At 52.6% G+C, this 142,104-nt stretch overlaps 4 protein-coding genes across 8 annotated transcripts; 1 reads left to right on the top strand and 3 right to left on the bottom strand.

The window, feature by feature from the left end:
- Positions 1-49,989: 49,989 nt before the first annotated feature.
- On the bottom strand, positions 49,990-91,641 carry LOC140899671 (claudin-4). Of its 5 annotated transcripts, none has more exons than XM_073315547.2 (4): positions 87,950-88,335; positions 82,737-82,820; positions 53,008-53,267; positions 49,990-51,076 (listed from the first exon to the last, which is right to left on the bottom strand). In XM_073315547.2, the coding sequence occupies exons 3-4, from the start codon at positions 53,239-53,241 to the stop codon at positions 50,786-50,788; spliced, it is 525 nt and encodes a 174-aa protein (XP_073171648.1). In that variant the 5' UTR covers positions 53,242-53,267; positions 82,737-82,820; positions 87,950-88,335; the 3' UTR covers positions 49,990-50,785. The 5 variants fall into 5 exon arrangements, with proteins under 5 accessions (XP_073171648.1, XP_073171645.1, XP_073171646.1 ...); XM_073315544.2 differs by adding an exon at positions 72,639-72,783 and having other exon boundaries at positions 50,984-53,267; positions 87,950-88,345; XM_073315545.1 differs by lacking the exon at positions 87,950-88,335 and adding an exon at positions 91,585-91,641 and having other exon boundaries at positions 50,984-53,267.
- Positions 65,068-66,345, bottom strand: LOC140899549 (claudin-4). The gene has a single exon (XM_073315242.1). It carries the CDS (start codon positions 66,222-66,224, stop codon positions 65,595-65,597), a length of 630 nt encoding a protein of 209 aa, XP_073171343.1. The 5' UTR covers positions 66,225-66,345; the 3' UTR covers positions 65,068-65,594.
- A 9,947-nt stretch (positions 91,642-101,588) lies between the features above and the next one.
- LOC140899515 (claudin-3) lies at positions 101,589-103,391 on the bottom strand. Its single transcript, XM_073315145.2, has one exon. The coding sequence runs from the start codon at positions 102,968-102,970 to the stop codon at positions 102,326-102,328; it is 645 nt and encodes a 214-aa protein (XP_073171246.1). The 5' UTR covers positions 102,971-103,391; the 3' UTR covers positions 101,589-102,325.
- A 25,483-nt stretch (positions 103,392-128,874) lies between these two features.
- On the top strand, positions 128,875-130,784 carry LOC140899699 (claudin-3). The gene has a single exon (XM_073315605.2). It carries the CDS (start codon positions 129,134-129,136, stop codon positions 129,776-129,778), a length of 645 nt encoding a protein of 214 aa, XP_073171706.1. The 5' UTR covers positions 128,875-129,133; the 3' UTR covers positions 129,779-130,784.
- The last annotated feature ends 11,320 nt before the right edge of the window (positions 130,785-142,104 follow it).

Genomic DNA, 142,104 nt, shown 5'->3' with positions numbered 1-142,104 from the left:
GTCTGCGGAAGAGAAGAATGAGGGGGGATTTGATAGCTGCTTTCAACTACCTGAAAGGGGGTTCCAAAGAGGATGGATCTAGACTGTTCTCAGTGGGAGCTGATGACAGAACAAAGGAGTAATGGTCTCAAGTTGCAGTGGGGGAGATTTAGGTTGGATATTAGGAAAAACTTTTTCACTAGGAGGGTGGTGAAACACTGGAATGCGTTATGTAGGGAGGTGGTGGAATCTCCTTCCTTAGAAGTTTTTAAGGTCAGGCTTGGCAAAGCCCTGGCTGGGATGATTTAGTGTGGGATTGGTCCTGCTTTGAGCAGGGGGTTGGACTAGATGACCTCCTGAGGTCCCTTCCAACCCTGATATTCTATGATTCTATAATTCTAACAGCTCCAGCCCAGCCCAGCCCAGCCCAGGCCAACTAACTTCTTCTCTGTTCCCAAAGGACAATTATCACCATCTTTGATACCATCTAAGACAGAGGTGGGAAAACTACGGCCTGCGGGCCACATCCGGCCCGCTGGACCGTCCTGCCCGGCCCTTGAGCTCCTGGCCTTGGAGGCTAGCTCCCAGCCCCTCCCCCACTGTGCCCCCTGCCCCGCAGCCATGCTGCTGCGTGGGCAGCTCAGTTAGCTCCGGACAGACAGCAGGACTGCGAGCTCCTGCTGCTGTGAGCTGCATGGTAAGGGGGTGGAGAAGTGGAGGTTGGATAAGAGAGCAGGAGGTCCCGGGGGGGCCTGTCAGGGGGCAGGGGAGTGGATAGGGGTTGGGGCAGTCAGGGGACAGGGAGCAGTGGGGGTTGGATAAGGGGTGGGGTCCCGGGGGGTGATTAGGGTGGGAGATCCTGGGCGGGGGGCGGTCAGGGGACAAGAAGCAGCGGGGGTTGGATGGGTCAGGGGTTCTGAGGTGGGCAGTCAGGGGGCGGGAAGTGGGAGGGGGTGGATAGGGGGTGGGGAAGTCAGGGGACGGGGAACAGAGGGGGTTGTATAGGGTGTGAGGTTCCAGGGAGGGCCTGTCAGGGGTTAGGGGTGTGGATAGGCATTGGGGCAGTCAGGGGACAAGGAGCCTAATGAGTGAAGGGTTGGATGAGTGGAGGGTTCTGAGCAGGGCAGTCAGGGGGCAGGAAGTGGGAGGGGGGATAGGAGGTGGGGCCAGGCTGTTTGGGGGGCACAGCCTTCCCTACCCGGCCCTCCATATAGTTTTGCACCCCAATGTGGCCCTTGGGCCAAAAACTTTGCGCACCCCTGATCTAAGAGACTGTCAAACGCAGATGTTTTTCCTTTCCTTCTAAGGACTCTCTCCAGCTAAAAGAGGAAGGGAACAAGGGATGAAGTTACAATGAAAGCCTTACCTAATGCTCGACATTTCAGATGTTTTAACTATTTTTGCTCCTTTTCAGTATCTTCAGTAAAGGCTGAGGAGAGCTTGTGATGGTGTTTGCCACGCTCTCTGAAAAGACAAAATGCTGTGCAGGTGAGCCAGAGCTCAAGAGAATGTACAGTAAAGACGTGGGATCCGAAGGTTGGGTCCAGTGGCAGCAAACTGGTGACTGTCCACTCAGGGAATCCAGCCAAGGCTGTACCACTAACCAGGACCCAGCCTGGACACAAACAAACCAGCACAGAGCAGACGTCTCCTCCAGCAGCTCTGTGGGACAGCTCCTGCCTCCACCTCACCTGCACAGAGCCTCCACCCTTTGGGCCTGTCTCCCAGGGTGCCAAGAGAGCAGAGACAGCAGCATCGAGTGCTAACGTGACCCAGCAGGTGTCCTAGCTTGCTGAGGGAACCAGAGCCCCAAGCACTTCCCCCACCCCAGCAAGCTAAGGAATTCAGCAAGGGATTCAGCAAGTTAAGGAAGTATGGGCTGGATGAATGCACTATAAGGTGGGTAGAAAGCTGGCTAGATTGTCGGGCTCAACGGGTAGTGATCAATGGCTCCATGTCTAGTTGGCAGCCGGTATCAAGTGGAGTGCCCCAAGGGTCGGTCCTGGGGCCGGTTTTATTCAATATCTTCATAAATGATCTGGAGGATGGTGTGGATTGCACTCTCAGCAAATTTGCGGATGATACTAAACTGGGAGGAGTGGTAGATACGCTGGAGGGGAGGGATAGGATACAGAAGGACCTAGACCAATTGGAAGATTGGGCCAAAAGGAATCTGATGAGGTTCAATAAGGATAAGTGCAGGGTCCTGCACTTAGGACGGAAGAACCCAATGCACAGCTACAGACTAGGGACCAAATGGCTAGGCAGCAGTTCTGCGGAAAAGGACCTAGGGGTGACAGTGGACGAGAAGCTGGATATGAGTCAGCAGTGTGCCCTTGTTGCCAAGAAGGCCAATGGCATTTTGGGATGTATAAGTAGGGGCATAGCGAGCAGATCGAGGGACATGATCATTCCCCTCTATTCGACATTGGTGAGGCCTCATCTGGAGTACTGTGTCCAGTTTTGGGCCCCACACTTCAAGAAGGATGTGGATAAATTGGAGAGAGTCCAGCGAAGGGCAACAAAAATGATTAGGGGACTGGAACACATGAGTTATGAGGAGAGGCTGAGGGAGCTGGGATTGTTTAGCCTGCAGAAGAGAAGAATGAGGGGGGATTTGATAGCTGCTTTCAACTACCTGAAAGGGGGTTCCAAAGAGGATGGCTCTAGACTGTTCTCAATGGTAGCAGATGACAGAACGAGGAGTAATGGTCTCAAGTTGCAGTGGGGAAGGTTTAGATTGGATATTAGGAAAAACTTTTTCACTAAGAGGGTGGTGAAACACTGGAATGCGTTACCTAGGGAGGTGGTAGAATCTCCTTCCTTAGAGGTTTTTAAGGTCAGGCTTGACAAAGCCCTGGCTGGGATGATTTAACTGGGAATTGGTCCTGCTTTGAGCAGGGGGTTGGACTAGATGACCTTCTGGGGTCCCTTCCAACCCTGATATTCTATGATTCTATGATTCTAAGCTCAGGCAGGGTGCTGTATTGGGAAGGGTTTCACGGGCTCTTTGGATGCCTCTGAAATAACAGGAGATCATCTCCCCACAGGATTTCAGTTCCTGCATGCTGGGAAACCAGATCATGTGGTAGTTCTGCCCCAGAAATGTCTCCTTGGGGCAATGGAATCCTTCTAGGCACACAGCAAGGTGGGCCAGTTTCTTTGGGTCCCTGGTGTGCAAGGCACTGACAGTTGGAAGGAGAGCCATTGTTAACAGTAATGAGATTCATGACAACAGGCTGTCAGCACGTGTTGTGCACAGAGACACACAGCAAGGAAACCACAAGGGTACACATGGACACGACTCCGCAGAGGTGCGGGAGCAGTAAGAGGCATGGGTTCATGGAACGGCCTGTTCCTATCTTGTGGGCCTGGGAACCTGCCTGTGTCATAGAATATCAGGGTTGGAAGGGATCTCAGGAGGTCATCTAGTCCAACCCCCTGCTCAAAGGAGGACCAATCCCCCCCTCAAGGATTGAACTCACAACCCTGGGTTTACCAGACCAATGCTCAAACCACTGAGCTATCCCTCCCCCCGGAGTGAACTAGGGCATCCAGAGAGACAGATGCTAATGCTGCATCTAGCAGTAGCTCGGCCCTCCCTCCGCAGCCCCATGATTAATTAGCTCCTGAGCTGCACCCTCAATGAAGTGACCCCTGGCACCAGCACTGCTGGGCAGAAGCTGCATTTCACCAGGGAAAGGAAAGCTGGGCACTTTCCTCACAGACTCAGTGCACTGAAAATGAGCCAGTCCCAGAGAGAGACAGGAAGATCATAACCTAGGTAGGGAGACCACCCTTCCCATGCCCCTCTCCCCCTGGACCCCACATGGAGCTGGGTAGCAGGAGAAGCAGGAGCCAGGCTCCCACCTTCTTCCTGAAAAGGCCCTTGTGTTTCAGGACCTCACTCAGGTCCCCACAGCTTCAGGGACCCTGGTTGTTCCACAAGGCTTGGCAATGGCTGTTAACTGTGAACGCTGGCCACTGAGGCCTCCCCATCCATCTCAGTGCCCCTCAAAGACAGGGCTTGGCTTGGATTCCCCCCGGAGCAGCCAGTGCCTGCTCAGTGAGCCAATACTCAAACCCAGAAGCACTCCTGCTCCTGCCCTTCTGCAAAGGAGGAGGTCCAGGGATTGCACTCTGAAGTCATCGAAGATCCATTATTTCTAGGGTTACCATATTTCAAGTTCCCAAATACAGGAGGAGGGGAGGGGGACCGTGAGGGGGAGCTGGAGGGCATATTTGGGGGGTGATGGAGGGGGGCATGTGTACTTGGAGGGGGTACCAGAGGGGGTATTTTGGTGGTGCTGGATGAGGTGTTTCAGGGAGTGCTGGGGGGCATTTCAGCGGGTATTGGGGGTTGCTGGCAGGGTCATCTGTGGTCTCACACTTTGGGGGGGCAGTGTTGCACTCCCTGTCATGGTGGTAGCAGGTCTAGGACGCAGCGCCAGCCTGTCAGTCAGAACCTCCCTGGGGGGTCTCTCCCCATCCCCTGGCTCTGTCACCCCTCCCAGCCAGGCTCTGAGGCTCCATGGTGGGGCAGGTGGCCCAGCTGAGAGGCACTTGGCAGCTCCATTTACTTGGGGGCCGGGCGGGGCAGGCAGGATCCGACAGCTGTGGCTGCAGGGGAGTGACCAGTGGGGTGCAGAGACGGCTCTTTCTGAGCTGAAACATCTGCTCCACAAGGAGAACTCTGGATATTTCCTCTTATTTGAAAAATCCTCCTGGAGGGAGGGTGGAGGTTCTAAAAAGAGGTCGCGTCCAGGAAAACCCCAACGTATGGTAATCCTACGTTTCTCAGGGGAGGTGGCGGGAGGATCAGTCCAATTTGGGGTGTGCCAGATGGGGCAGCTGTCAATTCTCCACAGGCTCTGGAGGCCTGATGCCATAATCCCTGGGGTGGGTCCTTGGAAGCAGGGACAGACCTGGGAGCTGGTATCCCCTGGAGATGGAGCCCCTGACACCCAGGCTGAAGGTGACAGCTTTGCGAATTGGGTGTAGTGGGCTCGTGCCTTCTACCTGCTGCCCAGCCCCCATAAGAGGGGAGTCTGAGAGGGCAGGTTCCACCTTTGCTCCTTTGTTTCATTCTATACCAGGCTGAAGGTGACAGCTTTGCGAATTGGGTGTAGTGGGCTCGTGCCTTCTACCTGCTGCCCAGCCCCCATAAGAGGGGAGTCTGAGAGGGCAGGTTCCACCCTTGCTCCTTTGTTTCATTCTATACCTTTAGCAGAGGCAGGAGTAACAGTAGAGCAGTTGTGTGGGATGCCCCCTATAGAGGAGATAAAGGCATCCGCACTCAGACAGTGTTGTTAATCTCTGCCCACTAGGTCACCTGCACATGGGGAATGCTAGTAAACAGACCAGATGGGCGGAATCTCTCCAGACACAAACAGTCCTTGTAAAATTTGCCTTTTTTACAAAAACATTTTTATTTTTTTCATAGAATCATAGAATATCAGAGTTGGAAGGGACCTCAGGAGGTCATCTAGTCCAACCCCCTGCTCAAAGCAGGACCAATCCCACACTAAATCATCCCAGCCAGGGCTTTGCCAAGCCTGACCTTAAAAATATCTAAGGAAGGAGATTCCACCACCTCCCTAGGTAACGCATTTCAGTGTTTCACCACCCTCCTAGTGAAAAAGTTTTTCCTAATATCCAACCTAAACCTCCTCCACTGCAACTTGAAACCATTACTCCTTGTTCTGTCATCTGCTACCGCTGAGAACAGTCTAGATCCATCCTCTTTGGAACCACCTTTCAGGTAGTTGAAAGCAGCTATCAAATTCCCCCTCATTCTTCTCTTCCGCAGACTAAACGATCCCAGTTCCCTCACCCTCTCCTCATAAGGCATGTGTTCCAGTCCCCTAATCATTTTTGTTGCCCTCCGCTGGACTCTTTCCAATTTTTCCACATCCTGCTTGTAGTGTGGGGCCCAAAACTGGACACAGTACTCCAGATGAGGCCTCACCAATGTCAAATAGAGGGGAACCATCACGTCCCTCGATCTGCTGGCAATGCCCCTACTTATACAGCCCAAAATGCCTGTAGTTCCCAGGATCCTCCTTCTTCCCTTTTTTTAAAGATGGGCACTACATTAGCCTTTTTCCAGTCATCCGGGACTTCCCCTGATCGCCATGAGTTTTCAAAGATAATGGCCAATGGCTCTGCAATCACATCTGCCAACTCCTTTAGCACTCTCGGATGCAACACATCCGGCCCCATGGACTTGTGCTCGTCCAGCTTTTCTAAATAGTCCCAAACCACTTCTTTCTCCACAGAGGGCTGGTCACCTCCTCCCCATGCTGTGCGGCCCAGTGCAGTAATCTGAGTGCTGACCTTGTTCGTGAAGGCAGAGGCAAAAAAAGCATTAAGTACATTAGCTTTTTCCACATCCTCTGTCACTAGGTTGCCTCCATCATTCAGTAAGGGGCCCACACTTTCCTTGACTTTCTTCTTGTTGCTAACATACCTGAAGTAACCCTTCTTGTTACTCTTAACATCTCTTGCTAGCTGCAACTCCAGGTGTGATTTGGCCTTCCTGATTTCACTCCTGCATGCCCAAGCAATATTTATATACTTTTCCCTGGTCATTTGTCCATTTGTCCAATCTTCCACTTCTTGTAAGCTTCTTTTTTGTGTTTAAGATCAGCAAGGATTTCACTGTGAAGCCAAGCTGGTCACCTGCCATATTTACTGTTCTTTCTACACATCAGGATGGTTTGTCCCTGTAGCCTCAATAAGGATTCTTTAAAATACAGCCAGCTCTCCTGGACTCCTTTCCCGCTCATGTTATTCTCCCAGGGGATCCTGTCCATCTGTTCCCTGAGGGAGTCAAAGTCTGCTTTTCTGATGTCCCGGGTCTGTATTCTGCTGCTCTCCTTTCTTCCCTGTGTCAGGATCCTGAACTTGACCAGCTCATGGTCACTGCCTCCCAGGTTCCCATCCACTTTTGCTTCCCCTACTAATTCTTCCCGGTTTGTGAGCAGCAGGTCAAGAAGAGCTCTGCCCCTAGTTGGTTCTTCCAGCACTTGCACCAGGAAATTGTCCCCTACACTTTCCAAAAACTTCCTGGATTGTCTGTGCACCGCTGTATTGCTCTCCCAGCAGATATCAGGGTGATTGAAGTCTCCCATGAGAACCAGGGCCTGCGATCTAGTAACTTCCATGAGTTGTTGGAAGAAAGCACAAAACTCTTTGTGTTTGTAACAATCTTTCCAGGACTCGAGGGGCTCCAAGCTCTCACCCTCAATGGGGTCCCAATGAACTCTCATAATCGTCTTGTAATGAAGGCGTATCTACTAGGGTGGCAGAAAAGAAAGGGTGTAAATGTCTCTGGTGCTAAATCATAATTAGTTAAATCATAATCAGTTCTAGACTTTGCAGAGTCATTCCCACATCCTCCCCTGGGGGCAGTGCAGCACTCAAGAGGAAACATTACTTCAAAGTCTTTCTTAACATAATCCCGTATCAGCTTTTTCATTATTTTGCCCAGATCAGTGTTTAGGCTAACCAGCCTAGAGCGACCTAGGGCACCCTGCCTGACCGTTTGAATACTGGCACATTAGCACTCTTCCAGTCTCCAAAGTTTGCAACAATATCAAGTTCTTCTAGCACAGCAACTCCATACCTAGACTTATGGAACCAGAGGGTTAGAAGGCACCACAAGGGTCATCTAGTTTAACCCCTACCAAGATGCAGGATTTGTTGTGTCTAAACCATCCCAGACAGATGGCTCCAACCTCCTTTTGAAACCTCCAGTGAAGGAGCTTCCACAACCTCGCTAGGCCTCTGTTCCATTGTCCCACTGCTCTCACAGCTAGGCAGTTTTTACTGAGATAGCATCTAAATCTGCTCTGCTGTAGTTTGAACCCATTAGCTCTTGTCCTGTCTCTGTGGCAAGAGATGACAACTTTTTTCCGTCTTTATTATGGCAGCCTTTCAAGTATTTGAAGATCGCTATCTTGGCCCCTCTCAATCTCCTCTTTTCCAAACTAAACATACCCAGTTCCTGCAGTCTTTGCTCCTGTGGCTTTCATTCCATCCCTTTGATCATCTTTGTCGCTTTCCTCTGGATTCTTTCCACTTTCTCTAAATCCTTCCTATTCATTGGTGACCAGAATTAGACACCATACTCCAGCTGCAGCATAACCAGCACCCAGTACTGTGGTTCTTGCATGCTATGGCTCTCTTAATGCAACCTACAATTGCATTTGCTTTTTTTGCAACAGCATTGCATTGCTGACTCATGTTGAGGATGTGATCCACCACAACCCCCAAAGCCTTCTCAGCAGTGCTGCTGCCAAGTCAGTTATCCCCCAGTCTGCATTTGTACATTTGGCTTTTCTTCCCTAAGTGTAGCACCTTACATTTGTCTTTGCTGAACTTCATTTTGTTGTATAGCCCAGTTCTCCAATTTCATAAAATCATAGAATATCAGGGTTGGAAGGGACCTCAGGAGGTCATCTAGTCCAACCCCCTGCTCAAAGCAGGACCAATCCCCAACTAAATCAAAATTTACCAAGATCTCTCTGAATTTTAGCTGTATTCTCCAAAGTGTTGGCAACCCTCCCTAGATTTGTGTTATCTGCAAATTTCATCAGTATGCTCTCCATTCCTATATCCAGGTCATTAATAGAGATGTTAAACAACACCAGACCCAGAACAGATCCCAGTGGAACCCCAGTTGAGACCTCTCTCCAATCCATCATTCAATTACTAGTGACTCTGTGTTCGCGGTTGTTTAACCAATTATGTATCCACTTAATAATGGTAGTTCTGCCGAGCCTGTATTTCTCCAGCTTACTTATCAGAATGTCATGTGGGGCTGTGTCAAAAACCTTGCTAAAGTCCAGGAACATAATGTTCACTGCATTCCACCAAACCAGTTACCCTGTTAAAGAAGGAAATCAAGATGGTCTGACATGATTTGTTCTTGGTAAATCCAGGCTGGCCGCCAGCGATCACCCTTCAGCCTCCAGGTTTTCACAAATTGAATGTTTTGTACATTGCTCTAGTAGCTTCCCAGGGATGGAGGTCAGGCTGACTGGTCGATAGTGCCCGGCTCCTCCTTTCCCCCCTTTTTAAAGATGGGCCCCACATTAGCCCATCTCCAGGCTTCCGGGACCTCTCCTGTCATCCATGAGTTTGTAAGTATTATTGCCAGTGGATCCGAGATTTCTTCAGCTAATTCCTTCAGTATCCTGGGGTGAATAACACTGACTTGAATTCGTTCAAATGAGTCAGAAGATCTCTGATGTGTTCTTTACTTATCCCGATCTGCATCCCTTCCCCTTTATTGTCTATGGTAACTTCGCTAGTCGTCCAGTCACATGTTATTTCGTGTGTGAAGACTGAAGCAAAGTAGACATTGAGCAGCTGTTCTTTCCTATCATCTTCCATTACCAGTTCACCTTCTCCATTGAACAGCTGGACCCTCAGCATCCCTGATCTTCCCTTTTTTGTCTGACATATTTGCAGATCCCCTTCTGGTCTCTAACATTCCTTGCCAGCTGTAACTTATTCTTTGCCTTGGCTCTCCTGATTCTGTCCCTACACACTCACGCTATCCCATGTATCCTTCCTTGGTGCCGTGCCCCTCCTTCCATTTCCTGGATGGATCCCTTTTGGTTTGTAGATAGCTACGAAGCTCCTCATGCAGCCACATTGGCCTCCTGTGGCTTTTCTTCTCTTTCCTGTGCATGGGAATAGCTTGATATGGAGCCTCTAGCATTCTCAGCCCCTTTGACTCCTGACCTGGTTCACATCCCACCTCTTCAGCAATTGTTGTGCTGTGACTGGACGGAGCATCGAGCTCCTGTCCCACACCTGCTCTAATGTTTCTTTGCACAGAGCTAGACAAAAACCTGGGAGGAGACACATGGGCCCGATCTCACTGGCCTTCCTCCACTGACCCCTGGTGCACAGGACTAAAAAGAACAGCCCATCGCTTTAAATGGGTGTTGCTCTTAGCCCCCCCCTTCCCAGAGTGCTGGCTGCTGTCTGCACCAACAGGTGTGACCAGCACTGAGCTGGGCGTTTCCCTGGGGCAGGGCTGATGCGTTTGGAGCAGGCGTGGAAGTGCTGGCCACCCCTTTACACAGTTTGCCCACCTGCTGAATGCTGGGAGGCCCTTCAGGCTGGCACTGCCTGGGAATCGCTGCTCCCCAGGACAGGAGGCATTAATGCCATGGTGTGGGGAGCAGGAATGCCAGGGGGCCCCAGGGATGGGGGCGAGGGAGCCTGGGAATACTCCCCACAGGCCTCATTATGAACCCATTGTTGGGGGGGGTCATAGTGGAGAAGCTACTCAGCAGGACCACCCGTGCAATGCTGTGGGAAAAGGGCTAATGTGACCCTGGGATGTACACACGGGGGAGTAGTGAGCAGGGAGGTGATTTTACCTCTGTGTACGGCACTAGTGAGACCAGCACTGGGATACAACGCCTACTTCTAGGGGCGACATTTTCAAAAGAATGTTGAAGAGTTGGAGGATGTAGAAAAAAGCCACAAAAATTATTCCACAGCTGGAGAAAATGGCTGAGGGTGAGAGCTGGACAGAGCTCCATCTGTTTAGCTGATCAGAAAGAAGAGTGAGAGGTGACCTGATGCCAAGTGTGTAAATATCTTCCTGGGGCAAATAGCAGGTACAAGGGGCTCTTTAATCCAGTGGAGAGAGAGAGGCCAAACAAGAACCAATGCTGGGAGCTGAAGCCAGACACACATTTCTGAGGGTGATGAACCACTGGAGCAAACTCCCAAGGGAAGAGGGGGATTCTCCATCTCTTTGGGGTGTTTGAACCCAGACTGGCACGTTTCTTGAAGCTGCTTTCATAGAATCACACAATATCAGGGTTGGAAGGGACCTCAGGAGGTCATCTAGTCCAACCCCCTGCTCAAAGCAGGACCAATCCCCAACTAGCCAAAAACAAGTTACTGGGCCCAGTACAGCGGTACCTGGGTAAATTCAATGGTCTGTGTGATACAGGAGGTCAGGTGGGATGATTTAACTGTCCCTTCCGGCCTTAATCTCTACAAACAGACTCATTTTTCGGGTGCTGTACCTCAGGAACCCCAGTTTCCCCACAATGTCCACCCCGCCTCCAACCTCACCTACTCAAGTTGACATTTTGGAGGTATCAGAGCAGGTGCAAAATTCAGCTTTAAACAAGAACTGCACCATGGCCTGAGGAGTGGCCATTCCACACCACTCAGCAGAGGGGGTTGCTGCAAGAGGCGGGGGTGATAGACTGTTGCGGGGGGTCACTGTGGGGAGGTGGGGTGATGGGAGGGGGCTAAGGAGTAGGGGGATGGGGGAAGAGGTGTCTGGAGGTCACATTGGGGAGGAGGAGTGATGGGGTGAGGCTAAAGAGTAGGGGGCAGTGTGATGAAGTCTTTGGGAGTCACGGTGGGTGGTGAGAAGGGTGCCCGTGTGTCTGGAGGTGGTTAGGATGTGGGAGTAGGAGGTGTGTTGGGGAGTGACCAGAGGGAGGCTGAGATGTTGCCGTATCAGCGCTTCTCCCCAACTGCCCCGTCCAGGCCAGGCCACACATGGGAGAGGGATAGTTGTTGAGGTGCACCCATGCAGGACAGGAGCTGGGCTCCACAGAAGCTGCTCGAAGCCCCCAGGAAAGTGTTGAGCTCGTTGGGGATTTTCCAAGGGAAACTGCAGCATCTGCAAACTTGACATTTTCCACAGGAAAATCAAATCAAAATATTGCATTTTGGCTTCGTCCAACATTTACCTGAATAGTCCTATTGTGTGCCAGGGTGGGATGAGTGTTCTGGTGACACAGGGCAGGGTGGGGCAAGATTTTTGGAGCTGGGTGGGGTGAGCATTTTGGAGACACAGGAAAGGTGGGACGAGCATTTTGATAATATGGGACTAGGTGGGGCAAGCATTTTGGTTAGATGGGGCAGGGTGGGAAGAATCTTTTGGTGACACAGAGCTGGGTGGGGTGAATGTTTTGGTGACACTGGGCAGGGTGGGGTGACCGTTTTGGTGACATGAGGCTAGGTGGAGCGAGCATTTTGGTGTCACAGGGAAGATGGAGCGAATTTTTTGGTGACACAGCACTGGGTGTGGTGAGTGTTTTGGTGACACGGGACATGTGGGACGACCATTTTGGTGGCACAGAGCTGGTGGGACGAGCGTTTTTGTGACACGGGGCTGGGTGGAGCAAGCATTTTGGTGAGACGGGGCAGGGTGTGGCGAGTGTTTTGGTGACAAGGAGAAGGTGTGGTGAGTGTTTTGGTGACACGGGACACGTGGGACGACCATTTTGGTGGCACAGAGTCAGGTGGGGCGAACATTTTGGTGACATGGGGGCTGGGTGGGGCAAGCGTTTTGCTGACACGGAGCAGGATGGGGCAAATATTTTGGTGACACTGGGCCAGGTGGGGTGAATGTGTTGATGACACAGGACTGGGCATGGCGAGCATATTCGTGACACGGGCCAAGTGGGGTGACCATTTTGGTTACACAGGACTGGGTGGGGCGAGCATTTTGGTGATAAGGGGCAGGTTGGGTGAGAGTTTTGATGACTCAGGGCACGGTGCGGTAAGTATTTTGCGGACATGGGGCAGGCTGGGATAACCATTTTGGTGAGATGGGGCAGGTGGGGTGAGTGTTTTGGTGACCCGGGGCAGGTGGGGCCAGTGTTTTGGTGACACAGGGCAAGTGGAGCGAACACATTGCTGACACGGGGCCGTGTCGGTGCTGCTGCTCTGGTGGGGACTTTTCACCTTTCCTGTTCATTATCCTGACATGCTGCTGCCCCATACCAGCTCCCCAGGAAAGTTTAGGCTGGGGCAGAGGAGCACATGGACCCTCTCTCTGTGTCCTCTGTCCTGGCCATGGCTGGGGTGGAGTGGGGGGGGCATAGACCCCAGTTCTGTGCCCTCCTGACGGGGTTCCTCAGTACAGACTGGCTGGGGTGGTGTGGTGGGGGCTAGACCTCACGCAGGGCTGGATCGGAGGTGCCGGCGGTAGTCGGGCCAGCCCGGAGTGGTGGTGATGCTAGGTGTGGAGTGGAGATGTTTGTACAGCTGTGTGCAGCTGGGCCGAGCGAGCCAGCCCCGGGAACACGATGTTTAGAAAAGCACCAACAGATCTGAGAATTGATCTGCAAATGTTGAGTCTCCCTGAGCAGGAGGCCCAGCTGCAGCTGACAGGGCCAAGTGCAGGAATGTCAGGCTGGAAGCAGAGCCAAGGCTGGCTGGCCATGGAGCTAGCCGACAGAGGGAGCTGGCCAACATGCTCCCCAGACTGTTTATCTTGTAAAAGGAGCATAGGCTTAAATTAACTGTGGACACAATGTTAAAAGTGTGAAACAGGCCATTAAAGTCACGGGTTAAGGCCCAGCTGCAAAGCTGCCTCCAACAGGGTGCAGTGCCAAGAAGGGGAAGGTTTCCCCAGCACAAGCAAAGCTGGACTCTGAAGAGTGACTCAGCACCACTGCCTGGGGATGGATCCTGAGTGTGAATCTAATGCCAGGAGGGGGAGGATGGATCCTGAGTGTGAATCCAGTGCCTCGGGGCTGGAGCCTGAGTGGGAATCCAGTGCTTCGGGGCCATCCTGAGTGTGAATCCAGTGCCTCGGGGCTGGAGCCTGAGTGGGAATCCAGTGCTTCGGGGCCATCCTGAGTGTGATTCCAGTGCTGGGGGGCGGGGGCTGGATTCTGAGTATGAATCTAATGCCGGGCGGGGGGAAATGGATCCTGAGTGTGAATCCAGTGCCTGGGGGCTGGATCCTGAGTGTGAATCACCACTAGTGCTGGGGGCAGGATTAGCACCAGCTGCTCTCAGCACTGGGTGTGTAAGCCTAGCACTAGTGCTTTGTGCGCACACAGGTGTGACCCAAGCTTGCAACTCTCGTACTCACTCACATTTTTGGTGGAGTTTGGACTCAAGGGGCTACCGGCAGCAGATGGACAAGACCCTGGGAATTCTATTTCCAGCTGAGTCAGCGTCTGGGTCCGACAGTCCAGTCCCCTCAGGCCCCTGGCCCTCTCCCTCCACCCCATGCCCACAAATGCTATTGTTGAAGCCCCAGACACAGCTTAGGGCTACTTTCTCCCTCCTCTGGTGTTTCTCAGAGGCTAGCCCTGAGTTCTTCTTCCTCTGTGGACACCATGACAATGCACTGTCTCTCTGGAGACTAGGCCCTGCTGCAGAATCTTTCCAGAGATAATTCCAGTGGATCAGCCCAGGCACAGAGATGGTGCTGGAGGAATTTGGTTTCCCAGGCCAAGGGAAGCCCGGAGCCAGCAACTGGGGCACAGAAGTGCTCATATATTCATAGATTTTAAGACCAGAAGGGACCATTGGAAACAGCTATACTGACCTGTATAGCACAGGCCAGAGAACTTCCCTGAGTTAATTCCTGTTTGAACTAGAGTAGATCTGAAAAACATCCCATCTTGATTTTAAAATTGCCAGTGATGGAGAATCCACCATGATCCTTGGTAAGTAGTTCCAATGGCTACTTACTCTCTCTATTACAAATGTAGGTGTTGGTCTCTGTCTGAGGGATTGGGGAGCAAATGCAGTTGTATCTTAGAGCTTGGCTGTAGACAATGGATCGTGTGGTGTGGTCTGGATGAAAGCTGGAGGCATGTAGGTAAGTATAGTGGTCAGTAGGTTTCCGGTTTATGTGGCCATTGCTTTTTAGCACTGTAGTGTCCAGGAAGTGGATGCCACTAGCCATCACCTTCAGCCCCCAACTAAAACCTCTCCAGCGCATCATCAAGGATCTACAACCTATCCTGAAGGATGATCCCTCACTCTTCCAGATCTTGGGAGACAGGCCAGTCCTCGCTTACAGACAGCCCCCCAACCTGAAGCAAATACGCACCAGCAACCACACACCACACAACAAAAACACTAACTCAGGAACCTATCCTTGCAACAAAGTCTGTTGCCAACTCTGTCCACATAGCTATTCAGGGGACACCATCATAGGACCTAATCACATCAGCCACACTATCAGAGGCTCGTTCACCTACACATCTACCAATGTGATATATGCCATCAGGTGCCAACAATGCCCCTCTGCCATGTACATTGGCCAAACCAGACAATCTCTGCGCAAAAGAATAAATGGACACAAGTCAGACGTCAAGAATTATAACATTCAAAAACCAGTCAGAGAACACTTCAACCTCCGTGGTCACTCAATTTTAGACCTAAAAGTCACAATTCTCCAACAACAAAAATTTCAAAAACAGACTCCAATGAGAAACTGCACAATTCGAATTAATTTGCAAACTGGACATCATTAAATTAGGCTTGAACAAAGACTGGGAGTGGATGGGTCATTACACAAAGTAAAAACTATTTCCCCATTCTAATGTTTTCCCCCTACTGTTACTCACACCTTCTTGTCAACTGTTTGAAATGGGCCATCCTGATTATCACTACAAAAGTTTTTTTTTCTCCTGTTGATAATAATCACCTTAACTGATTAGTCTCGTTACAGTCAGTATGGCAACACCCATTTTTTCATGTTCTCTGTGTATATATATCTTCCTACTGTATTTTCCACTGCAGAATCCGATGAAGTGGGTTTTAGCCCATGAAACCTCATGCCCAAATAAATTTGTTAGTCTCTAAGGTGCCACACGTACTCCTCGTTTTTTCCAAGTGATCAAGGTAACACTGAATCAGTGACCTGTCCTCTTCATTATTTACCACTCCCTCAATCTTTGTGTTTTCTGCAACATTATCAGTGATGAATTTATGTTTTTTTTCAGGTGATTGATAAAAATATTTAGTGTAGGGCCAAAAAATTATCCCTGTAGGACCACACTAAAAACACACCTGCTTGCTTACAATTCCCCTTTTACAATTACATTGTGAGACATTTCAGTTAGCCAACTTTTAATTAATGTATTGTGTGATATGATCAATTTGTATCTTTCTAGTTTTCTAATCAAAATGTCAGGTGGTACCAAGTCAAATGCCTTATGAAAGTCTAAGTATATTACATCAACACTATTACCCTTATCAACCAAACTTCTAATCTCATAAAAAAAAACAGATTAGTTCAAAAGGATCTATTTTCCATAAACCTGTGTTGATTGTCATTAATTACATTACCCTCCTTTAATTCTTTATTATTCAAGTCCCATATCAGCCATTCTACTATGTTGTCTGGAATCGCCATCAGACTGACAGGCCTATAATTACCTGGTCCATCCCTTAACCTGTTTTCAATACTGGCACAACATTAGCTTTCTTCCAGTCTTCTGGAACTTCCCCAGTGAATGAGCATTAACCGGACAGAGAGTTCCTCGACCAACTCTTTTAAAACTCTTGTATGCAAGTTATCTGGACTTGCTTATTTTAAAATGTCTAAATTTAGTAGCTGTTGTTTAACATCATCCTGAGTTACTGTTGGAGTGGAAAATGTTTTTTTATCACCATATGATATGAATACATCATCTGTTTTTCCTCAAATACAAAACAAAAATATTTACTGAAAAATTCCACCTTTTCTATATTATTGACAATTTTACCATGTCCATCTAGTAATGGACCCATGCCATTTTTAGGATACCTTTTATTCTTGATAGACTTAAACTCCTTTTTATTATCTTTGGGTATGTCTACACTGGACCTGGAAGTGTAATTTCTAGCTCAGGGAGACATACTTTGTTGTTTACTCTCCCCCACCCCATGAAAATGAGTCTTGCAAGTTAACTCCTCCCATCAGCTGAGTTTGCAGCTCAAAGCTGAAGAGCTGAAGCAAATAAAACCCCTTCCATGAAGGAATCTCATTGCTGCTTGCACTCTGGGGGCAAGATTTCTAGGCATAAGCAAGGGATAACCAGCTGCTTAGCCTGGGTTAGCCCTAAAGGGCAGATAGAGCTTGCTTATAATAGAAGCTTCTATTACCTTTTGAAATTTAGGATTGTAACTCATTTGTGCATGTGTGTCTGTGTATGTGTTAATCTGCTTTAACTGCATTCTACAGCTCACTTCTCAAACCATACACCGAGAACATATTTCCCCAAAAGGCCCCATCACCGCCCCTTGGTGCAAGCAGGTCAGGAGGAATACGTTGTTCACAAAGTCTTTGACTCTAAAACCAAGCAGGAAAAGTTGTGGTACCTGATTAACTGGGAAGGCTATGGCCCAGAAGAATGCAAATATTCATGCTCCCACCCTGGTTCAGGCCTTCCATAGAAGCCATCCCAAGAAACCTGGCCCTACATCACCCAGAAGGTGCCCATAGGGGAGAGGGTGATGCAATGACCCACAAGTCTCAAAGGTGGGTCTGCAGGGTTCATGGGAGCAGCCATACTCCAACCGGCAGCCTGCTGTCAAAGGCTTACCTGGGATAGCCCTGGCACAGTTTGAGGCTCCCCTCTGAGGTACGATGGGCAGAGTCCCAGAGTGCCTGATTGGCCCACTAGCCCTAATTAAGCCAGCAGTAGGAACAGGAAGCTGTACAATTAGGCTCCATCCTGCTCTGGCGTATGTGACTTGTGCTCCCTGCTCCTGGACCATTGGCTTGATTTCCTGGCATCCCGACCTGGTGTGACTCCTGGCATCTGACTCATGATTCTGATCTCCAGTTTGTCTCCTGCCTCTGACTTGGCCCTCTGGTTCCCAGCTAGTGGTTCTGACTTCCACGCTCCTGCCCCAGCCGATTCTTGACTCCTGTCTCGTGACTCTGGCTCCGACGACTAGGTCTGGCCACCCATTACCCAGCCAGGACAGCTGGTTCAGCCCCAGTAACCCTGAGGGTCCGAGCCCCGTACAAGAAGGATGGACCCAGCAGTACCAACACAGCCCGCAAAAGCCCTGGACTCGCCTAAAGGGGCCCTCGGCTGCCCGGTGGATAATCAGGGGCTGCAGGCCCAAGTTGTGCAGCTCACCTCAGACAGCCTGGGGCTGCCGGAGCAAGTGAGGCAGCTCAGCATCAAGAGCACCGTGCTGGGAACACAGCCTGTAGCACCTTGCCCAGAACAGGGCCTCTGATGCGCTTGCCTGAATGGTTCTACAGGAACTGCCAGCTGTCCTGGTGCTCCATGAACCAGTGCCGCCTTCTGTTTGTGATGTGTCCCCAAATCAATGCCCCTGACCCGGCCAAGGTGACCTTGGCAATCAGCCTGCTGGCAGGAGATGCATTAGGCTGCGCCTCCCCTCTGCTGGAAGGCCACAGCCTGGTGCTGTCAGACTGGGATGCCTTTCTCCAATTGGTCAACCAACTCTGATGACCCACAACGAGCTCTAACAGCCAAGGCTGCCCTGCGGGGACTCCAGCAGTGGCCTCCGATGCAGCAGCTTTCCCTCACCTCCCAGAGGAGAGTGGAACAAAGCAGCACAGCTGTACCAGTTCCAACAGGGCCTGCAGGAAGAAATCAAACCTGGGCAAACTGGTCCATGCAGAGACGGCTATGGGCCTACATGCCCTGTTGGACCTTACCATCTGCATAGATAAACGGCTGTGAGAATTAAAAGAGGAGAAAGAAGATTCCCTGCAGCCCCACTACACACCTGCCAGGACCTCAGCTTCTGTATCGCCCAATGAGCCTGTGCAAGCTGATCTTGCTCATCAGCAATTCACACCCAAAGAAAAGGAATGGTGCCATCAGCACAAACCATGTTTCTCCTTCAGGAAACTGATCACGCCACCTCGGCCCGCCCAGTAGGAATACCGAAGAGCTCAGGGAAACAAGCTGACCCAGGCTCACAGCGGGGAGAACCTTAAGAGAAAAGAACTTCTCCGTATCCTAGTTCTCACTGAGACAGACCCTGAGCCCCATCTACAGGCTTCTCATTTGCAGGTGCCTATGCAGCTGAACATCCCAGGGGACCCCTGACAGTTTCCCCTCCAACAGGCCCTCATTGATTCAGGAGCAGTGGACAATTTCATGGGTGCAGCAACAGCTCGGGTCCTACAGATTCCCTCCTACACAAGGCCATTGCCCTGTACAGTTGAAATCATTGATGGCTCCTCGCATTCTTCAGTCCAGTTGTGGAGGAGACTGCCCCCCCAAGGCCGTTTTTCAAGGACACAGAGAAACAAATTGGCATGAACTATTCCCCGCATTTTCCCCTGATCCTTGGCATCTCCCGGCTGACCCTTCATGACCCCCACATTTATTGCAAGGGCAGAAGGTCCCATTAGAATTCTGCTGACAGCATGTCCAGGGACCAGCAAACGTTGCATCCAGACCCAAGAAGGCCCAAGTAGGTGCAGTTACCAGCATTGAAACACCCACTGGGAAAACTATGGAACTTCCCCCTAAGTACCATGATTACACTGATGTCTTGGATAAGAAGAATGCAGAAAGCCTCCCTCCACATTGGGACTACAACTTCCCCATAGAACTTCAGCCAGGGGTAAAGATACCATTTGGGTGGATACACACAATGTCAGAGCCTGAACTGGGGGCGTTGTGAGTCTTGGCCCTGGGGTTCATCTGCAAGTTGACTTCACCAGCCCATGCTGCAGTCCTTTTCATAAAAAAGGATGGCAGCAGGGACGTCCTTACCCATACGCAAAGCACACAGCTGTGTAGGGCGCCAGAAAATTTGGCTCCAGCCCCTGCTCCGGCTCTTCCCCAGGGCCCCAACCCTGCTCCACCCTCCCGCCTTTTCCCCTGGGCCCCCGCCCCTTCCCTGCCTCAGCCCACCCCCACCAGCACTCACCGGCTCTGCAGCCGGACTGGGCCTACACTCACCGGCAGCAGGAATGCAGCAACCCAGCCTCAGCCATGCCGCCAGTGAGTGCTGAGGGGTGGTTCCCCACTTCCCCCCAAGCCAGCCCCCCCACTGAGACCTGCAGTATGCCCCCCCAGCTCACCCCCCTGCAGAGGCCTGGGGCCTGCTCCCTCCCTGTGGAGGCCTGCCCCCCCGGGGCTGCGTAGGGCCCCAGAATTGCTAGGGATGGCCCTGGATGGGAGCCTCCATTTATGTGCCAATTACTAACCCCTAACTCAGATAACAATCCAGAACCATTACCCACTACCCCGACCCCTATGTTGTTGGACCATGTGGGGGCAATCCACATTGTCAGAAAACTGGGTCTCTAGGGAGCTTACAGTCTCATCCATATCTGAGAGAGAGACGAATGGAAGATCACCTTTCGGACCTGGCCACATTGCATATTTAGTTATTCGGACTGACTAATGCTCCAGCAACATTCCAGCACTTCATTAATTATGTGCTTTGAGACCTACTGAACCAGCTCATGGTGGTATACTTAGATGATATATTGATCTGTTCAGACAATCTGGACCAACTCACAGTCCACACAGTCCTGGACAGACTACAAAAACACAGTCTCTACACTAAATTAGAGAAGCACATTCAATCAGACCTCAACCAAGCTCCTGGGTTTCATCTTGTCCCCAGAAGACATCACAACAGACCATGCAAGGTCCAGTCTGTCCACAACTGGGCAGCACCCTGCAATGCGCACGACCTACAACATCTTTTAGGCTTCACAAACAGCTACCAGAGGTTCACCTCAAATTTTTCAAAACAAGCTGAGTCCCTCACAGGCCTATGCTGGAAAAACACCTAATTCCATTGGTTGCCCGAGGTCCAGCACACATTTGAGCAATTGAAACTTACCTTCACTACCACTCCAGTATTGGCCCATCCTGACATGACACAAGTGTTCATTGTGGAAGCCAATGCCTCTGTTACAGTGGCTGGGGCAGTCCTTTCCCAAAGGCATAGACCCGACCAAATACTGCACCCATCCCCTACTACTCAAGGAAAATTACATGTGCTCAGTGAAAAAAATGAGATCTTGGATAAGGAGCTCCTGGCATTTGAAGACCAACTTCAAAGAATGACGACATTACTTGGAAGAGGCCTGTCACCCAGTCCAAGTATTTACTGATCATAAGAACCTGGAGTACCTGTGCAAGGCCAAGACCCTGAACCAACAACTCCAGTGGACCCTATTCTTCTCCCAGTTCAACTTTACTTTTTGACCTACTGACCTGGAACCAGAAACAGCAAGGCCTAGCCTTATCCAGAAGATATGGCTCTGACTCATGAGGCCCCAGTCCAGAACCAGCCTGCATACTCAAGTCCCATAATTACCTTAATGTAACTTGCTGCCAGGACCTGCTCATGGTCATCCACTCTGTCTCTGTCTCTGTAATTCCACCCAATGGATTGGCCATCATCAACCTGGAACCATATGACACTCGGGAGGTGATCACACTCATGAGGGACTTCATCTATGTTCCCCCAGACCTGCAAGAGTGGCAGTTGAAGAAACTGTGCCATGACTCCACCTTGGCAAGACACTTAGGATGATATAATACCCAACAATTAACATCCCATTTCTTCTGGTGGCCCTGAATGTGCCCCATGATAGAGACTTTTGTAACTTCCTGCAAGGTGTGTGCCTGAACTAAGATCCTGTGACGTGTCATTCCATATTCTTTATGAAAATATGATATAAACATGACATAACTGAGATATACTTTATGCAAGATGGCTCATGTGAGATATCATTGGAAAGGTTATGATTTACTGAATGTGATTATCCTATTTGTATGCCTGTATCTTTTCTGTATCTGAAATTAGGAATATTGACTATATAGCTGTATTTCAACTATCTGCTTTGGGTGACGCCCACTGCCAACACTTCAGGTTCAACAACAGAAAAGCCAGACAGTGCTGATGGCCTATCAACAAGGACAATGGACTGTAAAAGAGCTTAGTCTTCCTGTAACCGTGTGGTCAGCCTGTGAAGAATGGCTACAAGGGCCATACAGAGTCAGGTGGTCTTGTCACCTGATACTGAAACATTACCTGGGACTTCTTGTAACTTTCCACTGTAAGGGAAGGGGGGTCATACTAGGAAACAAAGGACTCCTGCCTTATGCAAATCCTATTTAAGGGTGGGGAGTGAGGTGATCCTGGTCGTCAGTTCTCCCCTGCTACCCCGCCCAAGATGACTGCTGGAAACAACTAAGACTGAACTGGGAGAAGGAACTGGGCCCATGCTGGCCTGTGAAGAAGATTATTAGAACCACATTTAGGGTGACAATTTACATGTAACCAGTTTCTTTAGTGTATTAAGCTTAGTTTGCGTGCTCTGTTTTATTTTCTTAGTAATCTGCCTTGTTCTGTCTGATACCTCCTGAACTATTTAAAATAAACCTGTTATAGTGAATAAATTTATTTTAATTTTATTTATTTATTTATTTATAATATAACCCAGTTTATGCAATTTCTAACTGGGCGGTGCGAAAAGTGTGCACATCCCTTTTCCACACTGAGGGAAGAGGCAAATTTCATAATATATTTTTGGGTCTGTACTCCAAGGGAGGTGGACAGCTGAGTGCTGGAGGAGGTTTTAAGAGCCTGACTCAGCAACCACTTTGTCTGTTCTCTAGCCACCACACTTAAAACTCACCTAAAATCACCACCAGTGTTTCAGGGCAATAAGCTGTGCACACGATCCTGCCAACTACACCACTGTGACAGGTTGGACCCCTTGGGAAGTCACCTGATGTGCTGAGATACCACTGAGTCTACCCGTTCTGCCAGCATGGCCCTCTTTTACCTTGCTGAGCCAGGTTCTTAAAACCTCCTCTAACACACACAGGCAGGGACACACCCAGCTGCAGATCAGCTCTGAGAAGAAGGGACTCAGTCTTAGTTGTTTCCAGCAGTCATCTTGGGTAGGGTAACAGGGGAGAACTGATGACCAGGATCACCTCACTCCCCACCCTTAAATAGGATTTGCACAAGGCGGAAGTTCTTTGTTTCCTAGTTTGACCCCCCTTCCCTTACAGTGGAAAGTTACAAGAAGTCCCAGGTAATGTTTAGTATCAGGTGACAAGACCACTTGACTCTGTAGGATCACAGCGTCCATGAGCCAGGGGCAGTATGGAGCATCCATAGGAAGGCCGAGCTTTTCACAGTCCATTGTCCTCTCTGATGGGCCATCCACGCTGTCTGGCTTTTCCATTGTTGTACCTGAAGAGTTGGCAGTGGGCGTCACCCAAAGCAGATAGTTGAAATACAGCTAGAAGTCCCAGGTAATGTTTCAGTATCAGGTGACAAGACCACCTGACTCTGTATGGCCCTTGTAGCCATTCTTCACAGGCTGACCACACGGTTACAGGAAGACTAAGCTCTTTTACAGTCCATTGTCCTTGTTGATAGGCCATCAGCACTGTCTGGCTTTTCTGTTGTTGAACCTGAAGTGTTGGCAGTGGGCGTCACCCAAAGCAGATAGTTGAAATACAGCTATATAGTCAATATTCCTAATTTCAGATACAGAAAAGATACAGGCATACAAATAGGATAATCACATTCAGTAAATCATAACCTTTCCAATGATATCTCACATGAGCCATCTTGCATAAAGTATACCTCAGTTATGCCATGTTTATATCATAAGCATATTTTCATAAAGAATAGGGACTGACACGTCACAGATCCCTCTTCAGAAACCCTGAAGTTTTCTCCAACCTCTGGACACCCCATCTCAGCCCTAGGAGGCCATTTCCTTGGACTTTGTGGTGCAACTGCCAGATTCCAGAGGTTTCACACCATTCTGACAGTGGTAAATCACTTTTCTAAGATGACTCACTTCATTCCCTGCATGGGTTTACCCTCCATGGAGGAAACTGCCCAGGGCTCTGGATAAACAATGTAGTCTGTCTTCACAGCCTCCCAGATCTGGTCATCTCCCACCAGGAGACACAGTTTCCTTGCCCACTTCTGGCACATAGCCCTGTGCTTATTAGGAGTCCATGTGCACCTGTCCTCTGCCTACCATCCTCAGTCGAAACGCCAAATGGAAAGAATCAACTGAATCCTCAGAGAATATTTACAATGCTACATCAACCATCACCAGGGTGACTGGTTTTCATGTTACCCTATGCCAAGTTCTTGTACAATAATGCAGACCATGCATCCGCAGGCCACAGCCCTCCCTTTATCAGCTCTGGACATCATCCCCAATTTCACCTACATCTACCCACATCTTCTGCCAATCCATTTGCCTATGACTTAGTACAACACATCCATCACATGCAAGAGGAGGTGAAGGGACACCTTCAAAAGGTGAATGAGAACTACAAAAAGCACGTGGAGAAGCACAGACAATAGGATCCTGCTTACTCTGCTGGACAAAAAGTATGGCTTTCTACAGAACACCTCCACATGGACAGACCATCTCAGAAGCTAACCTATTGGTTCCTTGGCCTGTACCAGATTCAGTGACAAATTAAGATTGTCACCTTCAGGCTCCAGCCCCCTCAATCCCTTAAAATCCACCATGTATTCCACGTCTCAATTCTCAAACTATACACTGAGAATACATTTCCTGGCAAAGCCCTATCACTGCCCCCATGGGTGTAGTACAGGGTCAGGAGGAATACATTGTTAATGAAATCTTTGACTGTAAGATCAAGCAGGGCAAATTATAGTACCTGATTGATTGGGAGCATTATGGCCCAGAGGAACACGCTTAGGAACCATCTGAAAATGTTCATGCTCCCTGTGATGTTGCATTCTATATGATTTTATAAAAATATGCTAATGCAAAAGGTCTCTTGTAAGGTATCATTACAAAGCTTATAATCTACTGAGTGCAGTCATCCTATTTGTATAAATGTAACACTCTTGTATCTGAAACTAGAAATACGAAATATAACTCTGAGGTCCTCTTGTAGTTATGCAAAGTGTGGGCCATTAATGGTGCTTTGGAATTTTAATGGCTCCCATTAACCAGGACAATTACCTGTAGATGGTTCTGTTTTACTTGTAAGTCTTCCTGTATACCTGTGGGCTGGCAAGTGGGTAATGAAGTCTTACAGTGACACGTGATCATGTCACCTGAACTGGAATCCATCTTTAATCTGCAAAAAGAAAAGGAGTACTTGTGGCACCTTAGAGACTAACCAATTTATTTGAGCATGAGCTTTCATGAGCTACAGCTCACTTCAATCCGATGAAGTGAGCTGTAGCTCACGAAAGCTTATGCTCAAATAAATTGGTTAGTCTCTAAGGTGCCACAAGTACTCCTTTTCTTTTTGCGAATACAGACTAACACGGCTGTTACTCTGAAACCTGTCATCTTTAATCTGGTGCTTTTCCATTGAGAAGAGGGGTGGGAATCCAGAGGGACAAATGATTCCCGACTTTTACTAAAGATATATAAGTGGGTGGAACAGAACAAAGGGGGCGGCCATCATGAGAAATCCCCTAGCTACCACCTGAGCTGAAACAAAGGCTGTACCAGGGGAAAGGATTGTGCCCAGACTAGGCAGACATCCAGTCTGTGAAAGAAATTTATTGAAACATCTCTGAGGGTGAGATTTTAACTGTATTCAGTTTTATTACTGTACTAGACTTAGACTTGCGTGTTCTATTTTATTTTGCTTGGTAATTCACTTTGTTCTGTCTGTTACTACTTGGAACCACTTGAATCCTACTTTCTGTATTTAATAAAATCACTTTTTATTTATTAATTAACCCAGAGAATATATTAATACCTGGAGGGGGAGGGAACAGCTGTGTATATCTCTCTATCAGTGTTATAGAGGGCGAACAATTTATGAGTTTACCCTGTACAAACTTTATACAAGGTAAAATGGATTTATTTGAGGTTTGGACCCCACTGGGAGTTGGCCATCTGAGTGTTAAAGACAGGAACATTTCTAAAGTTGCTTTCAGTTAAGTCTGGAGCATTGGGGCACGAGGTTCAGACCCTGGGTCTGTGTTGGAGCAGACGGGCGTGTCTGGCTCAGCAAGACAGGGTGCTGGAGTCCCCGGCTGGCAGGAAAGCAGGGGCAGAAGTAGTCTTGGCACATCAGTTGGCAGCCCCAAGGGGGTTTCTGTGATCCAACCCATCACACTGCCACCCTGGTTCAGGCCTTCCATAGGAGCAACCCTGAGAAACCTAGACCCACATCTCCTGAAGGTCACCCCAAGGGGAGGGGATGATGTCTTCATCCATGGGTCTCAAAGCTGAGTTCATGGGAACAGCCACACTCCTACCCTCCACCTGGCAGCCTTCTGACAATTGCTCACCTGGGACACACAAAGCCCAAGCCCAGTTTGAGGCCCTGCCCCTGAGGTCCAATTGGCAGAGTCTCAGAGTGGCTGACTGACCCACTGACCCTAATTCAGCCAGCGTGTTTTGAAAATGACTTTGAAAAAGTCACTGCAAACTTGCTGAGGTGCATTAGTCCCTGAAGAGTGTACAAGTCTCTGACCAGGAGTCTGAACCAGACTCTCTGGGCAGAGCTCATGGTGTGAAGCAGAGTGCTGGAGCCAAGAGGCTCAGTTTCGGAGGCAGTAAGGCTGCATGCCCTACCCTGAAGAAAGAGTGGGGATCTGGCACACTGAAGGCTCCCTCCAAGTAACTGTTTAAAAGCTGGGGCATAGTACTGAGCCTATGGACCTATGGCAGTTGGCCATCCCAGCAAAAGTCCAAAAGGACCTTCTGAATTCTTTCTAAAAGGAGTGGAGGGAGATCCAAAACAATCCCCTTATGTCACAGCATAGAGGAGATTAAATTGTTAATGACTAACATGTGCCCTCGGAAGGAGAGTCCAGGCAAACACCACTTCCACTTCATAGAATCATAGAATATTAGGGTTGGAAGAGACCTCAGGAGATCATCTAGTCCAACCTCCTGCTCAAAGCAGGATCAACCCCAACTAAATCATCACAGCCAAGGCTTTGTCAAGCCTGACCTTAAAAACCTCAAAGGAAGGAGATTCCACCACCTCCCTAGGTAACACATTCCAGTGCTTCACCACCCTCCTGGTGAAAAAGTTTTTCCTAATATCCAACCTAGACCTCCCACACTGCAACTTGAGACCATTACTCCTTGTTCTGTCATCTGCCACCACTGAGAACAGCCAAGCTCCATCCTCTTTGGAACCTCCCTTCAGGTAGTTGAAGGCTGCTATCAAATCCCCCCTCACTCTTCTCTTCTGCAGACTAAATAAGCCCAGTTCCCTCAGCCTCTCCTCACAAGTTAAGTGTCCCAGCCCCCTAATCATTTTCATTGCCCTCTGCTGGACTCTCTCCAATTTGTCCACATCCCTTCTGTAGTGGGGGGACCAAAACTGGACACAATACTCCAGTGCCGAATAGAGGGGGATAATCACTTCCCTCGATCTGGGGCAATGCTCCTACTAATACAGCCCAATATGCCATTGGCCTTCTTGGCAACAAGGGCACATTGTTGACTCATATCCACCTTCTCATCCACTGTAACCCCTAGGTCCTTTTCTGCAGAACTGCTGCGTAGCCAGTCGGTCCCCAGCCTGTAGCGGTGCATATTTGCCTCTGTTTGCCAGAAGCTGGGATTGGGTGACAGGGCATGGATCACTTGATGATAATCTGTCTGTTTATTCCCTTTGGGGCACCTGCCATTGGCCACTGTCAGAGGACAGGATACTGGGCTTGATGGACCTTTGGTCTGACCCAGTATGGCCGTTCTTATCAGATTCTTCCTTCCTAAGATTCTTTCTTCCAAATTCTTCCTGCACTATAAGGTGGGTAGAAAGCTGGCTAGATTGTCGGGCTCAACAGGTAGTGATCAATGGCTCCATGTCTAGTTGGCAGCCGGTATCAAGTGGAGTGCCCCAAGGGTCGGTCCTGGGGCCGGTTTTATTCAATATCTTCATAAATGATCTGGAGGATGGTGTGGATTGCACTCTCAGCAAATTTGCGGATGATACTAAACTGGGAGGAGTGGTAGATACGTTGGAGGGGAGGGATAGGATACAGAAGGACCTAGACCAATTGGAAGATTGGGCCAAAAGGAATCTGATGAGGTTCAATAAGGATAAGTGCAGGGTCCTGCACTTAGGACGGAAGAACCCAATGCACAGCTACAGACTAGGGACCGAATGGCTAGGCAGCAGTTCTGCGGAAAAGGACCTAGGGGTGACAGTGGACGAGAAGCTGGATATGAGTCAGCAGTGTGCCCTTGTTGCCAAGAAGGCCAATGGCATTTTGGGATGTATAAGTAGGGGCATAGCGAGCAGATCGAGGGACGTGATCGTTCCCCTCTATTCGACATTGGTGAGGCCTCATCTGGAGTACTGTGTCCAGTTTTGGGCCCCACACTTCAAGAAGGATGTGGATAAATTGGAGAGAGTCCAGCGAAGGGCAACAAAAATGATTAGTTTCAGAGTAACAGCCGTGTTAGTCTGTATTCGCAAAAAGAAAAGGAGTACTTGTGGCACCTTAGAGACTAACCAATTTATTAGAGCATAAGCTTTCATGAGCTACAGCTCACTTCCTCAGATGCATATCGTGGAAACTGCAGCAGGCTTTATATATACACAGAGAATATGAAACAATACCTATTCCCACCCCACTGTCCTGCTGGTAATAGCTTATCTAAAGTGATCATCAGGTGGGCCATTTCCAGCACAAATCCAGGTTTTCTCACCCTCCACCCCCCCACACAAATTCACTCTCCTGCTGGTGATAGCCCATCCAAAGTGACAACTCTTTACACAATGTGCATGACAATCAAGCTGGGCTATTTCCTGCACAAACCCAGGTTTTCTCACATCCCCCCCACCCCCATACACACACAAACTCACTCTCCTGCTGGTAATAGCTCATCCAAACTGACCACTCTTCAAGTTAAAATCCAAATCCAAGTTAAACCAGAACATCTGGGGGCGGGGTAGGAAAAAACAAGAGGAAACAGGCTACCTTGCATAATGACTTAGCCACTCCAAGTCTCTATTTAAGCCTAAATTAATAGTATCCAATTTGCAAATGAATTCCAATTCAGCAGTTTCTCGCTGGAGTCTGGATTTGAAGTTTTTTTGTTTTAAGATAGCGACCTTCATGTCTGTGATCGCGTGACCAGAGAGATTGAAGTGTTCTCCGACTGGTTTATAAATGTTATAATTCTTGACATCGGGGACTGGAACACATGAGTTATGAGGAGAGGCTGAGGGAGCTGGGATTGTTTAGCCTGCAGAAGAGAAGAATGAGGGGGGATTTGATAGCTGCTTTCAACTACCTGAAAGGGGGTTCCAAAGAGGATGGCTCTAGACTGTTCTCAATGGTAGCAGATGACAGAACGAGGAGTAATGGTCTCAAGTTGCAGTGGGGGAGGTTTAGATTGGATATTAGGAAAAACTTTTTCACTAAGAGGGTGGTGAAACACTGGAATGCGTTACCTAGGGAGGTGGTAGAATCTCCTTCCTTAGAGGTTTTTAAGGTCAGGCTTGACAAAGCCCTGGCTGGGATGATTTAACTGGGAATTGGTCCTGCTTTGAGCAGGGGGTTGGACTAGATGACCTTCTGGGGTCCCTTCCAACCCTGATATTCTATGATTCTATGATTCTAAGTGCAGGACTCTACACTTGTCCTTGTTGAACCTTATCAGATTTCTTTTGGCCCAATCCTCCAATTTGTGTAGGTCACACTGGACCCTAACCCTACCCTCCAGCGCATCTACCTCTCCTCTCAGCTTAGTGTCATCTGCAAACTTGCAGAGGATGCAATTAATCCCATCATCCAGATCATTGATAAAGATGTTGAACAAAACTCCTGGGTCACTCCACTTGATAACGGCTGCCAACTAGACATCGAGCCGTTGATCACTTCCCATTGAGCCCGACAATCTAGCCAGCTTTCTATCCACCTTATAGTGCATTCATCCAATCCATACTTTTTTAATTTGCTGGCAACTTCTGCAACCTCCCTTCCAACTTCTCCGTAACTCCCTCACTATTGCAGCCCAAAATATCATCTGGTTACAACATAATTTCCAATGCCTTAAAGCCAGTTCAGCTCCACAATAACCCATCCTCCAGCAAAGCTGGAGGAGCTGAAGTCACCTAGGCCCCTTACAGGAGTATGTCACTCTTCCCCCAATTAATGCAAGCTGAGGAAGCCTGCTTCAAAGAGTGATGGAGATGGTATGATGGGATAACATGATTTTGGCAATTAATTGATCTTTAAAGATTCATGGTAAATAGGCCCAATGGCCTGTGATGGGATGTTAGATGGGGTGGGATCTGAGTTACTACAGAGAATTCTTTCCTGGGTATCTGGCTGGTGAATCTTGCCCACATGCTCAGGGTTTAGCTGATTGTCATATTTGGGGTCGGGAAGGAATTTTCCTCCAGGGCAGATTGGAAGAGGCCCTGGAGGTTTTTCACCTCCCTTTGTAGCATGGGGCACGGGTCACTTGCTGGAGGATTCTCTGCTCCTTGAAGTCTTTAAACCACGATTTGAGGACTTCAATAGCTCAGACATAAGTGAGAGGTTTTTCGCAGGAGTGGGTGGGTGAGATTCTGTGTTGTGCAGGAGGTCAGACTAGATGATCATAATGGTCCCTTCTGACCTTAATATCTATACGTCTATGAGTCTATGACCTTCAGTCAAAACCTGGACAGTGCACACATGAGAATAAATACAGTCACATCATCAGCATGTGGGGAGACTGTCACCAAAGTACAAGCTGGAACAGGGAGAGAAAAGCCAGAAAGACGAGTTCTTAACAGAGGCTCCATCGAAGGAGCTTACAATAACCCAGACAGGGAACATTCCCCTACAGGCTGGAAAGGGGGTGCTCGAAACCCCAGTCACCTTAAGAAGACTATATATATCATTATACAGTAACTGAAATCAGGGGCCAAACCTGGGCCCAACACCAAAAGTTCAAAGGGTGTGAAACAAATGCCCATGATCTATGCAATCAAAAGCCTTCTCCTGGTCACAGAAAATCAACCCAACATTCAAATCAAACATTTCTGAGGCCCCAGTTAAATCACTCAACAGGAAATGGTTATCAAAAATGTACCTGTTGGGGATGCAACAAGGTGCATGGCTGACCCAATCACAGTTTTCTGTTAATTGCCAAGGTCATTGAAAAAAGTTTATAGTCAGAGCAAAGTAGGGACATAGGTCTCCAATTCTTCACCTCCCCAAGATCCCCCTTCTTAGCCAACAGAGTAAGAACTGCTCGATGACAACTGAGTGTCAATATCTTCTCCCTGATATTCTCCTGAAAACCTGGAGAAAATCAGATCCCAGAAGGGTGCAAAAGGCCTTGTAGAACTCAATAGGAAAACCATAAGTACGAGGTGCCTCACTGGAGCAAAGCTGTTTAGGACAGAAGTCAATTCTGAGAGCATCAGGTCCTGTTTTCCACATCCAACTCTGAGATCCTGGGAAGATCCTCAAGGAACTGCTGAGTCTCAGATGGATACATTTTATGCGGCAAACAGGTCTAAGAAAAAGTCCACAGCAGAATTCCTGATCTCCACAGGACCCCAAAACACTCAACCCAACAACCGCCTTGAAAGAGCCAACCATCTTCCACTCCGCAAGTTTCTTCTGCAGGCCAAAAAACACCTGAGTAAGCGCATGCATTTGAGAAAGGTCCTGAATCTGGACCCTAACCAGAGCACCCTGATCTTTGCTAGGAAAGTCCTGCAAGAGCAGGTTTTTACATTCAAGTTCTCACATAATCCAGCATCATTACTGCCAGGAAAGGCTTTTTCAAGTTCCACAATCCCCAACTCTAACTCCTTCATACTCCAGCGAAGGCCCAGGTTGTCGGCTCCAAGCACTGCTGACAAAAACATGTAATATTAACTTTACCCACCTCCCACCAATGCCTCAAGGAGGGAAAATCATCCTTCAAGGCAACCCTGGCTTCCCAAAAATGATTAGCATAGACATCTTGTAAAAGGTGAGTATTAAAATGCCAATAAGGTCTTGAGTAAGGGGAAGGGCTAACACAAATAAAACCAAACATGATCTGAAATCCCAGGAGTATGATACAGCTAGAAAGCAAACAGTGATGAGTAAAACCACATAAATGATCCAAATGGCCCAGAGAGGAAGACCTGCCACCGGCACTCAACCAGGCGTGCTGCTGTGCCCAAGGTGGAAAATGCCACCACACATCTGCCAGGTCAGAAGGCTGTAAAAGAATTAAAAGTTGCTGAGGAAGACAGTGGATGTGGTTCCAGATGACTCCTATCCAATCCTTCATTAACAGTACAATTAAAATCACCCCCCACTCCTCAAAAAGTAAAACATCACTTGTCAAACAATTTGACAAAAGAGCACCCAAAGTCTGGGAAAAGGATCCCGTCTTTCCTGACAGTAGGAGCAGAGAGTAATCAAAACAAAGAGAATATTGCTCAAAAGTAGCTCGAACTGTCATTAAGAGCCTGGAATAACACCGTGCACAATCTCTGAATCAGGCTTCACCTCGTCCGCAAAAAGACTGGCAGCCCCTGCACTTGCAGTGGGACCATGACTCAGAAAAACCTTCTCTCCAGTCAGCAGGCCAACCATGCTTGGTGCCTGAATGCGTGTGTGTCTCTGGCAGAAGTGCATTACCCACCCTTTTCTGGGGCAAGTACTCGAAAAGAGGCAGGTACTTTTAAATGTCCCTGCACCCATTCACATACAAAATCATGAATCAGACCAGTACTCATCAGACAAAAGAAGACGACAGAAACGGGAGTGGGGAATACCCAAAACCTCAACAAAACCACCAGAATTTTCAATATCCATTAATCGCAACAGTACAATTGGTCAAAGAGACATACTTTAGTCATCAGTTTTTTCAATCTATACTGCTTCTGTTTCATAGAATCATAGAATATCAGGGTTGGAAGGGACCTCCGGAGGACATCTAGTCCAACCCTCTGCTCAAAGCAGGACCAATCCCCAACTAAATCATCCCAGCCAGGGCATTGTCAAGCCTGACCTTAAAAATATCTAAGGAAGAAGATTCCACCACCTCCCTAGGTAACCCATTCCAGTGCTTCACCACCCTCCTAGTGAAAAAGTTGTTCCTAATATCCAACCTAAACCTCCCTGTAGCAGGGCAGTCACCCCGCTCCAGCCCTGAAAGGGTTAAAGCCCGCCCTGGGGGAGGGCTGGGGCTGCAAGAAAAGGCTAGATTGGGAGGGCAGCCACAGCTGGGGCCATGCCCCAATCAGGCCACAACAGGCCCTATAAAAGGGCTGTGAGCCAGGAGCTCATGCAGAAAGAGTCTCTCTCTAGCTGTAGAGAAAGAAGGACCTGGCTGCCTGGGAGCTGAGCAGGGTACCTGAGTGGAGCAGGGCTGGGGAGCACCAGCCTGGAGAACCCCCCAGGCTGCAGGCCTTGCTGAAGGCCCAAAGCAGATACTGGGGTTGCAGAGGGGCAGCCCAGGGTTAGGCAAAGGCAGTAGGTCCAAACCCTCCTTGCTGATAATGAGTGGTTTACAGACTGCAGTCTGCCCCAGTGAGTGGGGGCTAGATGGTGACTGGCAATAGCCACTGAGGCAAGGTGGGGATAGAGGGGTGGGGAGGAGACCCAGATTGTGGGTTACTGCTGGGGGCAGAGCCCTGCCGTAGAGGGGCACCAGGGTCCAGGAGGGACTTGGGGGCCAGCAGCAGATGAGATGCTGGCCTTCAGAGGGTGCTCGGGGCTGGAAGAGCTAATTCCCAAGATGACTGGCAAGAGGTGCCGCACCGGTGAGTCTTGCCCCGCTACAAGGTGGTGGAGAATGCGGCCAGAAGCGAGTCTTGCCCCGATATAAGGGGCAGGGACAGGACTGGGACTATTGCCTGGAAGAGGAGGGGACAATGAACCCAGCCTATAGAGAGGCTTTCTTTGCTGAAGGCTCTTGTGCTGTCCCTTGCTGGTCTCTGGTGCCAGGGCCCCAACAGAAGGGGACTGACGGAACACAGGAGAGCCATGAGACCTTACTCTGTGTGGTCCGGGAGAACTAGGAGAGACAGTGGGAGGTACAGTGGGCCTTTTAGGCACAACTGGGGCAGCTAGCAGAGGGGCAGCAGGCCCTGGTGAAACTCCTGCGAAGGGAGTTCCAAAAAGACTGCCGAGACTGGTGGGAGAAGCCCAGCACTGGGGCCAGGAGGCCTGGGGGAGAGTGTTGGGCTCATTACACCTGTGGGCGGCATGGACATGTGAGGGTGAATTGTTCTTACTGGGATGGGGGCAGGGAGCCTCGCCCAGGATGTGGGAAGGGACATACCTCTTGTTAGGGGGCTTATTCCTTCACCCACTTACTTCCCTGGTCCTTCTCGCATGAACAGAGAGCAACAATACCCGAAGTCCAAAGGTGCAAACAATTCGATGTTTATTGGGGTGAACTTCCAGCAAGCATGATTCCAGTTTCCTTCCTTAGTATCCTCCTTCCCAGCTCTGACACCACAGAGCCTTACACCTGTGTCCCTGTTCCCATTCCTACCCTTAGCCAAACATGATTCCAATTTTCTTACCCCCATTCCATTCCCATCTCACACACCCACATGCCCACCCCCACCCACACCCCGTCACTTCCTCATTGACTACAGATTATATAGTAAAACTTGAGTTCTGCTTAGCTATACCTTAACCAATCATTTTCCTGAAATTTAACTAACCAATCCTAACATATTGTAACATGATTATGTAACCAATTATATCCCACCACCTCAATTAGTTTACACCCAGCAAAATTAATTATACAGCAGACAGGAACAATCACAGAACCAGACAGAGATTATACAGACAAACAACAGCAAAGGGGGAACTATAATGACAAAACAATACAGAAGTGAGGATTTCACATCCCAGCTATTGATAAGTGAGTTCTTGCCAGACAGGATGCTATCAAACTAAGTTTCCTTTTACATTTTCTAGGCCCTTCCCTTTCTCTGGAGGTGATAGGAATACAATCCTGTCCCGATAGTGCCTAACAGCCCAATAGCACCTTATTTCAGTGTGACTAGTTTGGAATGTGAGGATGTGACCGTTCGCTTCCCAGCTTATGGCTGCCTCTGCTGCTTAGCCAAAGGCCTGAGCCTAAGAACAGGGCCTCAGACTGTCACAGTAAGAGAAGGCCCTTACACTGGCAGACAGTGATTTTGATTCTTTCTTTTATACCTCTATCACTAGCCAAGTGATAAGAATACACCTAAATTCTTAGAGTATAGGCCTTTACAGACAGGCCTGAATATCTATATCCTAACACCTCTATGAGAGGCCACCTGGCGACTGAAGCCAGAAGGCGAAGAAGGTGTTGAGCCGGTGGGCAGTGGGGGTACCTATGGAGGAAGTGCCCTGCCACAAGGAGCATGGCCCAGGGCAGCCCATGGAGGGCCATCCCTGAGAAGGACCAAAAGAAGAAGCCGGGGCCTAAGGCAGCAAAGGGGCAGCGAGCCTGCTTTGGCTGCCAGGAACGGGACACATAAAGAGGAACTGCCCCCTCAGAGGAGGACAAACTCAGGTGGAGGGGCCTGAGGACCCAAATGGGTCAAGGACCGGCCGGGAAGGTTATACAAAGATAGCAGTAGACATGACCGAGAGCCACCCATGGAGGATGGCAGACAAAGAGCCTGGGACAGAGCGGGCCCAGCAAGAGGCCGGGACCCAGGCTGTAGTGGAGCAGGTCGGAGTAGGCACTCAGACCCTGAAGGAAGAGGGCCCGGGGGAGTCTGGCCTGCGTGCGCGGCTGGAGGCTGCAGAGCAGACCCACCAGGAGGTCGAAACGAGAGCCCTGGACCTCGGTAACAAGTATGCGGCCGTCGTTGAAGAGGAGACCCATTTGCATAAGCAGCTGGAGGAGTCAGAGAAGAAACGAGCGGCTCTGGAGGCGCATGGGCAAGTGGTCCAGGCCAGGAGACCCACCTCCTACTCCCAGGGCTGGTGATCTTGAGGGGGGAGGGGTGTAGCAGGGCGGTCACCCCGCTCCGGCCGTGAAAGGGTTAAAGCCCGCCCTGGGGGAGGGCTGGGGCTGCAAGAAAAGGCTAGATTGGGAGGGCAGCCACAGCTGGGGCCATGCCCCAATCAGGCCACAACAGGCCCTATAAAAGGGCTGTGAGCCAGGAGCTCAGGCAGAAAGAGTCTCTCTCTAGCTGCAGAGAAAGAAGGACTTGGCTGCCTGGGAGCTAAGCAGGGAACCTGAGTGGAGCAGGGCTGGGAAAGGCCTGGGGAGCTCCAGCCTGGAGAACCCCCAGGCTGCAGGCCTTGCTGAAGGCCCAAAGCAGGTACTGGGGTTGCATAGGGACAGCCCAGGGTTAGGCAAAGGCAGCAGGTCCAAACCCCCCTTGCCGATGATGAGTGGTTTACAGACTGCAGTCTGCCCCAGTGAGCGGGGCTAGATGGTGACTGGCAGTAGCCACTGAGGCAAGGTGGGGTTAGGGGGTTCCCCTGAAAGGGGAGACCCAGATTGTGGGTTACTGCTGGGAGCAAAACCCTACTGTAGAGGGGCACCAGGGTCTGGGAGGGACACGGGGGCCAGCAGCAGGTGAGATGCTGGCCTGCGGAGGGTGCTCTGGGCTGGAAGAGTTAATCCCCAAGGCGACCAGCAGGAGGTGCCGCACCAGTGAGTCTTGCCCCGCTACACTCCCACACTGCAACTTGAAACCATTACTCCTCGTTCTGTCATCTGCTGTCACTGAGAACAGTCTAGATCCATCCTCTTTGGAACCCCCTTTCAGGTAGTTGAAAGGCTCAGCCACAGAGACTCATTTCAAAGTACAAAACAGATTAAGATGAGAAAACCAAGCTGCCTCCTCTACCACATCTTTCCCTTTAGGCTCACCCAGAAATCTGCCAATCGCATCCAGGATGAATCCCTCTTTAGGGAGTTCAGGACCCGAAGGATCTGTGAGTGCGTCATCCCCCACCCCTTTCAGAGTCACTGCCATCCTTGAGGGAGGAGACCCCAGAGGGAGAGGGCTGCAGGGACTGAGGGGGCAACACTGATGTCTGATGCCTCCAACTAAAGAACCACTTTCAGCAGCCTTGTGCTCCCCAACTGCACCAGCCAGCACCCTCAGAATAGGGCCCTCTCCACTTTCAACAGCCAATTTGTACTCTGGGCTTTGCCAGCAAGCCAGAATCCCCAGCCAAGGCCGCAGATTCCATAGCAACAGGCTCAGCCTCCATTCCACAGCCAAGCCCAGGCCGTGAGACCACTGAGTCAGGAGCCACAGACCCAGTAATGCCATCTGCCAGCATGCAAAGGGGGCGCTAGACCCCCAGAGCAGAGACATCTGGCGCCTGCTGGCCCATTCTCTGCCACCCCACGTGTGCTTCGCTCACAGAAATCTCCACATTCCCAGGGGCAGCCTGATTGACCAAAAGTGTCAAACGCCCACAAGGAAAGCAGGTCATGCCCTCACTAGCCAAAGTCTCTCTCTCGCACACACACACACAGGCCTCAGGGAAACTTTGAGCACCTTGGAAGCATTGTTTAATGTCATAAAACCTGCCCTATGAAAGGCCATGGCTAGTGCCCTTACCACAAGTCGCTAGGTCTCTGGCCAGCTGCTTGTCTGGACATCAGAGATCGTGACTTTAACAACAAGTGCTGAGAGGGACAGAACAGGGACAAAACCATACCACATAACCATCCCCTCCACCACCATAAGCTCAACAAGGCTAAGTGTGAAAAGCAACACAACATTTGCAAGGCACCTCACATTTATAACCCCAACTCCTTCCCCACAGCTAGAACACACTCCTCCCCAGACTCAGTCTGGAGGCAAAATCCCAACCTATGGCCACAGGTTAAACCCTGCAAATCCACAACAAAGTGTGGTGTTGGCCTCCAGGCAAGCCAGCCCAGCCCAAATGGGGCAGACAAAAACCCGCCAAGACAAAAGAACCCTTGAAACTAAACACCCAATGACCAAAACCCAAACCCCCATTACCCCAAAAGAGAGAAGAACAAAGCACAGCCATGTGTAGCCTCTGTCCCAAACACTCCCACACTCCTTAGGGAGAGAGAGATGTATCTGGGAACAGACAGACAGATAGGGACAGAGCTGGGACAGAACAGCTCCCAATGCCATGGGAGGTTGGAGTTCATTCCTGCTCCTCCCCACAGTCCCTGTGTGAACTTAACCTCTCTGGGGATGTCTGCACTGCAGCTGGGAGTGAGCCATCCCCTTGTGAATAGCTGTGCAGACATTGCTGCAACGCTTTGGCTTGGCCTGGAGCTTGAGCTCTCTCCAGACCTCAGATTTGAGAGCCCAGGTTCCAGCCTGAGCTGCACCATCTACCCAGCCCTTTTTAGGGCACCAAGAAGAGCCTGTGCCCCAGGCTGGGTGGCTCGCTTCCAGATGCAGCATAGATGTGCCCTCTGTGCCTTAGTTTCCTAGCTGTACAATGGTGATAACCGCACTGTCCAGGGACAGCATGGGGCTGTGGGGCACGGTGCTCACAGGACAGGGCGAGGACCCCACTCAGGGATAGCACAGGGCCGTGGGGCATAACAATATAAGAATGGCCATATTGGGTCAGACCAATGGTCCATCCAACCCAGTATCCTGTCTTCCAACAGCAACCAATGCCAGGAGCTTCAGAGGGAATGAACAGAACATGGCAATTATCAAGTGATCCATCCCATCATCCAGTCCCAGCTTCTGGCAGTCAGAGGTTTAGGGACACCCAGCACATGGTTATCATAGAATCATAGGGTTGGAAGGGACCTCAGGAGGTCATCTAGTCCAACCCCTTGCTCAAAGCAGGACCAATCCCCAGTTTTTGACGCAGATCCCTAAATGGCCCCCTCAAGGATTGAACTCACAACCCTGGGTTTAGCAGGCCAATGCTCAAACCACTGACCTATCCGTCCCCCGTCCCCCGTCCCCCCCCCGGGATCCTGGCTAATAGCCATTGATGGACCTATCCTCCAGGAACTTGTCTAATTCTTTTCTGAACCCAGTTATAGTTTGATCATACTGCTTACAAATGTATCCACGGCTCTGTGTGTTCCTTTTGGGGATGCTGGGCACAGGCTGGGGCCTGGCCCAACTGCTGGAGGCACTGGGGGCCTCGTGCATTCCTCCAGGGCAGTGCCAGGAGCAGTGTCACAAAGTCCATTCTCCCCATGTACAGAGCAGGCTCCAGCTTGCAGTGGATTTGCCAAGCAAGGGGCAGTGACCTGTGGGTAGATGGTGCCCTCTAGAGGCCCAAAGTGAGTACTGCTCTGTGGAAGAGGTGCATATTCTGGTGATGGCTCACCCTGGGAAGCCCATGGCTGAACCCTGTGTGCACAGCCCCACAGGAACCATGGGCACAAGCCAGCAAACCCAGCCAGCAGCACAAAGACAGGATGGGCAGCATCTTCTCCATTCCTGCCCTTGAATCCCATCCATGCTCTAGGCCCTGGGCTGCCCCAACCTCAGAGGGGAGGCCCCGGAGGAATCCCAGCTGTCTTTGGGCACACCCAGCTGGTTCCCTTTATCTCGTGTCTGACGAGCCAGCCATTGGGCACAGGAAGGTCATGTGACTCACCTGAGGTCACACAAGATGTCAATGGCAGAGACAAAAACTGAACTGAGCTCTCCTGAGGGCTGGGTCAGGGCCCCTCCCTCCTCCCTTGTTCTGTGCTCTCTGTGTGATGGGAAGCACCAGAGCCCCAGCTAGGATCAGCCCCACGGTGCTGGGTGCTGCACAAACCCAGAACTCATCCCTGCCCTTAAGAGCCTGCCTGCTCTGCTCCCCCTTCTGGAGCAGCAAGGCTGCACACGCTTCCCTGGCTGCCAGGCTGGAGTTGAGCAAGGCACAGCTTTCTAGGTGATGAGCAGGAGGGGGGAGTCTCTCTAGCTCAGCCAGAAGTTGCTGGGCTCCATGCAGGACTCACTGGGTGGGAATCTCTGGTCTATCCAGGCCAGACACAGGATGACCACATGGTCCCTTCTGGCTCGAAAATCGATGAAGCCCCCACTTGGGGGCACTGTGCAGTGACAAGTGCAGGCCATGCACCTCAGCCAGTGCATCCAAACATGTAGAGTCTGGGCCTGCCCAGCTAGCAAAGCTGCTGAATCATAGAATATCAGGGTTGGAAGAGACCTCAGGGGGTCATCTGTTCCAGTGCCCTGCTCAAAGCAGGACCAATCCCCAATTTTTGCCCCAGATCCCTAAATGGCCCCCTCACAATTCACAACCCTGGGTATAACAGGCCAATGCTCAAACCACGGAGCTATCCCTCCCCTCCAGCTGAGTTGCTAGAGAGGCTGCCCAAGTTAAGTGCCTGCTCCCAGCCACCTACCAGAGGCCCAGGCTGCTGTGCTGGAGGCATCCTGAGGGGGCAAGTGCAGACAGTTGCTTGTGCCCTTTGTGCCTCATAAACATTGCTCCGGGGCCACTGACGCAGCCATTGGGGGACGTACACTCAACCTGGAGACCCTCAGCTCTTCAGATAGGGTCTCTGCCCAGAGGGGCACTCTGGCCGCTGCTGGACAATGGGCTCTGCGTATTCCCACTCCCTCTCCCCAACCCCATGTGTGAGGGGTGAGCAGCTTTCCTAGCAGCCACACTATCAGAGGCTCGTTGACCTGCACATCTACCAATGTGATCTATGCCATCATGTGCCAGCAATGCCCCTCTGCCATGTACATTGGCCAAACTGGACAGTCTCTATGTAAAAGAATAAATGGACACAAATCAGACGTCAAGAATTATAACATTCAAAAACCAGTCGGAGAACACTTCAATCTCTTTGGTCACTGGATTACAGACCTAAAAGTTGCAATTCTTCAACAAAAAAACTTCAAAAACAGACTTCAGCGAGAGACTGCTGAATTGGAATTAGTTTGCAAATGGGATACAATTAACTTGGGTTTGAATAGAGACTGGGAGTGGATGAGTCATTACACAAAGTAAAACTATTTCCCCTTGTTTATCCCCACCCCCCCACCCCCGCCCACTGTTCCTCAACCCTGGTCTACACTAGGACTTCAGGTCAAATTTAGCAGCGTTAAATCAATGTAAACCTGCACCCGTCCACACGATGAAGCCCTTTATTTCGACTTAAAGGGCTCTTAAAATCGATTTCCTTACTCCACCCCTGATAAGTGGATTAGCGCTTAAATCGGCCTTGCTGGGTCGAATTTGGGGTACTGTGGACACAATTCGACGGTATTGGCCTCCGGGAGCTATCCCAGAGTGCTCCATTGTGACTGCTCTGGACAGCACTCTCAACTCAGATGCACGATTGTCTGCCGTTGCTCTGGTGCAGGGAGGGGCGACTGACAACATGGCTTATAGGGTTGGCTTACAGGGAGTTAAAATCAACAAAGGGGGTGGCTTTACATCAAGGAGTATTTCAGGCAGGACTTCACGGAGGGTTCCAATAAGAAATGGTGCACCTAAGTTATTGTTCTTATTGGAACAAGCAGGTTGGTCTGGCCTCTGATTGATACATGGCTAGATTTACCTCGCTGCACCTTCTCTGTGAGTGACTGCAGTGTGACCTAGAGGAATGAGTCCCCTAGATGGGGGGCGGGGGGGTTGCAAATGAGTACAAAACAAATCTGGTCTATTTCTTGTTTTGATACACTCCATCTATCTTTTACATCTTTGGCTGGCAGCATACGGTGCAGAAGGACTGCATGCCATCCACATCTTATGGCTGCTCGGCAGAAGATGGTACAAGACTGCTAGCAATCTGTATCGCCTGCCTGCTCACCATAAGATGGTTCAATAGGACTGACTGCAGGGACTAAAGAGAATGACCTGATCAAGTCACTCCAAATTTAGTCCCTGCGCCCATGTCTGCCCAGGCACTCTTGATCGACCTCACAGAGGCGACCAGGAGCACTTCGGACATGACAATGACGGCTACCAGTCCTATTGCACCGTCTGCTGCCACAAGGCAATGGGTTGCTGCTACTGTGTAGCAATGCAGTACCGCGTCTGCCAGCACCCAGGAGACATACGGTGACGGTGAGCTGAGCGGGCTCCATGCTTGCCGTGGTATGGCATCTGCACAGGTAACTCAGGAAAAAAGGCGCAAAACGATTGTCTGCCCTTGCTTTCACGGAGGGAGGGAGGGAACGGGGGCCTGACGATATGTACCCAGAACCACCCGCGACAATGTTTTAGCCCCATCAGGCATTGGGATCTCAACCCAGAATTCCAATGGGCAGCGGAGACTGCGGGAACTGTGGGATTGCTACCCACAGTGCAATGCTCCGGAAGTCGACGCTTGCCTCGGTACTGTGGAAGCACTCCACCGAGTTACTGCACTTAATGCACTTAGAGCATTTTCTGTGGGGACACACACACTCGACTATATAAAACCGATTTCTAAAAAACCGACTTCTATAAATTCGACCTAATTTCGTAGTGTAGACATACCCTCAGACGTTCTTGTCAACTGCTGGAAATGGCCCACCTTGATTATCACTACAAAAGGTTTCCCTCCTCCCCCTCCCTCCCCCCTGCTTCTCCTGCTTGTAATAGCTCACCTTAAGTGATCCCTCTCGTTACAGTGTGTATGGTAACACCCATCGTTTCATGTTCTCTGTGTATATAAATCTCCCCACTGTATTTTCCACTGAATGCATCCGATGAAGTGAGCTGTAGCTCACGAAAGCTTATGCTCAAATAAATTGGTTAGTCTCTAAGGTGCCACAAGTACTCCTTTTCTTTTTTCCAGCAGTGTTTATTAAAGGCCATGGGAAGAAACTTCGACTCTGGCCTCCTTCCCAAGGAAATGTGAATCCTTTGGTGCGAGGGAAGCGCAAGGCCTTCCTCCCCTCTCAGTCTTCATCCTCACCATCTCCACGCCCTCCTCTGCCTGGCTAGCGACGCTGGTGGTATGTTCAAAAGCAGCTTGTAGGAGCCAGGCCGTGAGGCCAGTGAGCCTGGTGATGCAGTAGGCAGGGCCCCAGGCTACCGGGGCCACCAGACGCTCCAGGCGCCAGGAGCAGGTCAGGAGCAGCAAGAGCACAGTGACAAACGGCCTCTCGAGTGCCCTCTGGCAGAGACAAAGGCAGGGCAGGGAGATGAGTGGCCAGCACAGGCGGCAGAGTCCATGCCAGCACACAGGTGCAGCACGGGGCTTGGAGACACCAGGGCAGGTTGCACAGCTCCAGTTGCCAGGCCTGCTCAGGTGGCCGGCATGGCAGAGAGGCCAGGGAGGCAGGGACCCAGTGAGGGGGAGTTCAGAAATGCAGCCCCAGCAGCTGGCCAGGCAGGTGTGGGGCTAGCCAGGGCCAATCCACACAGTGAGGGGGACTTTGCGGAGGCTGCCACAGAGGCAGGCTGGCTCTCGGAGGGGAGACGGCAGGCAGACCACGGGCGTGTGCAGGAATTTAACTTTGATCCCTTTTGGGGGGTCACATTCTCCCTCCCTCCCCCCCCACAACGCCCCCCACCGGCTCCAGCGGGAGCTCACTCTCCTCCCCACAGCCCCAGGGCCGGGAGGAGCTTGCACCATGTCCAGCACTGCCAGGGGTGTGGCAGAGACCCCAGATTGGGGATTCCCTTGTGAGTGGGGCGCCCTATGTCCCTACAGCCCTCCCCCACCACTTCTCACCCAGCTCTGCTGCAGCTGCGCCTGGACACGCTGCTGGACTCTCTGGGAAGCCTTCCATACGAGCAGCAGCAGCAGCATGCAGCCCAGCAGCAGGTTCTGGGCCCAGTAGAAGAACATGTCGGTGCAGAGCTCCAGCGAGAGACGGATGCAGCTGACCACATCCTCCTGCACCTTCCAGAGGCAGAAGTACCAGCCGAGCAGGCTCACACGGAGAGACAGCAGCGAAAGGCAGAAGGGGTTTAGAAAACCTCGCTCAACAACCTTGTGCCTCGTGGGCAAAGAGGCCTCTGGCCCCTTCTCAGAGGCCGGGTCTGGGGCATCCTGTAGCTCAGAACAGGCAACATGCATATCAGCCACCTTGGGCAGCTTGGCAGCCCAGCAACTGGAAGGGGCGAGCTTCCAGAGCAGCCATTTGTAGAAACAAACATGATTCACATAAGGCTGTGGGAAAAAGTGAGAGTGAGGAGCATAGCGCCAGCAGGGGGCACTCACTGCCCCAGAACCCAGGGGAGACCCTCCACCCCCAGGGCACCACTTCCCCTGGGAACGAGGGGAGACAGGGCCCAGGCCTCAGGGGGCACCACTGGCACCCCGGGACCAAGGAGAGACAGAGCCTCCCCAAGGGCACACCTACTGCCCCGGGACTGAGGGGAGACATGGCCCCACCGCCAGGGGGCACCCACTGCCCCGGGACCAAGGAGAGACAGCCCCACCCCCAGGGGGCTCTCACTGCCCCAGGACTGAGGGGAGACATGGCCCCACCTCCAGGGGGCTCTCACTGCCCCAGGACTGAGGGGAGACATGGCTCCACCTCCAGGGGGCACCCACTGTCCCGGGACCAAGGAGAGACAGCCCCACCCCCAGGGGGCTCTCACTGCCCCAGGACTGAGGGGAGACATGGCCCCACCTCCAGGGGGCACCCACTGTCCCGGTACAGAGGGGAGAGACGGCCCCACCCTCAGGGCTGCCCCCGGCCCGAGGGCAAGACAGCCCCACCCCCAGGGTGCATCCAGTGTCCTGGGGCCAGTGCAGTAGGTCTGGGGGTGGATGGGTGCACTGGGGAAATGTGTCCAGAGATCCCGGGGGAGGTTTTCCTTGGGGCTGAGTTGGTGTCTTCCCCAGGCTCTCTGTTCAGCCACCAGGGTGACCGTTCTCACCAGCTGCATCAAGACATCAGTGAGGCTAGCCATGGCCCTTCGTGTGCCCATAGTGAGGCCTCCTGCCCTCCAGCTTCTTCCAGCACTGGCAGCCCCCAGTGCTGAGCTCACACTAAGCATACACTGTGACATCAGGCCCACCCTGCAAGGCACAAGCCAGACCCCCAGCAGTTACCATGGCCACAAGGCAGCCCCATCTGGTTGTTATGGTGATGCCAGAGCCGGACAATAGTTGCCATAGGGATGAGGTAGCAGCATCTCTGAAGGGTGGATGCCAGGAGAGCTGGGAGGCCTAAATAGGGACTATTTAGAAAAGCTGGACGTGCACAATCCATGGGGCTGGACGAGTTGCATCCGAGAGTGCTAAAGGAATTGGTGGCTGTGATTGCAGAGCCATTGGCCATTATCTTTGAAAACTCGTGGCGAACCGGGGAAGTCCCGGATGACTGGAAAAAGGCTAATGTAGTGCCAATCTTTAAAAAAGGGAAGGAGGATCCTGGGAACTACAGGCCAGTCAGCCTCACCTCAGTCCCTGGAAAAATCATGGAGCAGGTCCTCAAAGAATCAATCCTGAAGCACTTGCATGAGAGGAAAGTGATCAGGAACAGCCAGCATGGATTCACCAAGGGAAGGTCATGCCTGACTAATCTAATCGCCTTTTATGATGAGATTACTGGTTCTGTGGATGAAGGGAAAGCAGTGGATGTATTGTTTCTTGACTTTAGCAAAGCTTTTGACACGGTCTCCCACAGTATTCTTGTCAGCAAGTTAAAGAAGTATGGGCTGGATGAATGCACTACAAGGTGGGTAGAAAGCTGGCTAGATTGTCGGGCTCAACGGGTAGTGATCAATGGCTCCATGTCTAGTTGGCAGCCGGTATCAAGTGGAGTGTCCCAAGGGTCGGTCCTGGGGCCGGTTTTGTTCAATATCTTCATAAATGATCTGGAGGATGGTGTGGATTGCACTCTCATCAAATTTGCGGATGATACTAAACTGGGAGGAGTGGTAGATACGCTGGAGGGGAGGGATAGGATACAGAAGGACCTAGACAAATTGGAGGATTGGGCCAAAAGAAATCTGATGAGGTTCAATAAGGATAAGTGCAGGGTCCTGCACTTAGGCCGGAAGAACCCAATGCACAGCTACAGACTAGGGACCAAATGGCTAGGCAGCAGTTCTGCGGAAAAGGACCTAGGGGTGACAGTGGACGAGAAGCTGGATATGAGTCAGCAGTGTGCCCTTGTTGCCAAGAAGGCCAATGGCATTTTGGGATGTATAAGTAGGGGCATAGCGAGCAGATCGAGGGACGTGATCGTTCCCCTCTATTCGACATTGGTGAGGCCTCATCTGGAGTACTGTGTCCAGTTTTGGGCCCCACACTTCAAGAAGGATGTGGATAAATTGGAGAGAGTCCAGCGAAGGGCAACAAAAATGATTAGGGGTCTGGAACACATGAGTTATGAGGAGAGGCTGAGGGAGCTGGGATTGTTTAGCCTGCAGAAGAGAAGAATGAGGGGGGATTTGATAGCTGCTTTCAACTACCTGAAAGGGGGTTCCAAAGAGGATGGCTCTAGACTGTTCTCAATGGTAGCAGATGACAGAACGAGGAGTAATGGTCTCAAGTTGCAGTGGGGGAGGTTTAGATTGGATATTAGGAAAAACTTTTTCACTAAGGGGGTGGTGAAACACTGGAATGCGTTACCTAGGGAGGTGGTAGAATCTCCTTCCTTAGAGGTTTTTAAGGTCAGGCTTGACAAAGCCCTGGCTGGGATGATTTAACTGGGAATTGGTCCTGCTTCGAGCAGGGGGTTGGACTAGATGACCTTCTGGGGACCTTCCAACCCTGATATTCTATGATTCTATGATTCCTAGCTGCCTGTTAAGCAGTGATAACAACTGGTTTCTCATGCATCCAACGAAGTGGGTATTCACCCACGAAAGCTTATGCTCCAATACGTCTGTTAGTCTATAAGGTACCACAGGACTCTTTGCCGCTTTTACAGATCCAGACTATTTAACTTGTTTTTTGCCAGTTTCGCATTGTTCCTGTGATCCAGATCATAGAATCATAGAATATCAGGGTTGGAAGGGACCTCAGGAGGTCATCTAGTCCAACCCCCTGCTCAAAGCAGGACCGACCCCAACTAAATTATCTCAGCCAGTGCTTTGTCAATGTCCATCCAGCTCCAGCTCCCCTGCTCTTTGAACCCCACCACACAGCCCCAGGCTCTCCATCAGCACGCCCTGTATTGTTTTAGCTTCATTAGTCAAAGGCTCAGAAGCCCAGGGGCAAACTCCCACTGATGTCAATGGAGCCAGGATTTCACCCCGGGCACTAAGGAGCCTTGGAGGCTCGTCTGCACAGATTGCGGCAGCAAGCCTCCCAGTCTGGGCCAACAGACATGGGCTAGCAGAGCTCATGCAAGCACCCTAAAAATAGCTGTACAGACAGCACTTTGAAGCTGGGGCTGGGGCTGGGGCTGGAGCTCCGGCTCTGAAGCCCACCCTCCTCCTTAGTCTTCAGAGCCCGTGTTTCAGCATGAGCTGCATTTTCAACGTGCTGTCTGCACGGCTGTTTTTAGCATGAGTCCTGAGCCTGAGTCAACCCGGGCTGGGAAACTCGCTGCTCCAAGCAATGTAGACAGACAACCTAGCACTGTAGCTGAACTCCGTAAAGCAGCTACGTCATAGTTACTGGGCTAGCCGCACCTCTGACCCTTCTCTGGTGCATCTCCTCAGGTGTCAGCATCTTGCCTTTATCTCTACTGGGGAGCAATTCAGCAACTCTCCCACTAGACCAGCCTGTGCTTGTCCTGCAAACCTGAGTTTGGACATCTGCAGTTCTTCCCTTTGGGAGTCTGTAACCACGGTGTAGAGACAAAACTGCCTTCTTAAACCAAAGTATTGATCCTGGCATTGTCTCTTAACTCTTCAACTGTTTGCTCAGAGATGGCTTTTTCTTCCTGCCTGCTTCCCAGACAGCCCCCTACTGAGATAACCCAATGTAGTCATATGTTAAACTCCACAATAACCAGCCCAACATACGGTATTACTATAAGGTGGGTGTACAGCTGGTTGAAAGATCATACTCAAAGAGTAGTTATCAATGGTTCCTTGTCAAACTTGGGGGACATATCTAGTGGCATCCCCCAGGGGTCTGTCCAGTACTATTCAACATTTTCTTTCATAACTTGGATAACAGAATGGAGAGCAGGTTACAAAATTTGTGGATGACACCAAGCTGGGAGGGGTTGCAAATGCTTTGGAGGAAAGGATCAGAATTCAAAATGATCTTGACATACTGGAGAACTGGTCTGAAATCAACAAGATTTAATTCAGAAAAGACAAGTGCAAATCCTTAGGAAGGATCAATCAAATGTGCAATTACAGAATGGGAAATAACTGGCTAGATGGTAATGCTGCTGAAAAGGATCTGGGGGTTCTAGTGGATCACAAATTGAATATGAGCGAACAATGTAATGCTATTGGAAAAAAGGCTAATATTCTGGGGTGTGTTAACAGGAGCGTCGTATGTAAGACACAGGAGATAATTATCCTGCTCTACTTGGCACTGGTGAGGCCTCAGCTGGAGTACTGTGTCCACTTAAGAAAGATGTGAACAAATTGGCGTCCAGAGGAGAGCAACAAAAATGATAAATGGTTTAGAAAACCTGAGTAATGCGGAAAGGTTAAAAAAACTGGACATTTCTTAGTCTTGAGAAAAGCAGACTGAGGTGAGAACCTGATAACAGTCTTCCAGTATGTGAAGGGCTGTTATAAAGAGGACAGGTTTCAGAGTAACAGCCGTGTTAGTCTGTATTCGCAAAAAGAAAAGGAGTACTTGTGGCACCTTAGAGACTAACCAATTTATTTGAGCATGAGCTTTCGTGAGCTACAGCAGCCGATGAAGTGAGCTGTAGCTCACGAAAGCTCATGCTCAAATAAATTGGTTAGTCTCTAAGGTGCCACAAGTACTCCTTTTCTTTTTATAAAGAGGACAGTGATCTATTGTCCTCTATGTCCACTGAAGGTAGGGCAAAAATTACTGGGTTTAATCTGGAGCAAGGGAGATTTAGGTTTGATATTAGGAAAACTTTCTAACTCTCAGGGTAGTTAAACTGTGGAACAGGCTTCCACGGGAGGCTGTGGAATCCCCGTCACTAGAAAATTTTAAGAACAGGCTGGACAAACACCTGTCAGGGCTGGTCTAGGCAGGGGTGAGATGTGGTTGGGTCAGGGGCTGTGGGGGGTCATGGATTGGCCAGTGTCTGGGGTGGGTCATGGCTGGGCAGGGGCTGCAAAGGGGTAATGGCTGGGTATGGGGCTGTGAGGGTGTCATGGCTGGGCAGGGGCTGTGTGGGGGTCATGGCTCGATTGGGCTGGGGGGGTCGTGGCTGGGTCAGGGGCTGTGGGGGGGATCTGGATTGGGTTGGGGTTGTGGGGGGTTGTGCCTGGGTCAGGGGCCTTGGGGGGATCTGGATTGGGATGGGGCTGGGGGGGGGTCGTGGCTGTGTCAGGGGCTATGGGGGTTGTGGATTGGGCAGCGGCTGTGGGGGATTGTGGCTGGGTCAGGGGCCTTGGGGGGATCTGGATTGGGATGGGGCTGTGGGGGGGGTCATGGCTGGGTCAGGGGCTGTGGGGGATTGTGGATTGGGCAGCAGCTCGGCAGGGATCATGGCTAGGGCAGGAGCTGTGGGGGGTTGTGGCTGAGTCAGGGGTCTTGGTGGGGTGTGTGGATTGGGCAGGGGCTATGCGGGGGTTGTGGATTGAGATGGGATTGTGCAAGGGTCATGGCTGGGTCAGGGACCGTGTGGGGTTGTGGATTGATTGCGGGGGGCATGGCTTGGTCAGGGCTGCCAGGGGGTCGTGAACTGGGCAGGGGCTGTGGAGGGAGGTTGTGGCTGGGCAGGGGCTGTGCGGGGGTCATGGCTGGGGGGTTGTGCATTGGGCAGGGGCTCCAACCTCCTAGGCCTGTCCCTCAGCACTGCCTGTTCCACAGCTGGTTATACCAGTAACCAAGGGCCTGGAGCCGCAGCCTGCGTGCCCAGGAGCCGCAGCCTGCGTGCCCAGGAGCTGCTTCCCCGGGCCCAGGCAAAGCCAGACTGTCTTGTTCGGGGCGCACAGCTGGGAGCCCTGGGGGGAGCCGAGGCCACGTTACCCACATGCTGGCCAGCCAGCTTGCAGGAGTGCCGGAATCTCCCTAGCCATGCGGGGGGCCACCGGTGCCGGGACCGTAGTCCCGCCCCACACGCCACCCCTCCCCTGAGGCCCTGCCCATCCTCTGCTCCTCCCTCTGTGGCCCCACCCCACTCTTCCACCTCTTCCACCGAGGCCCCGCCCTCGCTCCGCCTGTTCCCCTGAGGCCCCAGCCACCCCTTGCTCCTCTCCAAACCCTCCCCCTGTTGCTCACCCTTAAGGCAGGCAGAAGTGATGGGACCATGGCCCCCTGACCCCCCCCCCGATCCTGCACCCCTGCTCAGGAAATGTTAGCCCCCAAGAATCACCCCCCACCACCCGCAGGGCAGCAGATTCCCTCTCAGACGGTCTCGAGCTTCCCTTGAAATCAGCCCAGACTGAGCCTTCGAGCTACCAAAGCCTTTATTAAAACCAGCCTGGGTCAGCTGGCCCAACGAGGCCAACGGCAATAAACAGCATCTTCCCCCAGAGCTGCTGGAACTGCTCGGACCTCGTGCTGCAGGGTTCAGACGCCAAGACCTGCTCACACAGGCACAGTGATCTCCAGGGGGGATGACCACCACCCAAAGCACAAAGTGATTGGCTGCCCGCTCCTCTCCCCCAGCCCTGGCATGGCACAGCTAGCCAATTCCTCTGTCTCCTCAGCTGCTGGTGCTAGTGGCTCTGGGGGCTGTACGCGGCACACAGTAAGGCAACCGTTTACAGATGTGGCTGCTGATTTGCAGAGCCCAGCTGAGACCCCCTGGGCCCATCTTCTGAAGTGCCAGCTGAAGCCAAGAGGTTCTATGGGCGAATAAGGCCCACTGGGTCTCCTGTTGGACACCCAAAACTAAGCCCCAGTTCTGAAATATCAGGCTATATACGTAATATCTGTCTAGCCTGTGGTACTCCCTCATGGATATGGCAGCCCACTGCTGAGCCCCAGGAAGGAGGGGTATTTCATGGACAAGGGGCATCAAGCAAAACTCCCCCATCACCTCTTCCTGGTCCCACATTCCCCAACAGCTGGGAGGGACAGCGAGAACACGGCTGCCAGACTCTGCAACCGCAGGCAGAGGGCTGAGGGGCAAGGCACAGACATGGAGGCATCACATGTTGAACAGGTGGTGAGGGCACTTGGACAAGACACAGATGGGATGAAGTGGGGAGGGCGCATGCAGGGACGAGATGTGGCTGGTTTCTACCATCCCAGGCTGGCTTGGAGACAAAGACCTGGCCTCTGTTGCTCACGCCATCGTCCCTTTGCAGCTGGACTGTAGCAGAGCGACAGTGGGCATGACGCCTTCAGGTCTTGGGAAACTCCAGCTAGTTCAGAATGCTGCAGCACATCTCCACAGGCTGGCACATCCAGCCTGTCCACTGCTTTCTGCGCTGGCTTCCCACAGCACCTCGGATCAAGAGCAAGGCCTCGGGCCTTATCTTCAAGGGGTTCCGTGGCCTGGCCCCAGGATACCTGACAGCACCTAAAGCCCTGGGATGAGAACCAGGGTCAACAACTCTGCTCCCGCAGGCCAATGGAACTCTGCACATCAGGGCACAACTGGTCTATGCAGGAGCCAGAGATTGGTGCAGGCTAGTCCCAGCCTGCACTGACCTCCCCTGGAAGCAAGGACTGTAACTAGCCAGTCTGGCCCTTCTGGGTAGCATTGAGTGATTGGGCTGATGATTCCCAGCCAGGGGATATAAAGGAGAGCCCAGCTCCAGGAGAGGGTTGGGCGTGTGGTCTCTTGTGGCTGCAGCAGGAGGGTGTGAGAGGGCAGGAAATCCCGTTCCCCTGTTCCAGGGTGGGGAAGGTCCAGCCCCTTAAGCTATCAGAGGCTGGGGAGCCCCACAGTCACAGCTGAGAACAGGACTGTTGCTTTTTGTTATTGTTCCATGCTTCTTTTTTGTGTTAAAGAATAAACAGAGCCCTGAGGAAAGGGCTACAGACTGACCTGGACATGCCTGATTGGCCCAGGCTGATGATCAGGTTCACCAACCTACGTGGGCCGTCTCCAACCTCATCGCCTTCCTCTCTGAGTGCAAGCTGCACTGTTCTAACCAGCCTTTCCTGAGTGTGTGTGTGTATACAAACAAGCAAAGCACTACACTGCACACACATCTCCCTCTGACATGTGACAGACGTTAATCACGTTTCTTAATGCGTGACTAGAAGGCACTTAGATACTATGGGGGTCCAGAGCACATGTCAAGGGGGATGTGGGTGGGGAGAAGGCCTGTGGAGCAGGACATGGGCAGAGATGGGGGATGCATGGGGCAGGACACCAGCAAGTAGGGGATACATGTAAGGAGGTGACATGTGGGGTGGGACATGGGAAAGGAGGGAATATGTGTGGGATGCAGGGGGGGATACAAATGAGGAGGTGGGATGGGCGCAGTGGGATGCAGGCGGGGGATACATGTGGGGAGGTGGGAAGGGTGGGGTGGGATGCAGGCGTGGGGGATCCACGTGAGGAGATGTGACGGGTGGGGTGGGGTGGGATGCAGGCAGGGGGGATACACGAAAGGAGGTGGGACAGGTTGCGTGGGATGCAAGGGGGATACACATTAGGAGGTGGGACAGGTGGGGTGGGATGCAGGTGGGGGGGATATATGTGGGGAGGTGGGATGTGTGTGGTGGGATGCAGGCAGGAGGGATACATGTGGGAGGTGGGATGGGATGCAGCTGGGATGCACATGGTGGGGTGGAATTCAGGCAGGGAAACATGTGGGGTGGGATACACATTGGGAGGTGGGATGCAGGCGGGGGGATACATGTGGGGAGGTGGGATGGGTGGGGTGGGATTCAGGCAGGGAAATGCGTGGGGAGGTGAGACAGGTTGGGGTGGGATACGGGTGGAGGATACATGTGGGGCAGGATCTGGACTGGGAGGGGAACCCCTACAAATTTCACACACTTCGGCTTGAAGCCAACATCCATTTGGATGGCTGTAAAGGGGCCCCTGTGAGCACGTGGGATGGGCCGGGGCAGGAGTGGCAAGGCAGGGCCCCTCACACGTAGTTCTTAAGGGCATAGCTCCCCAGGCTGGAGTGCTTCACCATTTTATACTTCATGGGGTATGGCACCTCTTGGCTGTGGGGGCAGGAGCAGCACAGTATGCCCCCCCCAAACACCAAGAGGGCACTTGAGGCCCAGCCCACATAGAGGGAAGCCCCCAGCTCCTTCTTTAAAGCCTCTGGCACCATGGGGTTGTAGAAGTTGCTGATGATGGTGTTGGCCGACCAGGACACGGGGATGAGCAGCACAATCCCAGCCAGAATGAAGACAGCCCCGCCGGTAACGGAGATCTTGGCCTTGGCTTCCTTGTCATTGACGCACCTGGTGCACTCGGCCCCAAAGAAGGCAAAAAGGAGGGCAAAGAAGGATGCAAAAATGGAGACCACAACAAGGGCGCGGGCTACCTGGAGGTCCGAGGAGAGGTCCAGCAGCGAGTCGTAGATCTTGCACTGCATTTGGCCTGTGCTCTCGTACACACAGTTCATCCACAGCCCCTCCCAGAACACCTGGGCCACGACGATGTTGGAGCCGATGAAGGCTGTCACCTTCCACATGGGCAGCGCACAGGCCAGAAAGGTGCCCATCCAGCCCAACACCGACAGGGCCAGGCCCCCCATCTGCACGGCCATCACCGACATGGCTTACGGGCAAGTCACGCTCTCACCTTTGGAGACAGTGGGAAGAGCGGATTAGAGATGCTGCACAGCAGACACACACACACATCCCAAGCTGAATGCCAGTAATTTGTAGGAGATGAAACCAGGGACTGCAACAGCAGGGGGAGCTGGATCAAGGCCCCAGATTAGCTGGTCAGACTCAGAAGACTTGGTTCTGCCACAGTCTCTCTGGGTGACCTTGGGCAAGTCACTCTGACCTTGCTGTGCCTTGGCTGCATATCACTACGATCTGAGAAGAAGTGGCACTTGGGGTCTTATGTTGGGCGTCTGGGCCAGAGGCCAAGTTCTAGGAGACAGAGCTGGCTTCCTGTAGGCAGAGCAGCCGCGATACCCATGGTTACCTTCGCTCAACCCTGTCCATTATATCCCCCGATGCCAAACTTTACCTGTTCAGGCTGAGCTTTTTCGGTGCCTGCTCTTGCATGAATGTGGATTGTGTGCATGTGCATGGATTGCGTGCACATGTACCTGTATGTACATGTGTATATGTTGTGACAGGTTCGGGCCAGATGGCTACAGGAGAGTGATAGAAGACAGATATATTAGCCCCAGGTTAAGCAGGTCCCTTTTCCCTGGGTAAGGTAACAGGGGCAGTTCCAGAACAGTCAGGAACTTGCTGGAACCAATTAAGGTAGACAGGCTAATTAGGACACCTGGAGCCAATTAAGAAGCTGCTAGAATCAATTAAGGCAGGCTAATCAGGGCACCTGGTTTAAAAAGGATCTCACTTCACTCAGTGAGGGGTGCGCAAGGACTGAGAGGGCATGCTGCTGGAGGACTGAGGAGTACAAACGTGATCTGGCATCAGGAGGAGGGTCCTGTGGTGAGGATACAGAAGGTGTTGGGAGGAGGCCATGGGGAAGTAGCCCAGGGAGTTGTAGCTGTCACACAGGTGTTACACGAAACACTGTAGACAGCTGTGATCCACAGGGCCCTGGGCTGGAACCCGGAGTAGAGGGCGGGCCTGGGTTCCCCCCAACTCCCTATTGGATACACGAGGAGTTGACCTGGATTGTGGGTCCCACCAGAGGGGAAGGTCCCTGACCAGCAGAGACTGTGGGGATTGTTCTCCTTCCTTTTCCCCATGCTGGCCAGTGATGAGGTTAGCTGAGTGAACGGCAGGTTTGAGCCACTAGCGAAAGTGGCCAGACTGAGGGCTGCCGTGAATCTCTGAGGCGAGCAAATCCGCCAATAAGCGCAGGACCCACCAAGGCAGAGGCCAGCTCCCCAGGCCATACTCCCCAGTCTCAGTGAGTGGCCCACGCTAGCTAGCCTCTGCCCCCAATTCCAATACCTCTTAGCCTAGGGGGAAGTGCACTGGGCTGAGAGCCAGGAGTACAAGTCTCACCTCACTTGCTGACTGGGGGTGATAATTCTGTGCCCCGTGCTACCTTATTCCTGAGCAAAGGCTCCTGAGATAGAACACAAGTCCCTAGTAGGGCAGACTCAAGTCTCATCCCCTTAGCCACGTTATCGCTCAGAAGTAGGGTGCCAGGTCCATGTGCTTGGTTATTGCTCTCTGACCACTAGACAACATTCCCCTACCAGAGCCAAGAACAGAATCCATGAATCCTGGCTCACTGTGTTCCGCTGCTGGCAAGGAAATAGTTGTGTAACCCACTGGCAAGTGACTACTCTCTAGTCAGTGGCTGGTACGCATAGAGGATAACAAGCTAGTCCTTAAGCTCAAATGGCAGAGGGCTGTGCTGTGGATATGACTATCCTGGGTTCAACCCAGCTTGAGGGGTCAGTACAGTTCCACAAAATGGAATTTCTGTTTGGGTTGGTTGGTTGTTTTTTCCACACAACAAACTAAAATAAAGGAACTTTATTAAGGCTGCATAGTCAAGTAGACAAAAGTTATGAAATACCAGAATGAAAGGTTACTTGTGCAACTTTAATTTGGCCCCCTTGTACATTATGCTGCATTCTTTTATTACATGATCACATGCTAATTTTTCCACATTTCTGGCCTCATTCAGTGCTCAGGATGCCTTGTGCTCTGGAATGAGGCAGCTGTTCAATATCTTTTCATCTTCATCATTTAAGGTGTGGCCCAGCACTTTATTTACTGCCCACTATTCAAAACCTGCACCAAAGACAGAATTACTAATTTCCTGTGGTGCTCATCACTACGGTACCTGAGCTCTTCACAACACCTGTGGGAGGTAAGGGAGGTGGTGTTATTCTCATTTTACACTTGGAGAACTAAAGCACAGAGAGAGTAAAGGCAAAAATATTAATTTGGGTGTCCAACTTGAGATGCCTCACACCTGAATTTGACTTAACACTTTTTGTTTATAGCATAACAGGCAGTTACAATATCTTCAACACACAGCTCCTGTTGAATTCAGCTGCAGCTGTGCGTGCTCAGTACTTCTGCAACTCAAACCCAGGAGTCTCATGTTGGGCACCCAGAAAACAAGGAACAAACAATTAATGACCAACTGTGAACATTGCATCCTACAGGAACTCTGTGACTTAACCATGAGAACATCCTTTCTCTTCTTGCAGACTCCTTCCCCATGCACTACACACTTTCCAACTTCTGCAATAAATGAGGTTCTACAGACAAGAGACTCCTTCACTGCACCATCCTGATTCATCCCAGAGCAGTATCCATCCTGTGCAGAGAATAAGGCAAGAATCTTCTGGAAAACTAGTTTCAGAGTAACAGCTGTGTTAGTCTGTATTCGCAAAAAGAAAAGGAGGACTTGTGGCACCCTAGAGACTAACCAATTTATTTGAGCATAAGTTTTCGTGAGCTACAGCTCACTTCATCGGAAGCGTTCCGGAAAACTAGTGTGTAATCATATGCATTCTGATACAGTCTTTAATGGTATGTCCAAGGGGACCAAATTAAGGTTGCATGGACAACTTTAATTCTTGCAGTGTTGTTGTAGCTGTGTTGGTCCCAGGCCAAGGTGGCTGAAATAATATCTTTTATTGGACCAATTTCTAAATTAGACCAAATATTTGAAGTTTGACGAAGTTATAAGCAACTGAAAACATGGTTTTATAATGGAAAGAGTTAGGTGATCCTAGTGCTGGGCTTCACTTGTATGTGATCCCTGACTGTTCTGAAAGCAATTCCAGGATTCTAACATATTCTCCTAGTTACGTGCTTCCTGCAAGGTTTGCACCAATTTCAGCAAAGAGCTGGCCAGTCAAAGGGTTCTCACTGCTGGATACCAGCTCTGAGTGGCTTGTAGAAGGCTGATCTTTTGGTAGGGATGTCTGTTGAGCTGTAGCTTGTCCTGCTGTGGTTGGCTGGTCAGCTGTCAGCTGTCAGACTGGAAGGTGTCATTAACCACAGAAGTTATTGTGCAGGGACTGTGGAAGAATGCTCAGCAATTGCTGGTAACTCTGAAGTTACTCGCTGGCTGATTAAGTGTAGTTCTCATTACAGAATGAAATGAAGTAAGAACAGCAGCATATGAATCAGTGATAGTGTTTAATTACCAGACACAGCTGTGGATCACTAGGTAAGTGTCACAAAGCCCTGCAGAGTGGACACGCCCTGTTACTGCTCCAAAGAAAGGACACTGCTATTTGTGTAACTTGTTCCATTGTCTTTGGTTTTAGTCTCACTTCCCTGCTCCCCATTCCCCTCTCCTCCATTTTGCTCTAGCTTCTTCCTCTTCCCTCTTTCTCTGGGGTGGGCTCAGGGGTAACAGATTCCTCCTAAAAGTGGGGGGGCACGTAGCCATTCCTTCTCTGTCGCCCCACCCCTGCCCCTTCTCTTCCCCCAAAGCTGGAGCTGGGCTGGGGATCCTGGGCCCATCCACCTGCGTGGGGTGGTGGGGCCTGAGAGCAGTCCCTGGCCATGTCCCTGCCCTGCAGGCCCCCCTCCCAGGGCAGGTGTAGGATCTGTGGCTCCCCACAGCTGCCTGCACAGCTGTTACCCCAACCCGGCTCTGGTTTCTAGCCTGGCTGGGGGGCGGGGCCTTGGGGCCGAAGAGCCACACCCAGGCCATGGTAAGAGCTGTGGACCCTCCATCTGCCCTGGCCAGGGAGCCCAGGGGGTGGGGACACGGGCCAGGGGCTGCTCTTGGGCCCCCCAACCTGGGCAGGTGGAGGGTCTGCGGCTCCCCACAGCTGCCCAGGTTCCCTGGGCTGCTCTTACCTGGGCCGGGTTCCGGCTTCCGGCCTTGCGAAGGGAAGGAACCTTGGGGGGAAGATGAGGGGCAGGGGGCTGGGCCTGTGGTGAAAAATGGGAGGGCCATGGCCTGTTGGCCCCACTCTCCCCCACCCCGTTCCGGTGCCCCTGGGTGGGATCCCATCCTCCTGACCTATCAGAAGTTCCTGCTAACCTGGGAACACATCAGAGCCCCTCCTTTGTAACAGGAACCCATGGAGACACTGGAAACTGACATGTGACAAGTGTCATCTGTTCATCAACCTGACCCATGTCAGATGCTGGGGTCATCTCTTCCCAGAGCTGTTACGGAAGTGTCATGCCCTCCTCACTTGGGGTCAGGATGGAACAAACAATGTTAGCATTAAGGACAAAAGAAGGAGTCGGTCCTGGGGCGGTTTTTGCTCAAGAGCTTCATCAATAAAAAAACCGAGGAGTACTTGTGGCACCTTGCAGACTAACAAATTTATTTGGGCATAAGCTTTTGTGGGCTAAAGCCCACTTCAAGGATGCATGCAGTGGAAAATACAGTAGGAAGATATCTATACACAGAGAACATGAAACAATGGGTGTTGCCATACCAAATGTAACTAGACTAATCAATTATGGTGGGCTATTATCAGCAGGAGAAAAAAAACTTTTGTAGTGATAATCAGGATGCCCATTTCAAACAGTTGACAAGAAGGTGTGAGTAACAATGGGGGGAAAATTAGCATGAGGAAATAGTTTTTACTTTGTGTAATGACCCATCCACTCCCAGTCTTTATTCAAGTCTAATTTAATGGTGTCCAGTTTGCAAATTAATTCCAGTTCTGCAGTTTCTCATTGAAGTCTGTTTCTGAAGTTTTTGTTGTTGGAGAATTGTGACTTTTAGGTCTGTAATCGAGTGACCAAAGAGATTGAAGTGTTCTCTGACTGGTTTTTGAATGTTATAATTCTTGACGTCTGATTTGTGTCCATTTATTCTTTTCATAGAGACTGTCCAGTTTGACCAATGTACATGGCAGAGGGGCATTGCTGGCACATGATGGCATATATCACATTGGTAGATGTGTAGGTGAACGAGCCTCTGATAGAGTGGCTGATGTGATTAGGCCCTATGATGGTGTCCCCTGAATAGATATGTGGGCACAGTTGGCAACGGGCTTTGTTGCAAGGATAGGTTCCTGAGTTAGTGTTTTTGTTGTGTGGTGTGTGGTTGCTGGTGAGTATTTGCTTCAGGTTGAGGGGCTGTCTGTAAGCAAGGACTGGCCTGTCTCCCAAGATTTGTGAGAGCGATGGGTTGTCCTTCAGGATAAGTTGTAGATCCTTGATGATGCGCTGGAGAGGTTTTAGTTGGGGGCTGAAGGTGATGACTAGTGGCATTCTGTTATTTTCTTTGTTGGGCCTGTCCTGTAGTAGGTAACTTCTGGGTACTCTTCTGGCTCTGTCAATCTGTTTCTTCACTTCAGCAGGTGGGTATTCTAGTTGTAAGAATACTTGATAGAGATATTGTAGGTGTTTGTCTCTGTCTGAGGGGTTGGAGCAAATGCAGTTGTAACGTACAGCTTGGCTGTAGACGATGGATCGTGTGGTGTGGTCAGGGTGAAAGCTGGAGGCATGTAGGTAAGTATAGTGGTCAGTAGGTTTCCGGCGTAGGGTGGTGTTTATGTGACCATCGCTTATGACCACCGTAGTGTCCAGGAAGTGGATCTCTTGTGTGGACTGGTCCAGGCTGAGGTTGATGGTGGGATGGAAATTGTTGAAATCATGGTGGAATTCCTCAAGGGCTTCTTTTCCATGGGTCCAGATGATGAAGATGTTCATCAATGTAGCGCAAGTAGAGTAGGGGCGTTAGGGGACGAGAGTTGAGGAAGTGTTGTTCTAAGTCGGCCATAAAAATGTTGGCATACTGTGGGGCCATGCGGGTACCCATAGCAGTGCTGCTGACTTGAAGGTATATACGTTGTCCCCACATGTGAAATAGTTGTGGGTGAGGACAATCACAAAGTTAAGCCTCCTGGAGGGGGGGATGTGGGTGTGTGGGGAACACATGCTAGAGGTGAGGCTCTGGAGAGGGGGATGTGGTATATGTGGGGAGCACAGGCCGGGGGTGGGGCTTTGGAGAGCGGGACATGGGGTGTATGGGGAGCACAGGCTGGGGGCAGGGCTCTGGAGGGGGATGTGGGATGTGTGGGGAGCCAACCCTGGGGGTAGAGGCAGGCTTTGAAGGGGGGGGACTTGGGATGAGTCGGGAGCACAGGCCAGGGGCGGGGTGGGGTTCTGGAGGGGGGACGTGGGGTCTGTGGGGAGCACAGGCCTTTGGTGGGGCTCTGAACGTGGGGGACGTGGGGTATGTGGGGAGTGCAGGCCAGGAGTGGGGTGGGGCTCTGGAGCGGGGAAATGGGGTGTGTGGGGAGCACAGGCTGGGGTTCTGGAAGGGGAGAAGTGGGGTCTGTGGGGAGCACAGGCCTTTGGTGGGACTCTGGGGGGGACATGGGGTGTGGGGGGGCCACAGGTCAGGGTGGGGCTCTGGAGGGGGGGACATGGGTGTGTGGGGAGCACAGGCCGCGGGCAAGATGGGGCTCTGGAGGGGGGATGTGGGGTGTGTGGGGAGCACAAGCCAGGAGGCAGGGTGGGGCTCTGCAGGGAGGACGTGGATGTATCGGGTGCATAGGCTGGGGGCGGGGCTCTGCAGGGGGCAATGTGGGGTGTGTGGGGAGCACATGCTGGCAGTGAGACTCTGGATGGAGAGGGGCCTGTGGGATGTATGGGGAGCACAAGCTGTGGGCAGGGTGGGGCTCTGGGGGGAAGTGTGGGGAGCACAGGCTGGGGGGGCTTTGGGGGGGATGTGTGGGGACCACAGGCTGCGGGGGGCTCTGGGGGGATGTGTGGGGAGCACAGGCTGGGGGCGGGGCTCTGGGGGGATGTGTGGGGACCACAGGCTGGGGAGGCTCTGGAGTGGGGATGTGGGATGTGTGGGGAGCACAGGCTGGGGGCGGGGCTCTGGGGGGGGATGTGTAGGGAGCACAGGCTGGGGGCAGGGCTCTGGGGGGATGTGTGGGGAGCACAGGCTGGAGGCGGGGCTCTGGGGGGGATGTGTGGGGAGCACAGGCTGGGGGCGGGGCTCTGGGGGGAAGTGTGGGGAGCACAGGCTGGGGGGGGCTCTGGGGGGGATGTGTGGGGAGCACAGGCTGGAGGCAGGGCTCTGGGGGGGATGTGTGGGGACCACAGGCTGGGGGCGGGGCTCTGGGGGGATGTGTGGGGAGCACAGGCTGGAGGCGGGGCTCTGGGGGGGATGTGTGGGGACCACAGGCTGGGGAGGCTCTGGAGTGGGGATGTGGGATGTGTGGGGAGCACAGGCTGGGGGCGGGGCTCTGAGGGGGGATGTGTGGGGAGCACAGGCTGGGGGCAGGGCTCTGGGGGGGATGTGTGGGGAGCACAGGCTGGAGGCGGGGCTCTGGGGGGGATGTGTGGGGAGCACAGGCTGGGGGCGGGGCTCTGGGGGGATGTGTGGGGAGCACAGGCTGGGGGGGGCTCTGGGGGGATGTGTGGGGACCACAGGCTGGGGGCAGGGCTCTGGGGAGATGTGTGGGGACCACAGGCTGGGGAGGCTCTGGAGTGGGGATGTGGGATGTGTGGGGAGCACAGGCTGGGGGCAGGGCTCTGGGGGGATGTGTGGGGAGCACAGGCTGGAGGCGGGGCTCTGGGGGGGAAGTGTGGGGAGCACAGGCTGCGGGGGGCTCTGGGGGTGATGTGTGGGGAGCACAGGCTGGAGGCGGGGCTCTGGGGGGATGTGTGGGGAGCACAGGCTGGGGAGGCTCTGAAGTGGGGATGTGTGGGGAGCACAGGCTGGGGGCGGGGCTCTGGGGGGGGATGTGTGGGGAGCACAGGCTGGGGGCGGGGCTCTGGGGGGATGTGTGGGGAGCACAGGCTGGGGGCAGGGCTCTGGGGGGATGTGTGGGGACCACAGGCTGGGGAGGCTCTGGAGTGGGGATGTGGGATGTGTGGGGAGCACAGGCTGCGGGGGGCTCTGGGGGGGATGTGTGGGGAGCACAGGCTGGGGGCGGGGCTCTGGGGAGATGTGTGGGGACCACAGGCTGGGGAGGCTCTGGAGTGGGGATGTGGGATGTGTGGGGAGCACAGGCTGGGGGCGGGGCTCTGGGGGGGATGTGTGGGGAGCACAGGCTGGAGGCGGGGCTCCGGGGGATGTGTGGGGAGCACAGGCTGGAGGCGGGGCTCTGGGGGGGATGTGTGGGGACCACAGGCTGGGGAGGCTCTGAAGTGGGGATGTGGGATGTGTGGGGAGCACAGGCTGGGGGCGGTGCTCTGGGGGGATGGGTGGGGAGCACAGGCTGGAGGCGGGGCTCTGGGGGGATGGGTGGGGAGCACAGGCTGGAGGCGGGGCTCTGGGGGGGATGTGTGGGGAGCACAGGCTGGGGGCGGTGCTCTGGGGGGATGGGTGGGGAGCACAGGCTGGGGGCAGGGCTCTGGGGGGATGGGTGGGGAGCACAGGCTGGAGGCGGGGCTCTGGGGGGGATGTGTGGGGAGCACAGGCTGGGGGCGGGGCTCTGGGGGGATGTGTGGGGACCACAGGCTGGGGGTGGGGCGGGGCTCTGGGGGGATGTGTGGGGACCACAGGCTGGGGGTGGGGCGGGGCTCTGGGGGGGATGTGTGGGGAGCACAGGCTGGAGGCGGGGCTCTGGGGGGATGTGTGGGGACCACAGGCTGGGGAGGCTCTGGAGTGGGGATGTGGGATGTGTGGGGAGCACAGGCTGGGGGCGGGGCTCTGGGGGGGATGTGTGGGGAGCACAGGCTGGGGGCGGGGCTCTGGGGGGGATGTGTGGGGAGCACAGGCTGGGGGCGGGGCTCTGGGGGGATGTGTGGGGAGCACAGGCTGGGGGCAGGGCTCTGGGGGAATGTGTGGGGAGCACAGGCTGGGGAGGCTCTGGAGTGGGGATGTGGGATGTGTGGGGAGCACAGGCTGGGGGCGGGGCTCTGGAGTGGGGATGTGGGATGTGTGAGGAGCACAGGCTGGGGGCGGGGCTCTGGGGGAATGTGTGGGGAGCACAGGCTGGGGGCGGGGCTCTGGGGGAATGTGTGGGGAGCACAGGCTCTGGGCAGGGTGGGGCTCTGGAGTGGGGATGTGGGATGTGTGGGGAGAGCAGGCTGGGGGCGGGGCTCTGGGGGGGGATGTGTGGGTAGCACAGGCTGGGGGCAGGGCTCTGGGGGAATGTGTGGGGAGCACAGGCTGGGGAGGCTCTGGAGTGGGGATGTGGGATGTGTGAGGAGCACAGGCTGGGGGCGGGGCTCTGGTGGGGATGTGTGGGGAGCACAGGCTGGGGGCAGGGCTCTGGAGTGGGGATGTGTGGGGAGCACAGGCTGGGGGCGGGGCTCTGGTGGGGATGTGTGGGGAGCACAGGCTGGGGGCAGGGCTCTGGGGGGATGTGTGGGGAGCACAGGCTCTGGGCAGGGTGGGGCTCTGGAGTGGGGATGTGGGATGTGTGGGGAGCACAGGCTGGGGGCGGGGCTCTGGGGGGGATGTGTGGGTAGCACAGGCTGGGGGCAGGGCTCTGGGGGGATGCGTGGGGAGCACAGGCCCAGGGCAGGTAGTTCAAGACCAGTCCTGCAGTTCCCTGATGCTGGAACCCCCCAATCCATCCCTGCCCCGTCCCCCAAAGCTGCCTATGCGCCTGTGAACGAGCTGCCGGGAGGCGGGGGCCCAGGCTCAGCCCGCGGTTGTTCGACGGGAAACGAGAGACGGCACAGCCGGGTTTGGAGCAGCTGCGGTTTAATGTAGAAAATGGCACTAATTTATTAATATTTCACATTGGCAGGAAGATCACAGCCTGGCCCCCAGTCTGCAGAAGGGGGCTCCCAGGTCACTCTGGGGCACAGCCCCCTTCCAGCACTCTCCTGGCATCCCAGCGCCCATGCTCGCTCCACCCTTCCTGCGCCTGGCACTTCCAGCCTCCAGAGCCACTCTGCTTGTCATGAGCGGAGCTCTGCCCCATGCTCCAGCTCTCGGGGGAGGCCTATGGGTCACCACTGAGGAAGCAAATCAGCCATGCTGACGGGGGGCCCCCTTCCCAGAGGTGAACCCTGGAGCCGCCTGGTCTAGTCTGCATAGGTGGGAGCCAGCTTCAGGCCACAGGATGCGCCTGGTGCCTCATTGGGTGCCTGTTACAGTGGCTTTGCCCCTCCCCAGGTTTGGCAGCCCACAGGAGCTGTAGCCAGCTGATTAATCTGGGCAGCCTTCAGGCTGTTCCTGTTTGCAGTGGTCCGGGTGCAGCTCCCCTGTTCCAGACTCAGCCGGAGCTGGACATGTGTGGCAGCAGGCTCCCAGAGAGGGGGTGTGCCACCAGTGGAAGCACCCTTCCTTTCTGCTCTTGCTCAGCCTGCCTGGCTCTGCTCCCACCTCCCAAACCGGTTTGCCCAGCTGGGCCATTGACATCCAGTCCCCAGCACTGCCCCTCCCGCAGGTGCCACTCACACAGAAATCACAGGTGCAGCTAAACAAATACAAGCCTGAGAATGGGTCAAAGCAGAAACACAGGGTGTTACCCGGGGCTCTTTCAACCCAAGGCTTCAGGCACTTTACTGGTTTGCCAAAGTCGCCCCGTACAAGGGCAGGGGTGGGATGGCGGGAAACAGCTCCATGCTCAGCAGCCCAGCCCCTCAGGATGGACCATCTGAACCAAGCACTGTCTCTGGTGGATGCTAAAAGCAGGTCAGAGCCCTGTCTCCACTCGGAGCGTTGGCCAGTGTGTCTCTCTAGGTACAGCCACGGGGGCAAACCTCCCAGGGGAGATGCAGCTTGTCCCAGCAAGAGTGCTGTAGCCAATACAGCTTATCCTGGCTCCCTGAGAGAAATAAGCTATGCCAGCAAAGGACTTTTTTGCTGGCATTCCTGCACCTTCTCTGCAGCTTTTGCCAGCACAGAAATGTGGTACAAATCACATCCCCTACGTGACACTGCACTACCAGCAAAAGTTTCTCGTGTAGACCTGGCCAGAGTCACCAAGAGCAAGACAGACCCCTGGAGTGAGACAGAGACACCCACTGAACAACAACCCTGTGAGTCAACAGGCAAACACAGAAACTCAGACACACCCAGAGACACAGACAGAAACGCAGTCACCAAGACATCATGATGCACACCCAGCCTGAGACACTGACAGACACATGGAGACACAAAGGGGCCCTGTTGCAGTTTCACTCTAAGGCAGTCTCAGACTAAAAGCTCCTGCTTTGACCCCTGGGCAAGGGCCCGACCGAAATGCCAGCACCTGCTGGAGACCCAAGCTCTGGTACTGGAAGGAGGCCTAGAGGTCCCCACCCTTCCCTCAGGTGCTGCAGGGGAGGAATGGCAACGCCTGGGCCTCGCTGCAGCTTTCCTTCCTCTGCAAGGGCTGGGCTCACTGCTCCCAGGGAGGACCTGCCCTGCCCCAGCGTCATCTCTCTGTCCCCCTGAAGTATGGTGCTGCCAGAGCAGTCAGGGACTGTTTCTATCTATTCTCCATTTTAACTCAGATTAAAGAACCAGCTGAAATCTCAAGGGAAACAGAGAAGCACCTGCAAACTTTCTTACTACTCTCCACCCCCCACCCCGCACACATCGCCCAGTGCACCCCTCCTCCCCCTCCCACTCCCCCTCCAAGGTGGGCACAGGTGGTGCCAGAGCTGCAAGGGGGCTGGCTGACAGCGCCAGAGCTGGCCGTGCCTTGTGGAGATGCCCAGCAGAGCCCTGATGGGCTGCCAGGTCCAAGCCCAGGCTGGCTTCGCTCAGGTGACCTTGAGGAATTCCAAGAGCTCTGTGCTCTGGCACAAACAAGCTGCAGTGGCAGATTCTTAGCACTGGAGCTGTGCAGCCGCTCACCAGCTGTGCACGTCAGCCAGGGATGTGCTGAGGGTGTGTCTGAACAGCCAGCCAGCCCTGGCATCGTGGGGCTTCTGCTCTCAGGAGGCAGAGCTGCTCTCCCAAGGCCCCAGCCCATGGAAAGGCCACAGTCTTCTCCTTCGGGAAGCTCCTTGCCAGCTTCTGTCTGTGTTCAGCCATCAGGTCCAGGGCCACAGGTGGGAGAGCTGGGCTCAGGCAGAGGTACAAGCAGAGCAGCGGGCTGGATTTGAGCAGGATGGCAGCTCCTTGATTGTCTCAGGTGGGAGGGGTGGCCGAGGCTCAGAGCACGCATGGTCCCTATACGTAGTTGCTGGCCGGCACCGACCGAGCAGCAGTGTACTTGGCAGAGTAGGGTTTCTCATTCCGGGGGGGGCAGCTGCAGCAAAGCAGGGCCCCCCCGATGAGCAGGAGAGCGGATGCAGCCCAGCCAATGTACAGGGAGGCCCCCAGCTCTCTCTTCTGCGCCTCAGTGACCATGGGGTTGTAGAAATCCCGGATGATGTTGTTGGCTGACCAGGAGACGGGGATGAGGATCATGATGCCAGCGATGATGAAGATGATTCCAGAGACGATCATGACCTTGGCTTTCGCAGAAGCATCCTCCACACAGTTGGTGCATTTCCCTCCAATGATGGCCAGGAGGAGGCCCAGCACGGCCAGCACGATGGCGATCACCACCAGGGCACGAGCCGCCTGCAGGTCCTGGGGCAACGCCAGCATGGAGTCGTAGACCTTACACTGCATCTGGCCCGTGCTCTGCACCACGCAGTTCATCCACAGCCCCTCCCAGATGATCTGAGCCACCACAATGTTGTTCCCGATGAAGGCCGTCACCCTCCACATGGGCAGCCCACAGCACAGGATGGTGCCCAGCCAGCCAATGACAGAGAGGGCCATGCCCAGCACCTGAAGCCCCATAGAGGCCATCACTCCCTGATCTCTGCCTCGCACAAGCCCCGACAGAGCTGACTGGTGTCCTTGGAAGTGGAGATGCAATGCTCCACGGCTGGACCATTTGGAGAAGTTATAAACCTTTGCAGGGGGTGGAGTTTCATCCCCCTTGCTCCATCCACTTTGCACAGACAGAATGTGTAAAACCAGTTCCCCAGGATTCCTGGGCTCTGCATTCTCATCACAGCAGTGGTGCCCCAGGGCAGATTACAGAGGGACCAGCTCTCACGCCCTACCAAGGAGGCTGCTCCCAGGGGCACATAGCTGGGCTGCCTTACAGCTCCCACCATTTATCCTAAATTAGGATTTTTCCCAGCTTTGCTAAAGTCCCATCTGGAAAGAGCACCCCCCCCCGCCTCCTCCGATGATGGGGGGAGCAGGCTCTGCAGGTGGAGGGGAGGAAGCTTGAAGAGAGGGTCTAAGTGCTGGAGCAGGATTCTGGGCTCTATTCCCAGCTCTGCCACTGACCCACTGTGTGATTTTGGCCATGACATGTGATCCATCTGTGCCTCAGTTTCTGCCCCCAGTAGAATGGCGCTCCCGGGGGTCACTCCTGTTATAGGGTTGTGCTCTCCACAGCTGTCACTTCTGGGACGCTCCCCACTATTAGCACAGCCCAATGTTCCCTCTAATTTTTGACAGGCCATGTGCGCAAAAAATGTGTTCTGTGCAAATTTCTGTATGCGAGGTGTTTTGCTGTGTGCGCGGGGTTTAGGATCCGTGTGTGCGCACACCCAGCTTAGAGGGGACAGTGGCACTGTGCACTGCTGGGAGCCTGTTACCTCATCCCACCCAGCCCCAGCCGACAGAGCACAAGCTGCTGCCCTCGTTTGTACCAAGGCTGGTTGTTGACAGCATCCAAGTGTGAATCAGGCCTCAGGGATGCAGTGTCCCCAGTGCGTCTGAGAGCCCCAAACCGGTCTGAGCTGCTGGCTGCTGCAGAGAGGAAGGGCTGGGGCAGATCCCTGTGAACAAGCACTGCACACAAGAGCTTTCTGTGGACTGTCATTACACAGCATCCCTCCCTTCCTCCTCCCCAGCACAGCAGTGTCACACAGCACTTGCAGCCACCACACTGCCCTGCTGTCCCAATCGCTGACTCAGCCCAGAACGCTCCTCACCCTCCCTGCCCAGAGAGAGGCTGGGGGAGGAACAGACAGACCAGGGCAGGGAGTGGTGCAGACCTGCCTTTTGCCCTGGGGCAGCTGGGGCTGATAGCTGGGCTGTAGCAACCCCTGAGGTCTGCAGGCAGCTACCACCACCCATGGGCCTGAGAAACTACACCACACCACACCACACCTGGCTGAGAAACCCTTGCTATCAGGACAAAGGCACAGGAGGTCATGGGCCTGGCCCAGGAGGGGTGTTGGAGAGCCCAAAACAGATCTACTTCCCCACCTCACCCCAGGTCACAATGGGCCCATGTCACGGGGTGCGCTCATTGGGAGAACAGCTAGTTACTGCTGACTCATGGCCTTAGCTTGGGCTGGGACACAAGTGGGATCTTATGCTGCTTCTGAAGGGAAATCCACTGCAGGGGGAGGGATAGCTCAGTGGTTTGAGCACTGGCCTGCTAAACTCAGGGTTGTGAGTTCAAACCTTGAGGGGGCCATTTAGGGATCTGGGGCAAAAATTGGGGATTGGTCCTGCTTTGAGCAGGGGATTGGACTAGATGACCTCCTGAGGTCCCTTCCAACCCTGATATTGTGTGAGAAGAGACAGCTGGGTCCCAAGCTGCAGAGCTGGCAATGGAGAGGGCACAGGTTCTTGGGGAAATAGAAGGCAATGGAGAAATGGTCTCTCTCCCCCTTAAATCTCTATCCAGCTCCAGACAAACCCCTCTAGCTATCTAGGCATTTCTGCACACCCATCGTTGTGGTTTTGAGGCAGCCATGACTGCTGCCCAGACCCAGAGAGTGAAAATGGGCAGTTCCTGGGAGAACCCCAGGAACAGGGTCCTGAACCCCTGCTTCTTCCCAGAGAGCAGCGCAACACCATCCCAGGCACACAGCCAGTGGCCACTCATGACAAGTATCTGATCCAGAAATGAGAGCCTACCCACTGAGGAGAACCTCTCCCATCCCCCTGGTCTGCATCTCACCATCTGGGAGGGACTGTCTGGGAATGGCAGAACAGGACCCAGTGCCCCCAGCTCCCTGGATTCAGCCTAGTGAGCAATGGGGATCACAGATGCTGCAGGAAAACAGCAGAGTAACCTTGTGAGGAAGCCTCAGACTCCTGGAGTGTGGGAGGAGATCCCAAGGAACAAGCTGTGTGCTCCAGCTTCTCCTCAAGGCCCAAGGCTAGGTCAGTGTGCCAGCATAGAGACCAGAGACTCGTCTAGACAATCAAACAAAAGCCCAACAGCTTAATCACCTTGGTTATTGTCACCTCCACTGTGATCCTTTCACAACCACAATCCTCCTGATGCTCCCCTTACATCACCACCTGGGATACAGATGACTGACATGCATCTAGGGACCATGGGCGCCAGGTTTGTATAATTTTTGGTGGTGCCCAGAACAGGTTCAAGCAGAGCCGTCCTGTCCATAGGATGAACCGGGCCAATTGCCCCGGGCCCCACGCTTTGGGGGGGCCCCATGCTTCAGGGGGACACAGGGTCCAGGGCGGACTGGGAGGTTAGCGGGGGGCCTGCGACCCAGACCCAGCCCACCCCGCTCTGCTCCGCCCCACCAGCTCCTGGCGCCGCTTGGGGGAGGGGACAGAAGCCAGAAAGAAGCGGGGTGGAGGCTTGGGGGAAGGGGTGGAGCAGGGGTGGGCTGGGGCCAGATCTCTTGCTGCTGCCGGCACCAGTTCCCCCACTAACCATCCCGGCTGCCCTGGACCCTGCGTCCCCCTGAAGCACGGGGCCCCCCAGAGCGCGGTAAGCCCAGACATTGGTGGAGCCGGGCCCACGTTCCTAAAGATTGGTGGAGCGTGGGCACCACGGGCCTGTATAACTCGTCGCCTATGCTAGGGACTCAGGTGCAGGGGCAACAGGCAGAGACTATTGAGGGGGATTCTTATAAGCAGAGCAAGAGCATTTCACCCTCTTTGGTAGCCTCGCAGAAAATTCACAATGGCGTAAGCCCAGAGATCATGAGTTCTAATACTGATCATCTACTGATGACTATTAATATTGCTGGACACTTCACAACCGCTGTTCTGCACTGTACTGCTGCCTTGGGGGCAACTGTCACTTACCTGTTTAACAGATACGGTGCCCGAGAGAAGGTCACTTCAGGCACAGCTCGGGACAGAAGCCAGGCCTTGAACACGACAGACCAGGGCACGTTCATTTTGCGACTCAGAAGGTCTGTATCAGTCAATACAGGAGTTTCTGTAACCCACATTAACCCAGTCTGGCTCTGTGCCAACCCCTAGTGACTAGATAACATATAGAGGTTTATGAATGCAACTGCTTCCATGCTAAGACTGCTGGTTCTTCAGCTCAAGCAATAAGGCTCCTGCTTGTACATGCAGAGAGTTAGCGGGTCAGTCAGCCAGATGACCCAGACAAAGGCAATGCTGCAACTGACTGTTGTCTGTGCCATGTACTGCCTGCTTGGTAGTAACATGGGCGGGCACCATGCTTGTAAAACTAACCTAGCTCTTTCTTAAGAGAGCTATTTACAGAGCTGCTGCAACTAGCATGCAGACAAGTTCCATGCCGGCAGGCGGCTACACTCGCTGTAGCCAGGAGACCACTGTGGGCACCCACTGGCTCACATAGTTGCTAACAGCAGGCTTCTCTGGTCCCCCAGGTGCTCCTGGAAGTGAGGTGGAGCTTGGGTTGTAGAACGGAAAGTTAGACGCTCAAACCCTGCGGATATCCCATAGAGTGGTGAAAAAATACGCACAAAGAAACCTGAAGAAATTGTTGGATTAGTGTAACATTTCTGTACATAGAAGTGAATTTGGATGTTGCCTAAATACATGCTTTGCTGTTGCATTGTTAGTGTTTGTATTGTGGTTCATGGGAGCTGTCCTTTAAGAATAGGGGTGGGGCACTTTATTGTAGACTGTGTTTGAGAATTTTCAGAGTAGCAGCCGTGTTAGTCTGTATCCGCAAAAAGAAAAGGAGGACTTGTGGCACCTTAGAGACTAACCCATTTATTTGAGCATGAGCTTTCGTGAGCTACAGCCCACTTCATCGGATGACAGCAGTGTGTGGCAGATTTTACCTGTTTGACCGGAAAGGGGAGATTGGGCCTGTGTGAGCTCAAAAAGGTGATTACCTTTCCTGAAAACAGTCTCATTCATGAAGATAGGTGCTCATGGGGGACTGATGGCCTCAGGACATTGCTAATGAGCTACGGAGCCTGTCTGAATCCTGCCCTGCTCAGCAATGTTAAATGCTGTTCCCATGTAATGGATGTTTGGTGGCCTCCACATGAGGTGAGTTTGGTGAATCCTAGTTCCTGCCCCTAGATCACAAACTCACTATTTTACACTAGGGGTGGGAGTCTCAAGGGGGACTCAGGTGCTTAACTGCTACTCTCCAAACACCTCTCTGTCAGAGAGTCAAACCCGTACTGACCCTGAACGCCAGCTTTGTCCTACCTACTGGCCCTGAACCAGAACTGAACTGAAAAAATGGGGGTTCCCCGTTAAAATAAAAGGTTTGCATGTGTAACACCGACAGACCCCAGGATCGAACGTGGGGCCTCTGGAGCTCACTGCATGAGCAACTACCCTGTGAGCTAAAAGCCACCTGGCCCTTACCTAAGGCTGTGGCCGGCTAATTAATCTCTCTCTCGGTGCCACTAGAGAGGCCAGAGCACCACACCCAGGAGGGGTGTGGGGTACACATTTTTTAGCTCAATATTTTTAAAAAACGTGACCTCTTTCATTATAAAACAAGACAACAAAACAGGAGGGGCGGAAACTCCTAAGAGTGGGGGGCCACTGGTACCCAAACTGTCGTCCCCTTCCCCCAAGGTCCTGGCCTCATGCCACCCCTCCCCCCCAAGACCCTACCCCCTGCTCACTCCTCTCTGCCTCCTCTCCCCCATCGCTCCCTCTTATGGACAGTAAAAAGTGGGAGGGCACTTTTAAAAGTGACGGGGCCATGGCCCCGCCAACAAAATACCACATTGGCATGTGGTCGCTATCAGAAAAAGCAGCCACGGTCTGAGGAGGAGAATGAGAACATGCGAGCAGACAGGGAGAGGAAGCAGCACCACGTGAGGCAGCCAGGGCTCCATGGTCTCTGAGATTCCCCTCTGGGGAGAGAAGAGGTAGGACGCTCCCCGGTCTCAGAAGTAAGAATAACTCTTCAAGCCCAAGGGAACCGTAATGGCTCCCCAACCAGGCCTCCCCCACCAGCCCCTGGGCAGCTCCTCCCACCAGCTGCCCCACTGGAGGCCCCAAATTCAAATGTATTCTCTCCCCTCCCCCGAGGACCAGTGTGATAGAGCAAATGCTAGAAGGTGTTCGCTCAAACAAGTTGCTCGTAAAAAATAGTCCTGTTTATTTTGACACAAAAACACTAGGAAAACTCATGGAAAGCTAAAGTTAAACAATCAATAAATGTTCAAAAATCAAAATAGTTTCCATTTTAAGCTTCAAGTCTCTTTTTTTTAATTTACTTCCACTAAGATTGAAATTTGATTTGCGCCAGTAGCTGAACTGGGGTGTATGGGTGTGGGTGTGTGTCTTGACCCACAACTGAATCCAAACACACTGACTGCAACTGAACCTGACAGTGAACTGAACCCAAATCAATACCGGTTCCAGTCCCTGCGGCCTGGATCTACGCATCTAAATCCCCTGGAGGGACTCAGCATGCCTACTGGCTAGCTTAGGCAACACGGCTTGTGGGTTTTGTGCCTCCCGTTCTTAGGCGCCCCATGCACTGGGTGGGAGCCTGGGTGCCCAGCTCAGCATGGTGAATAGCAGCAGGCAGCAGGGTGCCCAAGCATTCAGTGCTGCAATGCAAAGAGCTGCAGTGTCTGTGTTCCCCTAGACTGTTCGCTCTTTGGGGCAGGGGCGGTCTCTGTGTGTTTCTACGGTGCCTGGCACAATGGGGCCCCCATCTCAGCTGGTCCTCTAGCATGAGCTCATACAGCAGGGACCAAAAGCATCTTCCCCGCGGTACCTGTGGAAGAGCGGCCAACACTGCATATACTGCCAAAGCAGGGTATTGCAAACGTCAGAAGACAGGCCAAAAACACATTTTTAATCTCAGGATTTTGGGGGGCTGCATCATGATTTTCTTTTTAAAAAGGCAAAATTACAACAAACGTTCACATACTCCACTGTCCATGACTTATTCCTTAGTCAGAATCAGGTTAATGTTTAAAGAACCTGGCTAAAAATTCTGGCTTTCTGGCTGCAGAGCCCTCTTCCTCCGAGTACACTAAAAAGGGTGTCCAAATTTCTAAATACCTTTCTTTTTTTCAGTGCTTCTCTTGTTTACATGCTGGGTGTGAAAGCTTTTCCGTTACAAGGACTGTCCATATGTTACTTTACCCCAATTCCATAGGAGGAGAAGCGATATTTTTCCAATAACGTGCATTACGAAATCTTGCAGCTAACAATAAAAAAGAATTAATTTGTTGTTCTGTTCAAAATGTAGCTCCTTTGCTGGAGCATTAAGTCAGCAGTTCAGGGGATTTCTAGGAAGCATATTGTCATAAGTTGAATCTCTTTAATAATTTCCTCCCAAAACCTTCTAATTCTGGGACACAACCACCCCGTGTGCGAGTATGTCCCTCCTTCCCCACAAGCCCTCCAGCACAGCACCTCCCTAATAGCAAAAATAAGATGGATCTGGACTGGAGCCAGATGCCATCTTCACCGTACTTTAGAAACTGAGTGAGGATTTTGGGGCATAGTGATGAAAAAATGACGGCGCTTGCTAAAAACAATGAGGCTCTAGACAGCCACACAGGCCAGGGTCCTTCGAAGCCTTTGAACCTGTCAACCAGCAAGTGCTGTTTCTGTGCCACACTGGGGATGCAGGATAAATAACAGCAAACTAGCCAGGCTGAACCACAAACTCTTGCAAGGTTGTGAAGTAACTTCCTGTTTTACCTCCTCTTCTATTTTAGATGCTTTATGCTGAAAGAATCATAGACTCATAGAAGATCAGGGTTGGAAGAGACCTCAGGAGGTCATCTAGTCCAACCCTCTGCTCAGAGCAGGACCAACCCACTTGTACTAGAGCTTCAGTAGATCAAACTATATATTGGATACACCAGGGGTGCTGGAACAATTTTTATAGTGGGGATGCTGATGACGGAAACCATGGAAACCATGTATTTGGTGTTTGTTATTACGACTTCACGACAGGGGGTGCGGCAGCCCCCCCTTGCACCAGCACCACTGGGATACACTATTATATCTATAGGATAGGAATGAAGGTGTTCTGGTGCCCTGCCACCCAGTGGAATTTGCAGCCCGGAGCTAGGCACCCACAGAGGGACCCACAAGGGGAATTAGGTGCCCAACTGCCACTTTAGGTGCCTAAACCTAATTTTTAGATCCTCAAAACCCTGGTTAAGCAGCTGCCTAACCCTTTAGGAACCTGAAACCCCCAGGATCTAGATCCACAAATGCCAAATCCCGGACTTAGGCTCCGCTGGGATCCACAAAGCTCCTGCCTCACCCGCTAAGCTATGAGCTCCCTAAGTGCCTATGTGTCTGCCTCTGGACATGTTCACTGTTTGGATGCCTCTCTGCTGTCCAAGCCCCAGCATGATCCACAGAGCAGGAGAAGAGGGGCACTCCTCCACATATCGCATCCATGGAGCCCATCCCACAGACATGCCTGCCGAATCAGGTCCCATGCAGACTCTGAATGGAGGAGTCCTGCAGACTCTAGGCCATGCCCAACTTATAACTTTTAGCCCAGTGGTTAGAGCCCTCGCCTGGGATGTGGGAGACTCAGGTTCAATTCCCCTCTGCCAGGGGGGGAGAAAGGATTTGAACAGGGAGAAAGGATTTGAACTATAAGGCGGGTAGAAAGTTGGCTAGATTGTCGGGCTCAACGGGTAGTGATCAATGGCTCCATGTCTAGTTGGCAGCCGGTGTCAAGTGGAGTGCCCCAGGGGTCGGTCCTAGGGTCGGTTTTGTTCAATATCTTCATAAATGATCTGGAGGATGGTGTGGATTGCACTCAGCAAATTTGCGGATGATACTAAACTAGGAGGAGTGGTAGATATGCTGGAGGGCAGGGATAGGATACAGAGGGACCTAGACAAATTGGAGGATTGGGCCAAAAGAAATCTGATGAGGTTCAATAAGGATAAGTGCAGGGTCCTGCACTTAGGATGGAAGAACCCAATGCACAGCTACAGACTAGGGACTGAATGACTAGGCAGCAGTTCTGCGGAAAAGGACCTAGGGGTGACAGTGGACGAGAAGCTGGATATGAGTCAGCAGTGTGCCCTTGTTGCCAAGAAGGCCAATGGCATTTTGGGATGTATAAGTAGGGGCACAGCGAGCAGATCGAGGGATGTGATCGTCCCCTTCTATTCGACATTGGTGAGGCCTCATCTGGAGTACTGTGTCCAGTTTTGGGCCCCACACTACAAGAAGGATGTGGATAAATTGGAGAGAGTCCAGCGAAGGGCAACAAAAATGATTAGGGGTCTGGAACACATGACTTATGAGGAGAGGCTGAGGGAACTGGGATTGTTTAGTCTGCAGAAGAGAAGAATGAGGGGGGATTTGATAGCTGCTTTCAACTACCTGAGAGGTGGTTCCAGAGAGGATGGTTCTAGACAATTCTCAGTGGTAGAAGAGGACAGGACAAGGAGTAATGGTCTCAAGTTGCAGTGGGGGAGGTTTAGGTTGGTATTAGGAAAAACTTTTTCACTAGGAGGGTGGTGAAGCACTGGAATGCGTTACCTAGGGAGGTGGTAGAATCTCCTTCCTTAGAAGTTTTTAAGGTCAGGCTTGACAAAGCCCTGGCTGGGATGATTTAACTGGGGATTGGTCCTGCTTTGAGCAGGGGGTTGGACTAGATGCCCTCCTGAGGTCCCTTCCACCCCTGAGATTCTATGATTCCATGATTCTAGGGGTCTCCCACCTCCCAAAAGAGTGCTGTAATCACTGACCTATGGGATGTTATGATGGGGGCGGGGGAAGGGTCCCTCAATCTTTCTGTGGAAGCTGTTCCACTTTGCATAAATACGGACAGTCATAGGGCCAGAGGGAGACTGAGCCTATAGCCTGGTGGCCATGGAGCCTCCTTGGGAGGTGGAAGGCCCAGGTCTAGTCCCCCTGCTCAAATGACTCTTCAATTATTTATCCAAACTGGAGCAGCGTCAGCAGCATACTAGCCCATCGCCCTGTGGTTAGCACCCGCTCCTGGGAGTGCTGTTCAAATCCTCTCTCTCCTCTGGCAGAGCGGGACTTGAACCAGGGTCTCCCACATCCCAGCTGAGTGCTCTAGCCACTGGGTGAAAAGCTACCAGGCAGGTGGCTCTTCCTCCAGCTCTTTCTTGTGGAGCGAGGCAGGCACCTAACTCATTCTGGCAAGGAGTGACTGAGGGAACGTCGTCACTGCAATAAAAGCCCCACGGTACGACCACAGCTGACTCGGGCCCGCAGGGCTTGGGCTCCGCTATAAAATAGCAGTAGAGTCGTGCGGGCTCTGGCTGGAGACCTGGTTCTGAAGCCCTGTGTGGGGGGAGGGTCTCGGAGCCCGGGCTCCAGCCTGAGTCCGAATGTCTCCACTGCAATTTTTCGCCCTGCGCCCAAGCCCCAGGACCCCAAGTCAGCTGACCTGGCCTTTGAGACTAGGTGCTGCGAGTGTTTTTTTACAGCCTAGCCCAGGGGTCGGCAACCTATGGCACACGTGCCAAAGACGGCATGCGAGCCGATGTTTAATGGCACGCTGCTGCCTGCCGGGTCCCAGCCACCAGCCCTGCTCAGCCCGCTGCCGAACCCAGGCCGGGCCCCCGGCAGGCAGCAGCGTGCCATTGAAAATCCTGCCCGCCCCGGCCCGCTCTTCTCCGTCCCCCCCCACGGGGGCAGGGTGAAGAAGCTTGGTCCTGCCGGCTGCTGCTGCTGCAGGGCAGGCAAGCTCCCCCCTCCCCCGCCTCTTCCCCCGCCCTGCTGGGTGCCTGCCCCTCCCCCGCCCCTTCCCCCGCCCTGCTGGGTGCCTGCCCCTCCCCCGCCCCTTCCCCCGCCCTGCTGGGTGCCGGCCCCTCCCCCGCCCCTTCCCCCGCCCTGCTGGGTGCCGGCCCCTCCCCCGCCCCTTCCCCCGCCCTGCTGGGTGCCGGCCCCTCCCCCGCCTCTTCCCCCGCCCTGCTGGGTGCCGGCCCCTCCCCCGCCTCTTCCCCCGCCCTGCTGGGTGCCGGCCCCTCCCCCGCCTCTTCCCCCGCCCTGCTGGGTGCCGGCCCCTCCCCCGCCTCTTCCCCCGCCCTGCTGGGTGCCGGCCCCTCCCCCGCCTCTTCCCCCGCCCTGCTGGGTGCCGGCCCCTCCCCCGCCTCTTCCCCCGCCCTGCTGGGTGCCGGCCCCTCCCCCGCCTCTTCCCCCGCCCTGCTGGGTGCCGGCCCCTCCCCCGCCTCTTCCCCCGCCCTGCTGGGTGCCTGCCCCTCCCCCGCCTCTTCCCCCGCCCTGCTGGGTGCCTGCCCCTCCCCCTCTCCCTCCCTGCCCCCGATCAGCTGATGGCCCTTATGCGGGAGAGGGAGAAGGGGAGCACCGGGCACTGGCTGCTCCGGGGAGGAGGCAGAGACGAGGTGGGGACGGGGCCTTGGGGAAGGGGGGTGGAATCAGGGCATATCCCCTCCAGCCCCCTGCCGTGACCCTTACATCCCCCCACACCCCAACCCCCTGCCCTGATCCCCGCATCCCCCACACACCCCAGCCCCCCGCCCTGAGCCCTGCACCTCTCACACACACACAGCCCTCTGCCCTGACCCCTGCACCCCCCCACAACCCCAGCCCTGACTCCTGCACCCCCCACACTACCCAGCCCCCTCACACCCCATGTCCTGACTCTTGCACCCCCCACATTCCCACCCCCACCCTGAGCACCAAACAGGAGCTCCTGCACCCTCCAACGTTCCCACCTGCACCCCTCGCACGAAATGGGAGCTGCCCAGGTAAGCACTCCACACCCAAACCTCTTGCCCCAACCCTGAGCCCCCTCCCTCATTCTAGCTCCTGGCCAGACCCTGCACCCCAACCCCCAGCCTGCTCCTTCACGCCCAGCCCTGTGCTCAGTGCACTCCCACCCTCAGCTCAGAGCAGAGAGAGAGGCAGAGAATGGGCTAGAACCAGGGAGAAGGTAGGTACCCACTCTGTGTGGGCAGGGCTGGGATCCCAGACTGGCAGCGGGCTGAGCGGGGCCAGCAGCCGGGACCCTGGCTGGCAGGAGCCGACGGACTGAACCCCAAACCGGCAGTGGGCTGAGTGGCAGCGGGCTGAGCCGCTCAGCCCACTGCCGGTCTGGGGTCCCGGCCGCCAGCCCCTTGCCAGCCGGGGTCCCAGCTGCAGGCCCCGCTCAGCCCTCTGCCGGCCTAGGGGAACGGAAGGCCAGGCTGGCAGCGGGCTGAGCGGGCCGGCGGCGTAAGATCAGCATTTTAATTTAATTTTAAATGAAGCTTCTTAAACATTTTGAAATCCTTGTTTACTTTACATATGACAATAGTTTAGTTATAGAATATACAGACTTATAGAGAGAGACCTTCTAAAAACGTCCAAATGTATGACTGGCACGTGAAACTTTCAATGAAAGTGAATAAAGGAAGACGCGGCACACCACTTCTGAAAGGTTGCCGACCCCTGGCCTAGATGTACCCTTAGACACCTACGCTACCAGGCTCCAGCAGAGGAGTTCCTCGCTGTGGATCACAAGTAGAGATCGGCACCTCCCCGAAGCTTGGACTTAGGTACCAAACTCCGCGGGAGGGGCAGGGCTTAGGAAACATCCATCTTGTCGCCATCTCTCATTGGCTAACGCTGGCAGCTCCCCACCCAGTGTGATGGCTTTGGTGACTCGCATTCTGAGGTGCCTCTTGCTCCTCGTGCCTTGTAGAGGGAGCCTAGGTGCCTACCCCAGGCTTTGCGGGTAACAGTGGTTTGTTCCTGTGATCTCCTACATGCCAAATTGCTAAGTATTGCAACACCCCCATCCCTTTGGGAATCCAGGCCTGGTACCTAACTCCCAGCTGTGAAGGCCGCTAGGTGGCAGGACACCAGGCACTACAATACCTGTTTCAGAGTAACAGCCGTGTTAGTCTGTATTCGCAAAAAGAAAAGGAGGACTTGTGGCACCTTAGAGACTAACCAATTTATTTGAGCATGAGCTTTCGTGAGCTACAGCTCACTTCATCGGATGCATGCCGTGGAATGCATCCATCCACGGCATGCATCCGATGAAGTGAGCTGTAGCTCACGAAAGCTCATGCTCAAATAAATTGGTTAGTCTCTAAGGTGCCACAAGTACTCCTTTTCTTTTTACAATACCTGTGTGGATCTAGGCCCTGAAGGGCTTAGAGTGAGAAGGGGAGCTACAGGAAGCAGGCTGGCTCCTGGGGCTCCCCCCACCTCAGCAGATGGGCTGCAAGGCTGGGGAAGAGGCCCAGGAGCAGGAGGGTCAAGCAAAGAAGCTGTGATCCATGCTGAGCTGCTTTATTTGGGGGTTACTTATCAGCGCACCCCATAAACCCTGTGCAGACCCTGGCACACACATCAGCCATCTACAAGAAAGAGAACTCATTTTTAACAAAACTACATCTCATAAGGTACTGATTTTGCATTAAAAGAGCTGACGCAGCCCTGTGTCATGCTGAAGCCCACAGTGCACCAACCAAAACGGTGCCAGGCCAAAAGTCCTGACCAGCTGTATGACTGGCAGCTGCACCGAGAGCCCGTTGCATATGGTGCTCCTATTAACCTTATTACCGAGTTTCAGGGAATACTCCAGAGATGCAAACAACTGTTTTGTGCTGTTTCATTAATTGCTCTCTTCTGTTGGTGATGACCAAGCAAATGAGTCAAATGATTTGACATTGCTGCAGGATAGAGCCATCCAGGAGTGTGAGGAGACTTTCCAGAAAGACTGACTTCAAAATGGACGTGTCTGCAGACAGCAAAGAGTGCTAATGAAAAGAACATGGAGTTGCACAGAGCTGGCCAAAGAACTTTACCACAAAGGGGCCCACAGAAGGTAACTTGCGGAAGAAGGTTGGAGTAATGAAGAGTTGGCCAAAGGAGCTCACCACAGAGGGGCCCACGGAAGGTAACTTGCAGAAGCGGGTTACTGACGGGAGATGAACCAGTGGGAATTCAGCAGATGGCCCAACATGTACTATACAAACTGATATGGCACAAGATATTTTGCACAAAAAAACAGGAATTATCCAGAGACAAAGTTGCAAGAAGCCATAAAGGAGAATGAGGAGAGGGGACAAAACTCAGCTTCTGGTTTGACATTTCAAACTTTCCCCAGAAGCATGAATGAAACCACTTTCAGAGAAGGGGTTGGAATGGGGGAAGGGGTGGGAAGAGGCGGGGCAGGGGCGGGGCCTCACAGAAGAGGTGGAGTGGGGGCGGGGCCAGGGCAGTGGGTGGGGGGTGGTCAGTGGTGCAGCCCTCAGGCCAATGTACTAGTCCTCATGTGGCCCTCATGGTCATTTGAGTTTGAGACCCCTGGCCTAACCCCACAAGCACCTCACTTTCAGCTGGTAAGCATGGGCAAAGATGCCTAAATCCTGATGCCACCCCACAGCTAACAAGCTGCTTTGAGCCCTTGCTCAATGACACATCAACTGGCCGCTCAGATGAGACATTCCCCACCCGTCTCCACAGCAGGACCTGATCCGGTAGGTGTTCTCAGACCATGCCTACAGGATCAGGTCCTGCACAAAACAGTCAGGGGCAGGCAAGCTGGGCATTCTTCAGGCTCACATATGTGCACCCACACCCAGGACAGCCAGTAGCCCAACAATTTAGGGCACACCCCGTTTGAATCCTTCCTCTTCCTGATTTGGAGCAGAGACTTGAACCTGACTCTCCCACATGCCACGTTTGTTCGCTAAGCACTGGGCAACAGAGTCGCTCACTTACACACTCACTCTGACCCAATGAATATTTTAATAGTTATACGAAATGGAACGGCTTCAACAGGTCAGATTAAGAGAGACACATGCCAGACTAGCCAAGAGCCTGGCAGTTTGGGCACTCACCTGGGAGAGCTGAATTCATGTCCTCGCTCAAAATCAGGCAAAGTGGGGACTGCCAGCCTGGGAACCCTAATAAAAAACAGGCCTCTGGCCTGACAGGCTGGGATCAATGGGAGCTAGGTACCTAAGTACCTTTATGAATCTGAGAGCTAAGCCTTGCCCCAGTCCTCGGCATTTCCTATCGGCTTTCTTAGGCAGCCCACCACTCCGCATGCTGGCTTCTGAGAACCCGTCTTAAATCCCTGGGTCTCCCCATGCACTGTACAATGGAGCCATTCGCTTAAATCAGGGCTCAGAATTCCACTAGGCAGCGGGACGCCTAAGGATTCGATGTGGCAATGCCATAAGTTCCTTTCTGAATGTGGTCCCTCTGTTTTTTAAAGTCCTATCTGGGGAGACCACTGCAAAATTCAGGAAAAGAATAACGCCTTGAGTGACTCACCTGAATGAACTCTAATCTAACTCAAGAACCAGTCATTGAAACAGTGAAGCTAAGCTGGAGAACCCACATTCATACCAGTTCCAACTGATAAGTAGCCGAACAACTTTTATTCATGTGATGACTTGGTCATGTTAGGCTAAATGCTTCTCAGAAAGTCTTTACCTTTATTAAAGCCCTCTGAATGACTCAAATGTATGTGTACTTGTATTTCACTAACAAATTTAGTCTTAGTTATTTACAAGTCATGCTGATTCATTAAGTCAGTTGAGAGTGCTAGGACAAGGGAAACTCATCACTCTAGGTCAGCCTAATAATGATGTAATTGAAAGCTGGGCTTCATTACAGCAAAATTTATTTTGTCAAATCCTGAGTGTTTTAAAAAGGTCAACCTAGAAATTGCACAGCTTTCAAGAGAATTAGACAAAAAGAGGAAGATACTTTGAATTGGCTTGTAAACTAAAGATTTTCCCATTATTGCTGTGAGTAATTCATCTTTTTATAAAGAAACAAACAAGAAAGATTACAAAAAAAATAAATAAAAATTATTTGACCACTATTTGAACCTTTGGTTAAAGTGGCATAGGAACCCACAGCGCTGGTGAAATTCCTGAGAAACTAGAACAGCTTCAACATTATTCCGTGCATATTACAGTTTGGGCTTAGCATATGATAGTCTTGTGCATGTATAAGTGGCAAAGTATGGCTCTGTGTCATGGGCAAGGTCATTCTGAACTGAAAACTGACATTCTTTGATAACCAAGTAATTTATCTAAAATTCTACATCCTGCTGTAGAATTGTTTGGTGGAACTGACAAGAGCAGTTCCATAATTCCACTGGGATATAATCTTGATGAGAAGTAAATAAGGAGCTGTAATTAAGAATCCATAATTCTGTGCTGGAACCACAATCACTTGCACTAGACTAGTACAGAACTAGGATCAACGTTACCTTTGTAACAAGGTTGTGATAAGACCTTAAATGCATTTAACTGATTTATCATCTCTTGATAATTGTAACTTCTCATGTTAAATTCCATTTTCACATCATAAACATTATCAGCCAACCATCTGTATTCTGCTTTCTGTAATTTCTTATTAGCCAACACAACTTTGAAAGCAAATAAGCCTCAAAGATTTATATAAATTCTCCTGCTTGTACTTTAGCTAAGGAACACAGATCCAAAGAACAGTGAGAAACCTAGTAGAGGGAACTGGTTAGTTAAACCATCTCACCAATGTGCATTACATATGCCCGCACTCTCTGTCTCTCAGTAGCGAAGAGGGCCACTGGCATGTGTGCTCCAGCCGTATCGGCTCTCTAGCACGGACCATTGTGGTTGGCGTGGGCCCCTGGCCTGGAGCATTCTAGTGCAATGGAAACATGCTCCCCACCCCCCGGTACTGTCCCGCATCTAGCAGTCAGAGGCCTCCCTTGCTTTGCAGCGTGGCCCTTGTGCAGGGTCCCCAGGTGAGCTCTGAGCAGCAGGGAAAGTTTCCTTCCCAACATCCCTCTCAGTACAGCAAACCTTCCCCTACAGGTTTCAGAGTAACAGCCGTGTTAATCTGTATTTGCAAAAAGAAAAGGAGTACTTGTGGCACCTTAGAGAGAGCTGTAGCTCACGAAAGCTGATGCTCAAATAAATTGGTTAGTCTCTAAGGTGCCACAAGTACCCCTTTTCTTCTTCCCCTACAGAGGCAGCTCAAGGGGCCCTCTGGGGAAGCAGGCGCTGGCCTCCTAGTGCTGCACAGCACAAGTTTCAGGGCTCCGGGGAGGGGCCCCAGCTCACATACACACACCCAAGTGCAAGATGCCAGACAGGGAGTCTGTTGTTCTTTGTATCCTACCCCTCCTGCTCTCCTAGCCAAGACAGGAGCTGCCATTCATGCTAAGAGCTGATTTACCTGCTGTTGAAGAAGGGCCCTCATGAAATACCCAACAACAGAGCGTCTGTGTTCTGGATGGGAGAGGATCTAGCAGGCCAGCTCCTGAAACACAATCAGACAGGAAGTGTTTACAGCCCCTGCCCAGAGGCACGTTTTCCAATCCTTTAATAATTCTCGTGGCTCTTCCCTGGACCCTTTCCAATGTATCAACATTCTTCCTGCATAGGGGGGAACAGCACTGGACACAAGATCCAACAGCACCACTGCCAGATACAGAAGTAAAATAACCTCTCGACTCCTAATCAAGATTCCCCTGCCTTAGCCCTTTTGGCCACAGCATCACACTGAGAGCTCATGTTCAGCAGATTGTCACCACGACCCCCACATGCTTTTCAGAATCGCTGCTCCCACAATACAGCCCCCATCCTGTAGGTATGATCTGCATTCTTTGTTCCTCCATGGATAACTTTACACTGGGCTGTATTAAAACACATATTGTTTGCTTGCATCCACTTTACCAACAGATCCAGATCTCTCTGTATCACTGACCTCTTCATTATTGACCACTCCCCCAGTTGTGTCATCTGCAAACTTTAGCAATGATGACTTTCTGTTCTCTTCCAGGTCATTGATGAAAATCTTAAATAGCACAAGACCAAGGTTCCCTGTGGAACCCCACTAGAAACACACCTGCTCAATGGTGATTCCCCATTTACAATTACTTTTTTCAACCAACAGTTAGGCAGCTTTTAATCTATTTAATGTGTGTCATGTTAATTTTATATTCTTCTAATTTAATACTCAAAATGGCATGCTGTACCGTGTCAAATGCCATACATAAGTCTCAGTCTATTACATCAACACTATTCCCTTTATCAACCAAACTTGTAATCTCATCAAGAGAAGATATCAGATTAGTCTGACGCGACCTATTTTCCATAAGCCTGTGCTGATAGACATGAACTATATTACCCTCCTTTAATTCTCTGTGAACCAAGTCCTGTATCAGTCAAGCCATTATTTTGCCTGGGCTCGATGTCAGACTGAGGGGCCCATAGTTAGGGGGAAACCACTCTGGCAGCTCGGGGGGGAAGAGGCTCCGATCCCCAGACCTACTTCCTTCCCCTTTACACCTCAGTGACAGGAGCATAGCCCTTCTCAAGCCTTGCCATGGTGCAGCTCCCGTGGGATGGGAGTCATGTGGCACGGCCCCGCTGCTCGCAAACATTGTGATTCGTGGCTCCTGAGCCCCTGTTGCCTGGGACCATGTGAAGTCGGGAGCAGATTCTTCCCAGGCTGTTTATCCCAGTGCTTTGCCCTCTGGGGGACTGGGAGGGGGCAGGGGAACAGACCCCACCCCAGGAGGTGACTATAATCTGACTGTTCTGACCTTCCTCTAACCACTGTATCCAGCCCATCCCAGGGTGCTGTTGTTGCATAACCTCCCGCTAACGTGAAGCCGGGCCCAGCCTACTCCTCCCCATGGCACATGGGGAGTCAGGAAGGTAGGCCTTCCCTCTCAGCCATATTCGTGGTGGCAGCTCCCAAAGGGCTCCTTGGAGAATTTGGGCTAGATTCACAAGGAGACTCTGCTCCGCATTGCAGCACTTAATGTCTAGGCACCCTGCACCCACTGGAATTCAAAGACCCGAGGTAGGCACCCAGGCTTGCTATACACTGCACGGGAAAGTGAGCCACTAAGAAAGGGATTCACAAAAGCTGAGTGAGGAGCTGCCTAAGTGAGCCAGCACTCCAGCTCTCGCGGGGAGTTAGGCAGCTGTGAGTCTAGCGCCTGAACCAGGTCAGCCTTTTTTCAGGAAAAACTAAGGAGGCAGCATTCCCCCTTCCCCTCGTCCCGTGCCACAACATTTACCCAGAATACAGGAGACTCAAGTTCAAATCCCCACACAGCCTGATTGGGAGCAGCTCGCCTATCTCCCCAGGGAGCGCCTGAACCGCCAGGCACAGCAACTCTTAATCGGTCTGGCTGGAGCTGTTTCACTGTGTTTAAAATACTGACATATTCACTGGACCAAAAAGAGAGAGTGGGCATGATTCTGTAGCTCAGGGCTTGGGGTGGGGAGCCCTGAGTTTACTTGCACTGGGTTCTCCCATGTCCTGTGTGAATGCTCTAACCACAGGCCTCTTGGGTCTATGGGGGCACAACCATCTCCTCCTTTGCTGTTTCACATGGGGCCTGGCAGGCAGCCCCTGGGCATGCCTGCGGGATCAGGCCTGGCAGGCATGATAAGCAGGGGGATGCCTGGCTTGAGGATCTAGATGCCGAGCAGGCAGCCTCTGGCAGAGATGTAAGGGGCTGTACTGGGGAGGCCTAGACACCTGTAGATCAGGTGGCAGCTGTTTGAGGATCTGAATTTTGGACTTCGGTGCCCAAAGTGGCAGTTACGTGCCTAAACCCCTTTGTGAATCGAGCTCTCTGCCTCCATTATCTCATTCTCCTCCTTTCCCTTCAGGCCCTAACTGACTTGATGTCCCTCTTTCCGCATATAACAATTACACTAATGAATTAATGCCAACACCTTCCATCCCAGGATCTCTGGGTGCTTTCCAGACATGCATGAATTTGCCTTCCCACCTCCCCTGTGGGGTTGATCCCTATCCTCAGTCCCAGGCACTCAGGTCCCATGACAATGTGCACAGTATAAAATCCTAGAGACAGAGGAAATTAAAGTGAGTTCAAGGAACTGGTGCAATTCCCACTCACGTCAAGGGACAGTCTTGGAGCGGAACTGGGTCTGACCAAGTGTATCGGGGGGTGATGCAGAGACAAAGATGCCTGCGTGTAGACACCCATTTTGAACATCTTGCCCAGTGACTTTTAGGCTTCTCTGACCTTCCCATGGTCATCTGAGCTGTAGCTCACGAAAGCTTATGCTCTAATAAATTGGTTAGTCTCTAAGGTGCCACAAGTACTCCTTTTCTTCTTCTTATGGATGGGTTTGACACAGCTTCCCACTGCCCATCACAGGGCCCTGGGCAGAGGGGCTCCATGGGATAGCGCCAGATAAATACTATTGGTCAACTGCAGGTAACAACAGCCAGAAAACAAGCTGTCTCCCCGCTCGCCCAGGCCTGCCGGTGACGGGGCCAGCCGTGCAGCTAAGCAACACAACCCCAAACAGGACAGAGCCAACAAACATGGCAAAGAGCAATTCAGGAGTTTGGGGACATGGGACTGCAACAGCAATGTGAGGGGGAGTCCCAGACAGGAGAGCCAGCCCCTCCCTAGCCCCCCATGGGGCACCAAAGTCCCAGAAAGGACAGCCAGCCCCTCCCTAGCCCCCCATGGGGCACCGAGGTCCCAGTCGGGACAGGCAGCCCCTCCCTAGCCCCCCATGGGGCACCGAGGTCCCAGTCGCGACAGGCAGCCCCTCCCTAGCCCCCCATGGGGCACCGAGGTCCCCGTCGGGACAGGCAGCCCCTCCCTAGCCCCCCATGGGGCACCGAGGTCCCCGTCGGGACAGGCAGCCCCTCCCTAGCCCCCCATGGGGCACCGAGGTCCCAGTCGGGACAGGCAGCCCCTCCCTAGCCCCCCATGGGGCACCGAGGTCCCCGTCGGGACAGGCAGCCCCTCCCTAGCCCCCCATGGGGCACCGAGGTCCCAGTCGGGACAGGCAGCCCCTCCCTAGCCCCCCATGGGGCACCGAGGTCCCAGACGGGCACCCCAGCCAGCCCCTCCCTAGCCCCCCATGGGGCACCGAGGTCCCAGTCAGGACAGCCAGCCCCTCCCTAGCCCCCATGGGGCACCGAGGTCCCCGTCGCGACAGCCAGCCCCTCCCTAGCCCCCCATGGGGCACCGAGGTCCCCGTCGCGACAGGCAGCCCCTCCCTAGCCCCCCATGGGGCACCGAGGTCCCCGTCGGGACAGGCAGCCCCTCCCTAGCCCCCCATGGGGCACCGAGGTCCCAGACGGGCACCCCAGCCAGCCCCTCCCTAGCCCCCATGGGGCACCGAGGTCCCAGACGGGCACCCCAGCCAGCCCCTCCCTAGCCCCCCATGGGGCACCGAGGTCCCAGACGGGCACCCCAGCCAGCCCCTCCCTAGCCCCCCATGGGGCACCGAGGTCCCAGACGGGCACCCCAGCCAGCCCCTCCCTAGCCCCCCATGGGGCACCGAGGTCCCAGACGGGCACCCCAGCCAGCCCCTCCCTAGCCCCCCATGGGGCACCGAGGTCCCAGACGGGCACCCCAGCCAGCCCCTCCCTAGCCCCCCATGGGGCACCGAGGTCCCAGTCGGGACAGCCAGCCCCTCCCTAGCCCCCCATGGGGCACCGAGGTCCCAGTCGGGACAGCCAGCCTCTCCCTAGCCCCCCATGGGGCACCGAGGTCCCAGTCGGGACAGCCAGCCCCTCCCTAGCCCCCCATGGGGCACCGAGGTCCCAGTTGCGACAGCCAGCCCCTCCCTAGCCCCCCATGGGGCACCGAGGTCCCCGTCGGGACAGGCAGCCCCTCCCTAGCCCCCCATGGGGCACCGAGGTCCCAGTCGGGACAGCCAGCCCCTCCCTAGCCCCCCATGGGGCACCGAGGTCCCAGTCGGGACAGCCAGCCCCTCCCTAGCCCCCCATGGGGCACCGAGGTCCCAGTCGGGACAGCCAGCCTCTCCCTAGCCCCCCATGGGGCACCGAGGTCCCAGTCGGGACAGGCAGCCCCTCCCTAGCCCCCCATGGGGCACCGAGGTCCCAGTCGGGACAGCCAGCCCCTCCCTAGCCCCCATGGGGCACCGAGGTCCCAGTCGGGACAGCCAGCCCCTCCCTAGCCCCCCATGGGGCACCGAGGTCCCAGACGGGCACCCCAGCCAGCCCCTCCCCAGCCCCCCATGGGGCACCGAGGTCCCAGACGGGCACCCCAGCCAGCCCCTCCCTAGCCCCCCATGGGGCACCGAGGTCCCAGTCGGGACAGCCAGCCCCTCCCCAGCCCCCCATGGGGCACCGAGGTCCCAGACGGGCACCCCAGCCAGCCCCTCCCTAGCCCCCCATGGGGCACCGAGGTCCCAGTCGGGACAGCCAGCCCCTCCCCAGCCCCCCATGGGGCACCGAGGTCCCAGACGGGCACCCCAGCCAGCCCCTCCCTAGCCCCCCATGGGGCACCGAGGTCCCAGTCGGGACAGCCAGCCCCTCCCCAGCCCCCCATGGGGCACCGAGGTCCCAGACGGGCACCCCAGCCAGCCAGCCAGTCCGGGAGCCCCGGGGCAGGTCGCGCTCCGGTCACTCACCGGGACCTGGGTCCGCGGCTAGCGGCCGAGCGCTCCGAGCGGCGGCTGCGGGCTTAGGGGCTCCCGGCTGCAGGTGCGGCTGGGAGGGGAGCGGCCTCCGCGGCCGGGATTGGGCGCCCAGGAGAGGCGGGGAGGAGCGGGCAGGGGCGCCAGCGGGGACCCCGGACCAGATCGACCCCGACCGGCCCCCGGCCCGGTGTGAGCGGGGCTGACCGGCGATGCGGGAACCGGCCGGGCGGTGGGGGGCCGCGGCGCCGGGGATGCGGGCGCCGGGCGGGGACTGGGGGCAGCAGCGGGGGGGTTGCAGGGCGGCGGGGGCGTGTGTGTGACGCGGGCCGGGCTCTCGGTTGCGGAGCCGATACTCGCTCCCGTGCGTGGTCCTGACTCACGGGGACACAGGTCCCGCCATCGGGACTCCCAGGGCTGTGAGTCACCCGCACCCGAGAGCAGCCGCTTCCTTCCCGGCAGGCTCTGTGGCGCTGCGGGGAAGTCCCTCCGGGATCTCGGCTGGGCCGGGCAGCCTCAAGCCTCCCCGGAAGGCCCTGGAGAGTTCGGCCAGGCTCCAGCCATTCCCCCGCTCCCTGCATCCCGCAGCGCCGGGCTCCCAGTATCCACGTGCTAAGGTTGCCAACCCACCAGGATTGTCCGGGAGTTGACAGGAATTAAAGATTAATCTTTAATTGAAGATTATGTCATGCGATGAACGCCCAGGAATACATCCAATCAAAATTGGCAACACTAACCCCTGCTCCCCGGAATCTCCCACTACACTCCCCTCCCCCCCAGTCAAGCTCTGGAACAGACTTCCAAGCTGGGTCCTGGAATCCTACCCACTGGAGGTTTTTAAGAAGGCTAATAGCTGCCAGGCATGTCTCAGGATCCCTTCCGGCTCTACCTGTCTGGGATTCTATGTCAGAAAAAATTTCATCCAGGTGGCCTGAGCCACCTTTCCCCAGCAGCCCTTCTGGGGTACATGGGCACATGGCTGTCAGCCTCAAGACACCAAAAAACGTGACTCGGGGCCCCCAAATCATGCTTTTTAGTCTGTCTTTTGACTCCTTAGCTCCCCTGTAGTCCTCTGCCAGTGTGTGCATTTAAGAATTGCGGGTTGAAAAGACAATCTTTAATGCCCACAAAACACGTCACTCCCTGGCTGCGCATGCAGGACTCCACTTACCCTCACTACTGTGAAACCATAAAATCATTCACTTTTCTTCTTCTCATTTTAATAACTATATTGACAGATAAATGACTCTGCAGTTACAATACATAGAATCATAGGACTGGAAGGGACCTTGAGAAGTCATCTAGTCCAGTCCCCTGAACTCATGGCAGGACTAAATATTATTTCTAGACCATCCCTGAAAGGTGTTTGTCTAACCTGTTCTTAAAAACCTCCAATGATGGAGATTCCACAACCTCCCGTCGCAATTTATTTCAGTGCTTAACCACCCTGACAGTTAGGAAGTTTTTCCTAATGTCCAACCTAAACCTCCCTTGCTGCAATTTAAGCCCATTGCTTCTTGTCCTGTCTTCAGAGGTTAAAGAGAACAATTTTTCTCCCTCCTTCTTGTAACAACCTTTTATGTACTTGAAAACTGTTATCATGCCCCCTCTCAGTCTTCTCTTCTCCAGACTAACAAACCCAATTTTTTCAATCTTCCCTCATAAATCATGTTTTCCAGACCTTTAATCATTTTTGTTGCTCTTCTCTGGACTTTCTCCAATTTGTCCACATCTTTCCTGAAATGTGGCGCCCAGACCTGGAGACAGTACTCCAGTTGAGGCCTAATCAGCGCAGAGTAGAGCGGACGAATTACTTTTTGTGTCTTGCTTACAACACTCCTGCTAATACATCCCAGAAGGATGTTTGCTGTTTTTGCAACAGTGTTACACTGTTGACTCAGATTTAGCTTGTGATTCCCTATGACCCCCAGATCCCTTTTTGCAGTACTCCTTCCTAGACAGTCATTTCTAGGGTGACCAGACGTCCTGATAATATCGGGACAGTCCCGATTTTAAGTTATTTTCCCACATCCCGACCGTACATTGGTCAGGACGCTCTTTGTCCTGATATTTTGGTTTGCAGTATGGGACCGCACATACCTGGGGGTGGGAGCTGTGGGGCAGCTCCTGCCTCCAAACAAGGAAGCGGCCTCCAGCAGGAGTCTGCAGTGCGGCCCCTAGCTAGGCAGAGGCTGCGAGAGGGTCTTCGCTGCCGTGTGCTGCACCGGCTCCATCCTGCCCAATCAGAGCTGCAGGGGTGGGGCTAGCAGGTGCCAGCAGCGTACAGAGAGCCCCCTGCTCCCCCACCCTAGCGCCCACCCCAACCCTAGGAGACAGAGGGATCTGCCAGATGCTTCCTGGGATCCTCCCCAGGTAAGCAGCCCCAGCACTCCCCAGGACTCCCCACCTTGCCCCGCAGCAGGTCCCTCTGGCTCTTAAGGTCGGGTCGGGTCCAATCCGGTTAGGTGGGGTCAGGGGCGGGAGGACAGGGGGCTCTCTGCACTCTGCTGGCGCCTGCAAAAGCCCTGCTCTGTGGCTCCGGCAGCTCCCATTGGTGCTTTTCACGGCCAATGGGAGCCACGGAGCAGGGGTGCAGCATGTGGAGACCCCTCAGCCGCCCCTGATCCTAGGAGCCAGAGGGACCTGCCAGATAGTTCCTGGGAGCCGCCCCAGGTAGGCACCGCTGGGATCCCCCACCCCCGGCAGATCCCTCTGGCTCTTAGGGTTGGGGGGGGCAGGGGAGTCTGTGGGCTGCTCCCGCCTGCAAGCCTGGTCCATGGCTCCAGCAGCTCCCATTGGTGCTTTTCCCTACAATGGAAGCCACGGAGCTTGCACTTGTGGCAGGCGCAGCATATGGAGAGTCTGGAGACCCCCCCTTGCCGCTCTGACCCTAGGAGCCAGAGAATTCCCAGCAGGGCTGATGACTGCGGCCAGGGAAGGGGGCAGGGCGTGATGGAGTGAGTGTCTGAGAGGTCTGTGGGGGATGCTGGGCTGTGAGGGTGTGGAGGGCGCTGGGCAGTGGGGGAGATCTGTGTGTGCCAGGGCAGTGGGGGTCTGTGTGGGTGTCAAGGTTCCTTCCCCACTCTGAACTCTAGGGTACAGATGTGGGGACCTGCAAGAAAACCTCCTAAGCTTATTTTTACCAGCTTAGGTTAAAACTTCCCCAAGGTACAAACTATTTTACCTTTTCCCTTGGACTTATCACTGCCACCACCAAACGTCTAACAGATAAATAACCGGGAAAGAGCCTGCTTGGAAACGTCATTCCCCCCAAAATCCTCCCCATACCCTACACCCCCTTTCCTAGGGAAGGCTTGATAAAAATCCTCACCAATTTGCATAGGTGAACACAGACCCAAACCCTTGGATCTTAAGAACAATGAAAAAGCATTCAGATTCTTAGAAGAAGAATTTTAATAGAAGAAAAAATAAAAGAATCACCTCTGTAAAATCAGGATGGTAGATACCTTACAGGGTAATTAGATTCAAAACATAGAGAATCCCTCTAGGCAAAACCTTAAGTTACAAAAAAGACACACAGACAGGAATAGTCATTCTATTCAGCACAGTTCTTTTCTCAGCCATTTAAAGAAATCATAATCTAACACATACCTAGCTAGATTACTTACTAAGTTCTAAGACTCCATTCCTGTTCTGTCTCCGGCACAAGCATCACACAGACAGAGAGAGCCTTTGTGTCTCTGGCTTTGAAAGTATCTTGTCTCCTCATTGGCCATTTTGGTCAGGTGCCAGCGAGGTTATCTTAGCTTCTTAACCCTTTACAGGTGAGAGGATTTTTCCTCTGGCCAGGAGGGATTTTAAAGGTGTTTACCCTTCCCTTTATATTTATGACAGGGGCATTGTGTAGTTGTGGTGGTGGGGCTCTGGGGAAGGGCACTGGGAGGGAGGGGAAATCTGTGTGTATTGGGAAACTAGCAAGTGGGGGGTTCTGTGTGGGGTGCTGGGCAGCTGTGGTGGGGCTGTGGGTGGCGGGGGTGCTGGGCAGGGGTGGTGGTGTGCACAGCAATGTGCATTTGTGGTGGAAGGGTTGTGGGGGGGGCTCTGGGCATAGTGGATCCAGGGGGCGCTGGGCAGGGGAGCTGTGTAGCGCAGCATGGGCCCACCCCCAACAGGAAGGGGCACACTGGTAGCACAGGGCCAGGCGGACCAGTGTGCCTCTGACCATGCCACCCATGTCCCATTGCCCCTGGCCGGCTCCACCCTTCCCGCTGCTCACCTCCTCATCTGAAGGCGGGGGTAGCGGGTGCAGGGGTGGGTCCCAGCAGTGCTTACCTGGGGCAGCTCCTGGGAAGCAGCCAGCAGGTCCCTGAGGTGAGTGTCAACTGGGCTGAGCCAGCAACATGGCATGGGCCAGTCCCGGGGCAGGGAATCACTCTTGGGAGCAGTGTGATCAGCCAGGCCAGGGCCTGCCCCTGCCAGGCTTCTTCAGGACCCACTTGCCTGGAGGGGCCCAGCCAAGCCACCTGCCACACTCACCTCCCCCCACTGGCTGAGTCTGGCCCCACTTCTGCACCCGTTCATGGTGGCTCAGCGCTGAGGAGACAGGCAGGGCCCTAGAGGTGGTGGGCACGAGACTGTCCAGAACTGGAGCTGCACTGGGGTCTGGCCAGGGCACAGGGTGGAGAGGAGCCAGCAGGCTTGGTGGGATCTTGGGGTGCAGCACAAATGGAGCAGGCCATGCCAGGGCCCCTTCTGAGTGTGGGCCTGGCGCCACTGAGTTACCAGTGTAAACCCGGCTGCCCTTTCCTTGAGGCTAGGAATAAAAGTCAGACTTCAATTCAGCTGTCACCTGCCAGCTCTTTGTGACCAGGCTTAGTGCTGCATCAGCTCCAAACCTCCTCTTGGCGAACAAGCCTTGGGATCCGACTGATCCAAAGTGAACTGAAGTTGCCCATTTATTTTAAGGGGCAGGGCAGCACCCCCAGAAAGCTCTGCCATCTGGGAAACTCCCTCTGCAGCAACAACAGAGGAAAACCCACCCCAACCAATTGAGCCCAGGTGGTTGCTAACCTCCTCTCCAGCCCAGCCCCAGGCTGGAGTGTTCCAATGGCTCTCGGCACCCAGGGCTGAGTGACAGCCCTGGAGCGGAATCACTCTGCACTGGAGGTGCCCCTAAGAAGGGCTGGGCAGGTCAGCTCGCAGGGAGCCCTGACTTGCAGAGCCGGGCAGGGGTTCCCCTGCAGCCGGCTCCGGGGATGCAGGGGAAGGGCTAAAACTACCGGCTCTGAAATGGGATGTGGCTCTGTGCTCAATAGGGGAGGCTGCTAGAATCAGTGAGTTGATATTTCAAAGCTTTTCTTTCACCACCTGTTTTTGCAAGGGGGGTAGGTGCCCCACAGAGGTAATAGCTGCATCCTCCGCCCAGCGGGGTGTGCAGACTGGTCCACCTAGCTCCTGGCAGAGCGAAGGAATGGAGACACCTGCCTCTGCACATGCCGATTCCCCCCAGGGCAGGCCGGGGCTGCGCACTGCTAAGCCGGCAAGCAGGGATTGCACCTGGTGGCGGACATCTGCGCGACGTACAATCGGGACACCATTCGTCCCGATATTCAGGTCACATTTAACATTTGGTAGTGAAATAGAAAATTAGTCGATTGGGAATGTCCCATTAAACCCGATTGTGCTCTGTTATCTGTGAGGGGCTTATTCCTTCACCCTCCCACTTCCCTGGTCCTTCTTGCACAAACAGAGAGCAACAATACCCGAAGTCCAAAGGTGCAAACAATTCAATGTTTATTGGGGTGAACTTCCAGCAAGCAAAGATTCCAGTTTCCTTCGTCAGTGTCCCCCTTCCCAGCTCTGACACCACAGAGCCTTACCTGTGTCCCTTTTCCCATTCCCCACCCTTAGCAAAACATGATTCCAATCCCCCATCCCCATTCCCTGTTCCCATTCCCACCTTTACTTCCTGATTGACTACAGACTATATAGTAAAACTTGAGTTCTGCTTAGCTATACCTTAACCAATCATTTTTCTGAAATTTAACTAACCAATCCTGACATAGTGTAACATGATTATCTAAGCAATTCTATCCCACCACCTTAATTGGTTTACACCCAACAAAATTAATTACACAGCAGACAGGAACAATCACAGAACCAGACAGATATTATACAGACAAACAATGGGGAAATGGGGACTACAGTGATAGAACACAGAAATGAGGATTTCACTTCCCAGCTATTGATAAGTGAGTTCTTGCCAGACAGGATGCTATCAAACTAAGTTTCCATTTACATCTTCTAGGCTCTTCCCTTTCTCTGGAGGTGATAGGCATTATCAGGACAGGAGTGTATTCCTAACAGCCCAATAGCACCTTCTTTCAATGGGACTAGGTTGGAATGTGAGGATGTGACCGTTCGCTTCCCAGCTTATGGCTGCCTCTGCTGCTTAGCCAAAGGCCTTAGCCTAAGAACAGGGCCTCAGACTGTCACAGTGAGAAAAGGCCCTATCAACAGGCAGACAGTAATTTTGATTCTTTCTTTTATACCTCTATAACTAGATAAATGATAAACATACACCTAAATTCTTAGAGTCTAGGCCTTTGCAGACAGGCCTGAATATCTAGATCCTAACACTCCACCCCTTTTTGTTTTTTTCTTTTTCTTTTGGGATCCTCCTGCCCAGGTGTCCCTGGAAAAATACAGGACATATGGCGACACATTTCCTGACAGGGCCAGGCCTCAAGGTGGAAGGTGTCGCTATTCTATTTGTCCCACTGCCCCTTGTGTAGTACGGTGCCCTGCCCCTTCTCTCGTATGGGCATACCACACCTGTCCCAGTTAGTGTCCCAGACTTCCCATTAGAGTGGGCCTGAGAAGGTTGGGTCCAGGTTGTCTAGCACACTGTGGGGTGGGAAGGGCTTACTACATTACTTGTTGGTTATGATTAGTGGCTGTTCTCTAGGGGGTTGTGCCTCCCTTGTTCACTTTCATATGCAATGTAACACAAATACAGTTAACAATACACCATCTGCTGTGATAATTTACAGCAACACTGAGAGTTCTGACAACTGGAGTATGCCCCAACATCCAAGCCACCCCCAAAACACTGCCTCTCCTCCTTAGACAGGGTCAAAATTTTCATGTGTCCAGTTGCTGGCAGTTGCAACAAGCTGCCTCTGCATGTTTTGCGTGTTTTTGTCCATATTATAAGTTCATTGAATGTCCACAGAGAAATGGGTTATTGTCCAAACCAACTTAACCACTTGGTACGGAATCAGGCAGTATGAACTGGTTTGATTATTTACAGCAATAAGATTCACAGATCCATTTGTGCACCAAAGTCCAGATAGCAGCATGTAGATGTGCGTAGTTTGGTTATGGGCTAGTGTAATTGTGCCCCCAGTAATATGTACATTCCCAGCAAAACACCTCATACACAGTACACCCAATTGTCCACCCCTTGCCATAGGCCAATGGGGGTGCTCCTCCATAGTCATAGCAGAGGGGCACATCCAAACATCTCTTCATTTGCACCATTTCCCACACCCCTCCATTGATTCCCAGTGAGCTCCTCCCCTTCTCATTATTCCCATAGGACTTGTGGGGACCACCTTAGTTGCAGTTCCATTTCCAGGTGCCATGGTAGCTATTACACAGGTGCTGGTCTCCTAGTTGAGCATTTTGCATTCCCATACACATCTCCCCACTAGGTCAGCCTTTTGAAGCCATCCCTCACCCATGTCATGAGGTTTTTTGTTCATTGAAACACAACAAGACAAACGCCACAGACAAACAACACAAAAAAAATCCATGGTATTCTGGATTATTCTTCTGCTGGCGCCAGCTTTCTTGTAGAGTGTCTGAAAAACGAAAGAAACAATTTCCATCCCCCTTGTGGGGACAGATTATTGCTTAATAATAATACCACTTTCTTTTTACAAATCTCCTTGCTAAATGCAAGAAAAACAGAAGAATTACCTCCAGGCTGTCCTTATTTTGTTCTATAGTCAGGCTAGTGAATTACCCCACTCACTGGTCATTTATGAAATTGATGTGGTGGTGTACCTCAGTTTCCCCTCTTGTACAACAGACCGGGTTTGCAATAGTTTCTCTGCTGTACCAAGCTTTAAGTTTATTCTCAGGTAATAGCTGAGAGACAGCTTTAGATTTCTGCACTGTACACACACACACACCCCTTTGGGTTAACCTGTCCCCCTTATTTTCAGGTTTGACTTGTTTTTTCACCTCCCTTTCCTGGAGGGTCATAATTTGAGTCTTCTAGTAGTTTGTTTGCTGACCAGATGTATTTATTATTTGCAGCTCCTTTGTGCTGCTACTTATGGGCAGTTTTCTCCTTCCCCCATCAGCTAGGTAATTTGCATCCACACAGAGGCTTGTTGGCTTGCTTTTGGATCCAAAGCTATTAGCAGCTCAGAGACTACCTTAAAAGGGACACAATCCACTTCCACCAGAGCTCTGATTACTTTCCACTTTCATCTCCTGCTCCAAAACAGAGATCTGAAAAAGAAAGCACATTTAATTTTAACTAAGTACCATGTTTTGTTTGTATTTCTTTTACCCCTTCTCCAATATACACTGCACATGTCCTGGGAAAATGCACATTCCTTCCATAGTTTAACCTCCATAACATTACATTAGCCATATTAATTTTACACAAGGTGTAACTGCCTCCCCCATGCCCACAGAGTTTTCAGGCACCTCCACCAAAGCGACAGTCTGATCCCCCAGAGCCACCCCAAGGCTCAGTGTTCCCATCATTCCTCCCCTTTTCCTTTTCTTTTACCTGTGCACGCACCCAAAATTCTCTTTTGTCTAACATCCCTTGCACTGTGATTACGCTTTTTTACACAACTGTACCCTGATTACACTCCCATCTTGTACAACTAGACACAACCATGGGCAGCCAAGTTAAGTTCCAATAGAAACCCCTTACATTCCTTTAGTGATTTTGGTTACATTACCCAATGTAGTCAAATAATTTTGATCAGATTATCTCTCCGCCTGCTGCCTGCAGCAGTCCCTTATAGACCATTTCTGTGGGAAAAGGGCCCATTTTCCCTCAGAATAGCTGTAAAGACTTCTGGGTACAGAAGCATAGTGGTGGGAGTAGCCACTCTACCTGACCCCCTTGGATAATTTAATTACCAAGCTTCCATCCAATGTGACTGCACAGAGTTGCACATACAGTTACATTTATATAACTGGGTTTTATCATTAAACCAAAAACTTCCTTTTTGTAACACCATAACTGTTACTCTTTAACATCTTCACAACAAGAAAAGGAGTACTCGTGGCACCTTAGAGACTAACCAGTTTATTTGAGCATGAGCTTTCGTGAGCTAGAGCTGTAGCTTCTCTTTTTGCGAATACAGACTAACACGGCTGTTACTCTGAAATCTTCACAACAGTTACCTTTTACTATTTCCACAACTCCCAAATGTTTTCTTTCCTCCAAACCCTGTATTATCAATTTCTACAAAAGCTATTTGTAACTTTTCACGAACTTCTTTAAATCACTTACTCCTACATTTAGTTCTTTAAGGTAGTGCAATTTGTTTGTAACAACTCAGCCACCAAGTACAATTATTGCCACACAGCTGCCTTAACCTGTGCTGTCTTTACCTTGAGACTGTTCAAAAAAGCAGTAAAATATTTGTCTCCATGGTTGCCCCTCACTGGAATGGGAATCCACTCTGTCACTCACTGGGATGGTGGGACCTGGGAAGGGTAAGCTCCTGGGCCCGCTGTCCAGCCCCAGCCTGGGGAGATAGTGAAGAGGGAGTTTGCAGCATGAACCCATGGGAGAGGAGAGGGCTTACTGAAAAGTGACCTGACAAGTCACTTTCACCTGAGCTTTCTGGTTCACCCTTGCCCTTCCAGACCGAAGCCCGAGCCAGGGCTGCAGCCTGCAGCCAGAGGAGGGAAAACTGATTTCTAGCACTTTGCTTCATACGCCGGAGAAGGACACGTCACTCAGCTGTTACTGGAACTGGACAATTTTATTGAAAAATGTAACTCAGTACAAAGCAGCGGAAGCAGGACTATCTAAGGGTATGTCTACACTACGAAATTAGGTCAATTTTATAGAAGTCAATTTTTAGAAATTGATTTTATACAGTAAATTGTGTATGTCTCCACTAAGCGCATTAAGTCGGCAGAGTGTGTCCTCAATACCGTGGCTAGCATCAACTTACAGAGAGGTGCACTGTGGGTAGCTATCCCACAGTTCCCGCAGTCTCCGCTGCCCATTGGAATTCTGGGTTGCGCTCCCAATGCCTGATGGGGCAAAAACATTGTCGAGGGTGGTTCTGGGTACATGTCGTCAGTCACCCCTTCCTCCCTCCCTCCGTGAAAGCAACGGCAGACAATCATTTTGCGCCTTTTTTCCTGCCTGGGTTACCCGTGCAGACGCCGTACCATGGCAAGCATGGAGCCCGCTTAGCTCACCGCTGCTATTGTGAGCACTGTAAACACCTCGCACATTATCCTGGAGTATGTGCAGAACCAGGCTAAGAGACGCCAGCACGAGGACGATTGTGATGAGGACATGGACACAGACATGCCTGAAAGCATGGGCTGTTCCAATAGGGACATCATGGCAGCAGTGGGGCTGGTTGATACAGTGGAATGCCGATTCTGGGCCCGGCAAACAAGCACAGACTGGTGGGACCGCAGAGTACTGCAGGTATGGGATTATTCCCAGTGGCTGCGAAACTTTCGCATGTGTAAGGCCACTTTCCTTGAACTTTGTGAGTTGCTTTCCCCCACCCTGAAGTGCAGGAATACCAAGATAAGAGCTGCCTTGACAGTTGAGAAGTGAGTGGTGATAGCCCTGTGGAAGCTTGCAATGCCTGACTGCTACTGGTCAGTCGGGAATCAATTTGCAGTGGGCAAGTCCACTGTGGGGACTGCTGTGATCCAAGTAGCTAATGCAATCACTGACGTTCTGCTATCAAGTGTAGTGACTCTGGGAAATGTGCAGGTCATACTGGATGGTTTTGCTGCAATCAGGCTCCATAACTGTGGTGGGTCTATAGACGGAACGCATATCCCTATCTTGGCACTGGACCACCTTGCCAACCAGTATGTAAACCGCAAGGGGTACTTCTCAATGGTGCTGCAAGCACTGGTGGATCACAAGGGACGTTTCACCGACATCAACGTGGGATGGCCGGGAAAGGTGCATGATGCACGCATCTTTCGGAACTCAGGGCTGTTCGAGCAGTTGCAAGAAGGGACTTACTTCCCAGACCAGAAAATTACCATTGGGGATGTTGAAATGCCAATAGTTATCCTTCGGGACCCAGCCTACCCCTTGGTCCCATGGCTCATGAAGCCGTACACAAGCAGCCTGGACAGTAGTAAGGAGCAGTTCAACTATAGGCTGAGCAAGTGCAGAATGGTGGTAGAATGTGCCTTTGGACATTTAAAAGCTCGCTGGTGCTGTTTGCTGACTAGGTTAGACCTCAGCGCAACCAACATTCCCATTGTTATTGCTGCTTGCTGTGTGCTCCATAATATCTGTGAGAGTAAAGGGGAGACATTTATGGTGGGTTGGGAGATTGAGGCAAATCACCTGGCAGCTGATTTTGAGCAGCCAGACACGAGGGCAATTAGAAGAGCACAGCTAGGTGTGCTGCACATCAGAGAGGCTTTGAAAACCAGTTTCATGACTGGCCAGGCTACGGTGTGACAGCTGTGTGTGTTTCTTCTTGCTGCAAACCCATCTCCTTTGTTGATTTTAATTTCCTGTTAGCCAACCACCCTCCCCCCCCTTCAATCACAGCTGGCAAAGGAAATAAAGTAACTATTGTTTTGAAACCATGCATTCTTTCTTTATTAATTAAAAAGAAGTGAGATAACTGACAAGGTCGCCCAGGTGGGGTGGGTTGCAGGAGGAGGGAAGGAAAAGGCCACATTGCTTATTGTAGCCACACTACAAATCAAAACTGTTTGAATGACAGCCTTCTGTTGCTTGGGCCATCCTCTGGAGTGGAGTGGCTGGGTGCCCGGAGCCTCCCCCCCCCCCGTGCCAGCATTCTTGGGCATCTGGGTGAGGAGGATATGGAACTTGGGGAGGAGGGCAGACGGTTATACAGTGGATGCAGCGGGGGTCTGTGCTCTTGTTGGCTTTTCTGCAGCTCCAACAGATGCTTCATCATGTCCGTTTGCTCCCCCATTAGCCTCAGCATCGCCTCCTGCCTCTGCTCTTCGCACTGACTTAATGCTTTCCTGGCCTCTGCCACTGAATACCTCCATGCATTAAGCTGTGCCCTATCAGTGTGGGAGGACTGCATGAGCTCAGAAAACATGTCATCGCGAGTGCATTTTTTTTGCCTTCTAATCTGCGATAATCTCAGGGACAGAGATGATAGGGGAGCATAGAAACATTTGCACCTGGGGGGAGATAAAAAGAGAGAGTAAAATTTAAGATGATACATTTCTGAGAACAAAAGGGAATCTCTTTCACAGTGAATCAAGCAATTCACAGCAGACAGCACGTGTTTTAGGTACAAGGTCGCATTTTTTCTTTTATATTGAGCGCCCGCTGGTATGGTGACACATCACACACACACGGCTGGGCAACAGAATTCAGTTTCCAGGCAGCCATGGTAAGCCTTTTGGTACATGGGGTTGGCTTCTTCCACCTTCATAATATGTAGGAATGGTTTCAAACTGCAGCGCCCTCCTTTCCCATAGCAAGCAATGCCGGTTGGGTTTCACATTTAAAAGGAGGAGCTGCAGTTTTCGGGTGGATGTGCAGCACACACCTCCTCCCACCCCACCACATGGCTATTCTCTGGGATGATCCCTTTTAGCCAAGCGCAAACAGCCCAGCATGAACGGGGTCGTTTTACTGTTCCCTTACAAAAATTCCCCTATTTCAACCAGGTAACCATGAATGGTATCATTCTCCTGAGGCGAACACAGAAAGATATAGACTGAATGTTGCTTGAATGCAACCAAAACCCAGGACCATTCACTGCCATGCTTTCTGCTGCAGTGATTCCAGACTACTTGCTACTGGCTTGGCGTGGTAAAGTGTCCTTCCGTGGAGGATGAAATAAGGCAGCACTCCCCAGAAACCTTCTGCAAAGGCTTTCTAGGAAAGTTTCATGGAGATGTCCCTAGAGGATTCCCGCTCCAACCCCAGACATGTTAACAGACTTTTCCAGTAGCTGAACTGGCTGCGAATGCATCCCAATTCTTCAGGGCAAATCAAACATTAAACACTATTGCTTTTAAACCCTGTCCTGTAGTTACAAATGTGCACTCATCAGAGGTGCCTTCTCCGGCTTCAGCATTGGGGATCCTGCCTTGGGTGGGTATTGGCTCCAGGGTGATGAAAAGGTCCTGGCTGCCGGGGAGAACGGATTCACCGCTTGCCTGCTGCGCATTCTCCTCCTCCTCTTCCTCTTCTTCATCCATAAACTCCTCCTCCCTGTTGCGTAAGACTCCCCCCTTGCAGGTGTCCACGGACAGTGGTGGGATAATGGTAGGGTCCCCCCTAGAATGCCATGCAAGCTGATCATAGAAGCAGCATGTATGGGGCTCTGAGATGGAGTGACTGTTTGCCTCCTTTGTCTTTTGTTAGGCTCGCCTGAGCTCCTTAACTTTCAAGCAGCACTGCTGTGTGTCCCTGGTGTAGCCTCTCTCCACCATGCCCTGTGAGATTTTGGCATATATATCAGCATTTCTTCTTTTTGATTGGAGTTCGGCTTGCACAGATTCTTCTCCCCGTACAGCGATCAGCTCCAGTGTCTCCCTTTCAGGGCCGGAGGGAAGGGTAAATGGCGGTGGGGGGCGGGGGTGCTCCCAGCAGTGCCTCAGAGAAAACTCCTGGGAGGTAGGGAAAAGGAGGGGTCCCAACACCAAGGGCACAGCCAGTGCCAGCTGGGAGAGGCTGCTGGCACGTTCAGTACAAATACCTCTTCACTCTTAGTTACCCATCCGCCCCCCACCCCCAGCCAGAGAATTCGCCAGGGTGCCAGCTGAACCAGCTGGAGGAATCCGTTGGGTTTGAAGGAGGAAAGGAGCCCAGTGGGGTTTCTCCAGCCGGCGGGGATGAGGGTGCCTCAGAGCCAGGGTGCAATAGATCAAAGACAAAGTATCTACAAACAGAAACGAGAGTCTTAGCCAGAGTCTTGCTTCCCCTCGCCAGCAGCCCTGAGGGAGACGGAGCAGTTCCTCCTCCACCCAGCCATTGGAATGACAGTCAAAGTCTGGTGAGCAGCCAGCCAACCGTCGTCCTTGGGGCAGCAAGGGGTGGCCATGTTGCCCTGGGGTCCTAAGGGCTACAGAGAGCAGCAGCGGGGCAGTGACAGTCAGAAGCAGCCTGATGAATGGATCAGGGCAGGCGGGAGGGGTGCTGGGCTGCCTCCCTCACACGTAGTTCCTCTTGTCGTAGCTGGGACCGGTGGATCTGGAAACGGAGTAAGCCACCTTGGCTGGAGCGTACTTCTCATCCTTGGGGGGGCAGGAGCAGCAGAGCAGAGCCCCCCCAAACAGCTGCAGTACTGCAGCTGCCCAGCCCACGTAGAGGGAGGCTCCCAGGTCCCGCTTCTGTGACTCTATCACCATAGGATTGTAGAAGTCGCGGATGACGGTGTTGGCCGACCAGCACACGGGGATGAGGGTCATGATCCCAGCCAGCAAGAAGATCACCCCAGACATGATGGTGATCTTGGCCTTGGTTGTCTCATCTTCCACGCACCTGGTGCACTGCGCTCCGATGAGGGCAACCATGAAGCCCAGCACGGCCAGCACGATGGCGATCACCACCAGGGCACGAGCCGCCTGCAGGTCCTGGGGCAACGCCAGCACGGAGTCGTAGACCTTGAACTGCATCTGGCCCGTGCTCTGCACCACGCAGTTCATCCACAGCCCCTCCCAGATGAGCTGGGCTGTCACGATGTTGTCCCCGACGAAGGCCGTCACCCTCCACATGGGCATTGCACAGCACACGATGGTGCCCACCCAGCCCAACACCGACAGGGCCACCCCACTGATCTCCAGCCCCATCGACATGTTGCCACACCCTAGATACTTTCAAGCCAACGGCAGAAAGGGAGCGGGACTCCTTAGCTGGCAGCACCTGCAGGCCCCTGTCGCTGTCTGTGTAGGCTCCAGAGGATCCGCTCACTCCTGAGTGTACCTGTGTTGGTGGCTGCCTTATATCAGTGAGTGGAGCCAGGGCTGGGCTGCATTACCTCAGTGCTACTCACTCACGCAGGGGTGGGGTTTCACCAACGGACTCTTTTCCTTTCGCTGACTCCTCTGCCACCACCCCAGCCCCACTCCCCCTTTGTTTATGGAGATGGCATTGGTGAGAGAGGAGAATGGGGGAGGAGGCAAGGAGTGGAGCTGGAACCCTTCCCCGCGGGGCCCTGAGTTCCAGCCTGCTGCTTTCATGGCCATCCCTGGTGACAGATGCTCGCTGGGCTGGTGCCAGGCAGACACAGTGCTAGGGATTAGGAGAAAGACTGGAGTGGATTCCTGTGCTTCCTGGAAAGGGCTGCCTGGGGGTGTCATCTCAGACTCCAGGGAGGATGCAGCAGACCCTGTAAAGGGCAGGAATGGAACACGCTGCTTTTAGTAGCTGCTCGTGTTCCAGGGTCAGAGTGGAGGCCGTAAACCCAACTCTCTGTCCAGACTGGTGAGGTCCATGGACACATGCCCGAGAATCCACTCCTCAGGCATCAGCTGGTGACAGGCAGCAGGAAAGCCACCAGCCTCACCAAGGCATCCCCCCAGCACCAAGCCATCAGCCTGCATACCTGCCAGAATCGACTGTCACAGACACACGCAATCAGTATAGACGCAGCAAAGTCCTGCGGTTAGGAGCCAGCCCTGGTGCAGTGACCTCCTGCTGCTCTGTCGGTGTGGGCAGTGGTCCCAAAGGTGTGGGAGAACACACCAGCCCCATCCCACCAGGCTGAGTGAAGTCACAGCTCTCCTTGCCTCTGGACGAGGGAGGAGTTCTCTATTCTCCACCCCATCCACTTTCCCCTTCTCCTCCCGACTGGAAAATGCGAAAGGAAAAAAGAGACAGTAGCGAGATTGGGAGGAGGGGGAGAGGGGCTGGGCTGAGCAGATTTTAGGGGGAAAAGACCTGCTGGGCTGGAGACAGATGGAGATTATTTCCCTATTCTTCCCCCTAGGAAATCTCTCCATCCTCCCCCAGGCAAAGCTAGCAGAGCTGCTCTCCACAAAGGGGACCTATCCCACAAGCCCACATGTGACTGTCACACCCCAGGCTGAGTCCTTAATGTTCCCGCTGCTCCAAACACACCAGCCAATTAACACGCCTGTCCCACCCCCAATTCCTGCTGCCTCCCTGCCCCCCCAACCGATTTGTATAACCGACCCAAGCTCCTGTCCCGGGGGGTGGCGGGTACTGGCGAGGATCCTGGCCATGAGCCCTGTCCTTCACTGGCTCAGAGGCTAGCATTCAGATGGGCCTGATTACAGCTGCTCTCTCCACAGGGCAGTGGATCTCAGACCAGGACCACTCTGGAGCACAAGGCAGGACTGCTCATTGATCAGGAGCACGAGAGAGGGGTGCAAACTACACAAGAGCTGGAAACACAAAAGACAACCGACTTCACACCAGCATGTAATCAGGAAGGTGACGTGGGCAGGATGCACCCACAGCTGGTAAAAGCATAGGATGACTCACAGAGCCAGCCAGGCTCATGGGTTAGCAGTACAAGGATGCGGCAGATACATGTCAATTGGTTCATTGGCTGCAACCATAGCTCTCTTGCTGTGGGTAAACTCATCCCACCACAGTGATCCCACTTCCAAAGTGTTAACACGCTGTTGGATTCTCAGCAAAGCTGGAGGGCAGACACTTGAATATGGAGTAACTCAAGCTGACCTGCAACAAATGTCAAGGGGAGGCCAGTCCGTAGCACTTACACCACTGGAACAGGCCCTTATGACTGCTTCTGTCGAAGCCACTCATGTTTCAAAGCCCTTTTCATCATGCAAAAAGAAGGACTTGTGGCACCTTAGAGACTAACCAATTTATTTGAGCATGAGCTTTCGTGAGCTACAGCTCACTTCATCGGATGCATACCGTGGAAAATACAGTGGGGAGATTTATATACACAGAGAACATGAAACAATGGGTGTTACCACACACACTGTAACAAGAGTGATCACTTAAGGTGAGCTATTACAAGCAGGAGAAGCAGGGGGGAGAGAGGGGGAGGAGGGAAACCTTTTGTAGTGATAATCAAGGTGGGCCATTTCCAGCAGTTGACAAGAACGTCTGAGGAGCGGGGTGGGGGTGGGGGATAAACATGGGGAAATAGTTTTACTTTGTGCAATGACCCATCCACTCCCAGTCTCTATTCAAGCCTAAGGGACATAGCTGTCAGGCCTGGATCCACAAAGAGATGTAGGCGCAGTGCTGCTAAGCATTGCCATGCTGAACTGTATGCGCCTTGAAAATCCCTGGAACACATTGCCATCCACTCAGCCTGCATCCCGCACCCAGGCGCCCCATTTAACACAAAGGAAGAGAGGGACACGAGCCACAAAAGCCAGCATGTGAGGTGGGGATAGCCAATGGGAGATGTGTATCTTAAACCACGCCCCTTTCTCAGAGGTGGGTGCCTAAGTCCGGGCTGCAGGGAGGTTAGCAGTCCCTGAACAGGGAGTCAGACGGCTGGTGTGCCCAAGAGGTTCCTTGTGAGAATGAGACCGGTACCTGCCTCACTGCAAAACGGCCGGAGGAGGAGGAGGAGGAGGTGATGCTGCCGCCCACCTTGCAACTTTTAGCCCAGGGCTCAGAGCACTGGCCTGTGACGTGGATGACTCAGGTTCAGTCCCCCTTCTGCCAGAGGGGAGAAGGGATTTGAACAGACGTCTTGGGGGGAGGGGCACATGAGCTGTAACCACTAAGCTCTGGGATACTCTGACATGGGACTTATCTCTTACTCATGATAAATGGTCACTTGGCCAGAGAGAGAGTGAGTGCATGAGGATGGCTCTTGGCCTGGTGGAGAGGGCATCCACCTGGGAGATGCAGGGACCAGTCCCCCTGTTCCACAGACTTGTTAATTATTGAATCCACCAGCTTCAATAGGAGAGATGGTGGGAGCCCCATTTCAGAGTATCCCATTGCTCAGTGGCTAGCGCACACTCCTGGGAGGTGGGAGACCCCTGTTCAAATCCGTGCCCTACTTTGGCAGAGGTGGGACTTGAACCTCCGTCTCCCACATCCCAGGTGAGTGCTCTAACCACTGGGCTGAAAGGAACTGCCTCCTGCCAGGTTTTGAATGGGAGCTGATCTGGAAGGCGACCTACAGGCACACCGACTGGATTGCACCTTGCACTTGAGCTAGGTGAGTGAAAGCCTTTCTTCCCCCCACTGGGGCTTAGGCAGGAGGTGGGTGTCTGGGCACCTAGAGGAGGCAGCAGGCACATGCTCAGAGGCAGAAACTTAGGCACTGAGGGAATGTATACCCTGAAATCCACCACATGAGTTTAGTCACCTCCAGGCATCAGTGCACGGGAGCATTGTGGATCACAGTGGAGCCTAAAATGGACTCGGGCACTGAAACCCTAGATGAGGCCCCTACGTACCTTTGTGGATCTGTGGGCCTTAGTGTTTACAGACTGGGAGGCAGTATTGGCCCAAGATCCTGTGAGAAGAGACATGAGAATGAACAGAATCTCCAGGCAGCAGGAGCTAACTGCTGGCTCGAGGTTAGCCGGTTAGGCTGGCCTGAGTTGAGATGCTCTGTCTATATGTTGACTATGACGCCTGTTAAGTTACTAGCAATGAATGATCATAAAGACTAGTGGATTGCTTCAACATAAAACGTTTCATGGTCCCAGGAGTGGGGTAAGTGATACAAGGAACTGGAAGAATGAAAAAACACACAAACACCTTAGGTTTGAATGAAATAAGATGGATCAATTAAGCGTACCCACATTTTTAAAAAAAAGTTCAGAAATGCTGCAGAAAACTGGAAAAGGTTTAAATGAGAATTTGATTTATTTTTGAGGACATTGGGATCTGCTCACTAGGAAGATGAACAAAACATTGCCATCTTGTTGAGTATTGTGGGTACTGAAGCAATTTCATTACATAATTCATTTGAGCTTAATGTTAGAGAACAAGCTGGCTATGAGTTTTTCTTTAAAAAAATACTGTTTACCAAAAAGAAATGAAACATTTGAAAGATTTCAGTTTCACTCGAGAAATCAAATGGAGGAAGATACTTTTGAATAATTTTAACAGATGTAAAGATAAGACGTCAGACATGTAATTTCCAGAGTCAATCTGAGTCAATGACAGGAAATCAGATTGTGATGGCCATCGAAATATCAGTGTAAGAAAAAGACTGTTAGAAGAGCCTGATCTAAATCTGGAAAGAGCAGTGAGAATTTGCCAAACTGCTAAACTTAATCAACAACGATTGCACTTTTTAAAAAGAAAACAGAGTGATGTGAATATAGACTTAATAAGGAAAAGGAAACAACAAGACTATGGAGAAAAACTGAGTGAAAGTATTAAAGGTAAAAAAAATGAACATATGAAAAAATGTTCTAGATGTGGAAGGAAGCACCATAGAATCATAGACTATCAGGGTTGGAAGGGACCTTAGCAGGGCATCTAGTCCAACCCCCTGCTCAAAGCAGGACCAATCCCCAACTAAATCATCCCAGCCAGGGCTTTGTCAAGCCTGACCTTAAAAACTTCTAAGGAAGGAGATTCCACCACCTCCCTAGGTAACGCATTCCAGTGTTTCACCACCCTCATAGTGAAAAAGTTTTTCCTAATATCCAATCTAAACCTCCCCCACTGCAACTTGAGACCATTACTCCTTGTTCTAAGAAGAAAAGGAATACTTGTGGCACCTTAGAGACTAAAACTCCTTGTTCTGCCATCTGCTACCACTGAGAACAGTCTAGATACATCCTCTTTGGAACCCCCTTTCAGGAAGTTGAAAGCAGCTATCAAATCCCGCCTCATTCTTCTTTTCCATAGACTAAACAATCCCAGTTCCCCCAGCCTCTCCTCATAAATCATGTGTTCCAGTCCCCTAATCATTTTTGTTGCCCTTCGCTGGACTCTCTCCAATTTATCCACATCCTTCTTGAAGTGTGGGGCCCAAAACTGGACACAGTACTCCAGATGAGGCCTCACCAATGTCGAATAGAGGGGAACGATCACGTCCCTCCATCTGCTGGCAATGCCCCTACTCGTACAGCCCAAAATGCCGTTAGCCTTCTTGGCAACAAGGGCACACTGTTGACTCATATCCAGCTTCTCGTCCACTGTAATCCCTAGGTCCTTTTCTATAGAACTGCTTCCGAGCCATTCGGTCCCTAGTCTGTAGCAGTGATGGGATTCTTCCGTTCTAAGTGCAGGACTCTGCACTTGTCCTTGTTGAACCTCATCAGATTTCTTTTGGCCCAATCCTCTAATTTGTTTAGGTCCCTCTGTGTCCTATCCCTACTCTCCAGCGTATCTACCTCTCCTCCCAGTTTAGTGTCACCTGCGAACTTGCTGAGGGTGCAGTCCATGCCATCCTCCCAGGGGTGGCAGGTTTGTAGAAATTTTGGTGGTGCCCAGAACCCGCCCCCCCCCAACTCCACATCCCCAAACTCCACCCCCCACCTGCCTAAGGCTCTGGGAGGGAGTTTGGGTTGGGGGCTGAGGTCTGGTATGCAGGCCCTGGGCTGGGGCAGGGGATTGGGATGCAGGAGGGGTGCAGGCTCTGGGAGGGAGTTTGTGTGCTGGGTACAGGCTCCGGGCTGGGGCAGGGGGTGGAGGTGCAGGAGGGGGTGAGGGGTACAGGCTCTGGGACAGAGTTTGGGTGCTGGGTGTAGGCTCCGGGCTGGGGCAGGTGGTAGAGGGGCAGGAAGGGGTGAAGGGTGCAAGCTCTGGGAGGGAGTTTGGGGGAAGGAGAGGGTATGTGGGGAGGGGGTGGGTGTGCAGGAAGGGGTAAGGGGTGCAGGCTGAGGGATGGAGTTTGGGTGCAGGCTCTGGGCTGGGATGTAGGAGCAGGTGAGGGGTGCAGGCTCTGGGAGGGAGTTTGCGGGTTGGAAGGGGTGCAGAGGGAGGGAGTGCAGGCTCTGGGAGGGAGTTTGGGGATTGGGGGTATGGAGGGAAGGGGTGCAGGGGTGAGGGCTGTGGGGTGGGGTTGGGGATGAAGGGTTTGGGGTGTTGGAGAGGCTCAGGATTAGGGCAGAGAGTTGGGGTGCAGGAGGGGGTGAGGGGTGCAGGCCCTGGGACAGAGTTTGGGTGCTAGCTCTGGGAGGGAGTGTGGAGGGCTGGCTGCAGGCTCTGGGAGGGAGTTTGGGTGGGGGGGTGATAAGAGGTGGGGGTGCTGGGGTAAAATGAAACTACAATGTGCCAGCCCCACAAGATTACAAGGGTCAATTAAAAGTGGAAAGTCCGAAGCAGCACTTGCCTGCTTCAATATATTTTATTGTGTTGTACCCGTTGTGACGAAGTGGGAATGTTCTTAATGTTTTCTCTGAGTACTGTGTGGGTGCCTCAGTTTCTCCTATGCATTTCTTAAGGATCTAGGTGGTAGGATAAGGGTGTGTGGTTGTTGTGGAGCCCCAGAGAGTCAGTGTGATGCTGTCTGCCACACCGTGCGCTTCCCGCAGCACGTCTGCCCGGGCGGGGCGCCTGTGGAAGCTAGAGGGCCCTGCACCCCAACTCCGCAGTCAGACCGGGGAACGGCCGGCAAAACAGAAGGAACACAGTCTAAAACAGAGCTTGTAGGTACAGAAAACAGGACCCCTCAGTTAAGTCCATCTTGCGGGGTGGCGGCCCAGATCCAAGTTCTGGGCCTCTCCCTGTTACATAAGAACATAAGAACGGCCAGACTGGGCCAGACCAAAGGTCCATCCACCCCAGTATCCTGCCTGCCGACAGTGGCCAATGCCAGGTGCCCCAGAGGGAGTGAACTTAACAGGTAATGATCAAGTGATCTCTTTCCTGCCATCCAGCTCCACCCTCTGACAAACAGAGGCTAGGGACACCATTCCTTACCCATCCTGGCTAATAGCCCTTAATGGACTTAACCTCCATGAATTTATCTAGCTCTCTTTTAAACCCTGTTATAGTCCTAGCCTTCACAACCTCATCAGGCAAGGAGTTCCACAGGTTGACTGTGCGCTGAGTGAAGAAGAACTTCCTTTTATTTGTGAAAAGAAAAGGAGTACCTGTGGCACCTTAGAGACTAACCAATTTATTTGAGCATAAGCTTTCGTGAGCTACACGAAAGCTTATGCTCAAATAAATTGGTTAGTCTCTAAGGTGCCACAAGTACTCCTTTTCTTTTTGCAAATACAGACTAACATGGCTGTTACTCTGAAACCTTTTATTTGTTTTAAACCTGCTGCCCATTAATTTCATTTGGTGGCCCCTAGTTCGTATATTATGGGAACAAGTAAATAACTTTTCCTTATTCACTTTCTCCACACCACTCATGATTTTATAGACCTCAATCATATCCCCCCTTAGTCTCCTCTTTTCCCAGCTGAAAAGTCCTGACCTCTTTAATCTCTCCTCATATGGGACCCGTTCCAAACCCTTAATCATTTTAGTTGCCCTTTTCTGAACCTTTTCTCATGCCAGTATATCTTTTTTAAGATGAGGAGACCACATCTGTACGCAGTATTCAAGTTGTGGGCACACCATGGATTTATATAAGGGCAATAAGATATTCTCCATCTTATTCTCTATCCCTTTTTTAAGGATTCCTAACATCCCACTTGCTTTTTTGACTGCCGCAGCACACTGCATGGACGTCTTCAGAGAACTCTCCACGATGACTCTAAGATCTTTCTCCCGGTTAGTTGTAGCTAAATTAGCACCCATCGTATTGTATGGATAGTTGGGGTTATTTTTTCCAATGTGCATTACTTTACATTTATCCACATTAAATTTCATTTGCCATTTTGTTGCCCAATCACTTAGTTTTGTGAGATCTTTTTGAAGTTCTTCACAGTCTGCTTTGGTCTTAACTATCTTGAGCAGTTTAGTATCCCCAGTCAGCTCCAAACTGACACTCCCTCCAGCCCCTCCTCTGGCCTTTGTCTCTTTTCTGGACAAGGAGGCCACCAGATCTCTTTGTCCTCCAACACCTTCAGTTGGCACCTTGCAGGGGAGGGGCCCAGGCCATCCGTTGCCAGGAGACAAGGTGTCGGCCATACTCTATGCAGAGAGCATCACACTGGCCCTCTAGGGCTCTACAACAATCACACACCCTTATCCCACCACCTAGATCCTTAAGAAATGCAGAGGGGGAACTGAGGCACCCACACAGTATTCAGAGAAAACGTTAAGAACATTCCCACTTCATAACACCTGTATACAACCAATTATATACTTTGAAGGGTGTAAAATAGACAAGTATTGTGCGAAACACGATCATACCCCAAACTGACTGCCAAATTTAAGCTGCGTGTTTTTCCCCTCAGGTGAGGGCTCTGGGGTGGGGCTGGGGATGAGCAGTTCACAGTGCAGGAGGGGGCTAGGGCTGGGGCTCAGGGTTGGGGTGCTGGGGGCGCAGGCTCTGGGGTCAGGTCGGGCCGGGGATGAGGAGCTTGGGGTGCAGACAGGCTTCCCCAGGGCTAGGGTCAGAGAGGACTCCCCTGTAGAACTGATCGATGAAATTGTTTTTAATTGTTCACTTTATTAATATAACTTCATAAGAAAAGTTTTATGAATGAAACTACAGTCAGTCATAAAACCAGGTACCCCAATAACTGGCTAATTGAGTTTCACTTTCAATCCAATTGCTGCTTAAATCGCTGAAACTTGCACTGTTTCAACATTGTAACTTCTGCTCACTGTTTGTCATTCATTGTACTTGTCTATATTGTAACTTCTGTTCTCGGTTTGCCATTCCTTACACTTGTCCATATTGTAACTCAAACTCCATTTTAACTTGTCCCAAACTCCATTTTGAAATGCTCACTCCATTTTGTAACAGCTTGCGGCAACCTTCATTTTTGCAAAACCCTGCTGTAACCCTATTAGTTTAGTTTAAATGTGGGAATGAGGCATGTACGGATAATGGAATCAACCTCCAGCGCCAGCCTGTCCCGATGAAATAAAGTTCAAACACCAAGGGCTGAAGATGCAGACAACAGCCCTAACCAAGTAAGAAGGGTTCACCCTAAAAGGAAAAGAACACCAAAAGTACAATGGAAGGAAGATCAAAGTCAGGTCCCAGGCTGAAAGTCATGTCTGCAATTGACGGGGGATCAATCACACCCAACCCAGAGGCAGCGTGACACAGCAAGGCCTATAGACTTTGGATTCAAACTAAAAACCTATAAAAAAGATGGGTAAGAATGAAGCCTTCGGGTAACGTTCTGCTTCCAGCATCAAGGGGCATTGGTGGGCGCCCGACAGAGACCCAGCCCTTCCTCATGCCTGGCTTTCCTGGCCACTTAGCCACCACCAGCTACGATCCCAAGCTGCGAACCCAAGCCAGGAACTCAAGCTACATTCAGGACTGGTAACTATCTAGCAGATGCAGAACATTTGCCCTCTCTGGCTCTCTCTCTCTCTCTCTCTCTCTGTGTGTGTACATAGGTCTTAGATATTAGTTATTGGTCTTAAATCAGACTGTGTTATTATAATAAACATGACATCCTGTCTTGTCCCCTGAAAGGGTCCTGTGCAGTTTTGTCCGTGTAACATCAATGGTGGAGAATGCAGCGGGGGAGCAAGTGCAGGAGCCACAATTATTATAAAAACTGGCATGCTCCCGCCCCGCTTTAGGAAGCCTGGCACTGTAGGGAAAAGATTGGAAACTTTCACTTAATTAACCAGAAACTCTGAAGGAAATAGGAGTTTGGGTCTGAATCTTATTAGCTGAATAGTGTAAATTGCTCTCTCAGGAGTTGTAAGTTGCTCTTCCAGGAGTTAAAAGGGGAAATTGCCTTTTCAGGACTTGAATAGTAAAACTGCTGTGTTGAGAGTCAGGAGGTTATAGTGCTTGATATTTACCAGTTTGGTTTTGTGCTGTGGGTGGTTGGTGCACAATTGTTGGGGACCATGTTTAAGAAGACAAGGTCTAAAGATCCCAAAAGAGAAAAACAGGGACCATTGTCTTTTGTACAAGAACCCACACCCTTTAAGCAAGTACTACCGAGGTTTGGACACAGCCCCTGGACTGAAGCAGGGAGGGGAGATGTATGTACCATTTCTGATTTGGAGGACAGGCTTGCACGGTCTCTAATCCTGCACAAGCCTACTCCGACTAAAAGGGATTCAGCAGCAGTCTGCCTTCTGTGGGAGGCATGCAGGGACTTACACTCCCGCCTGGCATCTTGCCAGGAGGAGAATACCTCCCTGCATGAGAGACTCGCTCTCTGGAAAGAGCAGACGGAATTAATGGAAAGAGAGGCGGAATTAATGGAAAGAGAGGCGGAAAGATGGAAGGTGATAGCAAGGGGGGTGCAAAGCCAGCTAGACCCTCGCAGGGAGGCAATCAGGGAGGGCAAACAGAAAGAAAAAAGGGTAGAGGAAGCGTTTGGGGAAAAGGAAAGAATAGGAAAAGAAAATCAAGTGTTGCCGGGCATGGTAAAGAGGTTAACCACAGAAGGAAGTTTCGGAGGAGCAGCCCTGTTAGTCTGTATTCGCAAAAAGAAAAGGAGGACTCGTGGCACCTTAGAGACTAACCAATTCGTTTGAGCATAAGCTTGCCTGAGCTACAGCTCACTTCATGGGATGCATGCAGTGGAAAATACAGGGAGGAGATTTATATACACACAAAGTAAGAACAAAGTAAAGCTCTCCCCGCTGATCACAGCCGATGCGAATCTCTTATCCAGCACCTTAAACAAAGGCTTGGCTTCGCGAACCGCCAGGAGGCAGCGGTGACGGCAGGAGGGTGGGACTTCCATCCCCAAGATGATGTCCCTGGGTGGGAGGCTGCCCGGTGGGAATGTAGCGAGGTCTGGGACCGAGAGATCGGGAGCAGCAATCCTGAGCCCCGGGGGCCGGTTGCAGCCGTCACCAGACACAGACCCCGCTGCAGGGACGAGCACAGCCGCTCCACCCCCCGGGGTCAGCAGCGGATCTCCAGGCCAGGGCCAAACTGCTCGGCCCCTCGCCGGGCACGTTTCTCCGCCTGGACTCTGCGTGCGCGGCAGGTGGCAAGCGGAGAAAAGGGAACAGCCCCGGAGCTTGCGGGCCGCCCCCGAACTGCAGGGCGCCATGGCCGGAGGGGGCAGGGGAAACGAGAGACACTTCCCTACGACCTGCTCGCGAGCCGTGGGGAACAAAGGGGTCGCCGCCACCGAGGGAAACAGGTGGCCAGCACGAGGCAGGAACCCAGTGAAGACCCCGAGGGGTGCCTATCCCGCTGGGGACTAGTGCAGGCCATGGCAGGCATCACCCGCCCTGAAAACGCCCGCGGAGCACCTGCAAATGACCCGGTTCAGTAGCATAGGGCACGAATGCCTTCAGGGACTGTGCCGGGCCTCTTCTCCCCCACTCCGCCCAGGCGCCTCGCGTGGCGGCGCGCCGAGATCCGAGCCCGCAGAGCCCTGCAGCCCGGCCCCACAGGCCGGCCACAAAGGGGAGAGCTCCCTTCGGGGCTGCGCGCCAGCCAGAGAGAGCCGCGGTGCGGGGAGGGGGCTCCCGAGGTCGCTACCACGGGCGGGGGAATCACAAGCAACAGGGACATTATCCGTGTCCAGACCCCCGTCCGTCTCCAAACAATGATTCCCAGGGACATGAAGTGAGGGGCTCCCGGATCCGCCGACTGGCTTGAGGGGCGGTCATGCCACAAGGAGGTGCCTGGGGACACTGGGATGGAGCCCCGACCCGAGATTTAGCCCAGGAAGCCCTGATAAGACGGGAGCCTCAGGGGCATGTGAGGAGCTCAGCCGCAAGTGCCCCTCGGAGCAGCAGAACTAGGGGTGCCTGCTGGACAGGAGCACGATGCGGGCTCCTAGGTAAACTTCCTGCGGTTCTGGAGGGAGCCGCTGCATTTCTGTCCAGCGGGAGAAACCCGCTCCTCCGCTAGATCTCATTGACAGTAGAGCCGCTCTCGCCTTGATCAAAACCCTCCCCAGGCAGGGGAGAGAGTGAAGCAAAGTCCCTTTGAAATCTTTCCGAGGAAAGCCAAGGGGAGGCTGGGACTGGGCCCAGGTCCCATTTTCAACACAAGGATTTGAAAGAAAAGGGAACTGAATTCAGACCCCCGACACGGTTGACGAAATTATTTTCGGAGCCGATTGGCTGTACCAGCATAACATCATCATCGATTCACCCGGGGGCATCTTATGGCAACTAGAAATACCCGCTGACTGTCCTGACCGGGGAAGCGGGATATCGCTGTAAGCAGAGGGGGAGGGAGACTTGGTGCGGCTCTCGCTGCAGAGCGCCGAGGGGTGGCGCAGTCTGGACGCAAAGCAAAACAGACGGGGGAAAGATCAGGGCCTGTGTTAAAATGGTAGGTGAATCGGTGCCCCCTCAGAAACAAGAGCCCTACTCGGAGGAAGCAGAAGCGCAAGGGATGCAGACTGTACAGGACCTAGAACAAGAGGGAGTTATTAGAAAAAGGAGCCCCCCTTTTAACTCTCCCGCCTGGCCGGTTTAAAGGCAGAGGGAGGTCCTGGCGGCTGACGAGAGGCTACAGAAGGATTAATGAAGGATCTGTACCCCTGGTTCCACTTGTATCAGACATGACACAGGTTAGACAGAAAGTACAAGCCACCTCCAAATACTTCGCAGTGATCAATTTGGCTAGCCGACATTTTGCACACCGACATGTAGTAGATATGTTAGCTAATCTAAGTCAGCAGGAAAGACCGGTTGTCTTCTCCTAGGTAGAGGATATTCTGATTTGGGGGGAAACCAAGGAACAAGTACAGAAACTTACTGAAGATGTTTTGGCATTAACCCAAGAAGCAGGTTTAAGGTAAATGGGGAGAAAGCACAAGGGGGGCAGCCACCGGTGACCTGCTTAGGTATAGTGGCCAGGAAGGAGGGGAGGCCAGTGGATCAGCGCAAGGTGAAAGGGGTCCGCCCCTAGCCCTGTGCGCTCTTCACGAGTTCGCCTGCGTGGGTTCAATTTCCGACCGCCACATATTTATACCTATGCAGAGATCCCACTTCCCTTATGGAAGTTATTACAGGAAAAGACCCAGTGGGAATGGGGACCAGAACAAGAGTCCGCCTTAAATACCTTAAAGCGAAAGGCTGTCACAGCCCCGGCTCCACGAGGAGTCAAAGCCCTTCCTTATCAGACTAGCTGCAAATAAGATTGTCTTAGCAGCTACTCTCTTGCAAAACAACGAGGAAGGCAAACTAGTGCCAGGAGCATCTGATTCTAAAACACGGCAAGGTGCTGAGTTCAATCTTGATCCTTGTGAGCGTGAATGTTTAGCAGCCCTTTGGGCAAGCCAGGCCTTTGAACCTCTCACGAGCACAGCGCCCGTCACCGTTCAAAGTGCTCACAGCCCCCTCAAATATATCTTATCTAGATAAGCTGTTGCCAGCAGGAGAGTGGGGTGGGGGGCGGTATCTTTCTCATGCTTTGTGTGTATATAAAAAGATCTTCTACACTTTCCACAGCAGGCGTGGGATGAAGCGAGCTGTAGCTCAGGAAAGCTCATGCTCAGATCAGTTGGTTAGTCTCTAAGGTGACTAGCCACAAGCCCCCCTTTTCTTTTTGGTCGGGAGTAGGTCTCCAGTAGGCGCCTGGCTCAGTGGACCCGCAGCCTGGTCACTAGAGGGCTCGGCCGAAGGCTGATGTCGGAGCTGGCGGCAATTGACAAGGCGCCGAGCCGGCCTGTCCCGAGCCGCGGGCGGGACAAAGGCCGGCGCCGGCGGGGCTCCCTCCCGCAGGGACTCAGGCCCAGCCGCGCAGGAGAAGCGGGTCTGGCTCAGGGACGCAGCTCGGAGTCAGCAAAAGGGGGAGCGGGCCTCAGATATGCGGCCAAGCCCGAGCGGCGGACGTGGCTCCGGGGGATTCAGACCCGGCCCGGCGCCGCGCGCGGAGCTCCAGGCCACGGGCGGGCCGCGAAGGCCCCGGGCCGGCAGCGCTCCCGGCAGGCGGGGATTTGGGCGTGAAGGGCGGACGCCGCTGGATGTCTGACCGGCAGCGCAGCCACCGGCAGGCGGCAGATGGGAAGGAGCCCGCGCACCGAGAAGCGTGGAAACGATCCGCCCGCGGGCGGCCCGGCCCCCAGCCCCTTACACCCGGCCCGGGACAGCCCGGCGCGAGAGCGAAGCCTGGAGCCCGCGGAGCAGCCGAGCCCGGTTCGCCCGGTTCGCCCGGCCGCCCAGCGCCGCCGCCCCGAGCGGAGCCATCTCCGAGACTCTGCTGCCCCCCAGCGACGGGAGCGGTAATTGCAGCCCCAGCAGCCGCTCCGGTGGGAGAGGGCTACTCCGGATGCTCGTGTCTGCCGGCAGCCCCCGCCGCGTCTCCTCCCGGGGGGTGCCCGGGCCGGGGAGGGGATGGGAGGGGAGGGGAGGCAAGCGCGTGTGCGCCTCCTCGCCCTCCCCTCCCCTCCCCTCCCGAGGGGCCGCAGCAGCCCCCAGGCGGACAAGGGAAGGCCCTGCGCCGGGCCGCTCCAGGCAGGGCGGGGGGAGAGCCCCAGCTCCAAATACTGGTGGAGCAGGGCCCCCAGCCCTGACTGTTCCTGGAGCCCGGGCACCCTCCCCGCCCACGCCTCCTCCAGATCATTAATGAAGCTACTGAACAAAACCGCCGGAGGACCGACCCTTGGGGCACTCTGCTTGGTACCGGCTGCCAACTGGACAGGGAGCCCTTGATCATTACCCATTGAGCCCTACGATCTAGCCAGCTTTCTATCCACCTTATCGTCCATTCATCCAGCCCAGACTTCTTTAACTTGCTGGCAAGGATACTGTGGGAGACCGTGTCAAAAGATTTGCTAAAGTCAAGGAACAGCAGGTCCACCGCTTTCCCCTCATCCACTCATCTGGGGGTCTGCATGCTTTGTCTGGCTCCTGCGGAGACAGCTGCTCCCTGGATCCTGAAAACACCTTGACAAAAGGTACTTTATGGGCAAGGAAACCATATCAGAAGGGGCCAGATTTTCATTTGCTCAGAGTCAGCATCCACCACGCACCCAACATGTTGAGGGCCTGCAAAAACCTAGAGTGTGTGCTTCATCCTCATCCCAGAGGTCCAGTGACTCTCTGTGTCTGACAAGGTGGGGGAGGGACTTAACCTTTATTGGGCCAACTCTGATGGTGAGAGACAATCTGTCTTTTTTACCCAGAGCTCTTCTTCAGGTCTCTCAGCTTGTCCATCTCTCACCACACACCTCACTCTTGCTCTCTCTCACACACACTGTTTGCCTTAGGGCATTATTGCCTTGGACCTGTCAGGATCAAACCCCCATGATGCTGGGCGCTGTACCAACACAGACGCAGTCCAGTCGAGTCTTATCTAATCAACGGTGTCTCTAAGACTCTTGGGCACCTAAGAGCTTCTGTTCAAAAAGGAGTCATACAGCCACAGAGTTTAAGGCCAGAAGAAACCATTAGATCAGGAGTGGGCAGATCAACCCCCTGCCTTGAGCCCCCTCATACATCCCGCACCCCTCCTCCAACCCAAACCCTTGCCCTGAGCCCCTTCCTGCACACCTGGATTCACCAAGGGCAAGTCATGCCTGACTAATCTAATTGCCCCATAACTGGCTCTGTGGATGAGGGGAAAGCGGTGGACCTGCTGTTCCTTGACTTTAGCAAATCTTTTGACACGGTCTCCCACAGTATCCTTGCCAGCAAGTTAAAGAAGTCTGGGCTGGATGAATGGACGATAAGGTGGATAGAAAGCTGGCTAGATCGTAGGGCTCAACGGGTAATGATCAAGGGCTCCCTGTCCAGTTGGCAGCCGGTACCAAGCAGAGTGCCCCAAGGGTCGGTCCTCGGGCGGTTTTGTTCAGTAGCTTCATTAATGATCTGGAGGAGGCGTGGGCGGGGAGGGTGCCCGGGCTCCAGGAACAGTCAGGGCTGGGGGCCCTGCTCCACCAGTATTTGGAGCTGGGGCTCTCCCCCCGCCCTGCCTGGAGCGGCCCGGCGCAGGGCCCTCCCTTGTCCGCCTGGGGGCTGCTGCGGCCCCTCGGGAGGGGGAGGGGAGGGCGAGGAGGCGCACACGCGCCTGCCCCGGCCCGGGCACCCCCCGGGAGGAGACGCGGCGGGGGCTGCCGGCAGACACGAGCATCCGGAGTAGCCCTCTCCCACCGGAGCGGCTGCTGGGGCTGCAATTACCGCTCCCGTCGCTGGGGGGCAGCAGAGTCTCGGAGATGGCTCCGCTCGGGGCGGCGGCGCTGGGCGGCCGGGCGAACCGGGCGAACCGGGCTCGGCTGCTCCGCGGGCTCCAGGCTTCGCTCTCGCGCCGGGCTGTCCCGGGCCGGGTGTAAGGGGCTGGGGGCCGGGCCGCCCGCGGGCGGCTCGTTTCCACGCTTCTCGGTGCGCGGGCTCCTTCCCATCTGCCGCCTGCCGGTGGCTGCGCTGCCGGTCAGACATCCAGCGGCGTCCGCCCTTCACGCCCAAATCCCCGCCTGCCGGGAGCGCTGCCGGCCCGGGGCCTTCGCGGCCCGCCCGTGGCCTGGAGCTCCGCGCGCGGCGCCGGGCCGGGCCTGAATCCCCCGGAGCCACGTCCGCCGCTCGGGCTTGGCCGCATATCTGAGGCCCGCTCCCCCTTTTGCTGACTCCGAGCTGCGTCCCTGAGCCAGACCCGCTTCTCCTGCGCGGCTGGGCCTGAGTCCCTGCGGGAGGGAGCCCCGCCGGCGCCGGCCTTTGTCCCGCCCGCGGCTCGGGACAGGCCGGCTCGGCGCCTTGTCAATTGCCGCCAGCTCCGACATCAGCCTTCGGCCGAGCCCTCTAGTGACCAGGCTGCGGGTCCACTGAGCCAGGCGCCTACTGGAGACCTACTCCCGACCAAAAAGAAAAGGGGGGCTTGTGGCTAGTCACCTTAGAGACTAACCAACTGATCTGAGCATGAGCTTTCCTGAGCTACAGCTCGCTTCATCCCACGCCTGCTGTGGAAAGTGTAGAAGATCTTTTTATATACACACAAAGCATGAGAAAGATACCGCCCCCCACCCCACTCTCCTGCTGGCAACAGCTTATCTAGATAAGATATATTTGAGGGGGCTGTGAGCACTTTGAACGGTGACGGGCGCTGTGCTCGTGAGAGGTTCAAAGGCCTGGCTTGCCCAAAGGGCTGCTAAACATTCACGCTCACAAGGATCAAGATTGAACTCAGCACCTTGCCGTGTTTTAGAATCAGATGCTCCTGGCACTAGTTTGCCTTCCTCGTTGTTTTGCAAGAGAGTAGCTGCTAAGACAATCTTATTTGCAGCTAGTCTGATAAGGAAGGGCTTTGACTCCTCGTGGAGCCGGGGCTGTGACAGCCTTTCGCTTTAAGGTATTTAAGGCGGACTCTTGTTCTGGTCCCCATTCCCACTGGGTCTTTTCCTGTAATAACTTCCATAAGGGAAGTGGGATCTCTGCATAGGTATAAATATGTGGCGGTCGGAAATTGAACCCACGCAGGCGAACTCGTGAAGAGCGCACAGGGCTAGGGGCGGACCCCTTTCACCTTGCGCTGATCCACTGGCCTCCCCTCCTTCCTGGCCACTATACCTAAGCAGGTCACCGGTGGCTGCCCCCCTTGTGCTTTCTCCCCATTTACCTTAAACCTGCTTCTTGGGTTAATGCCAAAACATCTTCAGTAAGTTTCTGTACTTGTTCCTTGGTTTCCCCCCAAATCAGAATATCCTCTACCTAGGAGAAGACAACCGGTCTTTCCTGCTGACTTAGATTAGCTAACATATCTACTACATGTCGGTGTGCAAAATGTCGGCTAGCCAAATCGATCACTGCGAAGTATTTGGAGGTGGCTTGTACTTTCTGTCTAACCTGTGTCATGTCTGATACAAGTGGAACCAGGGGTACAGATCCTTCATTAATCCTTCTGTAGCCTCTCGTCAGCCGCCAGGACCTCCCTCTGCCTTTAAACCGGCCAGGCGGGAGAGTTAAAAGGGGGGCTCCTTTTTCTAATAACTCCCTCTTGTTCTAGGTCCTGTACAGTCTGCATCCCTTGCGCTTCTGCTTCCTCCGAGTAGGGCTCTTGTTTCTGAGGGGGCACCGATTCACCTACCATTTTAACACAGGCCCTGATCTTTCCCCCGTCTGTTTTGCTTTGCGTCCAGACTGCGCCACCCCTCGGCGCTCTGCAGCGAGAGCCGCACCAAGTCTCCCTCCCCCTCTGCTTACAGCGATATCCCGCTTCCCCGGTCAGGACAGTCAGCGGGTATTTCTAGTTGCCATAAGATGCCCCCGGGTGAATCGATGATGATGTTATGCTGGTACAGCCAATCGGCTCCGAAAATAATTTCGTCAACCGTGTCGGGGGTCTGAATTCAGTTCCCTTTTCTTTCAAATCCTTGTGTTGAAAATGGGACCTGGGCCCAGTCCCAGCCTCCCCTTGGCTTTCCTCGGAAAGATTTCAAAGGGACTTTGCTTCACTCTCTCCCCTGCCTGGGGAGGGTTTTGATCAAGGCGAGAGCGGCTCTACTGTCAATGAGATCTAGCGGAGGAGCGGGTTTCTCCCACTGGACAGAAATGCAGCGGCTCCCTCCAGAACCGCAGGAAGTTTACCTAGGAGCCCGCATCGTGCTCCTGTCCAGCAGGCACCCCTAGTTCTGCTGCTCCGAGGGGCACTTGCGGCTGAGCTCCTCACACGCCCCTGAGGCTCCCGTCTTATCAGGGCTTCCTGGGCTAAATCTCGGGTCGGGGCTCCATCCCAGTGTCCCCAGGCACCTCCTTGTGGCATGACCGCCCCTCAAGCCAGTCGGCGGATCCGGGAGCCCCTCACTTCATGTCCCTGGGAATCATTGTTTGGAGACGGACGGGGGTCTGGACACGGATAATGTCCCTGTTGCTTGTGATTCCCCCGCCCGTGGTAGCGACCTCGGGAGCCCCCTCCCCGCACCGCGGCTCTCGCTGGCTGGCGCGCAGCCCCGAAGGGAGCTCTCCCCTTTGTGGCCGGCCTGCGGGGCCGGGCTGCGGGGCTCTGCGGGCTCGGATCTCGGCGCGCCGCCACGCGAGGCGCCTGGGCGGAGTGGGGGAGAAGAGGCCCGGCACAGTCCCTGAAGGCATTCGTGCCCTATGCTACTGAACCGGGTCATTTGCAGGTGCTCCGCGGGCGTTTTCAGGGCGGGTGATGCCTGCCATGGCCTGCACTAGTCCCCAGCGGGATAGGCACCCCTCGGGGTCTTCACTGGGTTCCTGCCTCGTGCTGGCCGCCTGTTTCCCTCGGTGGCGGCGACCCCTTTGTTCCCCACGGCTCGCGAGCAGGTCGTAGGGAAGTGTCTCTCGTTTCCCCTGCCCCCTCCGGCCATGGCGCCCTGCAGTTCGGGGGCGGCCCGCAAGCTCCGGGGCTGTTCCCTTTTCTCCGCTTGCCGCCTGCCGCGCACGCAGAGTCCAGGCGGAGAAACGTGCCCGGCGAGGGGCCGAGCAGTTTGGCCCTGGCCTGGAGATCCGCTGCTGACCCCGGGGGGTGGAGCGGCTGTGCTCGTCCCTGCAGCGGGGTCTGTGTCTGGTGACGGCTGCAACCGGCCCCCGGGGCTCAGGATTGCTGCTCCCGATCTCTCGGTCCCAGACCTCGCTACATTCCCACCGGGCAGCCTCCCACCCAGGGACATCATCTTGGGGATGGAAGTCCCACCCTCCTGCCGTCACCGCTGCCTCCTGGCGGTTCGCGAAGCCAAGCCTTTGTTTAAGGTGCTGGATAAGAGATTCGCATCGGCTGTGATCAGCGGGGAGAGCTTTACTTTGTTCTTACTTTGTGTGTATATAAATCTCCTCCCTGTATTTTCCACTGCATGCATCCCATGAAGTGAGCTGTAGCTCAGGCAAGCTTATGCTCAAATGAATTGGTTAGTCTCTAAGGTGCCACGAGTCCTCCTTTTCTTTTTGCGAATACAGACTAACAGGGCTGCTCCTCCGAAACTTCCTTCTGTGGTTAACCTCTTTACCATGCCCGGCAACACTTGATTTTCTTTTCCTATTCTTTCCTTTTCCCCAAACGCTTCCTCTACCCTTTTTTCTTTCTGTTTGCCCTCCCTGATTGCCTCCCTGCGAGGGTCTAGCTGGCTTTGCACCCCCCTTGCTATCACCTTCCATCTTTCCGCCTCTCTTTCCATATGAGCGAGTCTCTCATGCAGGGAGGTATTCTCCTCCTGGCAAGATGCCAGGCGGGAGTGTAAGTCCCTGCATGCCTCCCACAGAAGGCAGACTGCTGCTGAATCCCTTTTAGTCGGAGTAGGCTTGTGCAGGATTAGAGACCGTGCAAGCCTGTCCTCCAAATCAGAAATGGTACATACATCTCCCCTCCCTGCTTCAGTCCAGGGGCTGTGTCCAAACCTCGGTAGTACTTGCTTAAAGGGTGTGGGTTCTTGTACAAAAGACAATGGTCCCTGTTTTTCTCTTTTGGGATCTTTAGACCTTGTCTTCTTAAACATGGTCCCCAACAATTGTGCACCAACCACCCACAGCACAAAACCAAACTGGTAAATATCAAGCACTATAACCTCCTGACTCTCAACACAGCAGTTTTACTATTCAAGTCCTGAAAAGGCAATTTCCCCTTTTAACTCCTGGAAGAGCAACTTACAACTCCTGAGAGAGCAATTTACACTATTCAGCTAATAAGATTCAGACCCAAACTCCTATTTCCTTCAGAGTTTCTGGTTAATTAAGTGAAAGTTTCCAATCTTTTCCCTACAGTGCCAGGCTTCCTAAAGCGGGGCGGGAGCATGCCAGTTTTTATAATAATTGTGGCTCCTGCACTTGCTCCCCCGCTGCATTCTCCACCATTGATGTTACACGGACAAAACTGCACAGGACCCTTTCAGGGGACAAGACAGGATGTCATGTTTATTATAATAACACAGTCTGATTTAAGACCAATAACTAATATCTAAGACCTATGTACACACACAGAGAGAGAGAGAGAGAGAGAGAGCCAGAGAGGGCAAATGTTCTGCATCTGCTAGATAGTTACCAGTCCTGAATGTAGCTTGAGTTCCTGGCTTGGGTTCGCAGCTTGGGATCGTAGCTGGTGGTGGCTAAGTGGCCAGGAAAGCCAGGCATGAGGAAGGGCTGGGTCTCTGTCGGGCGCCCACCAATGCCCCTTGATGCTGGAAGCAGAACGTTACCCGAAGGCTTCATTCTTACCCATCTTTTTTATAGGTTTTTAGTTTGAATCCAAAGTCTATAGGCCTTGCTGTGTCACGCTGCCTCTGGGTTGGGTGTGATTGATCCCCCGTCAATTGCAGACATGACTTTCAGCCTGGGACCTGACTTTGATCTTCCTTCCATTGTACTTTTGGTGTTCTTTTCCTTTTAGGGTGAACCCTTCTTACTTGGTTAGGGCTGTTGTCTGCATCTTCAGCCCTTGGTGTTTGAACTTTATTTCATCGGGACAGGCTGGCGCTGGAGGTTGATTCCGTTATCCGTACATGCCTCATTCCCACATTTAAACTAAACTAATAGGGTTACAGCAGGGTTTTGCAAAAATGAAGGTTGCCGCAAGCTGTTACAAAATGGAGTGAGCATTTCAAAATGGAGTTTGGGACAAGTTAAAATGGAGTTTGAGTTACAATATGGACAAGTGTAAGGAATGGCAAACCGAGAAGTTACAATATAGACAAGTACAATGAATGACAAACAGTGAGCAGAAGTTACAATGTTGAAACAGTGCAAGTTTCAGCGATTTAAGCAGCAATTGGATTGAAAGTGAAACTCAATTAGCCAGTTATTGGGGTACCTGGTTTTATGACTGACTGTAGTTTCATTCATAAAACTTTTCTTATGAAGTTATATTAATAAAGTGAACAATTAAAAACAATTTCATCGATCAGTTCTACAGGGGAGTCCTCTCTGACCCTAGCCCTGGGGAAGCCTGTCTGCACCCCAAGCTCCTCATCCCCGGCCCGACCTGACCCCAGAGCCTGCGCCCCCAGCACCCCAACCCTGAGCCCCAGCCCTAGCCCCCTCCTGCACTGTGAACTGCTCATCCCCAGCCCCACCCCAGAGCCCTCACCTGAGGGGAAAAACACGCAGCTTAAATTTGGCAGTCAGTTTGGGGTATGATCGTGTTTTGCACAATACTTGTCTATTTTACACCCTTCAAAGTATATAATTGGTTGTATACAGGTGTTATGAAGTGGGAATGTTCTTAACGTTTTCTCTGAATACTGTGTGGGTGCCTTAGTTCCCCCTCTGCATTTCTTAAGGATCTAGGTGGTGGGATAAGGGTGTGTGATTGTTGTAGAGCCCTAGAGGGCCAGTGTGATGCTCTCTGCATAGAGTATGGCCGACACCTTGTCTCCTGGCAACGGATGGCCTGGGCCCCTCCCCTGCAAGGTGCCAACTGAAGGTGTTGGAGGACAAAGAGATCTGGTGGCCTCCTTGTCCAGAAAAGAGACAAAGGCCAGAGGAGGGGCTGGAGGGAGTGTCAGTTTGGAGCTGGCTGGGGATACTAAACTGCTCAAGATAGTTAAGACCAAAGCAGACTGTGAAGAACTTCAAAAAGATCTCACAAAACTAAGTGATTGGGCAACAAAATGGCAAATGAAATTTAATGTGGATAAATGTAAAGTAATGCACATTGGAAAAAATAACCCCAACTATCCATACAATACGATGGGGGCTAATTTAGCTACAACTAACCGGGAGAAAGATCTTGGAGTTCAGGATCAGGAGCTTCTAACAAAGTGGCTGATGCACTCTCCCGTGAAAGTTTCCCAGAATCAACTGGTTAAAATCGTCCTTTAGATGTGGAAAATATTGTTAGTCTTTATGTACTTGGTAGTATATTTAGAGATGCATGTGTCTTATTAACTCTGTTTTCCTAGAGCTCCAGGAAGAAATCCCAGCCAGTGTTTCACCCTAGCTGAGATTTGGGGGGCGTGTCATAAATATAAAGGGAAGGGTAAACCCCTTTGAAATCCCTCCTGGCCAGGGGAAAGCTCCTCTCACCTGTAAAGGGTTAAGAAGCTAAAGGTAACCTCGCTGGCACCTGACCAAAATGACCAATGAGGAGACAAGATACTTTCAAAAGCTGGGAGGAGGGAGAGAAACAAAGGGTCTGTGTCTGTCTGTAGTCGTCTTGGCCAGGGACAGAACAGGAATGGAGTCTTAGAACTTTTAGTAAGTAATCTAGCTAGGTATGTGTTAGATTATGATTTCTTTAAATGGCTGAGAAAAGAATTGTGCTGAATAGAATAACTATTTCTGTCTGTGTATCTTTTTTGTAACTTAAGGTTTTGCCTAGAGGGGTTCTCTATGTTTTTGAATCTAATTACCCTGTAAGATATCTACCATCCTGATTTTACAGGGGGGATTTCTTTATTTCTATTTACTTCTATTTTTTATTAAAAGTCTTCTTGTAAAACACTGAATGCTTTTTCATTGTTCTCAGATCCAAGGGTTTGGGTCTGTGGTCACCTATGCAAATTGGTGAGGCTTTTTATCCAACATTTCCCAGGAAAGGGGGGTGCAAGTGTTGGGAGGATTGTTCATTGTTCTTAAGATCCAAGGGTCTGGGTCTGTAGTCACCTAGGCAAATTGGTGAGGCTTTTTACCAAACCTTGTCCAGGAAGTGGGGTGCAAGGTTTTTGGGAAGTATTTTGGGGGGAAGGACGCGTCCAAACAGCTCTTCCCCAGTAACCAGTATTAGTTTGGTGGTGGTAGCGGCCAGTCCAAGGATAACGGATGTAATATTTTGTACCTTGGGGAAGTTTTGACCTTTAGCTTCTTAACCCTTTACAGGTGAGAGGAGCTTTCCCCTGGCCAGGAGGGATTTCAAAGGGGTTTACCCTTCCCTTTATATTTATGACACAGGGTTTAAAAGAGAACTAGATAAATTCATGGAGGTTAAGTCCATTAAGGGCTATTAGCCAGGATGGGTAAGGAATGGTGTCCCTAGCCTCTGTTTGTCAGAGGGTGGAGCTGGATGTCAGGAGAGAGATCATTTGATCATTACCTGTTAAGTTCACTCCCTCTGGGGCACCTGGCATTGGCCACTGTCGGCAGGCAGGATACTGGGGTGGATGGACCTTTGGTCTGGCCCAGTCTGGCCGTTCTTATGTTCTTATGTAACAGGGAGAGGCCCAGAACTTGGGTCTGGGCTGCCACCCCGCAAGATGGACTTAACTGAGGGGTCCTGTTTTCTGTACCTACAAGCTCTGTTTTAGACTGTGTTCCTTCTGTTTTGCCGGCCGTTCCCCGGTCTGACTGCGGAGTTGGGGTGCAGGGCCTTCTAGCTTCCACAGGCGCCCCGCCCGGGCAGACTTGCTGCGGGAAGCGCACGGTGTGGCAGACAGCATCACACTGACCCTCTGGGGCTCCACAACAACCACACACCCTTATCCTACCACCTAGATCCTTAAGAAATGCATAGGAGAAACTGAGGCACCTACACAGTACTCAGAGAAAACATTAAGAACATTCCCACTTCGTCACAACGGGTACAACACAATAAAATATATTGAAGCAGGCAAGTGCTGCTTCGGACTTTCCACTTTTAATTGACCCTTGTAATCTTGTGGGGCTGGCACATTGTAGTTTCATTTTACCCCAGCACCCCCACCTCTTATCACCCCCCCACCCAAACTCCCTCCCCGAGCTTGCACCCAGCCCTCCACACTCCCTCCCAGAGCTAGCACCCAAACTCTGTCCCAGGGCCTGCACCCCTCACCCCCTCCTGCACCCCAACTCTCTGCCCTAATCCTGAGCCTCTCCAACACCCCAAACCCCTCATCCCCAACCCCAATCAGAACCTTCACCCCCGGGCAACCTAACCCTCTGCCCTAGCCCTGTGCCCCACCCCAAACCCCTCATCCCCAGCCCCACCCCACAGCCCTCACCCTGCACCCCCTTCCTCCGCACCCTTCCTCCCCAAACTCCCTCCCAGAGCCTGCACTCCCTCCCTCTGCACCCCTTCCAACCCGCAAACTCCCTCCCAGAGCCTGCACCCCTCACCTGCTCCTACATCCCAGCCCAGAGCCTGCACCCAAACTCCATCCCTCAGCCTGCACCCCTTACCCCCTCCTGCACACCCACCCCCTCCCCACACACCCTCTCCTGCCCCCAAACTCCCTCCCAGAGTCTGCAGCCCCTCCCTCTGCACCCCCTCCAACACCCAAACTCCCAAACCAAACAAAGTGAATGGGGTGGAGAATAGAGAACTCCTCCCTCGTCCAGAGGCAAGGAGAACTGTGACTTCACTCAGCCTGGTGGGATGGGGCTGGTGTGTTCTCCCACACCTTTGGGACCACTGCCCACACCGACAGAGCAGCAGGAGGTCACTGCACCAGGGCTGGCTCCTAACCGCAGGACTTTGCTGCGTCTATACTGATTGCGTGTGTCTGTGACAGTCGATTCTGGCAGGTATGCAGGCTGATGGCTTGGTGCTGGGGGGATGCCTTGGTGAGGCTGGTGGCTTTCCTGCTGCCTGTCACCAGCTGATGCCTGAGGAGTGGACTCTCGGGCATGTGTCCATGGGCCTCACCAGTCTGGACAGAGAGTTGGGTTTACGGCCTCCACTCTGACCCTGGAACAAGAGCAGCTACTAAAAGCAGCGTGTTCCATTCCTGCCCTTTACAGGGTCTGCTGCATCCTCCCTGGAGTCTGAGATGACACCCCCAGGCAGCCCTTTCCAGGAAGCACAGGAATCCACTCCAGTCTTTCTCCTAATCCCTAGCACTGTGTCTGCCTGGCACCAGCCCAGCCAGCATCTGTCACCAGGGATGGCCATGAAAGCAGCAGGCTGGAACTCAGGGCCCCGCGGGGAAGGGTTCCAGCTCCACTCCTTGCCTCCTCCCCCATTCTCCTCTCTCACCAATGCCATCTCCATAAACAAAGGGGGAGTGGGGCTGGGGTGGTGGCAGAGGAGTCAGCGAAAGGAAAAGAGTCCGTTGGTGAAACCCCACCCCTGCGTGAGTGAGTAGCACTGAGGTAATGCAGCCCAGCCCTGGCTCCACTCACTGATATAAGGCAGCCACCAACACAGGTACACTCAGGAGTGAGCGGATCCTCTGGAGCCTACACAGACAGCGACAGGGGCCTGCAGGTGCTGCCAGCTAAGGAGTCCCGCTCCCTTTCTGCCGTTGGCTTGAAAGTATCTAGGGCGTGGCAACATGTCGATGGGGCTGGAGATCGGTGGGGTGGCCCTGTCGGTGTTGGGCTGGGTGGGCACCATCGTGTGCTGTGCACTGCCCATGTGGAGGGTGACGGCCTTCATCGGGTACAACATCGTGACAGCTCAGATCATCTGGGAGGGGCTGTGGATGAACTGCGTGGTGCAGAGCACGGGCCAGATGCAGTGCAAGGTCTACGACTCCATGCTGGCGTTGCCCCAGGACCTGCAGGCGGCTCGTGCCCTGGTGGTGATCGCCATCGTGCTGGCCGTGCTGGGCCTCATGGTTGCCCTCATCGGAGCGCAGTGCACCAGGTGCGTGGAAGATGAGACAACCAAGGCCAAGATCACCATCATGTCTGGGGTGATCTTCTTGCTGGCTGGGATCATGACCCTCATCCCCGTGTGCTGGTCGGCCAACACCGTCATCCGCGACTTCTACAATCCTATGGTGATAGAGTCACAGAAGCGGGAGCTGGGAGCCTCCCTCTACGTGGGCTGGGCAGCTGCAGCACTGCAGCTGTTTGGGGGGGCTCTGCTCTGCTGCTCCTGCCCCCCCAAGGATGAGAAGTACGCTCCAGCCAAGGTGGCTTACTCCGCTCCCAGATCCACCGGTCCCAGCTACGACAAGAGGAACTACGTGTGAGGGAGGCAGCCCAGCACCCCTCCCGCCTGCCCTGATCCATTCATCAGGCTGCTTCTGACTGTCACTGCCCCGCCGCTGCTCTCTGTAGCCCTTAGGACCCCAGGGCAACATGGCCACCCCTTGCTGCCCCAAGGACGACGGTTGGCTGGCTGCTCACCAGACTTTGACTGTCATTCCAATGGCTGGGTGGAGGAGGAACTGCTCCGTCTCCCTCAGGGCTGCTGGCGAGGGGAAGCAAGACCCTGGCTAATACTCTCGTTTCTGTTTGTAGATACTTTGTCTTTGATCTATTGCACCCTGGCTCTGAGGCACCCTCATCCCCGCCGGCTGGAGAAACCCCACTGGGCTCCGTTCCTCCTTCAAACCCAACAGATTCCTCCAGCTGGTTCAGCTGGCACCCTGGCGAATTCTCTGGCTGGGGGTGGGGGGCGGATGGGTAACTAAGAGTGAAGAGGTATTTGTACTGAACGTGCCAGCAGCCTCTCCCAGCTGGCACTGGCTGTGCCCTGGGTGTTGGGACCCCTCCTTTTCCCTACCTCCCAAGAGTTTTCTCTGAGGCACTGCTGGGAGCACCCCGCCCCCCATTTACCCTCCTCCCAGCCCTGGATGTGCCTGCCTGCGGGTTTGATGGCTGTGTAAATATGGATGATTTCTTGTAGCTAGGAGAGATTTTTCACCATGATTTGATTTGTGAAGGAAGCTGTTGCCTCCTAGCACCCACCTGCGCTGATGGGACTTATTCTGGGCCATGGAACAGTAGCTGATCCTTCTGGGGGCCCTGAGGTGGCTTCTGTGGGAAAGAGAGGAATGAAGAGCCCTCCCTTGCCATAGTGGGAAAGGAGGCCAGCAGACACTGGGGCAGGGGTGTGCAGGGCTATCGTCTCTCTGATCACCTGCCTGCCTGCGCTGGACAGGCTGTGCCCCCTGTTACACGCACTTAGACAGTCCTGCTTCTACTGCTTTGAACTGAGTTACATTTTTCAATAAAATTGTCCAGTTCCAGTAACAGCTGAGTGACGTGTCCTTCTCCGGCGCATGAAGTAATGTGCTAGAAATCAGCTTTCCCTCCTCTGGCTGCAGCCCTGGCTTGGGCTTCGGTCTGGAAGGGCAAGGGTAAACCAGACAGCTCAGGTGAAAGTGACTTGTCAGGTCACTTTTCAGTAAGCCCTCTCCTCTCCCATTGGTTCATGCTGCAAACTCCCTCTCCACTACCTCCCCAGGCTGGGGCTGGACAGCGGGCCCAGGGGCTTACCCTTCCCCAGGTCCCACCATCCCAGTGAGTGACAGAGTGGGGTCCCTTTCCAGTGAGGGGGTTCTTTCCCCATGTACAGAGGCAGGGGGAAGTCTCCCCTAGGGAGATGCTCAGACAAGCTTGCCACCATGAACTGATGGGTTAACAGACACTGGAGAAGCAGCTCAGGTTCTGCTCTGTTTACTTTCCCTGCCAAGCATAGTTCAAAGTGTATTTCTTGCCTTGCCTAAGTGGGGACAGGTCTCTTCCCTGTATTGGGGGAAGGGCAGGATTGAGCAAGCTGTTATTTGCATTAGCCTGTTGCCACCAGCACAATGTGTGTGAGATGGACAGGCCACACCCTCCTGCCCTCCACACTTCACTAGACAGGCAAACGCACACACCCAGGGTGAGCTCCCCAGCCTGTGCGGAGAGCATGGCGCTCTGCAAAGGCCCAGCCTGGGCTCCTATGTCGCAAGGGGTGACGGTGCCAAGTACAGTGGCTAGGGTTGACGGGTTCCTGCTCCCCATCCCCTTTCCTCCATGAGGACATCCAGGGCGTCCTGCTCTGTAATCTACCTGAGAACTAGTCGCTGGGGAAGTGGCCCTGCTGCAGGGGGTGAGTGCAGCTTTCTGAATGGGATTGATACTCGCCCCCATCCTACACCTGCCACCTCCCCACACCTTAGGAGCCGCAGAGACTATTTGGCAGGTGCGGAGATCAGACCCTGACTGGCTATGTCCTTCACCACATGTTACCAAGCAGATGTCCCACCCAGGAACTGACCCTCCTTTGCATGGTCATGAGAGAGCCCTTCATGGGGCGCTGAAGCATTCTCTGGGGATTGGGCAGAGACTAGCCCTGGTGCCCACCCTGGAGAACTGCCATATTCTAACGGATCTGGCACCCGCCTGGCTCTGCTCTCCACAGTACCTGGTAGGTCTGCCCACCTGACCGGCTCATTCGCCTAGATAATCAGCAACAAAAATGCTCGTTGTTTAGGCCAAACTAACCTGGTACGTGACTTGCTGGCTTGAGCTGAGCACTGACCGGGTGGGGTCAGTAACCAGCAGGGTCCTGGGCCCAGGAGAGGCGGTGTTCTTCACCTGACCCCTCAGGGCCATTCCATACCCACACTGCTGCAATCATGGGCCCAGCACCGCCTTTGCCCTTGCAGTGAACACAAAGGAGGCTATTCAGGCAGCAGGGCAGACTCAGCCCCTCTAGCTCTCCAGCCACAACTCTACCACTGCCCCTTTTAACTTTCCACTGAGGGCCACAGGACACGTCCTCTCCCAGAGAAAGCTCAGGACACCTGCGTCTAAAGCATGGACCCCACCTGCTCATCTCCTGACCTCATGGCTCTACCTGGGCCCTGGACACCAAAAATATTAACCCCCCATATGGGGCATACAAGACTTTGCCCTCAGACCCCACCTCACTGGGGGCTGGTGCCCCTCCTGACCACACAGACCCTTGGGGTATGTCAGAGATGACCCTATCCAGACAGGTTTCAGAGTAACAGCCGTGTTAGTCTGTATTCGCAAAAAGAAAAGGAGTACTTTGGCACCTTAGAGACTAACCAATTTATTTGAGCATAAGCTTTCGTGAGCCACAGCTCACTTCATCAGATGCATACCGTGGAAACTGCAGCAGACTTTATATACACACAGAGAATATGAAACAATACCTCCTCCCACCCCACTGTCCTGCTGGTAATAGCTTATCTAAAGTGATCATCAGGTTGGGCCATTTCCAGCACAAATCCAGGTTTTCTCACCCTCCACCCCCCCACACAAATTCACTCTCCTGCTGGTGATAGCCCATCCAAAGTGACAACTCTTTACACAATGTGCATGACAATCAAGTTGGGCTATTTCCTGCACAAATCCAGGTTTTCTCACATCCTCCCACCCCCATACACACACAAACTCACTCTCCAGACAGACACCAGAGACCCATCCATCCACACACACCACGGAGCCCCAGCATCGCAGACATCCTTGCAAGAGGAGACTGAGCCCCTGGGGCTTGACACAGGCTAGAAGGGAGAGTACAGGGGTACAGCAAAAGTGCAGACTATTGTGATCCATGCTGCATGTGCAACAGAGAGTGAAGCAGCCTTGCACCATTAAGAGGCACGTCAGCAAAGGTGAAAGACAGGCAGGGTTAAGAGATGGAAACTTACCTGGGTATTCCCAGACTTCCTGGTGAAACTGTTGCAAATTAAGTCTGTTTACACCCTTAGTGTATGTCTACATTGCAATCAGCTGTGTGAGTACACCCAGGTAGGCATGTCCATGCTAGCTTTAATCTAGCTAGCATGGCGACAGGCAGCAATGTAGACATGGCAGCACAGCCCCTGGTGTGCGGAACGAGAGTTCCAGGTGGGTTTGTACAGCTCCAGGTCTGCACCACTGCATCTTCACTGCTGTTTTGAGTCATGCTAGCTATAAGAAAGCTAGCTTAGGTACCCCTATATGAGTTGCAATCACACCTCAGACTGCACTGTAAATGAACCCTGAGTTACACCCATAGTTTGCTTTCAACATTGATTGTCGGGACTCCATAGCTGCATTAAAAGCAGCAGCACTGGTTCCCACTGCACAAGCCATGAAAAGTGCTAAGGTCCAGATCCATAAAGGAACTTAGGATCTATATCTGGGGTTTAGGTGCCTATTTTTAGGCACCACTGTGATCCACAAACCTACACTTGGCTGCCCCAACCGTCCTCAAGCACCTAAACTCATGAGGCACCTCCATTTTCAGGGGAAAGCTGCCTCATGCCTGCATTTCTGCCTCTGGGTATGCACACTGCTGCCTCCCTCTAGGCAGCAGGACCCTCACCAGAGAAGACAGGCAGGAGCATGGATGCCCATCTTGCCCGCAAGGCCTGATCAGGTAGGTACGCTACACTGCAATCAGAGGTTCAGCTCCCATAGGCAGAAATTAACTAGCTTTAATCTAGCAAGCACAGCTCTGAACATGCCTAGTGGTCAGGGCCCATTCAAAATCCAGCTGGAGGAACAGGAGCTGCCTTCCCCAATACGTTTAGCCCAGTGCTTAGAGCACTCTAGTGTGTCAATTCTCTCCCTACCCAATGGGAAACCTGGGTCTCCTACCCCTCAGGGGAGTGCGCTAACCACCAGGCTGGCATACTGGGATGGGGGGGTTCCAGCAGTCTTTCCTATTGGAGCTTTTCCACTTTGGTAAATAATCACTGAAGCAGGGGGAGGGGAGCCTGGGTCTCCTGCCTCCCAGGAAGGTGCCCAAACCACCAGGCTACAGAGTCCTTCTCTCACTCACTGGCCCAATGACTAGTCAATAATTTTATCTATGGTGGAACAGCTTCACCAGCAGAGACTGAGGCAGGCCCATGTCAGACTGCCCCATAGCCCTGTGGTTAGAGCATGCTGCTGAGAGGTGGGAAATCTCTGTTCATTGTTTCTCCTCTTCAGGCACTGGGGGAACTTGAACTTGAGTCTCCCATATCCCGGGGGAGCGCTCTAGCCACTGGGTCACAAGCTATAAGGGAAGAGGCAGCAGCACCTCCTCCCCCTCTTGTGAAAATCAGCTGAGGCACCAGCTCCAGGAAAGGGGTTCATGGCTGTGCATTGCTAGTAGAGATAGGGGGTCTCCCAACTCCCTAAGTGGAGCGGGGCTTAGGATACACCCCTCTCATCAGCATCTGCTATTGGACAGCTTAGGCGGCTCCCTACCTAACGTGCTGGCTTCTGTGGATCCCATTCTCAGGTGCCTCTCTCTCCCCATGCACTGTCTGGGCCTAACCCAGGCTTTGTGGATCACTGTGATTTTCTAGGCACTGTGGCTTACTTGAGCTAGCTTTGCTCAAGGCCCGCTGGGGTATATCTACACATGTTGCAATCGTATCTCTGAATGCAGGGAAGTAGACACACTACTGCTCTCTGGCCCAATGGCTAGTTAGTGTTTATCTAAAGTAGAATACAGTGTTTTCCCCAGGAATTGAAATTTCAGGGTGGTGGTGTTTGAATATACGGGGGGGGGGGGGGGTGTCAGGGCCGATGAGGGTGAAGGTGGGCTGTATGGCACCACAGTAAAAACTGAAAAATGTTTCATGACCATTTTATTAGATTTAACTCATGTTTTAAAATCATCACACAAATTAAAAGTTGGCTACTCAAGCTTTTTATAAGGCACTACATCTACATCCTTCTTGGTTTCTTGTTATAATTTTGCACGACTCTGTTAATGAACTTCTTGAATGCAATGCATTCATCTTTGGTGGCTTCTCGTGTGTCCAGTACTTCTATTCCTTCAATTGATATGCTCATTAGTTCATTCACATAATCAGGCAGAAGGCGACTTCTTTCAGAACACAAAATTCTATTCAATAGTGAAAAAGAACGCTCAGCTGTAGCTGTTGTGACTGGGAGTAGCAAGAGATGAATTCCTACTTCTTTCATCCCAGGAATCATAGCATAAAGATCGGGTTGAGCCACTAGTGATGATGAAAAAGAAGTTGAAGTCAAATCTTCATTCATTCGTCGTATTATGTTCCACTCTGTGTTCAAATTCTCTATTCTGTCCCGGGCACATGGCAGCCCCATTGCTGGTAGTGCCTCACTCCACTCAACTGTTGGTGTTTTATAGGACAGGGATCTGTAAAAGCTACGTAGAGGTTGAGTAGAATCTAGAAGTCGCTGTTGTAGATTTTTAAGAACCAAGTCTGTGTACTTTTTCAGTTGTCTTCACAAACATTTCTGGTCCTCTTCACTTAAAGATTCAATATAAATGCCTTCATTAGTCAACTTCTGGACTGAAGTTTTGCTCTTCCAGTACTTTTGCAATAGATAGCTCTCTGATTGATCCAAATGTAGCTTCTATTGCTGGACAAAGATCTACTACTGTTGTAACAGATGCCTGGATGGCATTGTTTAATGATCCAAGTGGTTTCAACAGCAGACTTACAAGAGAGAGAATGGCAATAGTCTTCTCTGAACATAGTAGCAAAAGTAATCCATCAGCTTCACTACTTAGATCCATCCTATCTTGGTAGATACTTTCCAACGCCAGTAAGAACGACTGGAGTAATTTTAAGACAACAGCCAAGGATCGCTCATGAGAAAGTCAGAAGGTTTTCCCAGGTTGGACTAATTTGACCTTCAGTCCCAGTGTATCTTCTATATTTTCCAAGATATTCAGTCTTTTTGGACTCTTGCTGAAAAAAGAATATAATGAAGACATTAAATGTATAGCTTTTAAAATGTCTTTTGAAGAGTCTGCAGCGGTAGTTGGAGTAGATGGCCTCTGTAGTGTGTATAAGAGAGATAAGGGTTACACTTTTCTCTGAGCAAGCTTGTACTCCACCATGTCTTCCAGAGAAGTTTGCAGCTCCATCAAATGCACAAGCAGCCATCTGTTTGGGGTCCAACTGACAAGCATTTAACTCTTCTAAGATGTGTCTTTTATAACTTGAACATCTAGAAATGCGTCTACTGGCCTACCGCTGACATCAAGATAACATACGCAATGACTTAATACTTGATGCCCATTTGCACTGGTGCATTCATCAGCCATGGATGCACATTTTTTGAATGTGGTGAGAGAGTTCTTCACTTTTTCAATTGTTGAGTCTTTCGCTGTTGCACCACATGCGTCTAGCCAGTCAGCAGAGTTTCTTGCAGAAAGACAGTGAGCATTTGCTGGTCTTGTTCAGAACCAGTGTTCAGCTTCAGGATGAACAAGTGACCATGCACTTAACATTGGCCTCCAGTCTGTAGTGTGTGGTATCTCTTGCTTAAATAGAAAGAATGATGCCACAGCCACGTTTGTTCACATGAACTGTGTTGTGTCTCCAACATTCTTAATAGCTTCATTAACACTCACCGGTGTTGTCCTTGGTCAGTGGAGACTCAGAGTTCAGAGCTTCTTTCTAACAAGTTCACCTACCAGGTCGGGGCAAGAAGGCACCTTGCTCATTCCTCCAGCTGCTCACTGTTCGCTCTGGCCACTGTTTTTCATTGTGCCACTGTTCACTCCATCGCTCTGTTGCCAGTGGCCCTGCGCCGTCACCTTCTGCTGTCACCTGCCACAGTGACCTCTGCAAGTTGGTCTCTTGAGGTTCCACCAACTCCCAGGGATTTCAGCTCTCAGTGGGGGAACCGCGCTGCTAGTGCGGACTGGGCCGTCTCTTCCACAGGAACACTGTCCCACAGCACGTCTAAGCACTTAGACCTGATGATCAGTGATTTTAGCTGTAGCGGTCACTTAACAAAACAAAAGACTATCTATGGAGCCTAATCCGCTCCATCTTTGAACAGTGGAGAGGGGCAGGTCAAATAGTACTTGTGACTCAGGGAGACCATCAAGCAAAACACCCATCCCCACCCTCTCTCTTGATGCCTTCAATCAGCACAGGCTAAGTACAATTCTACTGTCCTTTACTCATACAATAAGAACAACAACATTTCATTACTCTCCCCCGACCCCTACAAGTGATTTGTAACCCAGCCCCAGCCAAAATCCACCACTTGGGCAACACAGCTCTGTTTCCTGGATACCTAGGTAGATTAGGTGTGAATGTAAATACAATCTGGTCCTGAAGCCTTTCCCCCCAGCCCATCATTAGCTGTCAGGGAGAGTCCATTTAGACTTTACTTACAAATCATAATTTGAAATTATTAGTTTCGCCAACATCACAGAAATGAATGCACTGACATTGTCATAAAAAACAACAGCTGTATAAGGAAGCTAGTCTGTGTTCATACTTTTCAAATCTATTACACTTTTTCAGATACATGTATTTTATCATACTCTTTATATGCTTTTAAATTCAAATGTCCAAACAATCACTACATTGGCAACACTGCATGTAACTAGTTTACAAAACTGGGGGTGGGTGGGTATTGGGGAAATTCAGCAGGGGTATAGGAAAATCCCTGGCAGAACAGCTTCAATAGGAGAGATTCTGAGAACCCTACATTGGACTAGCTCAAAGTCCAGTGGTTGGTGCCCTCTCCTGGGAGGTGGGAGCCCCAGGTGTAATTCTCCCCTTGCCTGATGGGGAGAAAGGAGACCCTTGTTAAAATTCTCTCCCCGCATCAGGTCAGGGGAGAATTACACCTGAGTCTCCCACAGCCCACGGGAGAATTATATCTGGGTCTCCTACAGCCCACGGGAGTGCCCTAGCTACTGAGCTAAAGATTATGATAAGGGTGACGATGACTCCTCAGGCTGGTTTTGTGTGGGCCCCGGGCAGGTAGGCGAGATAGACAGGGGAACGAACACCTATCTTCACCTGGTTTGAGGATCCTGCTGGGGCTTAAGCATGAGCCAGGTGTCCGGTGGCCTAGCGTGAGGCATGCATGTGCTCAACAGCAGAAACAAAACCAGGGGACTTTTACAGTGAAATGTAGCCATTGAGGGATTTCAGGTGCCTCCAGGACCAGGGTTTGAGGTATTCAGTGGCACCTAAATTTCTGAGGCCCAGATCCTCAAAGGCACACAGGTGCTGCTCCACTCAGCACTGCAACACCTAGCCCTATGCAGCCTGTTGACCAGTGGAACCCTCAGCCCCAAGCGAGGGGCCCAGGCCCAGATCCACAAAAGAACATAGGCACCTAATGCCCCATTTGCGGGCAGGGATTCTGGGGTGCGTGACCCCAGTGACCCACACATAGGGCTAGGGACACAGACATGAGTGCACCTCTCCAGGGCAAGAGACCGAGGCCCAATGAGGTGAGGTGCAGAGACCCAAGGTGTAGCACTGGGCACCAGAATCCCTCTCCACCTGGGGTGGAGTTGAGGAAGAAGGTGGACTCCACTTGGTGTCTGTTGTACATGGGGAGAGCCCACGAGCATCTCCTGTTCAACATACTACAATGTGTGCATGCTCCTCCATGAACGACACAAACCCTGAGTAAACCTCACAGTCCCCAAAATGGAGGTGTTACTCAGACATGCCAGGCAGATCTATTACCCCTGTGTCCGACCAACTTCTCAACCCCCAAATTTTAAAAAAAAACAAAACAGTAAGAGGACGAGAAAAAAACCTCGCCGCCATCGCTAAACAACAAAGCAACTGAGGGGATTAGGGACAAAAAGGCAGCCTATAAAAACTGGAAGTCAAATCCTAGTGAGGAAAGTAGAAAGGAGCATAAACTCTGGGAAGTCAAGTGTAAAAGTATAATTATGCAGGCCAAAAAGAATTTGAGGAGCAACTAGCAAAAGACTTAAAAACTAACAGCAAAAACATTTTTATGTATATCAGAAGCCTGCCAAACAGTCAGTGAGGCCACTGGATGATCAAAATGCTAAAGAAGATGAGGCTGTTGGAGAGAAGCTAAATTAATTCCTTGCATTGGTCTTCACTGCAGAGGATGTGAGGGAGACTCCCACATGAGGGCCATTCTTCTTACGTGAGAAATCTGAGAAACTGTGCCAGCTTGAGGTGTGATTAGAGGTGGTTTTGGAACAAATTGAAAAATTAAGCAGTAATAAGTTGCCAGGACCCGATGGTATCACCCAAGAGTTCTGAAGAAACTCAAATATGAAATTGCAGAGCTACTAACTGTGGTATGTAACCTATCACTTAAATCAGCCTCAGTACCAGATGATGGGAGGATAGCTAATGTAATGCTAATTTTTTAAAAAGGCTCCAGAGGTGATCCTGGCAATTACAGGACAGTAAACCTAACTTCAGTACCAGGCAAATTGGTACTGTTGGAATTACCAGAAACAAAGAGAAAAGGAGTACTTGTGGCACCTTAGAGACTAACCAATTTATTTGAGCATGAGCTTTCGTGAGCTACAGCTCACTGTAGCTCACGAAAGCTCATGCTCAAATAAATTGGTTAGTCTCTAAGGTGCCACAAGTACTCCTTTTCTTTTTGCGAATACAGACTAACACGGCTGTTCCTCTGAAACCAGAAACAAAGAATAACACATTATGTTGACGGAGATTCAACGTAGCTTTTGTAAAGGGAAATCATGCATTGCCAACCTATTAGAATTCTTTGAGGGGGTCAACAATCATGTGGACAGGGATGATCCAGTGATTATAGTGTGCTTGGACTTTCAGAAAGCCTTTGACAAGGTCCTTGACCAAAGGCTCTCAAGCAAAGTAAGCAGACTTGGGATAAGAGGGTCCTGCAACGGATCAGTAACTGGTTAAAAGATAGGAAACAAAGGGTGGGAATAAACGGTCAGTTTTCACAGTGGAGAGAGGTAAATAGTGGGGGTCACCCAAGTATCTGCACTGGGAGCAGTGCTGTTCAACATATCCGTAGATGATTCTGGAAAAGGGAGTGAACAGTGAGGTGGAAAATTTGCAGAGGATACTAAATTACTCAAGATTGTTAAATCTACAGCAGACTGCAATGGTTTACAAAGGGGTATCACTAAACTGGGTGAATGGCCAAGAAAATGGCAGATGAAATTCAGTGTTGATAAATGCAAAATAATGCACATTGGAAAACATAATCACAACTATATATACAAAATGATGGGATCTAAATTAACTGTTATTGCTCAAGAAAAAAAAATCTTGGAGTCACTGTGGATAGTTCCCTGAAAACATCTGCTCAGTATGCAGCAGCTGTCAAAAAAGCTAACAATGTTAGAAACCATTAGGAAAGGCTTAGATAATATGACAGAAAATATAATGGCACTATATAAATCCACAGCATGCATATATTGTGAATATTGTATACTGTTCTGGTCACCCATCTCAAAAAAGATATGTTAGAACTGGAAAAAGGTACAGAGAAGGCAACAAAAATTATTAGGGGTATGGAACAGTTTCCATGCGAGAAGAGATTAGTGAGACTGGGACTGTTCAGCTTGGAAAAGAGATGACTGAGGAGTGACACTATAGAGCAGTGGTTCTCAAACTATTGTACTGGTGACCCCTTTCACATAGCAAGCCTCTGAGTGCAACCGCCCTTATAAATTAAAAACACTTGTTTATATATTTAACACCATTATAAATGCTGGAGGCAAAGCGGGGTTTGGGGTGGAGGCTGACAGCTTATGACCCCCCCCATGTAGTAACCTCACAGCCCCCTGAGGGGTCCCGAGCCCCAGTTTGAGAACCCCTGCTATAGAGGTCTATAAAATCATAAACAGTGTGGAGAAAGTGAATAAGGAAGTGTTATTTACCCCATCACATAACACATGAACCAGGGGTTACCCAATGAAATTAATAGGCAGCAGGTTTGAAACAAACAAAAGGGAGTTCTTTACACAAGACACAGTCAACCTGTGGAACTCACTGCCAGGGGATGTTGTGAAAGCCAAAAGTAAAACTAGGTTCAAAGAATATTTAGGTAAGTTCATGGGGGACAGGTGAATCAATGGCTATTAGCCAAGATGGTCAGGGATACAACCCCATGCTCTGGGTGGCACTAAGCCTCTGGCTGCCAGAAACTTGGACTGGACAACAGGGGATGAATCACTGGATAATTGCCCTATTCTATTCAGATCCTCTGTAGCAGCTGGCATTGGCCACTATTGGAATAGAGGCTCCTGGGCTAGATGGACCATTAGCCTCACCCAGTATGGCCATTTTTATGTTCCCATAGAAAAGCGTGGGGCTCATGTAACTGCCTGTGGTGCCAGCAGCCAGTGAATAGGGAGGGTTTCCCATGGTGAGCACTGACGGACGCCCCACTCCCCCGCATCCTGTGAGCAAGTGGCAGTGATTCACCCCAGACACCTCAGGTAATCCCACAACATTTCACAGGAGGGAATAAGGAATCAAACCCTGGCCCCCAGCTGGACGGAAAGCCGTCCGGAACTTATGTACACTGCTGTGTAGTGCTGAGCACATTGTGCTTGCACTTGTTTTGCTGAAGCAGAGCCAAACCCTGAGGGACCAGCACAGCTCCCCACAAGAGGAGGCATCAGTGATCAGCACTGTGATGAGAAGCAGGAGGTGGAGGAAATGAGAAGGGGCTGGACAGAAAGCAGCCTCAGTGTGTATTACAGGCAAAGCCCTGGTGCTACGGAGGGACAGAGATCCCTTTCAGGGCTGGTCCAAGCACAGCTTTGCACAGACAACTACAATAGTAGAAAAATCAGTGTAGATAAATTGATATAATCCCCTGTGCGTCT

The sequence above is a fragment of the Lepidochelys kempii genome, chromosome 17, assembly GCF_965140285.1.
Source record: "Lepidochelys kempii isolate rLepKem1 chromosome 17, rLepKem1.hap1, whole genome shotgun sequence".
Taxonomy (NCBI): domain Eukaryota; kingdom Metazoa; phylum Chordata; order Testudines; family Cheloniidae; genus Lepidochelys; species Lepidochelys kempii.
The sequence above is the reverse complement of the archived record's forward strand: the minus strand, read 5'-3'. Positions and strand labels throughout refer to the sequence as shown.

Bases quoted from the DNA above. Each gene is read 5' to 3' on its own strand.
- LOC140899671 (XM_073315545.1), bottom strand. From the start codon at position 53,241: ATGTCGGTGATGGCCGTGCAGATGGGGGGCCTGGCCCTGTCGGTGTTG.
- LOC140899549 (XM_073315242.1), bottom strand. From the start codon at position 66,224: ATGGCCTCTATGGGGCTTCAGGTGCTGGGCATGGCCCTCTCTGTCATT.
- LOC140899515 (XM_073315145.2), bottom strand. From the start codon at position 102,970: ATGTCGATGGGGCTGGAGATCAGTGGGGTGGCCCTGTCGGTGTTGGGC.
- LOC140899699 (XM_073315605.2), top strand. From the start codon at position 129,134: ATGTCGATGGGGCTGGAGATCGGTGGGGTGGCCCTGTCGGTGTTGGGC.